This window comes from Antechinus flavipes, chromosome 4 (genome assembly GCF_016432865.1).
Source record: "Antechinus flavipes isolate AdamAnt ecotype Samford, QLD, Australia chromosome 4, AdamAnt_v2, whole genome shotgun sequence".
In the NCBI taxonomy this organism is placed as follows: domain Eukaryota; kingdom Metazoa; phylum Chordata; class Mammalia; order Dasyuromorphia; family Dasyuridae; genus Antechinus; species Antechinus flavipes.
In genome coordinates, this window is record NC_067401.1 from 70,274,973 (window position 1) to 70,419,151 (window position 144,179).

Below are 144,179 nucleotides of genomic sequence, written 5' to 3' on the forward strand. Positions count from 1 at the left end.
TGTAGTAGGCGCAGCTAGTATGGTCTTGTGATTTTTTCCAATTTTGTTGCACAGCAATTTAAGTAGGAGTAAAGGTTCACAGTTGGTATGAGAAATCTAAGGCTTAGCAGGGCAATACTTTCAATAGAATAAAGGAGGAAGTCAAGAGGACAATATTGAGCTGAAATGTCAGCAAGGGATCAAGATGAAGAAAGGTGAAAAGAATGCAGAAGTGTATGGATGATGGATGATCTGGTTAAAAAAAAAATTGAAAGTGGAGTGATTAGGTCAAAATAAAGATGAAGGGCAGGTTGGCGGGAGAGGTCAAAAAGCTGAGAAATGTGGAATGACAAAAAACTGTGAACAGATAAAAGCAATCTGAGAATTCATGAAAAAAGAAGGGGGCAGTAGCACAAAGCATGCTCAATGACAGTCAACATTATGCTGACAGATCATAAAACTAAATTTGGTTTTATCCTTTGTGGATAGGTATAACATACAGAATGACAGAGGCAACAGTTTCATTACATTTTTTTCTGGTCAGACATCTTGTATTCATATACAATGATAACATATTGTGGAAGACATCATGGAGAATTGCCTTTCTTGAGATTATGCTACACAAGCATTAGATGAAGAAATTAGGGGTATTTTAGAAAAGATTAAGAAGGGGCATGACAGTAGTCTTCAAGAACCTGAAAGGAAGAGGAATTAAATTTAGTCTATTTAGTATCTAGAGTAAATGGTACAAGCTGTAAAGAAGTAGATTTTAACTTAACCTAATGAAAAATTGCTCAAACAAACAAAACAAAAATTACTTGCCTCAGGAAAGAGTGAGATTACCTCTTACTGGGAGATCAAGTATAAACTAGATTTCTAGTTTTGGTGTGAATGTTATAAAGGGTAGGAGAGTTGGATTACATGACTTGAAGTATCTTCCAATTCATGAGGTTTCTAGAATTATATGAAGTTTTAGGCATATTTTGGCTAAGTAAAAACTTTCTAATTATTAAAAAGGAACAGACTGTCTCATAAACTATTAAATTCTCTGTCATTTGAAGTATTTCAGCAAGGTCTAATAAAGCATTTATCAGGAATTTTGTAGAAGCAATTCATGTATCAGATTAAAGTAAATTCATCTCTTGATTTCCCCCAATTATAATGCTCTAAAATTCCATGGTTTTACCTTTTTAGTGTTTTCACCTTACTTTTCTTCACATACAGCTCCTGCCAAATTGACTTACTCACCAATCCCTGAATATGTCCCATGCCTCCTGCCTCCCTTTTATTTTCATGCACTTGCTCCTAGAAGACAAAACTACATTGAAGTTAAAGGGAGGAGGATTTTAACTCAACTTATGGCAAATCTTACTAATATTAGAGCTATCTAAAAAATGGAATAGACTTCCTCAAGTAATAGAAAAAGCTAGACCCTCATCTCTATAGATTCTGACATAAATGCTAGATGATAATTTTGAGGAATACAGTGATAAGGATTCATAATTTCAAGTGGATATTGAACTAGAAATAGAAAATCTCTGTAGTCTTTTCTCATTCCAATATTAACTGTTCACATTATTCCTTATGCCTAAAGTATACATTTACCTTAAATGTACATATCCTATTTTGCCCATTAAATCCTATAAAACCATCAAAGTGGAGTTCACATGACATATTTGGACTTACCTGATCACATCTTGTCTCCAAGAAATAATTTCTCTCTCCTTAATTCTTGTAACTATGTTTTTAGTGCTCACAGAAATTAGGAGAAGGGACTAGACCTATAATTTCAAGAAACAACTCTATCCAAGCAGGTTACGCTGCTCTGAAACTTATGGTATTAGAGCTGGCTAAAAGAGTTAATATTTATTTAACACTTTAAGGTTTGTAAAGTGCTTTACAAAATTATGTCGATTTTACTCTTACAACTTTTAAGAAGTAGTTTCTATTATTAACTAAATTATATAATTGAGGAAACTAAGGCAGACAGAAGTAAAGCGACTTGTCCAGGGTCACATAACCAGTATGTTAGAAGATTTGAACCCATGGTCTTCTTGGTTTCAAGGGTAGCACTATTCCCACTTCTCATTCCCCAGCTTCTCTCATTCAAATCAGAATACATAAGTATATTCTCCCTAATTAAATCTGAAGCCCCTTGAGAAACCCTGTGTTCTGAAAGCACAGGGTTGTCATTGTCACTTAATCCTCGGGGCTATAGTTCTTCAACTTCCTCACTTTATTAAAAAAAAAAAAAATGTCCACTCTCCTCACAAATGTTTTGTTAATGATGCTCTAGGTGGCATTTTGAAACAATACAGAATCAATGCTATAATATCTAAAATGCCTGCAGAACTGCAATATTGTCAAAATATAAACTATCCCTATCTCAAATGTACTTTCTCAATTTCAAAATTGATAAAATTTCATTTGTTACAGGCGTCATTCTAGAAGATGAATGAAATACTTTTTGATTTGTAACTTATCTAAATGTATTTCCTAATCCTTAAACTCATTTGTTTTTATTCTCTCAATGAAGAACCCTTGGTTATGCAGTAACCTTTAAACAACTGTCAGATATTTATTGGTAAAAGAGCAAACCTAAGGATCCCACATGAGGTCACACTATAATCTGACACCAATAAACCTAAGATGTTGAAAGAGAAGTGACAGAAAAATGTTTTGATCCTTGAGAGAGAACATGTTATTCATTTGACAGAAAGCCTTTGAGAAGTGAAAATTATAACCCCTGCATTTGTAAACATATAAATTATCCTTGTAATAATCAAGAATTTTCTTTAACCTCCTCTTCTACTTCCATCTACCCATCCACCCTCATCATTGTATGGTCTGCTATTACATTCCCTTTCTGTAGTGTTAATAGCTTTCTTAATATTCACAAGGTACTTTATGATTAGTAGGAAATCTTTAGCAGACACAAAAGATGAAAGATGAAACTGCAGCGAGAGCATGGCAAACCTGAAAGATCTATTAGTGCATAAATCTACTAAAATAAAATTAAAAAAAAACAAAAACAAAAAACAAAAAAGATAGAGAGAACTAACAAGCTACAATAAAAGTTATGTCTTTAAAGCAGTAGATTATACAGGGTGGGAAATGTTTAATATGTGTCCTCCTGAAAAGCAGTTACTGTCTTTCATGTTTTAAAAAACCAGCTGGTATATTTTCACAGCATTGAGATTTATGGTAAAAAGCCATAGAAATATATTATTATTCCTTTCCCACCCTGGCAGAGAATAAACATGAATTCAGAAGCACAGTAGAGTGAAAACAAAGAAGAGAAAAGAGAAAAGGCAGCAGAGAAAGACAGAAAAGGTGAATACAGAGCTACAGAAGTGTTTATTGAGCATGCTACAGAGGTAAGCAGAGTACACACAAAATGAAATTAAACGACCGTCAAACCTCCCAACTTTGTTAGAAAATTAATTTTTAATTGTGCCGCTTCCAAACTATACTGAATTTTACATTTCTAAAGATGTAAAAACCCAACTAATAGAAAATATACATGACCATTTTGTCTACATAGATAACAGAATCTATGAATCTTGAAACTAAGTACATCAATTTCAAAAAGTATTGGTCATTTAAACAGAATCAACAATTCAGATTGACAAGAATTGTTCAAATTAATTTGACCTGTAGATTCTGAGCCATGTTTATAGTAAAGTCAGATCTATTCCTAAATACAAAATAGTTTGAAGATTTATTAAAACTGAATATTACAATGCAAGGTAAATTAAGACTAAAGGCACATAAACTTTGGTCCCACCTGGTTGTCAGTTTTAGAAAACTGCCACAAAATTAATCTTCCTGCAAATTTTCGCAGTACACTTTCTTTATCTTTGAAAAATACATGCACCAGTTCCTGAACTAGCTAGACCAGTCTGCACATGCTCAGAAATCCACAACCATATTCCAAATCTTAATTACAAACTAAAGATGGCAATATATATTTAAATGCACATAAGTCATGTCAACTTCAAAAACATCTACGAAAAATATTCAGCCACAAACAAGACATTACTTAGTGCTGACATTTATATGATACGTCCCACAAGAGTGTGTACAAAAAGGTTAAGATTCCACAACGCTTTCCACATAGGGCTCAAACTTACAGAAATCACTTTTGTTGTCTTAAGAAATTAATACTCTGCACCCTTGTTAATTTTAACTAATGCCTACATTCATAACTGAATCTAGACCAGAATCATGAGATACAGAAGGCCAATGTACCTTAAAGGAAGAAAGCCTAAGGCAGTAGAAATAAAAAATAAAATAAAATAAAATGCTGTGTTTTATTCTTTCAATGTTATGTATCTCATCTGATTAAATAGAAAGAAATGTGATAAGCCAATAATCAAAAATAAGTTCCAAGCAGGAGAAACAAAAACTTAACCTTTTTACACACCCCTGCCTAAACATATTTTAATTCCCATGTAACAATGTGCCCTAGACAACGAATTCTTTTTTTCTAGTAAATGCATTCTAGCAGTTACTAGTTTTCCTTTTTAAGGCACGTATGTCAACTAAGTTGGAAAAAAAAAAAAAAAAAAAACGTGGGATTTAACTGAAATCTTTTCAACAGACAATAAAATGGATTCCCTATACAACAGATGAAAAAAAAAAAGCAGTTAATACCTCTGCCTTTTAACATATGCATTTCATTTTATTATAACCAAGGAATGATAACAGCATGAAAAAAAAAACCCAAAAGTCAAACTCTGGTCCCCACTTTTCTGAACAGTCAACAGGTGATGACACTGACAATGTGATTCACCCTAAATCTTTATCTCTTTTTCTAAATTGTTGATTTGGAGAAAGAAACTCTCAGATGGTGATTTTCTCCAAGGTTATAATTATGAAGGTCAATCAGCGCCTGGATAGCCTCCTCCACTGTTGCCATTTGAAGAAGCGCCATCTTGTGATCTCTTCTGAAACAAAATTACCAAGTTAGAAAAGTGGCAGACATTAAAAAATCTAAATACTTGATTAAGTATGTGTATGTGGAAGAGAAAAAAAATTGGGGAAAAAAATTTAAAAATAGAAACTACTTAGAATAAACATTCATGTCTATATTTTTTTAAATTAAAAACAAGGAAGCTTGCTTACTGAAAAAATTTAAATGCTTTCACAGTGCCCCCAGTGTTAGCAAAAAGTGTACGTAGATCTTCTTCTGCTACTGATGGACTAGAAAAAGTGGAAAGAAAAAAAAGAAAGTGTTAATATCTTTTACTTTATGGCATAAATAAATGCATATGCCCTTACATTTTCCTATTGAAATACTTACGGAATATTCGAAAGGTGGAGAGTGGCTGATGGAGGAAAAATATTCTGAAAATTTTTAGAGCCAGGCTTCTTAAAGCGATGTAATGGGGAATTACCAAAATCTTTAGTTAGGCCTTGGTCATCAAGTCCCTCTCGAGGTAGTTGTACAGTCTGATGCTTGGAGAGGGTAACCCGAATAATCTTTCCATACATTTTTTGTCCATTCAGATGGTTCATTGCTAAAGAAAGAAGGCATATTTTAAAATATACATACCAAAACAAATACAGTGTTGTGCCAAAGGGTAAATTAAACATTGTTAGTATATTGATTTTAAAGTTCATTATTAAAAACCACCACCACAACTCAAATTAAGTTTCACAAAAGACAAGTTTTTACTTAATACTAATTTTTTTTACTTAGTACTAATATTTACTCAGTACTAATCCAAAGATTTACCAGATTTTTTTTTCATATTATAGTAAACCATAATAACTGATACTATTTTCTACTAAAAACTCTGTAATTAAATATATTATAGTGAACTCTTGAGATAAATAGGAGGAGCCACTATAAGATCAGAATTCTTTTTGAAATAATGAATTAGAATATCAATGCAGAATACTGAACTGGGGTTAAAATACAGATATTTTTATAACTATTTTAATTTTTTATTCTATATATGTGAAATAGACAATCTAGTTTTGTTTTGTTTTTTTTTAAATAAAGTTAACTATTCTTCAAATCTTCACATCACTCATACTCATGACTCAAATTGTTTTTATATTTCCTTTCTGTCACATACTTGAACTGGACTAAAGCTTTAAATCAAACAGCTAAAAATAGAATTGGTTTTGATATAAAGGTAAAAAGGCAATGTGAGAATACAAAAGAAAGAATACTAGATCGTCACTCAGAAGACCTAGAATTCTAATCTTTCTTTTCTTGTTATTAAGTCTTGTCTCAGTTTTCAGATTTGGAGAAACCTTGGGTTCTTAAAAATTATGACAAGTAGAGGGATACCACAAACTACTAAGCCAGAAAAGCTTTACAATACTCAGAGACAGACTACACATCTGCTGAAAAATGCTTACTGCTAGCACCAACTGACCACCTTGTGATTATTTTTTTTCCCCATCTTGACAGCCCACAAAAACTACTAAGGTATCTAGAGACACTTGCAATCTATATTGATAAAATGAATTCTCACACCAAAGAAATAATGGCTCCTTGAAATAAGAAGTTAATAGCAAGTATATATGTACTTTATTTTCAGTATTGTGGGAGAGAAAGAAGCTCACATGACAATGCACCCTCTGCTTTTAAAATCTGACTTGGTTTACAAACTAGTTTGCATACATTTTCTTATCTACCTACATAAGATTTTTGTGAAGATCAAATGAGGTTATGGGTGCTTTTTTTTTTTTTAAACACACTTTAGAAAAATGTAGTATCATAGAAATATGATGTATTATTTTCTGAAAACTCAAAGACAACTAATTTTCTCTAGTCATATACATCTATTATGATTTGCAAAAACAAATATGCCTTCTCTCCCCTCCCCCATTTTTAAGGTTTCCAGCATATCATTTTTAGATTTTTGACTATGACCAGACATAACAGTTCTTCCCTTAAGGTGTAAAATATTCCATAATAACTTGTACCTGAGTAAACTCCATCATGAAATCTTATAATGCATTCTATATGAGAGCATAGAAAACTTTCAATTATCCATAATAATGAGGATAAAATCCTATAAAGAGTCTTATGAGCTCAAACTATGAATTATTCATTATTTTAAATGAATAGTTTTATTTATTCCAGTTTTTCTTAGAGACAAATAAAAACATATATTTTAAAAAGCATTTGTCTTCAGGGAAGCGTATAGCCGAAAAGGAAAATGGCAAAAGTGAGGGAATATAGGGGTTGGGATGCTTCAATAGTTTCCTTTATACAGCAAGAGAAAGAAAGGAAGAACCTCAACATGTTTAGCTAATTTCCTTAGACAAACTTGAGGAAGGCCAGGGACAGGAGACACAGAATGAACACACATGATTGTGTTGTAATCTTAATCACAGAGAAAACATCTGAACTCGTGAGATCACATATCCATGAGTATGATTTTATTAGTTTAAAATACTGGGCATACAAACTTGAGAAACTACACTATAAGGGCTTTTTTAAAAGCTAAGGAAAGAAGGATCACTTTTCAGAAATAGCAACTAAAATGCCAAAGGAGAAGTAAAATATAAGGTTATCAGAGAACTCTAAAAACAAAAAAGCTATGGGATGATGAATAAAAATATCAAGAAAACTGAGAGCAGCATGAAAATTGAGCACATACACTTGCACATTTAAAATGACTGATCACAGTCTTATTCATTCGATAGATTACTGTGTTTTACTTCCTTCTATTTCTTCTGCATAATACAAGTATGTTCAATGAAAAGAACAGCGTAACAACAGAAGTGTTTTACCCCCTTCTATTTCTTCCTCATAGTACAAGTATGTTCAATGAAAAGAAGAGCGTAACAACAGAAGAGACAAAAATTTAGAAGTCTAAATAATATGATAATCATAGGCCCAAATAATCAAGAATAGCCTGTATATTTAAATATTGGAAAAACAGGAATAATGTTTTGAAGAACTCTACATAGCTTTTTTTTTTTTTAAACAGACAATTAAAGAGTAAAATGCTTCTAGAAAATATAGTCAATGTTCATTTTAAACATAATTCAGGAATTCAAGATACCATGAGTTGGTAGACTTATGGTCTTTCTGTATATATCCAACTTTTGGGCTTTTTTTTAAAAAATAGATTCCAACTCTACAAGGAAATAAAAATAACTGAAGATGGTTTTGTGCAAATAGCTCATCAAAATATGAAAAATAAAAGTAACGAATAATTGCCTGTTGTGACACTGCAATCTTTGTAGTACCTTTCAGCATCTAAATAATGTGTTATTTGGGGAAAGCAAAACAAATGACTCATCAAAATATGAAAAGCAAAAGCTTCAAAAAGTAAAGGTAGGGGGCAGCTATGTGGCATAGTGTTTAGAACACTGAACCTATAGTCAGGAGAACTTGAGTTCAAATCCAGCCTCAGATATTTAAACATTTCCTAATTGTGTGACCCTAGGCAAGTCACTCAATCTTAATTGCTTCTCAAAAAAAAAAAAAAGTAAAGGTAGCAAATAATTGACTAGTGGCCACACAATCTTTGTTGTATTTGCAGTTATTTGCTACATTTTTTTTTTTTGAACAACCTTTGTGGTACCCATCTTTCAAGCACTCAAATAATTTTTGAATTTTGAAAAGCAAAACAATTGTTTTTGAAGGAGAAACTTTTTTTTACCAGTATTATTCAATTTTTTTTAAATGTTATTATCTGTAACAACCACTATGTATGTAACACTATTTTTCCTAAAGTTAGTTTTAAAAAATGGTCTATAGGTTTTATATAGTTTCTAAAATGCACATTAAATCCTATATTTATGAACTAATATAGTATTTATGAAATGGTTGGCAAAATGCCTGGCACACAGCAGTCATTTATGTTTGTCTCTTTCTCTTTTCCCCCTAATATTAGCTACTATTCCTTCCTTCACTGTTTTCCTTGACATTCACTGTTCCCAAGTTACCCAAGTAGCACAAAAAAGGATCTGCCTACAGGAAACTCACTATATTCTCCCATGAACACTAATTTCCATTAAAACCAAAGTAACACAAGAACAGAAAGCTGTCACATACATTTTTAGTCAACATAGTGGGCTCTTAAAGAATAAAAATGCCCATTGTTTCAGTTTCCCCTCACCAAGGTCCCAGGCCTTGAGGTTGAATGAAAATTTTGGAAGATTTATAAGAAATTTTTTCAAAATTAAGATTTCACAGTTCTCCATAGCATCAATGAAGGTGATGGAAAAAAAGACTTCAAGGAAATTCTAAATTCTTTCTTATCACATAGTCAGGAAAAGAGGAAAAGAAAAACTTATAAATAGGGTAATATAATAGGGAAGAAAAACTAAATCAAGGGTAGGAAATGATTTCTTAATACACTGTTTATGATGCTGGATATAATATAAGAAATACTTATTTCAAGCAATCGGGAGTAAGATGAACTTGTGATTTCAAATGTATAATAGAAACTCAATTTAAGCCAATCTGTGCTACTTGACTTGCCCAGGGTCACATAGCTAGGAGGTGTTAAGTGTCTGAGACCAGATTTGAACTCAGGTCCTCTTGACTTCAGGGCTGGTGCTCTATCCACTGTGCCACCTAGCTGCCCCCAAAGTTTTATTCTTTAGAGCTATATGAGTGACTTACTCAAGATCACTTAGCCCATACATGTCAAAAGCAGCACTTGAACCTTGGTCTTCCTAGTTTTTAGATCAACTCCTTATACATTAAACAATACTTTCTCATATTTCAAGCAATATGACATTAGAAATTTTCATTATGATAAAAGGTTCATGGAAACTCAGTATAGTGTTCCAAAAGTCTTAGTGCAGTGTTTATTTTTTTTTATTAAAGCTTTTTATTTTCAAAACATATATACGAACAATTTTTCAACACTGACCCTTGTCATGTCCCAATTTTTTCCCTCCTTCCGAACACCCCCTCCCCCAGAAGCTTAGTGCAATTTTTAAAAGCTACAAAAGCTTAAAACCGCACTAATACTTTTGAGATACCCTTTATGCTCTTACTAAATAAACCATAATATGTAAAACAAACTAGAGCAAACAAATTCTGTTCTAAGCACTCACTCAAAATCAATCACATTGAGGGCCAGGGAAAACAACAAAGGGATGGGGAAGAATGTTTCTAAATTGATACTGAAAAATCAATATTCCTTTCTTAGCTTTTCCTCAATGTTTTCTAAGTGGCAAAATTTCGGAATTGGGACACTGGAGATCACTTAAAAAGATATATAAGCAAAGCACTTATCCAGTGTCTGACACAGAGTAGGTTCTTGACAAGTATTTGTTTCCTTTCCCCCTTCCCATCTAACCCAACACATTCTTAAATAAGCAAATGCTTTATTACATACCTGATATATGATTATCCAGTCTCTGCTTGAAAAGCCTAGGGAAGGAAAATACCCTCCCCAAGGCAACCCATTCTGTCCTGGAACAGTTTTGGTACTGAATTTTTCCCCCTGACATTATGCCTAAATTTATTTCTTTGCAATTTCCACCCATTTCTCTAAGTTGGTTCTTTGGAGCCAATCAGAAAAGGCCCAATCTTTCTTTGATGACAGCCATCATTACCCCAGCCCATCTCCCCTTTTCCCAAGTCTCTCCTCTTTGAGAAAGACACATGAAGAGCAGGTAATATAGTTCAAGGCTTCTTCTTTTCTTCTGAATTAGATACCTGACTAAGAGAAATCATGTGGGAGAAATATAAATTACATTTAAAGAGCAGCTTATTGCTGGAATGGGAATAATGAAGAGTGTACCTAAAAGGGAGACAAGTTAGGAATGAGAGAGTTTAGCTTTTGTATGTGGAAAGCAAAAATAAGAATCAGCTGAGTCTGCATCTATGCTACAGACTCGTGTCATGATGATCCCTAAAGAGAGAATAAGTTAGTGTAAGATTAAATTACTGGGGGGAAAAAAAAAAAAAAAACACAAGTTAAACACAAAAGTGGTGAGACATGATCGTGTTGCCACTCATTAAAGAAAATATTGAAACTACAATAATAAACAAGAATTATAATGGAGAATTAAATATAAATAGATTGTACATTAGACAAAGAAAATGTTACTACAAATGACTTCTTCAGTGAGACTTTCCTTTTCATCTTGGCCAAAGAATTCATCTATAAAATAATTATAGTAGTCAATGGAAAATGACAGTGACAAATATTTGCATGAAACACAACTATTCAGTATATGATGTGAAGTTAGTAAAGCTACATTTTATTAGAGATTAAGACAAAATAACTTTAAAATAGAGTAAAAGGAATTAGGTTAGTTTAAAAATCTGTAATTGAAGATTTAAGAGCACAAACATGTAATCTAGTCTTACCAAGTTGTGATTGGTTTCCATCAGCCATCTGTATAAGTGCACTGTCTTTCTTATTGTATAAAATCTTCACACGTTGCACATCCCCATAAACACCTTTTTGAAGTCAAAGAGGTAATCCAAAAATGAAATTAATTTTAAGGGCAAGTTAACTAAGCAGTATATTTCTGACATATCAATGAAACAAACATTCAGACATCAACAAGATCACTCACTCAATCTTAACATTCATACCAATGAGTAAAGAAGATCAAGATTTTGAACAGTGAATTTTGAAAAGAATAAATTTTTGATAAACCCTCAAAGCTATGTGAATGATATTAAATTAAAGACCATGCAAAATAAATTAGCATGCATTAAAACAAATTTTGTGTCTATGGAGAGTTTTTAAACAGCAAAAGAAAAATAGCAAAAGATTTACTATTCAACTTTAAGCCAAAGTGCTAGCTACAAATAAGAATTAAGGTGAAACAAAAATCAAATCAATAATAAAAGTATAGTGCTAACAATAACATACCGAAGAGGGTAAACAGACTTTGGGGCGTAACCATCTTTAGAAGGAGAGAAGAGCAAGCAGCGTAAGACAAGAAGAGAGAAGAGTCGAGGAAGAGCGGAGATGAACAGATCATCCATAACGAAGGGTGGTTCCCGCAGAATGGTGAGGTGGTCATGGATCATGGTTCAAGGCGGTTAATTGGGGCAAGTTGGTCCGAGGAACATTTGTTCAAGCACAGAAGCATGAACATAGGGAATGGAGACAGGGAATGAAGACAAGGACAAGGAAAATAAAGGATAAGACAGGGAAGGGAATGGGCATTTGGGAAAAGACAAGGAAAGGGAAGGTGAACACATAGGGAAAAGGATGAAATGGGGAAGGGAAACAGCAATGCAGAAGAAAAATAAGGAATTGGGGAACAAAAAAAATAAAATATAGGTCAGTACATAGGAAATGCAGGAATTTGGTCAGAAAATGGTTGGTTTATGTACTGTACAAGAAAAACTGAGTAAAATGTAGTCACCCAAGACAAATATGGGTAAAGTACATCCATATCAAAGAGTAAATTACAGCATTTCATCTCAACATGGGGGGAGGGAGGAGAAAGCATGCAATAGGAATTTTAAACTTTGAACTTCAACTGCATAAGCATGGCTGGTTATGAAATGCAGGCAAAAGTTTTTTTGTTTTTTTTTTTTTAAGGCACTCTGATTCAAACATTTTAGCATGCAAAACTGTGAATGACAAAATAGTATCAAATGATAAAATAAGCTTAATGTTCTCACGTTAACAGAGGCCAATTGAAATGAAACAAATATTCAAACTAGACATCATAAGTCAATACATCAAGCTTCCCACATTTCATACCAGCTTTCACAGCAATCAAAATAAAATATACGAGACATAAAATGTAGAACTAAAGAAAAAAAAAACCCCTTAGATTTCAGATTTAACAAGAAAGAAAAATACTAAAGGTGAAGAGTTTTTTTTTTTTTGTTTTGTTTTTTTTTTTTAAAAGAAGACAATGACTAAAAACTGCAAAGAAAAAATTACTAAGAAAGACTGGAAGAGTGCCTCGTCAAGATCTTTGGGAGAACCTTCAAAGAAAAATGTATTAGAGTAGTTCACATAAAATAAGATTTAAAAAATGCAATGACATGTAAGCATGAAATGAACAAGCAAATTATCAGAAAAGACGAGCAAAATTGTTGTAGAGTTAAATCTGCAAATTAGATCACATTTGCCTTTGGAAACAAAATGTAAAATAAAAAAGCCAAATCATAGCATGTAACCATATTTTTCTTAGGAAAAATAGGTAGCTACTGAAAAAGAAATATATAAATGACTATCTAGGAAAATAAAGTATTTTCTTAAGTACTTTAATTTTATTCAGAAGTAGACATAAACAGAAAATACTTTGACTAATATGTATATAAGGAAAAATGTAAAAAAGAAAAATGATAAACTTTCACAAATGAAATGAAGTTAAAAGAATGAAAGCTAGTAAATAGTTTCACTAACCTCTTCATTTAAATTGCTAACCAACAGGACTGTGTTGCCACCAGCTGAGACTCCAGGCATACCCACTCGGCCAGCAGCAGCTGCAGCAGCTGCTGCAGCAGCATTTGGAATAGCCAAAGGACTCAGAGCTCCTGGAACAGCTGCAACAGGAAGCCCTAATTTTAAAATAAAGCGTATTTTACGAAACACACACAAGTCTTTTACAAAAATCTACTTAAGCATGATGGCTGCACAGTTCACAGCTGACCACGCCAAACAGTGCGTGATACTTTCTCATGCTTAAATGAAACCGACTGGGGATAAATGAAGAAGCTTCTGTATATTCTGCTTCAAAAGCATGTACCTAAATTTTCTGGTAAAAAATTAAGTACAACTTTTAAAATTCACAAGCAACTACTTTTTTACAAGAAATTCATACTGAACACCATATTTCCAAGCAGAAAACAATCTCAAGAAAACTCTGTAAAATTATTATTATTTTTGTATTTTAGCCACTTCAAGAAATTATCATTAAGAAATGTCTTTATTATTACTAGTTCATACTGCTAACAGTGATGGCAATTTTCTTCTAGCCATCTTTCCTTCAAGCTCACTTTTGAAATAATATAGCTAATTATAGTTTAGGAAACAATACAGTCTTTTCATTTGTAAATCAATACAAATCACCTTGTATCATATTTTTAATTCATCAAAATGACATTAAATAAAATCTTATAAAGATCACTTTGCCTTGTTAACTGAAACCAAATAGCTATCATGAAAACAAGTTCTATTAAACATTACATTCTTTCACAATAGGGAACAAAAGACTATAAGGTTTTCTACTATTGCATTTTCTCTAGGTTTAATTCTCTATTCTTTCAGACAGTCAACAAGCATTTATTAAGTACCTACTAAGTACCAGGAATTGTGCTGAGTATTTCAAGTTTTCCCTTATTCTTTCTTAATTGGTTTTCCTACTACTTCCTCATTGATTTGTTTCATCACCATTCATTGACTTTTGCTCACTCTTAAGATGTTTTTCCTCTTATTAAGTCATTTTATGGATACATCAATTCCATACTATGGAATTTCTCTTATCACCTTTTCATTTCCCATTTAATTCAGAATCCTTTTCATTCTTCATATCAACTGACTCTTTCAAATTGAGCCTCTCAAGTTAATGTAACATTCCACATAGAGGGGGGGAAAATGTGTACCTTTCCTATACAAAGATAGAAATGACATAGCACAGAGTTGGCATACTAGGCTATCTCCCATTTCATTTATTCATTCTTTTCCTGTAACCTCTTTGAGCATGCCATTTAGACATGCTTCTTTTATCTTAGATTATTTGATTTTCTAATCTTTTCCAGGTAGTTTTCTGACATTCTCACTTCATGGAAATTTTAACTGGTCTTCTAGTGCAATTATAGTATTAAAGGGGCTTTTCTTCACTCTCCATTTTTCCTTAACATCTCTGCTATCTTTGACTTAGGAAAACACTTTCTCAGAGAAAGTGACTTCTCTTTTTTACTATCATTTTTCAATACTTCTAGTCAGTTTTATTTAATTAGTCAAAGCATTTCATTAAAGTTTGCTAGGATGGACACATATTCATTAATGCTATATTTTAGAATTATTTACTACTATCAAGTACAGTTTCTAATTCCCCTTGCTCCTGTCTGTATTCCAGGAAAGAAGATAATATAATAATCTATTTAGGGCCAAGCTGATTTATGGTATTAAGCAAAATAGTAAATAACACCATGGCTCTAAAATGTTTAAAACATGTGTTAATTTAGATACAGCAAGGATATATTGGAAAGAACCCAGAAAAAAAAGTGGTCCAAACCTCAGCTCAGCTACTTGTGGTATGATTTTGTACACATGATTTTATCTTGCCAGATCTGAATTTTGTCACCTGCAACCTGTGTAGAAGGAGCTATAATATCCCTATTGTCCATCCCAGATCTAACTATGATCCTATTAGAGGATCTCTCACACACACTCACTCACACACACACACACACACACACACCACACACACACACACACACACACACAAAATCAGAAATTTAATCTTGCAAAGAAATGAATCCTTTTGGAAAGTTCAAGAAATTTTATCAATCAAGAAAAGGGCCATAAATTTCTTTTATTTTTCTGTTTTCATTTTTACTTGCTAATTCAGTATAAAATGTAAATATTTTAATACAGTTACCACCTTTATATCAAAATTAAAGACTAAAATTGGTTTTTTCCTAATTGCAGAAAATACCAAAGAAAAGGATCACAGACCTTAAAGTAGATGGTATCCTTAGAGGCCAACAAGTCCCACCCCTTCAATTTAAAGATAAGGAAAGAAATTGAGGTACAGAAAAATGAAAGCACTAGCCAAGGATCAAACAACTAGACAATGGTGGACGCAGGATTGAGCTTGGGTTTTCTTCAATGCAAGCAAAATGCCTTTTTTACTGTCATAATATTTATCAAACTAATAAAAATGTCAAACAAAATATTATGGGAATGTTTGTTTGCCCTATTCTATATATTCAAAATCCTTCCTTGTGTTCATTATTCAATAGATCTGTGATTTCATCTATGCAATATTCCTTCTATTAATATAGATCACAATCTTTCTTCAACTACTCATCCTTTTTGAATAGGCACATATCTCATAAATGACATGGAAAAAAAAAATTTTTAAGTCCAGAAAAAAATTCTATTTCATTCATAAATTTTCTTTGCCTTTACCATAAAGCACTTTGCTTGGGCATCCATATATAAAAATAACTGAAGCTAATTTAGATATATTAATATATACACGAAATCTATTATAATGCTACTATGCTACAATTTTAGAAAAGAAATTCCCTAGAAATATCAAACTTTCAACATGCCACTTCATGACTCATAATTAAATATAACAATCTAAATACTTAAAGAAAAGAAGCTCGAAAAGTAACATAAAATCTGGTTAATACAGAATTACATAAAGGATTTAAGATGGATATATTCAGGAGCTTAAAAAATATTTGTTGACTTTGAAATATAAATTCAAGTTTTCTTTCTATAATCTGGTGTGTATAACTAGATTATTTGGTTAATTTATGCCATCAAAGACATAATGAAGTTCAGAAATATAAAAGAAACAATTCACATAAACATCTTAATACATAGAAAAAATGAAAATTTAAAATAGAAATTATGAATTGTATTTATTCCAGCAAATTCATGAGTATTTTTTGGAAAATGCTATTGCCTGTTTTGCATTTTTATAAATGTTCCATTGAACTGGAGTAGAAATAAGACTACAAGTTTTCCACTAGTTCCACTCCAAAAAAATGAAGTAATAAACATTTAATATTTATCTGTGGAAGAGATATTCTATACCAGAGCACAGCTGAGGCTGGCAGGTACCAGTATGCTTATCAGAGAGTGACATATCAGGCCATTCAGTCAGGCACATCAACCTTTGACTGCTGTTTTCACTATCTACAGTATCTCCAATTATTCTTCCTTATTTCTCCCATCACTATTCTGGGACAATCTGTTCAAATATATCCATATAGTCTAGACTTCTTTCCCACTGTTTTTCCTTAGGCACCAGGGGAAGAAATTAGAGGGGGGTACTGTACCAATATATATATATCCTATAATTATATGAACAGTATAATGAACAGGCATAACTCAGAAAGGTTGCTAAAATATTAGAGATGTGTAAACTTTACAGAACTTTAAAAGAACCTAGAAGCCAGGGAAGTTTTCCTTATCTAATTCAAAATCTTTCTAACATTAAAGTTTATTTCAATATATCAATACCACAAACCTTCCACTGGAAATCACTATTCTCAACTTCAATGCTTAATATTTTAGCAGATATTTATGTTTTCATATGTGATTTTGATTGCAAAATAGAATATTACATTTTAAGGAGGTTCTGACTTGATTTTATTCTTCTCTTACTGGAAATTGAGATTCCCATAAGCTATTAACCTAGGCTAATGCAGTCAGAAACGCTGGATGGAAGAAAAGTAAGGGGGAGAAAAGATGAATTCTAGGGGCTACTATTGTCCATAGCTGAATCAACCAGTCAGCATTTATTATGTATCCACATGAACCAGGCACTGTATATTAAGTACTGGGGATATAAAAAGAGGCAAAAGATAGTCCCTAAAGATAGTCTCAAGGAGCTCACAATCTCAAAATATAGGGAAAAGCATGCAAACAAATATATACAAATGAGCTATATATAGGAAAAATAGGAAATAACTAATAGAAAGAAGGCACTAGATTTAAGAGAAATCAGGAAAGGCTTGCTGTAAAACATGGTATTTTAGTTAGTACTTAAAGTAAACCATTTAGACAGCGATGAAAAGGAAGATCATTCCAGGTATGGGGACAGTAGAGAAAATGCCCAGAGTTCAAAAATGAAATGTATTTTACAGAACTGCAAGGATGCCAATGTCATTTAAGAGTATACGGTAAGCTAGGAGGCATATGGATAGAGCACCTGCCCTAAAGTCAGGAGGACCTGAGTTCAAATCTGGTATCAGACATTTAACACTTCCTGCCTGTGTGACCCTGGGCAAGTCACTTAACTCCAATTGCCTCAGCAAAAAAAGAAAAAAAAAAAAGTATATGGTATTATATTTTAACATATTTCACATGTATTGGACTACCTGCCACCTCGGGGAGGGGGTGGGGGGAAGAAAGGGAAAATTTGGAACAAAAGGTTGTGCAAGGGGTCAATGTTGAAAAAGTTACACATGTGTATGTTTTGTAAATAAAAAGCTATTAAAAAAAAAAAGTATATGGCATGTTTCCTAGCTGTGACCGTAGGCAAGTCACTTAATCCCAAGTACCTCACCAAAAAAATTAATTTTTTTTAAAAAAGAGTGTGATACAGATTAATGTATAAAGAAGATTGGAAAGGTACAGTAAGGGACCAAACAGGTTTTTTATGTATTTGATCTTGAAATAACAGGAAGCTATTGTAGTCTGAGCAGGAAAAAGAGAGGGGTGACAGAACTGCACATGATTGAACAGCTTTAGGAAAATCCCTCTGGGAAGCTGAATGGAGGCTGAATTGGAATGGAGTAAAGGCAAAAATATCTATACAGACTATTGAAATTGTCTAGGAATGAGATGATGAGGGCTAGCACCACCATAATGGCAAGTGTGAGGAGAGATGGGGATAGATTCAAGAAAGAGATGTTGTAAAAATAAAATCAGCAGGCCTTGGCAATTGATTGGATGTGGACATAGGTATGGATGTGTAATCTAGGATGACACCTAGGTTGCAAGTTTTAGGGATTAGGAAGATGATGTTGCCTTTATAATAACAGGGAAAGAAGGAAAAACACAAAAAAGATAGATTTTGAAATCCATAAATAACAGAAATGTAAAATCAGAACACAAACAGCCAAGTACAGTCTAGTGACCTAACATTGGTTTCATTTTGAAGAAATATATTTTGGTACCTACCTACAGCACAGATCTGACTGACCATGTTACTTCCCTGCTCCCAACTGACTCATAGATAAAATATAAACTTTTCTTTTTGGCACTGAAAACCTGTCACAACTATCTTTCAAGGCTCTCTGCAAATTACACTCCTTCAAAGATTATAGTCTAGCTAAACGAGTATTTCAGAGTGTTCATACCTTACATGCCTTTGTACACAGGATGCTCCCTATCTGTTAAATGCACTCCTTCCTTGCCTCTGTTCCTTGAATCCTAACTACTTTTAAGGTTCAAATAAAGTGTCACCTTTTATGTGAAATCTATCTTGATTTATCATTTCATCAAGTGCTCCTCCTCAAGAAATTATTTAATATTCATTTTGTATATTAATTTGGGCTTATGTATCCATGTTTATGCTCTTCCCCCCCAAAAGACAGACATATTTCTTGAGGATAGGCCCTATTTTACTTTTATCTTAGTATTCCTAGTGCCAAGGAAACTTTTTATAATAATATGGCCCCAAGTATTAGACAAATATGTCTACCTATGTTCTTTTACATAAAGGAAAAAATTAAAAAATATAACCACTAAACAAGTAACTTCAGCTCAAATTATTTTAGGTTAATGGTTTATTGCTTTATGGAAGATTATATTCCCTTCAGATTTTAATTTCTGAAACTCAGGAGATTCTCTAGTAAAATTTTAATGGTTCTTATTAACCTTGCTCTATCATTTACAGTATATGGTCTTATGAGATGGGACAAATTATTTATCTAACCAATCGTTGGAACTGTTTTCATATATAAAATGGTATGAGTATATGCCATAACTATAACACCATAGGATATTATTACAGAGAACTATTCAAAATACTAGAAAGAAATGAAAAATATTATAATACTATTACTGACCCTGAAATATGGTAAAGCATATTAAGTAGGGATCACTTTTGTTTTCAGTTATTTTTTCAATTGTATCTAATCCCATTCAGGTTTTCTTGGCCAGGTGATTTGCCATTCCCTTTTCCAGTTCATTTTATAGATGATTAATCTGAGGCAAACAATGTTAAGCTTGCTCAAGGTCACACAATTACTAAGTGTCTGGGAACAGATTTGAACTCAGGAAGGTGAGTCTTCCCGATTTCAAGCCGATTGCTCTATTCATTATACCACTTAGCTGCCTATAGTCTTGCTACAGGAAATAATTTACTTTCATCACAAGTAAACAAAATGTTTTTGAAGTATGCATTGGAAGGGGAGCAATACAGAGTGCTAACAAATTGTTAGAAAGTAAGCCTTCTTAAGAAGTTTCTTGAAAATATACTGCCCTATAAGAATTTCCCTTTGCTAAAGAGCTCCTCGTAGCCTGGAAATTTAGGGAAAAGGCAATAATTAACATTTAAAGGCATCAATATTAGCACCATGTCACCTATCCAAAATATCTTGGTAAAATTCAGAAACATGAGTCGCTAACACTACAGGTTTTCATAAAAGGTACTCTGAACATCTGGAGTAAAAACCTTCATTTCTGAACTCCACAAAAAAACTAATTAAAGACTGAATCTAAAGGGCTCATGGATCAGATCTTATGAATGAGGACTGCTACATTATATAATATCACCCCCCACCACTACTACACTACTCCTACACTATTCCACTATACTATTCATTTCCCTCCACTGGAATAATAAATTATGCCCAATTAGATATATTTTCTAAGGAATATATTAAAGTACTTATTAATATCTCATTTGAGCATTTGAAATTTTATAGTTATCATAATTTAATCTTTTCATAATACCACTAAAACTATTAATATTTACTTTTTTGCCCTACTGAGATTTGGCATTAGAACCATTTCAATTACAAGCTCATAGACTTGGAGATCAAAGTGACCTTAGAGATACATCTATTCCAACCCCTTCATTTTACAAATGAGGAAAGTGAGGCAAAAAGCTGAAAGTGACTTTCTCAGGGTCATGAAATGAGAGAAATGATTGTAAATTATCAATGATTTGAGGAGATTTAGTTCTCCCCCTTGGGACCAAAGACAGTAGATAAGATTAACATTCTATTGCTACTCCACTCAATCTTACAAGGAATTTAAGGTGAAACTCCTGGCCCACTCAAGCTTGGGTGGGGGAATATAGATCCTTAAGTCTAGAGTTCCCCAAGACTAGGGATGATTTGGAAGTAAATGACATAATCAAAGTCATATCTCTTAGTCCCTCATGAGAAAAGGATTACTTTCATTATAATATTCATTCTTTCATTAGTTGTTAACCAACCAAGAGTCAAATTGCCACCCTCAGGAGTATCCATCCTTTCAAAAGCATTGGGTGTGCTCCTTGAGGGGTCTTTGGCATATGATATGAGAGGGTCACTGATCCTTTTATTAATAAAATGCTTACATTGTTAATAAAAGGAATTATTACACAGAAACTATGTCTCTCAAACTTTTCAACTGTCACAACAAACCTATGGTGAAATTTAAATTCCGGTCTTCCTTACTCCTAATGGTAGTGCCCAATCTATTACGCTACAACTAGGCACAATAAAGTGATTTTAAAAAACAGAAAAATTAAGTACATATACAATAAAAGTACTATATAATCAGAGTAATCTAGATAAATTACATTCACATGGAGAAAAACAAGTACATTGAAAACATTGAGTTTTCTGAACAAAATCTAGAAAAATTAACTTTTAAAATTTGTTAATGAAAATAATTATTAAAATATTGGCACAGAATATACCTTTTATTATTGGAGTAATAGCATGTTCTAGTGACAAAACTTGCATTTGAGGTTCTGAAAATAAATTTTGCTACTTGTACCCAGCAGTACATTTTTGGACACCTCTATTATGCCCCAGGAATTTCTTCATCCTCCAAGATCATTTCAACCATCCAATATCAGTATTCTCTGCCCCTAGGGCCTCTGCTTCTGACTCTTCCTTCTGAACATCCATTTAAGGAGGGGGCCAGCCATCTTTCTATTTTTCCACACAACTGCACTCCTATGGACTTTTCTATCATGTCACAAATATTCATTTTATTGACATAGTACTTTCACTAGAGGTGATCATTTAAGCTTTATTAACCTCAGTTTCCTAATCTACAAGATGGGAATATTGATAATACCAAAAGAATTTCACTTAGGATTGTCATTTGAAGTGATACATTTCAATTTTATTAAGTCAGTAAATGATTCCATAAATTACTTTTTATATGATAATCATTTGGCAAATCATAAATTTATAACTAAGTAACAGGGACCCTAAGAAAAAATCTGTCCTTTTTCATAAGATGCCTTCTGTATTTGAAAACAAGAGACAAATAAAATCTACTTTATCCAAATGAAATGTTCTGCCAAAACTACCATATTCTCAATATCTTTCAGTTTTCTTTGCAAATCCCATCGTTCTTGATATTTTAAATTAATTTAAACAGGGGAAAAAAAAAGAATATAGAGAAGACTTACCCTCTATAGGAGTTCTCAGAATGTTGTTTCCTCTGAAGTTGAATATTCTTAAAGATCCTATGTCTTTGTGCATGAAACCTTGAGAGCTAAATAGCATTCTTATATATTTAGGAACCCTGAGGTGAGCCCATGAAATCATGTATCACATGCATTATAAATAGCATATCATAGCTTGTAAAAATTTTCAACCTTATTTAATGTGGAAGAAGTAAAAATAGAATAAAATTAAAAATAGGAAAGCTGGGAGGGGCATCCTTAGATACAGACTGATATACATTATCTATCCTTTTCTTTTACCAACAGTAAAAAGGTACATAAAGAACAGAGTGAGTTATTAAGCAAAGAGATGTCACCAGATAGATCTGACAGAAAGAAAAAAAGGGGAGGGGCTACATATAAGACTTCTCAATGGATTGCATCAAGCAAAGAATGGAAAGGCTATATTGTTCGTTAATCCTTTAGTTTTAATACTGGACTGAATAACCAGACTGAACAATTTCATGTTGGACTATTCTGGATGGAAAAATCTCAAAACCAACTGCTTGCTTTAAAATCATCAAATAAGTAGATTTCACAACAAATCAATAACACATTCTTACAAGTCTATCAGTAAATACATCAAATTCAACATCTCATTTCCCCTTTATCTATAGTGAAACTAGTTAAATACTCCACAGAATTTTAGCCCTTAAAGTATAAGGGTCTATATTCAAATACACTTGAAGTTTCTTGGTCTATAAGATCTGACATACTATTATCTAATTCCTTTAGATTCTATTTATTTTTTCTTTGGAATATTGCATAATGATAACCAAATCCCTGAAACTTTTCTTTCTGAACGAAGGTTTCTGTTTACTTCTTGCTCACTACCTCATCCAATGTTTTTAAATGAAGCTAAAAGGAAATTTGTTAACTATATTTCAATGCAAATTATATTTTTTGTAATACTACACATTTTATCTTAAGTTTTTTTTTTTTTAAACATATTAGTCTGAGAAAGGGTTTTTCTGCTTCACATTAATGCTATAAAAAGTCCAAGACAATTTGGTAGCTATTTCTCCCCTTTGGGTATTAAATTCTATCTTTGGATTCCCTGAAAAACATCTGGAGAATATAATTCTCCTATATTCCTATTCTTCTGAAGTCTTAGAATAAATTAAACTTAGTAAAGGTTTTATGACAATTTATTTGGATTCTAACTTCTATACACTGAAAAACAGAAATTTTTAAATGAACCTAAACTCTTTCTGGAGATTATTTCACAATTCTGATTAAGAGAGAGGTAAAAGTTGTTTAACATAAAAAAGAACTGGAAAGGACATTTTAAAAATCTCAATTTTAAAATCAAAAGGAAAAATTGTTCATGACATTTATAATAAACTGCCATGAAATTCCAAAGATAAGGGGAAAGGTTGATATTTTCAAAATAATAATTGAGGACAAATTAGCAGTCATAAGAAGCCTTTATGGAGAAAACAGCTAGACACTCCACAAAATATGTTCAATATAAAACTGCATTCTACTTCATCAGTTTACAAAGTCTTATCACCAAAAGTGTTGAAGCAGAGGCTAACCATTAAGGGGATTCTATTGTGAAAGGGATTTCAATATTGACAGAATGTTAAACTAGAATTCTTTTAAGGTCTCTTTCAATTGGAGAATTTTCAGAATAGGGTATTCCATTTTGATAATATTGATCACTAAGGAAATCTGAGATGAAATAACAATTCTCATATAAATACCATATCATGTTCAGTATGTTATAGCTTATCTCCTCCCATCCCCAAACCTGCCCATATTGTCACTTAAATGCAAACTTAGTTTTGTTGATTTGTTAAAAATTTACTTCAGGTTTTTAACAGTAAAAATTATATGAAAGGATGAGTTTTCAAAGAATTACAGTTACTTTATAGTTATGGAATTATTATTTAATAAGATCAATGATCCTTTAGTTGAATAAGTCATTTTAATTATAGATTTTTGCTTCAAGATTACTTGGGAATATTTTCTCTCCTGAAGGCAACTAATTAGAAGGAGAATCAAAACAACTCTGTGCCAGTCTTTTAACTTAAATTTCATAGGGAAGAGGATACTTTAAAATGTAGGTCTTCAGCTTCAGTAAAGCAAAAAGCTATTAAATTATTCAATAAATTCAAGCCCATTTTCTAAGTCAATCTCAAAGAATGTATTCATAGCAAAACAAGACATACTATTAGATACCATAACTCCTTAAATGGCAAATAAAGTGTTAATGAAAGGATTGAACAGAAATATACTATAACCCCTTTATCTCAGCAGAATCTGATACAGCGGGAAGCAGGTGAGTAAGAACTGCATGATTTGGACATTTATATCATGAAAGATTTTTTGATTTAAAATACCAAGTATGATTACCTGAAATTTACCACATAAACAAAAGAAGGATAGGTTTTTCTACTGCTGGTAATGCTTGAGTTAGTTTTAACCCTAAATTCATTCCTATTTTTTTTTTATACATTTTACTTTTCTTTGGAGCCATTCTTAGGTTTCTTTGTTTTTACATGATTTATGGGAGTCCATAGGTCTCTATCCTTTTCATCAGGTACTACTAGTTTAACTTCTTCCTGTGATATTTGCTTTTTTCTTTGAGGTTTTACTCATATTTTTTATCCTGAAGATAATGAAATGGGAGCCATTGGAATATACTGAGAGGGGAAGAGGGGGAGAAGAGGAAAGAAGGATGAGATGCCACGATCAGACTTGCACCTAAGGAAGATTACTTAATAATGACTAATTTGTTGTATAAAGTAGGCCACTTGTGAGAAATTTTAAAATGAACAGCCTACATTCTAAGTGTGATATTTGTCACACATACACTATTAAGACTTAGAGGAAAACCTCTGACTTGCAGAAAATGAAAGGGATATATATTTTGAGGATGGATAAAAATCAATCATTATGATCCTGTTGAGCTTTAATCTATGATCCATGAGGATTATAAGAAGGCATGGATCCAAGATATGGATGGGATATAATCAATATCAATGAAAGAAACACTTACAATAATGAGGTTAAAAAAAATCCACTGAAGCATTTATGGTCAGATGGCATTCCTGGTATGTAAGAATACAAAGCAAACATTTTGAACAGATGAAGCAAAATAATACTTGGCCACAGACTATTAGTTTTTAAACATCTACTAATATTTTGAGGTCTAGATCCATGACTTTAATGACATAGCAAACCCCTACTGAGGAAACCTCTTGTATCAATACAAATAGGCAACTGCTCTACTATTTATAATCTGAGAGTTGCCTGGAACACTAAGTCATTATATAGTAATTGGCCAATGATCACACACAGCTTGTATGTGTTAGAAACTAGTCTTGAACCCTTAAGTTCGGCCAACTTTTTATCCACTATGTCTTGCTGCCTTTTACTGTTAAGTCCAAATCAATTCGAATTTAAAAAAAAAAAATTACAAAAATATAGACTACAGAGCATTTTCTAAATACTTACTCTCATATTATAAAAATATACCAAAAAAGAAATTTACTGCCTAACAGGTTAAAGGTTAAATCTTTTTATTAAGTTTTCCTAATGGTGTTATGATTCTGAGTCATAGAATACCACAATCTCAAAGCAATAAAACTTCAGTAGAACCAGAGTAATGAAATGACATGTGAGGGATAAGTCAAACTATAAGTGATAAGTTATATGTAAAATGCTCTAAAACAATTATCATGGGAATTTATGAACAGAAAAGGATGTGAACTATTCATGTAGTAAAGATAAGGGATAAAAGATAACCTGAGTGTGCTCCACTGGTATTACTGAAATGTCAAAAGAAATAAAGACTTAAATACATTGGGTAGATCCTCTATGGATGATTTATGGAAGAATATGGAAAAGAATTCATATAGGATAAGAAAGGATGGTGAGCTGGGATCTGCACCCATGGATGAACTCCCCGTGCAGTTCAACTAACAAAGCATCTAAAATGATGAAACAGATTCATTACAACTAAACCTTCATAATAAGAACATATGTGGGTGCACTATGACCTCACCTTACCAATTTCTGTCCTGCAAATTCTGCTTTCTATTTTCTTCCATTAACCTTTTCACAAAATGCCAAAACAAAACAGGAAAAGACATGCATATTTCCTATTAGTTTCTTTCAGCTTTTGGCTTATCACACCCAAGATGAAACATGGGAAAGACATCATTTCTCATGTTCCCCACCCCACTTTTCCCCCCCAATTGATGAAGAGGCAAACCCTTTTAACTAAAGGCTAATTCCTTCACATGTGCTTTTGATCCCATCCCATTTCTTCTGGAAGTATCCCTTGGATTACAATCATTTTCTCTCACAGTCATATTTGTGCTTTATGAGTACTGTTGTATTAGTTTAACAGTTGTGTAAAATGAAGCACATACTGAAGAAAGACTTGAAATAGGAGACCAATTTGGGAGGTTAATGTGATAATTCAGGCAAGAGGTAATAAGGGCCTGAAACAAAGGCAAGTGTTATAGAAAGAAGGGGATAAAGATATATTAGACATTACAGAGATAAAAATCAACAAAACATGGCAAATTATTAGATATAGGGATTTAGTGAGAATCAAAAGACTTAAAAATGACTTCAAGGTTGTAAACCTGTGTGACTAGAAGGACAATGGGGCTTTTTATAAAAATAAAAAAATTAGTTATAGGGGTACATTTGGAGAAAAATCATTGAGCTCTATTTTGGTTATGTTCAGTTTGGGAAGTTTATGGCACTTAAATTGAATAAGTCCAATGGAAGTTGGAGACATGGAACTATGAGGTCAGGAAAGACTAAAGCTATATATTCAAATCTGGGAGTCATCTCCACAAAAATAATGATAAAACTAATGGGAGCTGTTGAAAGCCCCAAGAGAAGATATAAAGAAAGAGGAATGAAGACAAGATTCTGGGTATACCCACATTTAGGGAACAAGATATCTATCCTGGGGATATGTAATGTTTTTATCAGAGACTTTTGTCAGAAACACAGAGAACAGAGAAGCATCTGATCGCATGGGCCTTAAGTAGAAGAGAAACAGTATACTTCCTAATTTAGCCTTTGCCCTACCTGGAAAAGCTTGCAATTTCTGAATAATAGTAGGAGCAATATAATTAATACCATAATGATATACCTGTGCTATTACTAATTCTTTGAAAAGTATTTCTTTTATTAAAAAGTAAATATGAAAACAGACCATTTTCCATCTTTTGAATACAGATAATTGCAAATTTTTAAATGTTATTTTAAAAGTGTTTTTTTCACAAAAATTTTGAGATAATTTTGTTGATGTGGAAATAGAGGCTTCAAAAGATTAAGCAAACTGTCCATGTTCCTAATCAGTGAATTTTGGAGTTGGATTGAGAGTTCAAGCTGTATTTATAAAACACCTATGGAGAGATATCTTACTCATCAAAATAATCTGTGTGCATAGTACAACACCTTCGCCCTTTAAACATATCCAGATGCCAAGGAATGAATGGATATGACCCTTCCACATCAGTGAGCTTTCTCGTTTTCCTTTCCCTCACTCCCTTCTCCTCCCAGTTCCACAAACCCATGAAGGCTACTTGATTGCTTAAAATGCTTGGATAAGATCAAAGTTACCAACTCAATTACTCCTTGTCAGGAGCCACAAGGCTTTACCATTCAATTTGTCATGGGTTCCAATGATCCTCTAAGACTAAGAACTATGTGTCTGCTTCCTTTCAGATCACTAAAACTGTCATCTGATCAACCAATGCAGCCTAAGGAATCTTAAGTCTAGCCATCCATTCCACAACTAAACTTTTATGTATGATATCCCTCAATTAGAATTTAATAAGTTCAAAAGTAAAGGTTGCATTGTTCTTTCAATTTATATCCCCCAACAAACAGTACAATGTTTGTGACATAATAAGTATCTAATGAATGTTTTTTCATTTATTCATGCATTCATTCACATAAGAGGCACTTAAATGTTGAAATGAAATGAATAATTACTCACTAAATTCACTGATTTTCAAAAAGAAACTTTGTTGAAACTACATGTTATCCAATGAAAGTTTCCATGGGGCATTAAATGTAATTCTGATGTCTAATTACCCATCATATGATGACACTAGGAATTTTATATACGATATTATTTTTGCTTTCTATAAAATTGTGTAATCCATTAGGTTGCATTAAGCAATCTAGGAATCTAGAATACAGGTCAAATGTCAGCAGCACTAATTAATAATTTCAGTAGCTACTATGCAGTGTCAGAATAATACTTGAAAATAATAAATTTTCAATAAATACTTGTTAAATTGAAGTGTAATAACATTAGAAAATTATCATGGTGTAAAAAAAAAAAAGCCAATGTTGCATAGGAATACTATAAACAAACCTTAAATATTGGAATATATTTTGACAAAAAGTTCAGGTTGTTGTGTAGAACTGAACTACACATATTTTTAAAAACTGGCAGAAAATGAAACATATAATCCATAAAAAGATATAGAAAAAAATTAACCACCCACATATGCTGGCGGTCATCCATAAGCATTGGAAAAAACCTACATTTAGTTTGGCAGCTCAGCTATGAATACCTCTGACTCTCAGAAAACAATTTTGAAAATTCAGGTTGAAATAACATAAAAATCTTAGAAACCACATTTTTTCTTGTCAATTCTCAATTCAATGCTATGGCTATTTTAAGGAATAGAAAAATTTTGGCTTAAAATAGGACCATTGGCCAGAAAAAGAATGTTGCTGAACCACTATGACATAAATAAATTTAAGCTCAAAAGCCTCTCAACACTATGACGTGATCATGATGAAAAACAGATAATGTATACAATGTGCTTATTAGGAAGTACGAGATTATTTATAATGTCAAAAAAGAGACTATATGTATGCACACATATACATGTATCTATACATATGAGAAGAATATTTTAATGTAGGGGGAAGAGGAGCCTCCAGGCATCATAAAGAACAGATGCTATTTTGTACCACCCACACATACCCAGTATATGTCCCTGAAAAGGTTTATGACACCTGTATTCTAGGCAATTACAGATTAGTTACAGATAAAATGACAATCCCATTAGATTGTATGCTCCTAGATAGCAGTAAACTATCTTCTATAATTCTTTGTATTACCAGTGTGTAGAACAATGCTTTTCACACATCAGGCATTTAATAAAAATTTACTTGCTACATCAGTGAAGCATGGTTCCCCCTATGCTAATTGGGAAAAAAAAAAAAAAAAAACACAAATCTGTGTGTGTGTGTGTGTGTGTGTGTGTGTGTGTGTGTGTGTATGTTTACACACATACATACATACCAATTTAGATAGCCTTACAAGAATTTGTTACCAAAAAAGTCATCATCAAAATGCCTTGGTTAGTTAGGATGGTCTGATGACACACACACAGACTACGTCTTGGACCTTACTGGAAGCTTTTGCAGTTCTTTAAAGACTCTATCAGACAATATATTCTGCTAACACTGGCTTTCAGGGCCCAGGGTCATTACTATCTATTTACCTGTCTCTCTATAAATGTAGTAATATACATATTTTCACTGAGTGGCACTTGGGCAACATAGCCACAGCAGAATTACATCATCTACAAGCTGGAGGGGATGAAACAGAACATATACTTAATATATAAACTAGATAAGTGCTATATTGTTGTTAGGTATTATTGGAGTTATTATTATTAAAACCCTCTACAAAATGCCACCAAAATAATCACTACGTCATCACTAAAGTGGGGAACCCACTCTTTCTCTAAGCAGCCCATTTTACTTTTGGACTAAATATAAAATGGTTCTAAATTCTAAAATTCTACTTCAAGGATGATCAGGGAGATAATATAAGTATGTACAGATTAGTTAAGTGCAATCAATCCATATTCCAATTAAATAATTTTTAATCAAATTATTAGCTTTATTGAACCAGTATTCTAGGTAGAGTGAGGGAAAGAGAAGTCTTTATATTCAGGAATTAGATCAAGGATTCTTAAGAATTTTTTGTATCATGAATCTCTGTGGCAATCTGGTGAAGATTATGGGTCTCTTTTCAAAATAATTCTCTTAAAAGTAAATCAATTACACTGAAGTGTAGTTATAAAAACATCTTAAAAATAAGTTCACAGATTCCAGGTTAAAAATCCCTGATCAAGATGGTCTCTAAAATTACTTTTTAAACCAATATTCTATGATTAACAGTATCTTGACAGAAAAAAATACACTCATATATGTTAAGTGTATCAACAGTTAAATACAACATAATTAATAAAAACAGGGTTTAATCTAGAAATAAGTTGAAATTTAAAATTCAAACAAATGGCAAAATAGATCTATAATAATGAAAAAAAAAATTTCTCTAAATAGATCCCACTACAAAGAATTCATTACTGCAGTTACTATGAATACCATTTCATTGCCCCCAACAAAACCTAAAATCACAAAAGAGAACAGAAAGAAACCATAAGCATTTTCTATAGGATCACTTTCCCCTAGTGAAAACTAATAGAGGCTATGAAATGCTATATATAAATACACATATGCCATATCTCCCCATAAAACTTGTTTGTTTTATCTGACTGGTTCTGTGTTGTACTAAGTAAGAAAATTAGATTAGCACTTAAGAACATGCACAAGGACACCAGATGCTAAAAGGCAGTAATGGTATATGAAAGTATGAAGTGTAATTAAACCTAATGAGAGTTCCACACGTATCTTTCTTCATAAGCATATTTGTTGATTTTTGCTTTGCTTTGTATTTTTGTGGTATTTTTTAATGAAACCTGCGAAGGACCTTTAGAGTTCTGGCCAAATAACATTCACGTGCTTTCTCACCTGAGAAAAACAAAAACTATCAAAAACAACTTACCAACAATTTAAAGAACTGACTCTTTGGAGTAATTTTATAGTTAAAATGATATCTTCTATTAAACAAAGTGGAAAGAAAATATTTCAGGGAGCAATATCCATACCTAGAAGAGATGTCTCCTTAGCAAATGCTGCTGCAATAGCTGGGTCCAAAGCTGGTTGCCCATCACCAGAAGGAAGATCAGGTCGAGTATAGTCTCTACTTTTATCATTGTTGTATTTTACATTCAAATTTACCAGTTTGGAAAAATCAATCCTTAGAGTACAGCATGCATTATAAATATTCTGACCATCCAAAGCCTGAAAAAGTGAACAAAATGTTAGTTTAGCAATATGTAATCTAGTAAAAATGTAACGAAGATTCTCATAAACCATTAAAAAAAAGTGCACTATACCCAGCAAGATACCACAGATCACATATCAAAGTTTATGGACAGACCTGAACAAAGAGGAGAATAATCAAGAAAATTATTGAATAGTTACTAAAAATTAAGATGCATTTATGATTTAGACTGCAGAGACCTACTCAAGAACCACTGCTCCCAACAATTAAGTATGACCATTATTAAAGAATTCAAAAATAAAATATTTATTTATAAAAATATTTATTTCATGTCTACTATGAACAAGATGTTGCAGTGAGATTATTATTGTTTTCAGCATTATTATGAAAACAGTTTAAATAGAAACTAAAAAGTAGCAATGTTTCAAATAAGCTCACATAGGACTCATCCAAAGTAAGTAAATAGTTCTTTGATTTTATTACTTTTTACCAGGTAGCCCTAGGTTGATCTTTGACTTCTTATAGATTATTCCCTAAACTAGATGAGTATATCTATATGATCTAGGCAGTTCAGAATAAAACCATATACTACTTTTAAGATCAAGACCACACAGGACTAATATAACCAATATATCTTGCATAAAGCTTGTATGTTTATAGTTCTTTTCATGCTGTCTTTGCTATTAGATTGTGAGATTCTTGAGAGCAAGAATTGCCTTCTGCCTTTCTTTGTATCTTTGAGATAATGTGGTGCTTAATAAACATTTACTGCTTTACAAGTCAAACTAAAAACTTCTTCGACCAATGCTAGCCAGTACCTTCTCTAAAACATAATCTAGATGGGTCACAGAACTAATTAAATGTAAAGCAGGACCCTCTCTCTTGCATGCTTGCTATCTTTAATATTTTTAAAGGGGGGAAGCAATAGAAAATCTCAGAGTAAAAAGTAGGGGAAATCCTGTTGTGATCTAAATGTAACATGAAATATTTATTTCTGATGCCATTTGGAATCAGTTATCTACCTAGCTATTATAATCTATATTTGAAGGCTGATTAGGACTTCTTTAGTGTTCCTAAAACAGAAAGAAACATGGCTTAAATGGAAGTGGTAAGGAGGGAAAGGGGGAAGAAGAATCTGAGATGGAAGAAGGGAAACATGATCCGTCCTCATTATGCTGTAAGATGGAAATTTACCAAGTAGAAAAGGGAAGCCAAAGACAGACATGCTACTACAGCTTAAGAAGACATATGAAGCCGCCTCCCAAAAGGGAGCTGAATGTTCAAAAGCAGCAGCTGGTTATCTCCAAAAGAATGACACAGTAGAGCCACTGAAGACAGGTGAGAGATCATCCAGCAAGAATTAAGTGCAGGTAGGGAAGGATGAGAGAAATCAAAGTATTAACATCTGGTCATTCAAAGGATCTTAAGATCAAAAATTTGATGCAAGAATGGACCTGAGAAATCATCAAATCTTCTCATTGAATTGATAAAGAGATAAAGGCCCAGGAAGGTGAAATGACTTGGGCAGGATCACAGAGCTAAGGTGGGAATAGGGTATAGAACTTTCTGACTCCAAATCTACTACTTTATGTCCTACAACAATTTTATTCATATTTTTTGGTTTAAGGATTTGTTTCTACCCCCCAAAAGTATCAAAGACTCCAAAGAACTTATGTGGTTTATAAGTATCAATGTTTCCTAATTAGAAATTAAAACTAGTAATATTTTAAAATATTAACTCACTTAAAAATAATAACAAATCTATTACATGTTAACAGAAACAACATTCTTTTAAACAATAACTGTATTTTCCAGAATGGAAAATATTAGCAGAAAGAGTGGAATTGGTTTCATGTCTGTAAATATTTAATGACTGTCTTAGGAGAAAACAGTTGAATTCACAAATCCCGCTTCTCAATTCAATCTATTGTGATGCTTTTTGTTGAAAGCATATGAAGAAAATCAGGCTTTACATAGGTATTGGAAAGCACAGTCGTTATTTTAATAATAAGCAAATAATAATGTCTTAGTATATTTTTTATTTATTTGTTTAAATCTATTTTTATAATAGTATTAAATTTTAAAACTAGTTTTGATATCATGGAGTTCAGAAGTCACTAAGTCATCTTAATAATAACAAACAAAAGGTATGTTATCTTACTACATATGTATCTAAAATATATGAATCTCTCAAAATTTATCAAAAGAAATGACAACTACCAACCTCTACTGATTTAGATGAATATAAACGATGAATGCAGAAAGAACCTATTGCTAATGATTATGAAATATAGGCACTAATAGATGCAAGAGCTAAGTTTTCCTGTTGCACACCAAAGGCAAAGGCTATAGAAGAGAAAACCTTATTTGGGAAGTGAACTCATATTTAAGAGGAAGGTGTCTTAAGGAGATACGAATTCGGGAAGCCCAGCTTAGAATAAGGGATGGGAGAATTCTAATAAAATATAGAATACATCTAAGAAAGGTTTATAAAAATGTATTTGTCAGTTGTCATTCAAATCCAACTGAAAAAAATTGGGAGGATAAGAAGGCTACATATATACGTGTACACACACACACACACACACATACACACACACACACACACACACTCTCTCTCTCTCTCTCTCTCTCAATCCAGATACCAAAGAAAGCAACTATATAGTAGCCAGAAGGCAGAAGAATAAACACATCCTGGAGTTTACAAGATAGAATTCAGTTTTTCTGGCATTAAATGTCTACAGAAAAATTCCAGAAGTTTAGACAACAAGCAAGAAAAACTAGCTATCTTACAATAGTTAAAAAAAAATTTGACCTAGAAACAGAAATCCTTAGACCTGGTGGGATAAAACTCTTGAAAAGATCGGTTTAAATAAAGGGATGGGGGGACAACTTAAGGCTGAACTCAATATTAAAAAGGCATATTCATGTGAAAAACTCTAGGAAGCAGAGTGAACAAATTCAGGAAACATAAAAGAGAAACATGATAGAAAACATTTGGTTAAGTCAAGGGAAGAAGCTTTGTCATGGGTCATGGGGCAGGGGTATAGAGAAAGTCACAATGGTCTGAGATCCTTCTACTTTCATTTTTTTAATTGTTCTAGTAGATAATTTAAGAGTCAGAGGAAAAACAAAGTATAACTAAAATCATATGCAAAAAAGCTTTAACATCATATACTGAGCACCAGAATGTGTTTCTAAAAAGTTTACAGAAACATAAAAATATTTTGCATTATCCCAATGACATATATAATCCTTTCAGCAATAAGCTAAAATGGGAGGTGGGGGGGGGGGTAGGGGTACAAGCGCTTCAAACTTATAGAATTTATTATAAATGGCTGATTTATTACATGGATTTGGTTATCACTTCTCCCAAAATATGAAATTTTAATCATATTTTAATGTTACAGAAATTTTAACTAGAAAAACTCTATTGCAACTTATAGTCTTAAAAAATGTTATAATACATTAGAATTCACTTTGTTAAAGAAATGAGGATACAATTTTTAAAATATTTATTTGATTACCATAAAAATAAAAATGGTCAATTATCATTCTGAACAACAATTCTCATTATATTAAGCAACTTTTCTATTGTAGACAAAGAAAGCATATATATTTAAATCCTGATTCCCAGGCTCACATATAATGAATAATGTTATCTCCCTCCCTGTGGCATTGCCCATCCTGCCTAATAAATAGGATCCTGGTATCAATTTGTTTTCTAGTGATCTCTTTCACAAGTGACTTTAAAAAAAAAGTGAAAAGTTCTGATTAACTGATGTAAAGGGATTTTTAAAAATTAAAAATCTAGTTTTGTTCAAAAGTATAATGTAAGTGCATACCATAGTATCTAGGGTATGCTGCAAGCTACCTAAAAGCCTCGAATTATCAAAAAAGTTATTTGGCCATAAGTCACTTGAAAACGATTTACTCTGAGAAGAGGAATTTTATAAATGATTCCAATTAAAAAATACAAAGGAAGAAAAGTTTACTTTAGGGATCATTTTTGGCAAGACATCTAGAAGAGTGATATAACAAATGGCAATCTCACTATAACCTAAGTTCTTTGAAAGTTGAATACAGGCAAAAAAAATTCATCATCTTACAAGCAACATGATAATGCGCTTCTTTGAACTTTGCCAAATGGTCCTGAAATAATAAAATTTCTCAACATATTTGTGTGTGTACACATATTTGTACTTGCCTACCAATAAAGACTTTCTCATATGGGACCACAGGATTTAAGAACAGGAAGAAATGTTTCCTCATTTTGCAAATAAGGAAATTAAGGCTCAAAAAAGATTAAATGAGTTGCCAGGGGGTTTCATAGATGAATAGCATTTTCTTTTGCTTTGTTTGTACCCCCAGCACTTAGTAGAATAATTGGCACGGAGCAGGATGAACCTTTATGATCAAGCTTAAAGTCCTCTGTTTGATATTTAAAACTCTATACAACCTGGTACCTTCCTACATTTTTCGGCTGTCTTAACTTTAATCCCCTTCATACACAGTATGTAGTTCCATGATTATTTTCTTTCTCCACACCTTTGCATTGGCACATGTCTAGAATACTTTGGCCCCTCATGATTCCACTCAATGGACATATTCTTTAAGAGGCCTTACCTGACACTTAGGTAACTCTATATACATTCAGTGTGTGTGTATGTGTGTAAAAATATGTGAAAGAGATACATAGTTATTTACATATCATCTCTTCCATTAAAATTTATGGGCCTTAAGGGCAGGTTGGTTTTTTTTTTTTTTTTTGGTCTCTCTATATCATCACTACTTGACATAAAACCTAAGCACATTAGAGGTGTTTGATAAATAACTGTTGACTGAGAACTTTTTACTTCAAATTCAATAATATTTTTACAAAACTAATTCTTACTTGAGGATCAGAAAACTAACAAATTAAAAATGTCTAATATTCCAAATATACACAGAGATATGTTATTTTTTATCATGACATCTACTATACTTAATAATATATAACTATGGACTAGACCAGCATTCTTAAAACCCAAATTCTATCAGTTCAGAAGGTTATTTAACCAGCAAACAATATGTAACAGGATTGACAAAAGGAAACCAGGTGGTGTAGTAGACAGAGTAACAGACTTCTGAGTTTGATTCTTGTCTCAGATTAACTAGCCTAATGTGACACTAGGCAAGACACCTTTCTTTCTATGAAGTTTTTATTTAATCCACATTAACGCTAGAGTCTTCCCTCAGTTGACTCTATCTGACTTATCCTGTATGATCTTGTGTGTACACAATTGTTTCCATGTTGTTTCCCTCATGAGACTGTAAAATCCTTGAGAGAAATGCTGGTCTTTCACCATTCTTGGTATCCCCAGTGCCTGGCACATATTACAAGCTTGAGAAGTACTGTTGACTGAATGCTTCAGTTTCCTCATCTGTCAAAGAGGGATAATGAAAGCACCTACCTGAAAGAGTTGTTCAGAGGATCAAATGAGATAATACATGTAAAGCACTTTGCAAACCTTAAAAGTGCAATATAAAAGTTAGCTATTATTATCAAAAACAAAGATGTAGGTAGATTCTGCTAACATAGACTAGTGAAGTGAATAAACTTGTTTAACGGAAAACTACTCAATAAGATTTCACATAAGAATGGTAATTCAATTTACTTCCCCCTTAGGAACTATAACAAAACATAAGACAAAATTAAGTTTCCAATGTCCCTCTTTTACTCTAACAATGATAAAAGATAAAGTAATGTGTCATATATACGAAAAATATAGAAACTGATTCAAAAGAACAAAAAAAATCAAAACACTTGTTAAAGTACCCAGTGAAGATAAACAGAATGCTAATCAATTGAGGAATTATGAAGATTTGCTTAAAAAAAAAAAAAAAGATTCTTTCACTAATAAAATTTAAAAACTAAAAGGGGAATAATAAACTCATACATTTTGTAATATTACATAACATGTGCATCAAAGTCAACAGAGAGTTATTATGTGAGGCAGGAATAGGATGGTTAACTAGTTCAGAGGATTTAGAAAAGGTGTTGCAGAGGAGTATTTTGAGTTGTCCTTTAAAAATATGGGTAAGGATTCAATGAAAAAGGAAAGCAGAGTATAGTGTATGCATATTGGTTTGTATTTTTAATAGAATCTAGAAATCATGTGATACAGGACTGGAATGGGAGCTATCCTAAAAATCATCTTATCTAACCTCGTCACTGAGGAAACACCAGGCTCAGAGAACCTGATTTGCTAAAAGCCAGATAAGTATCATGTATTAATCCCGGAGTCTGACACTAAATACAGTGCTCTTATTATTAAAAAAAAAAAAAAAATCACTTGGCCCTGAAGATGAGTACCAATACGCATAAATGATTATGTTTGCAAATTAAATTTTTAAATGCAAAACAAAATCTTTTGTCCTTCAAAATATTATGACATAGGATAAGACAGTCAATTTCACGAAGTAAAAAAACAGCTATGCAACAGAAAAAAAATAACATTCAAAAATGACAAAATGATACTTTAAAAATAATACTTTTCATGATCACAAAATAGAAAATTTTGATTATAGCAAGTTAAAAAGCTTTTATACAAACAAAACTAATGCAGATAAGATTAGAAGGTAAGCAATAAACTGGGAAAATATCTTTATAGTTAAAGGTACTGATAAAGGCCTCATTTCCAAAATATATAGAGAACTGACTCAGATTTATAAGAAACCAAGCCATTCTCCAATTGATAAATGGTCAAAGGATATGAACAATTTTCAGATGATGAAATTGAAACTATTACTACTCATATGACAAGATGTTCCACATCATTACTGATCAGAGAAATGCAAATTAAGACAACTCTGAGACACCAATACACACCTCTCACATTGGCTATGATGACAGAAAAAGATAATGATGAATGTTGGAGGGGATGCGGGAAAACTGGGACACCGATGCATTGTTGGTGGAATTGTGAATGCATGCAACCATTCTGGAGAGCAATTTGGAACTATTCTCAAAAAGTTGTCAAACCATGCATACTCTTTGATCCAGCAGCATTACTACCAAGTTTATATTCCTAAGAGATGGTAAAGAAGAGAAAAAGACCCATATGTGCAAAAATGTTTGTGGCAGCCTTTTTTGTAGTGGCAAAAACACTGAAAACTGAGTGGCTGCCCATCAATTGGAGAGTGGTTGAGTAAATTGTGGTATATGAATGTTATGGCATATTATTGTTCTGTAAGAAATGACCAGCAGGATGAATAAAGAGAGGCCTGGAGAGACTTACATGAACTATTCCTAAGTGAAATGAGCAGAACCAGGAGATCATTATATACTTCAACAACAATACTATATAAGGATCAATTCTGATGGAAGTGGCTATCTTCAACAATGAGAGGTCCCAACTGATCAGTAATGAACAGAACCAGCTACACCCAGCGAAAGAACACTGGGAAATGAGTATAGACCACAACATAGCATTTACACTCTTTTCTAGTAGTGTTTGCTTGCATTTTTGTTTTTCTTCCAAGGTTATTTTTACCTTCTTTCTCAATTCAATTTTTCTTGTCTAGCAGGACAACTGTATAAATATGTATAAACACATTGGAACATATTTAACATGTATGGGAGTACTTGTCATCTAGGAGAGAGGGTGGTGGGAAGGAGGGGAAAAGTTGGAACAGAAGTTTTTACAAGGGTGAATGTTGAAAAATTACCCATGCATATGTTTTATCAATAAAAAGCTATAATAAAAAAAAACTGAATTCATTAGACAGAAAAATCATCTGTATATCACCCATTTTTTAAAATTAAAGAATTTTTAAAAAGTAAATAATTTATTTTACTTTTCAGAATCACATTATTGTATTTCTGACATACACATATTCCTTGAATTTAATAAATATAACACTGAAACCCATTCTCTCCTACTGAATTATGCAGGTAATGGATGCAAGAGCTGGAAGGGACACTGAAATCATAAAAAAAATCCCCTGCAAGGGACTTTAGAGGCCATCTACTCAATTTCACTAATATTACAGGTGAGAAAACTGAACTCTAAGGGATTAGGTGTAATTTCCAAAGATCTTACTGCTAAGTAGCAGATATTAAATTTGAACCTAGATCTATTCTTTGACTCCAAATTCACCATTTTTTAAATTCTATCATCTTGCAAAAAAGAAATGATGGCAAAGGCAGGTAGGGAATGGAGATTGAATATAAAAACATGGAATGATTTTTAAGAACAATGCTAAAAATGATAAAGTTCAGAAAAATAAAAATATGTAACAAATATGGCTAATAGAAAATTGAAATTAGAAATAATGATAGCTACATTTCAAGGTACTGAGGAAACTGCTAGATTTGACTACTGAACCACTTTAGTTATCTATGGAAGATAATGAAGAATAAAGGAAGTATCTCAATCTCAAAATGAGAAAAGGCCAAATATAATACTAATATTCAAATAAAGAAAACAAATAGTCTGCACAGTTAACTGGCCAGAACTATTAAAAATTCTAGAATCTATTATTGATTAATATTGAAGCACAGCTTCATCATAAGCAGATCACATCAGGCTATTTCTTTTTCTTTACAAGGCAGCTAAAATAATAGTTCAAAATGAACTAATGACAGTTCAACTAAATTTAAGCAAAGCATTTGATAATGTATTTTTACAGAAAAGAGATGGGTGAAATGATAGCTGAAAAAGGAAAATATTCAAATATCTTGATTGTAGATTAGCCATTACTGAATGGTTCAGTATCAGCCTGGAAGGTCTCCAATGGAGTCAAAAGCATTTATGCTTGGTCTTGAATTGCTTGTGTCATGTCCATCAATTTTTTAGATGACATGAAGTTAGGAAGAATAGCTGATATTGACACAGAATGCAAAAATGCTTCTATAGGATAAAGAATGAATCAAATTAAGATGAAATTTAAGAGAATATAAAATCTTGCATTTGAATTCAAAAACAAATTTTATATATGTAAAATGAGGAGGTGTGACTGCAGATATCATATGAAGATCAGTTTCAAAATTGGGGATTTTTTAATTGGAGAAAGGTTGATTCAAGAACATGACAGCTGCCTTCAGATATGTAAAAAGGGAATCACCTGAAAGAGGGATTAAATTTATGTTTAACAAAGATGAAAATTAAGTCTTGAAATAAGGAAAGATTGAGGCAGCTAAGTGGCGCAGGGGATAGAGCACGAACCCTAAAATCAGGAGGACCTGAGTCCAAATCTGGCTTCAGACACTTAATACTTCCTAGCTGTGTGATCCTGGGCAAGTCACTTAACCTCAATTACCTCAACCCCTTTCCCCCCCCAAAAAAAAAGAAATAAGGAAAGATTCCCTCCCCATCCCACTCCCATTATAACTATTTAAAAATACAATGTGCATATTAGGTACACCTACCCCCCACAAAATGTCTTCAATTAAAGTTAAGTAACTACTTGTGATTTACTTCAAAGAAGTGATTCTTGTCCTTATGTGCTTTGGACTAGATGGTCTCTGGGTTTCCTCTAATTCTGGGGTTCCATGATTCTGGGGAAGGAACTGGAGCTTGACCCTACTACTAAGGAGCTTTATACTCACTTCCCCTAAGAAGAACCTGTTTCCTAAACTATTAAGTAAGGAGAAAGAATGGACATATATATAAGATGGTATATATAAGAAGCCTTATTTGCTCTACTTATACACTGTAGTTTGTATTATCATCCTTTAGAGATTTTCATTTCTAAATGACAAAAATGTAAAAATCATAAAATAATGTACATCTACTTCATTTATTCAGATTCTTTGGTTTACTAAAAACATTTGATAGAAGCAACTTTTATTCACATTATGAATACATTTCAGAGTTTTTGTTCAGAAGCAATCATTTAATAAAGTATAATTTTAATTTAGTTTCAACTAGTTAGTATTATGCCATGGTGGGACATCCTATATTGTACATACATACATAAAGTAAGATTTGATTGCTACTAGGTATCTCAAATGGATCAAAGGAAAAGGAAAAAGACTCATGTACAAATATGAATTTTATGGTAGAAAGAATTAGCAACTAAAAGGATGTCAACTAAAATGGGCAGCTAATGGTGCAGTGAGGCACCTGGGACATAGCAGATCAAGCATGTGTCCTGGAGTCAGGAAGATGCAAGTTCAACTCCAGTGTCACACACTTGGTAGTGGTGTGACCTGGGCAAGTCACTTAACCTCTCTAAGCCTCAGCTTTCTCACCTGTAAAATGGAGTAAAAAATACCACTGACACCACCTATCTCCACAGATTGTTTTGAAGATCAAATGACCTATTTGTAAAAAAGTGCTTGGCATCAGAGTACTTGGACCTACACAGTAGTATATACATACACAGCAGATACTATATAAATGCTTGTCTCCTCTTTTTCCCTAATGAGCTGTAAGAAATGATAAAGTAGATTGTTTCAGAAAAAACCTAGAAGACTCCTATGAACTGATGTGAAATGAAATGTCAAGAACCAAGAGATCAAGTTATACAATAGTAACAATACCATAAAGAAAATTAGCTTTAAAAGACTTAGGAACTCTAATTAACACAATGACCAATCACAATTCTAAAGGATTTATGATGAAACATACTATCAATCTCGAGATAAAGTTGAAATACTCAAGAGTATTAATAGGAGTATACTTCTTTTTTTCTTTTTTTAGATATGGCTAATGGAATTTATTTTATATGACATACTTATCTGTAATAGGTTTTGCTTTTCTTGTCTTCTCAATGTGTGGGGTGGGAGGAGGGGAATAAAGGGAATTCAGGATAGAAAATAAAATAAAACTGATTTTAAAACTTTTTTAAAAGACCTGGACTTACTAATTTTGCTTGTTGTGCATTTACTGGATCACCATATTGCAGCAAAGCTTGGAACTGATTATTTTTAGTAAATGTGATTATCTTCAATACAGCACCAAACTTGGAAAATATCTGTCATATCAAAACAATATGTTAGAATCACATATATTATAAACATTCTAAATTACTTGTTTATGCAAATAAAAATAGCTTACCTGATGAAGAACATCAAGAGTTACAGGATAGTACATATTGTCAATAATTATTCTAAGTACTGGACTCTGGGCTGGAGTTACTGCACTCTCACTAACTGTAGTGCCACTAAGAGGGGTATTTGCTGTCTGTACAGCTGTCACGGCCTGAAGAACTGCCTGAGCACGCTGAAAATTAAAACGAAAAAAAATTTTTAAGAAAAGCATTCTATTTCATTTGAATTTGACAGTACATTTCCTTTATTTTCCTATATATATATATATATATTTATTTATTTGAAAACCTAACTTAATATCCATGAACAATATCACAGCATTCTAATACTATATATCCACACTATCCAATACATTTTTGGACCAAAGTTGAATTCATGAATAGATACAGTGTAATTTATCTTCATTTGAGATTCTGGTGTGACATCCAGGAGATGGGCTATAAATACTTAAGAGAAGTAACTACAGAACCATGGGGAAATGGGAAGAGATAGAAATATAGATTATATATATGATCACAGAATATAAAGCTAGAAGGGCCCTCAGATGTCACCTACATTGAACCCAAACTCACTATTTTAGAGATTAAGAAACGAAGCCTGAAAGGTTAAGTAATTTGCCCTCTGGCTCTAATTTTAATTCTTCATTACATTACATGAGCACTGATTACTGTAGAGTTAATAGTTGATGTGATGCTATAAGAATGAGACTATGAAGGGACTGCATATGAATAGATTTTGGAGGGAATAAGAAGGTAAGAATGGAATAACAAAGTGGTAAGATGGGATTTTTATATGCTACACTAACAAATTTTACTGTATCTTAGTGTACAAATGTGTATTTAAATATATGATATATACGTATACCCATCTGTATATATGCATATATACACCTGCATGTACATACAGAAGTATATATCTCTACTGATCTTTGTGAGTGCATATTTATGTGTATAATATATATGGGTATGCACACATATGCTAACGATTCCACTCTGATCAATGAGATCCTTTTTTTTTTTTTTTTTTGGGGGGGGGGAGGGGGGGAAGGACATGGAGAACCTCCCAGAAACCAAGAAAAAAAATTTAAATATCAAAAACCTATTTTTAATATGAAATAGAAACTGAGAACAAGGAGTAAATTTGCAAGGAGCAAATTTAAAGTAATTATCACTTTAAGGGATCAAGAAGACAATGAACTAATGAAGAAGCAGTTTAAAGATATAAGAAGGGGACCAGGAGATTATAGTATTTAGTCAAAGGAAGAAAGAATTATCCAGAAGTGGGGTAAACAATAGTGACAAATGCTTCACAGATTTAAAAAAAAAAAAAAAAAGAGCACTGGATGGATATGATAGAGAAGGAATTCAAATTTCTAAAGGTTAAGGTAAGAAAGGAGTAGAAATGAAGATGTGGCAATAAGAGATAGCGACAACTTTCTAAATTAAGATTTTTGCCAATAAAGGGACAGAGAAGTGTGAGATAGTACCTGGAAGAATTAGAAAGATCAAGTAAAAGCTTCTTTTAAGAGGAAATAATAAATAACATTTTTAGAAGCATGGGAAGAAGACAGAAGATATCACTACTGGAAGCAAGAATGGGTTTAGATCAAGGGCAGAGACAACAGAAGAGGAAGTAATTTTATCAAGCAATCAAGCAAACACCTCCTACATGTTAAATACTCTACTAGTTGCAGGTAACAAAAAGAATAAAGAGTTCCTGCCTCAAAAAACTTAGATTCTAATGGGAAGGGAACATATGCAAAAATAAGTACAAAATAAATGAAAGGTCAATTTTTTGGGAGGGAGGGCATTGAGAGCTCATGAAATCAAGAAAAACTTATGTTGGAAGAGGAGACTGACCTAAAAGAACTGAGGATTTTAAGAAGGAGAGATAAGGAAAGACTACATATACCTCAAGCATGGGAAACAGTCTGTGTAAAGTCTTGAAGATGGATGAGGAGTACCATGTATGAATAGTAGGTAAGTCAGCCTGGCTGGGACACAGAGTTAAGTGAAAAAGACTAAAATGTGATATGTCTGGAGCCAGATCATGACATGCTTTGTAGGCCAAAGGAGTTTATATCTGATGCCAGCAGCAATCTTATTAAACAGAAAAATTTCAGTCACTTTTGCTTTTAGAATATAAGGTATGGATTGTGAAGAGAAGAGAATGGAAATAACGAGACCAACTAAGAGAGTATACCAATAAGCAAAAGGATGAATAAATTTTTTCTATAATACTGTTAAGTTTTGAGAAGCAAAGGAGGGAGTTGACAAGTCATCAAATCTGACTTCAAATTTCTTAATTAAATAAGAGACAAACATTTTAAGTACATGGAGGAGAGGAGATAAGAACAGATAGGGCTGTGAGGGAGACTGGAAGTCAATAAAAGTAAAATAGCACTGCCGAGCAAGAGAAACAATCTACACTTAAGGCTATGCACCATAAATGAATACTGGGTGATATCAGCCCTTCATGATTCATACAGCACCTACTATCTGCCAGACATGCTACTTAGCATCTTACGAGTAGTATCTCAATTGGTTCTCTCAGTTCTGGGAGGTAGATGCTATTATTATTATTACCATTTACAGAAAATGTGACATAAAACATATAATCTATAGGCCAATGTTTCTTTCTTATTTTTAGAAGAAAAAACCAAGCCCAGATATTGTTACTGTACTTCATGGTGTGAACTTTAAAACTATTTCTATTTTATCTTTTATTATTTTTTTAATCATGCTAAGTCAATCTTAAAATAATAACAGTTTCTATTCACATTCAAGACCAAATATTTTTATTAGGGAACTAATTAATGAGTCTTTAATAGGAACTTTACAATGAGAAATGAAGGTGAAATAAAGTCCGAAGTACACTTGAAAATATATTTTTCATTTAAAGCCCTGGCTGCAGTGTTCACATGAAAGGTTTGTATTAATAATTAAGCAAGTCCCATTTAATTAGTTACTGATTATTTAAAATTAAAACATCCAGGTAGAAACAACATGCTGATTCTACAAATTTCAAAACATCAAATGTAAATTCTTTTAAAGTACCTTAGAACATGAAAAAGAAAAAAGTTTCAAAGCATTTCCTAAATATTAAATAATTCATCTGTCCCTCAAGAAATATAATAGAATACCCTTACAACAATACTATAATGTAAATTTTTACATTGGTTATCTTATGCTGCCTAAACAAAAATAAAATACTGATGGCTTGGTAAGGCTGTAACAAGAAGAACAAAATTCCAGAACATCAGATCCTCTAAAAATATTCATAGCATTCAAACAGTTAATGCACCCACATCAAATTATGAAGCTACTAACTGAGAATAAAAGCTTAATTTCTGGGCCATTTTTAAAGAAAATCATTTAGTCCTTTTATTTTATTAAAGGAAAAAAGAGGGGGGGGAAAGGAATTTAATGGACTTTTAAGTTGATAAACAATTTGAAACTTAAGTTCCTCTCATTTTAATATGTTTGTATTATTTATTTACAAATATTTACAAATCAAGTAAGTGTAAATGAACAAGTTTCTCTCACCACAATAACTATTCCCTCTTGAACTCCCTTTTCTAAGTTGTGATTTTTTTTTTTCTGTATCAGGACTCTAATATTAGGGAACACCTGTACAAAATACTTTTAAAATGGGACCTTTTCCTGAATGTTATTTTTATCATATACTTAATATCATGATATATACACACTTAAATTTATATATATGCACAAACACACACATGCATACACATACCTGATTTAATGTGTTATCTGTCTTTAATTCTTTATGATTGGAGTACTGGATATATATGGGTTGGTTTCGAAGATGAGGTGTCACAGCAGAATAGTAATTAACCATAGTAATAGCGGCTTCTTCTGTAGCTAGTTCCAAAAATGCCTATGGTGAAAAGTTTTTTTTTTTTTTTTAAAGTATGAATTCTTTTCAGTCAAGTTTCAATATTAACACAGTACAGGTTAACTGATAAAGCAGTCTTCCATAAAGTACATTTTAGTTCCCATTTAGATGATTCCATAATTAAATTTTACAACTGGGCACCTAAAAACTGTTGTGAAAGAAATCCACATTATGAAAAATAAACTATCCTAGGTTAACATTTTATAAAATATAACTCTTTACATAAAGCATTTTCAAACAATTTCCCCCCAAATTAGCCAATAATGGGGCAGCGAGGTGGTGCAGTAGATAGTGTGCACCAGCCCTGAAGTCAGGAGGCTCTGAGTTCAAATCTGGCTTCAGACACTTAACACTTCCTAACTGTGTGATACTGGGCAAATCACTTAACCCTAATTGCCTCAGTAAAAACAAAAAACAAATATTTTTAAAAAAAAATAAGCCATTAAAGTCAAAATTTAAACTTTTCATTACCAAAATTGTGAATTTAAAAAAGTCAAATTGAAATGTCTTTCTTCATTCTAAAACAAATAAAACCATTAATTTAATGGTTACTTGGTAGTTATAATGTAATACAGAAATACTTTAGAATGTTATTTGAGATACAGTATTAGCAGAAATGATCACTGAATTCTGGGAAAATGACTGACACCTAAGAGTTTTTAAAAATATATTATTTTCCTAATATCAAAATATCTAAATTTTGGTAGACCCTGCTTTAGGGGCAATGTTTTTTATTAAACTAAGCATCGGTATCTTTAGCTCTCACACCATGCTTTAGGTGTATCTCTAAATCCCACACTTAGGGGGAAAAAACTTTTCTAGGAATTTAAGAAAACAGGATTACTTTGGCAAATAAATAAGCTATTGTCTTTTTAACTTCTTAAATTCCTGTGATATCCCTTATAATCAAACTTCAAGTATTAAATTGCCTACTACCAGAGTCTGTCTCTGTAGTGTCTTCAAGTATTAGTAACCTTAATACAAAATTTCTTGCCCTTATAGTATTCTGCAATCTCATTCTCTAAAACAAACCCTTTGCATTCACTATCCTCTTAGACAGTGATCACCTAAGTTATAATTAGATAACTGCCCTTTTAGGGTATGCCAAATCCCCAGTCTCGATTTCTTATCTTTTCAAACTTGATTAAAAAAAAAAAAAGTATGGGGCTTGAAAAATAGCTCTAAAAGAAGCATACCTGATTTTTTCCTTTTAGCATTAGAATGTTGGTTACCTTACCAAAAGGTAAACCCAATGCAATGACTTCTGTTTCTGTCACTTCACCAGGTAATTTTCGAATGTGAAGTACACGGGAAGGGGCCCCATCCATTTTATCTTCTCCTTTGAATTTCTTGCTGTCATTACCATTGGCTGAAAGATATTTTAAAATTAAAATTCATACAAATATATATTAACATTTGACAAATACAAAATTATACTTTCATAATACATGTGAGAATATATCAAAGCTAAATTAAAACCAATAATAACAAAATATATTAAATAATAAATGTCAAATGATAATTAAGGAATAGTTACAAATGGTGCCATAATTATATCTGCAAATTCACAAGTGTTTTCTCAAAGAAATGAAGAAAATCAATTCATCAATGTTTAAGATAAGCATCACTAAACAGTTTTATTTAATACTAAATGTTGAATCATAAAGAATAAGATAAGTGAGCATGAAGAAATAAAATTAATACATGAAGAACATGAATATATGAAGAAATAAATGAAAATTTAAGAGGTTATTTACAAAAAATTCAGTGGACAGATTACATATAACATTATCACCCTTTATAATATCAAGGGATAGTATGATTTGGTGGACAGAGAACTAGCTTTGAAGGCAGTGAGATCTCTGTTCAAGTTTTATTGTGATTGTTCAAGTCACTTAGCCTTAATGCTCTAAATGCAACTTTTAAGTTGCAGAAGAGGGAGTTTCCTCACCTAGGGTTCTATGTCAATGAAATCAAAGGTATATTTCCTATTCTCCTATCTTAATAATTTGGCATGTGACACAGAAAAAATACTGTACAAACTGGAAAAATCATGTTATTATAATATTTTAATTAGATTACTTTAACTAAGAAAAAAACATTAAAAGACAAGAATATCCACAATATCTGTTTCAAGAATGTGACAAAAATCTGTTGAGTCATTCTCAAGACATGTCTTTTATCCCAAGAACTGTCTTATCTTTTTCATTGACATTATCCCCAATTTACTTCCTTACATCTGTGATCTCTCTATTTTAGTTTTACACCTATCACAAGTCAAAAGAGCAAGAGCCAAAAAATATTCCTCTAAAAGATCCTAAATATTATGTCAGATAGTTACAGTTTAAAAAGACAAGAAATTTTTTCAGTTTATTAGGTCCCCTCCCCGACTCAAAATCAGTCTAAGAGGTGACAGGAGCTGTCTGGAATATGAATTGAAGAACAGGTGAGCACAGGGAAACTAGACAGTTTTAGATTTCTTCTTTCTAGAGATATCTTCTTGGATCACATACAAAATATTGCAAAGGACCTCCATCTCTCAAAAAACTATTTGTGTTACTGTTATCCTGCAATAGCACTAATAAATAAATGTATAAAGTAACAACACTGTAACAGAAAAATATGACTTATGCTTAAAGGTATATTGGAGGGAGACTGGAAGAGGAAAGGACTCTGGTTGTTCATCTCTAATTATTGTCTTATTTTTAAAAAATCGGAAAATGTCAAATATTTTGGCTTTCCCCCCAAAAGAATGAAAAATATGTTTGAGACGATGGATATTCATCAGTAGATATATGGTCCTTACCTCCCACAAAATTATTTCTCACAACTATCATATGATAGGATTATACAAAAACTATTTGTGATATCAAATCACTACAATCATAATGCTATGTAGTCCCCAGATGAAAGATTCAAATTCAAACTTATCTTAACATACCATGAGATTTCCCATATTCATCTACCCTCTTTCTCTGATCTGCAGTCTTTCTCTGATTACAGATTCTAACAATGATGGTTACAAACATCACCAGGCTAACCCATTCTTTAAAAACAAAACAGCAAAACAAGATTCTACCATTGCCCAGGAGTTTTCACTCAATATGTTCCTTCCTTTTAACAGTCTAACTCCTAAAATGTCATCTATAAAAACCTTCTGGAATATGGTTTCATCACTCAACTGAAATTGCTCTCAAAAATTATTAATGATTTCTTAATTGCCTAATCTAATAGTCATTTATTCTTTACTTCTCTACAACACTGTACACTATCCTCTCTGGAGTTTTCATGAAAACCTCGAGTCTCTTCATTTTCTTCCTACTTAAGTGCCAGACACTGTGCTAAATGCTTTGATTAGAAAGAAAGAAAAAAATTAATGAGGTCCCTTCCTTCAAAAAGCTTATATTCTAATATCAAAGTCCATATGCAAATGACTACACATAAACTGGATACATACAGTTTAAATGGATAGTAATCTCAGAGGCACTAAAGCATTAAAGAACTGACAGTCCTCTTAAAATCAAAGATTTATCAAGCACCTACAAGTGTGCTAAGCATTGTGAATAGATAAAAGCACCAAAAGGTAGTTCCTGCTTTCAAGGAGCTTCCACTCTAATTAGGGAAGGGGGGTAGGGAGTGGAGAGTGGAGGGAGAAGAAAAAACAATATACAAAGCCTGGGGAGGAAAGAAATACTGTGAAATGGGTACTGAACTCAGGAAGGAGAATGTCTTGAAGATAGAGACACAACTGTTGTCAGATACTTTATTAAGTGATAAAACAAATTATATGACCCTCAAAGGAAGAAAGGTGACTGATAGTAGAAAGAGAAGAGGAACTGGAAATAGTGATGTAGAATAAGGAGTATTCCAACTCCCTTCCATGACCAATGAATTAGAGGGTATGAATGAAGATGCAGGCAGTCTGGAAAGAGTAGCCACAAAAGTTGTCTCATCTAAGTTTCAATGAGTACAAAAAGATAAAAGATAAAAGATTTAAGATGCAAGCTAGTTTGTTACCTGTGGAACAGGCATTCCAGACACAGTGAAACAGGTAGTTTTACAGTGGAATGCACTCTGGAGTAGGGTTGAGAGGAACAGGAATAAGAGAATGGGAAGAATGGAGACTGACAGTCAGAATCACAAGGTTAGGCAAATAAGTATTTTAGTCACTGACAAAAGAATTCAAGTACATTATACAGTCAATTATCAGTAGGTTATCAACCACAGAGGTTCAGTCTGGAGGTGGAGTCATCTGTGGATATCAAACAGCATTATATATAACTGGAAAGGTTTCAATGTGGGGTGCACATTGCACCCCATATGCAGGTTAAGCTATGGAAATTAGGAGGTGGTAGAGAGTATTTAAACCATTCATCTAGTCTTCACCCTATTTCAGATCCTTACCACATCTCTTTTGGACTATTATTACAATAATCTCATAATTAGTTTTCCTCAAACTTTTCTTGACTACAATCCACTCTCCACATATAGGCCAAAGTGATTTTTCCAAGTCTAAATCTGACAATTTCATTCCCTAATCAATAAATTCCAGTGACTACTATTAGTTCTAGGATAAAATCCTATTTTACACTTAAAGCTCTTTCAACTTGGTCTCAAACTTCCTTTTTCAGCCTTATTCCACACCATATAGTATGGCCAAATAGGATTTCTTGATATTTCTCACCAAAACGAAAACAAAACAAAAAATTCATTCCAGGTGAGGAAACTGAGCCCCAGAGAGGTTAGATGATTTATTTATTCAATTTTATACAAGCAGTCTGTGGCAGAGTTCTCTAACCATATCTCTTTAATATTCAACATTTTCCCCACATACTGATTTCTTCCATGTAGCCTACAAAAAAAGCATCATTCTCCTCCATCTTGTTAAAAAAAACAAAAGAAAACAAAATGCAATTCAATGAGTTGAGACTTGTAAGGGAAGAAAAAGACAACAAAAAAAGGTTTGGGGAGTTTTTAAGTTCTATTAGGGGAAAATGAAGACCCTGAAAGGGACAGGACCACTGCTTAGGCAAAGTCAAACAATAACTATCAACAGAAGACAGAATTGTTCAATTATTATTTTACTTCATTTTATATGCCAAGGAGAATGATCACTGGACTGTGAAGAAAAGAATAAAAATGACTAATGGGGAATTGGCACTCGATACAAAATAGGACACTTAAGAAACCATATCCTTAATTAATTCAAATCATATAACCCAGAGGAACTAATACTGATCTTATATCTCTCCTCCTTTTTTCAACCAAAGTAGAAATAGCTGTTTATACTCATTGCACCTACTTCCATCCCTCTCACTTTAAAAACTTTTCAATTTGGCTTTTAACCAGTCAACTGAAATTGCTTTCTCTAAAATCTTCAATAATCTGGGAACTGCTAGATCTGATATTTTCTCAATCCTATTCTTTCTTACTCTAGTCACCAATTAGTCACACATCAAATGTCAACTCCTTCCTCACCCATTCTTTTCAAGAATATTAACTGAATCAATATTATCATTGCAGGAAAGGAGTCAGACTGCCCCACAACTCTACTTATCCCACCTCTGTGACTTCTTAAACCATTATTCTCTTACATATGGATCTTCTCTTCTTAGAGTGCAAACTCTTTTGAAGTCAGAGATAGCCTGGCTTTTATATTTATATGTTTAATCTTATTAACAAAATGCCCCAAAATGTCACAACAAATAAAAACTATAATATACAATAAAATATTTTTCATTTCTTTAATTCTTGACCTCAGCAATATATGATATTAAGACCACTCTTTCCTGTTGGCTATTTGCGCTTAACTTGATTTTTCATGATATTACTTCCTTCTGGTTCTCTTCTTACCAGTTGGGATTACTCCTCCTGAGTTTTCTTTCCTGAATCATAAAAATTAATACACAATTTAACTGGGCATGATCTTATAGGCTCTGTCCTGAGAACTCTGCTCTCTATATATACTTTCTAATTTAGTGATCTCCAGAAGTAATAGTGATCTCCAGAATTAATAGATAATGAAGTGGATAAAATGCTGAAACTAGAATCAAGAAGACCTGAATTCAAATCTAGTCTCAAACACACAAGATCCTCAGCAAGTCATTTAATTTGTCAGCCTCAATTACCTCAGCCGAAATATAGCCAATTATATATTGGCAGGGTTATTGTGATAATCAAATGAGATATTTGAAAATGCTTTATAACCTTGAAAATGTTATATAAAGACTAAGTTATTTTTACTATTCACTTAATGATCATTATTATGCAGATAGTATTATAATTATTAATAACTAATGTTTATATAGCACTTTAAGATCAGAAAAGCATTTTGTTATCTCATTTGATTCTCACAATAATTCTATGAGGTAAGCACTATTATTATTCCTTTTTTTTTTTTACAGATAAGAAAAATGAAGCTGAAAATGATTTAATAGGGTAACTCAGCTAGTGTATATCTTTTGCTTAGAAGTCCATCACTTGATCCACTAAGTCAGTTAACTCTTGTACCTCAGATGACTGTGGGCTCTACATATGTGTCTGTGTATATAAACACACACACACACACGTATATATGTGTATGTATATAAATATAATATATATGAAGTTTTCATCATCAATAAATCAAAAATCTTTTCACTAAAAATATTTTCCAAGAATTGAGCACGATATTAAAGTTACAAAGAAGCAAAGTAAGCAGTTCAGCTGAGCTCCTCCACGACAAAGATCTGGAAAATGCACTAAGATCAAGAAATCCAAGAAAAAAAAAAATCACAGTTCTAACTCCAGCCAAGTGCAATATTTAGAGACAGAAAGGGTGTTAAGCTCTAGGGCTAGCACCTGGTCAGTGGCATACTAGGTAAAATATTTCCGTATACAAAAACTAAAAGACAGGGCAAGGACAAGTTTATTTATCTGTACACAGCCTGGAGCTAACTATTGCTCCTTTTCTTCAGCACCATCCTTAGATACAGATTTTTTTGGTTTGTTCTGGAATTGGATAGTAAGAGACAGGGCGGTTTCCATATTTTGCTAAAGGTTGGAGGTCACCCTTTATGAATATGGGCCCTCTTCTTGCCCTGGTACCCAGCTTCAGTACTCTTTCAGTTTTTAGTACTGAAATGTTTTTATCCAGTATATCACTAAACTAGTGCATTTTCTAGAAAAACTATTATGATGACAGAGACATTTTAAACATTCACCAAGAAGATAATGACTCCAAAACTTCTACAAGCATATTTCAGAAAATTATAAAAGAAAACTACCTAAGATCTTTTAAAGCCAGAGAGCCAAGTAAAATCAGAAGGTATTCATGTATCATCTGTTGAAATCAATGCTTACATTAAAAAATCCCAGGAATCTGTAACATTCCAAATCTGGAGCCTCTAAATCAAAAACAAATGTGCAAGTAAATAGAAAGAATCCAAGTACCAATGGGGCATACAAGATTTAGCAGTCACCACTAAAGCAGCAGAAAATGTAGGAAACAATATTCCAGAAGGTAAAAGAAGGTAGGCAATTATACTCAAAAAATAATGTGCCCAGAAAAATAGGATAATCATATAAGGGAAAAAATAAATTTTTAGTAAAATAAGGACTTCCAAGCATTCCTGATTTAAAAAAAAAATGCTAAATTGAAACTGAAATACAAAGACATAAGACATGAAAAATATAAAGAGATAAACATAAACAAGCAATCATATAAGTCTATATGTAGATAAATTTAAATTCTTTTAAACCTTCTAATACAAAGAAGATGATATTTAAGGCAGAAAACCAGGGTGGGGTTCCATTATATTTTGATGATATGAAAATAAGAATAGCAGGGGAGTCAAAGAATGCACTGGGCAGAGGAAGGATAGGGAAAATGCTCTTACATAATCAGAAAATGCAAATAGGACTATACAAAAACACATGGAAAAGGAGGGAACAAAATCCACACACAGTAAAAATAAAGGGCTAAGGCAAAATCTGTTTGGTTTCAACTTAGGTTTAAAAAAAAAAAAAAAAGATGCAAATGACCCCAAACAAAACAGCAACAGCCACACACACACACACACACACACACACACACACACACACAAGATCTAATCTAAACAGGAAAATTACATTTTGCAGGAAAGTATCACAGACAATTAGTTCAATATCAATACTAACTATATATGAACCAAATGGCATAACACTTAAATATTAAAGGAAAAGTTTCAAGTGTCATAGAAAGAAATCAGCAGTAAAACTATAAATAGTGGGAGACCTTAATTTACTACTCTAAGATAAATCTAAGATGCAAAAGATTTAAAAAGTGAAGAACCTAATCCACAACTTTAGCAAAATTGCAGGATACAAAATAAATCCGCATAAATCATTTATACATCACTAACAGAATCCAACAGCAAGAGATACAAAGAGAAAATCCATTTCAAGTAACTGTCGATAGTATAAAATATTTGGGAATCTATCTGTCAAGAGAAAGTCAGGAACTATATAAGTAAAACTACAAAACACTTTAAAGTCAGATCTAAATAACTGGAAAAACTAAGTGCTCTTGGATAGGTCAAGTGAATATAATAACGATGACAATGCTATCTAAATTAATCTATTTATTTAGTGCTGTATCAATCAAACTTCCAAGAAACTATTTTACTGACTTGAAAAAATAATAAGAAAATTCATCTGGAAGAACAAAAGGTCAAGAATTTTAAGAGAATTAATGGGGAAAAAATGCAAATGAAGGTGGCCTAGCTGTACCAGATCTAAAATTATATTATAAAGCAACAGTCATCAAAAACATCTGGTACTGGCTAAGAAACAGAGTAGTTATCAGTGGAATAAGTTAGGTTTACATGACAAACCCAAAGACCCCAGAGCTTTAGGGATAAGAACTCACCTATTTAACAAAAACTGCTGGGAAAATTGAAAATTAGTATAGAAGAAACTAGGCATTGATCCACACCTAACACCATATACTAAGATAAGGTTGAAATGGGTTGATGATCTAGACATGAATAATATTATAAACAAATTATAAAAACATACGATAGCTTATCTCTCAGATCTGTGGAGAGAAGTAATTTGTGACAAAAGAAGGAATTTGTGACCAAAGAAGAACTAAAGATTATTATTGATTATAAAATAGATAATTTTGATTATATTAAATTAAAAAGGTTTTTTTTTAACACACAAAACTAATGCAGACAAGATTGGAAGGAAAGCAATATATTGGGAAAACATTTTTACATCCAAATGATCTGATAGAGGCCTCATTTCTAAAATATAGAGAACTGACTCATTTATAATAGTGCAAGCAATCATTCTGCAATTGATAAATGGTCAAAGGATATGAACAGACAATTTTCAGATGAAGAAGTTGAAACAATTTGTAGCCACATGAAAAGATGCTCCAAATCACTATTGATCAGAGAAATGCAAATTAAGACAACTCTGAGACCATTACACACCTGTCAGACTGGATAAGACAGGAAAAGATAATGATAAATGTTGGAGGGGATGTGGGAAAACTGGGATACTGATACATTGTTGGTGGAACTGTGACAGGACCCAACCATTCTGGAGAGCAATTTGGAACTATGCTCAAAAAAATTATCAAACTGTGCATACCCAGCAGTGTTTCTACTGGGCTTTATCCCAAAGAGATCTTAAAGGAGGCAAAGGGACCCACATGTGCAAAAATGTTTGTGGCAGCCCTTTTTGTAGTGACTAGAAACTGGAAAATGAGTGGATGTCCATCAATTGGAGAATGGCTGAATAAATTATGATATAGGAATGTTATGGAATATTATAGTTCTGTAAGAAAAGACCAACAGGATGATTTCAGAGAGGCCTGGAGAGACTTAACATGAACTGATGATAAGTGAAATGAGCTGAACCAGGAGATTATTATACACAGCAACAAGAAGCCTATACGATGATCAATTCTGATGGACACAGCTTTATTCAACAATGAGATGATTCAAACGAGTTCCAATTGTTCAGTGATGAAGAAAGCCATATGCACCCAGAGAGAGGTCTATGAGAACTGAGTGTGGACTACAACATAGCAAATTTCACACTTTCTGTTGACTTTTGCTTGTATTTTGTTTTCCTTCTCAGGATTTTTGTTTCTAGATCCGATTTTTCTTGTGCAGCAAGATAACTATAAATATGTATATGTATATTGGATTTAACATATATTTTAACATGTCTAACATTTATTGGACTACCTGCCATCTAGGATAGAGGTGGGGGGAAGGAGGGAAAAATTTGAAACAGAAAGTTTTGCAAGGGTCAATGTTGAAAAATTACCCATGCTTATGTTTTGTAAATAAAAAGCTTTAATTAAAAAAAAAGAAAAGTGAAGAACCTGAGAAGAATCTTAAAAAATTTAAATATATTAGAAACCCAGAGATTATTGAAAGGATATGGAAAAGTATATTTCTCAGCTATGCATAGTACACCTTCACAAAAACAAAAGGTTTAGGGCATAGAAACCTCATAAATACAGAAAGATATAAATCTCACCTCTTTTAGAGAACACACTACAAAAAGAATTATATTAAATAATATCACTGATGAAATCATTAAAAATTAGAAACTAACTCAAACCTAATAAATATATAGGTCAAAAAACAAATCATAGAACAATCCATCACGAGTCATCTTGACTTCTGTTTTTCTAATGGACTCTGATGACTTGAAAAGAGTAAAGCTGACAATTTTCCACAACTCTGATTCCAATTCATGTACAAGTCGAGACATCACTTACAATGTCTGGTTTTCTTCAAAAATAAAGGACAAACAAAAAGAATTTAGCTAACAATAAAGACAACAATGAGACAACATATTAATATGTTTGGGATACAGCCAAAGCAGTCCTTAGGGGAAAATGTATTATCTCTATAAACACTCAATTCAAGCACCACTTTATGAAGCACTTTCTGATCCTGACTGCTAGAATCTTTGTCTTTAAATTACCTTATATTTATTTGTACATCATATGTGTGTGCATGGCATATGTGTATACAAGCACAAATATACACATATATAAAGAATACATGTATACTCTTTTTTTCCACTTCTAGTGGAATATAAGTAGAATATAAGAATATAGAAGAATAAGAATATAAGAATAAGAATTGAGAGCTGAGACTATTTATCTTAGTATTCTTATTAATAGGCACACAGTAGGTACTTTAATAAATACTGATGTATTTTAGCTGTGATTTGAACCTAGTTCCTGATTCTAAATTCAATGTTTTCTACTTCATAAAACAGCCTTTCCCTTGAGACTGAAATAGGCAAACTCTGTTCAAAATACCAAGTTAGAAGAAGGCAAACAGAAAATGTTTAAAATTAATAATATATTTCCTTGGAAAGACAGAATCTATCTTTAAGGTCACATTCATTCATTATTCCATTCAAATAATAACATAGGCTAAATGGTTCCAAACCTGAGGACTAAAGGGCTATTTCAAGAGCTTTTCAAAACTGTATGAAAATCATAAATTAGCAACCAAATCTCTGCAGACTGAATAATGTCTTGTACACATATGTATTACTAACCTTTTTGAACATGCTGGATTCTGTTACACTTAACAGAATGAAAAAATTATTTTAAAACACTACTAAATTCAGAGTAACTTTTTCACATGTAATTTTTTTAAATCAAATAATATTTTGGGAGATTGAGAAACAGAGTCCATGAAATTTTGATATTAAGAAGAATGGGAATCACCGAGCTAGGTACTTTAGTAATTCATCACTTCCTAATAAATGAAGATCAAAGTTTCTTATCTAACAAGTAATGGTTGAGAAAGTCACTATAGTAAGGCTCTGTACCTACTTCGACAAAAATTAAACAATACTTGCCTCCAAGAGCTTATGAACCAGTCTGAGGACACAATATGTACATTTAGTGGTATAAACAAAATAGATACAAGATAACTGGGGGAAGGAAAGGGAATGTAAAGCACTAGTAGCAGGGAGTAGAAAAAGTTTCTCTTTTGTCCCAAGCTACCAAACCTGCTTCCATTCCAATACCCACAGTTATTACAGACAAATGAAATTGTTGTGGAAATGAGGCCCACCTTTCCCATCACTACAAGCTAAAATTGCTCACAAATTGCCACCAAATGACAGAAGTAGAAATCTCTAGGAAACGGAGCACCACCATCTCACAAACTATCAACTCTTTCTCTATACACGCCCTCAGACATTATCTGAGAAAGAAATATCTCCAAGGAGAAGGACCAGCCATCTTCATCAACTGCCTACAGGGGCAGGCACACCAGGCTAGCTGAAAAACAACAAGACATCCTGAGAAACAACGGGAAGCATAGAAGAGGCAAGTTAGACCACCACTCCAATATAAACACTATATCCCCCTCAAATAGCCCAAAGCCTTGGGAATAATAATGCTTCCATCATAGTGTTCACAACCATCATTCTGGGAAATGCCCCTATAGAGGTGCCTTCTGGAAAATATTCCTTCAGTCACAGTTAATAAAAATTAAAAAAAGAAACTTTCTGCCACAACAATCCTAATGCTGCCAAATAATTTGACACTAAAAATGGATATGATTTCATCAATGAAAATGGCATTTAAAAAGGGATATTACCATCTTCTTTGCCACTGAAAGAACCAATTAACATTAATTAGTACTATAGTAATTTGCTAGCCAAATTGAAGCAAAAACTTTTTCACAATTGATGGATAAGACTAGAGGGTAAAGAGTAGCATGACCATAGTAAGCATAAGTAACAATGTACTGCTTCTATTTGGATCTATGGCACTTTCTCAATTACCACAACCAAAAACAAATATCTAAGTTATTTGACCTTAGAATTGGATGTTCAAACCATAAAAAACTGAACCAAGATATGTAAAGAACAATATGATTTTTGTGCATATCCTCCCATAATCCTTCACAGATGAACTATACAAATCCCTCTTCTAGGTCACTTAACATTTTATGAGTATCAAAAGAAAGAAAGAGCAGAAAACATAAAAGGCTCTTCCCAAAGAGAAAGGAGTGAACTCTCTAAGGCTGAAAGACACGTTTACCATAGAAATTGATATGAGAGATCATCCTGAAAGGGTAAGAGTAAGAAGAATTTAAGTAGTGGTGGTTGATGGAATCACTTCTAAAGGAAACTAGGCTATGTGAAATTTGCAGATTCTACCTAGTTTTCTTATGTCCTCTAAAGCCAAACAGAATACAATTCTAATCTTCTACACGACAACCTTTCAAATAACTGAAGACAGCTGTCATGTTCCATCTAAGTCTTATCTCTTCCAGGTTAAACATTCCCAGTTCCTTGAAATTAGTCTCATGTGACATGGTTTCAAATCTCTTCACCATCTTGACTGCCTTCCGTTATAATGCAATTTAGTTTATAAACTTCCTTCCTAAAATATGATACCCAGAACTGAATTCAATATTACAGATGTCATCTGCATGTGGTAGAGGTCAAGAGAACCATCACCTCCTTAATTGTAGATTGAAAGCCTTTCTTAATTTTTTTTTTTTGATCAGCTCTAACACTGCTGACTCAAATGGTTCACAGCTCACTAAAAGGTAAAAGCTCATATTGAGCTTACAATTCACTAAAACGAACTTCTGGCTAGCCAGGCCTTTCTCGTATCTTGAACTATGAGATTAATTTATTAAAACTCAAATGAAAGACTTTTACATTAAAATATATTACACATTTCATCATAACACAATAAGCCCAATATTTTAGCTAGTCATCCTTTTTTAATATCTAAATTTATCATTCATCATGTTATCAATACATGCTAGTTTTATGTCTTGTTAAGCATTTATTCAAGACATTGATAAAAATGTTCAAGTGGTACACGTACAGCATAATTTCCTCAATCTTATAAAGCAAAGCTTCTAATACTGTGGTCACAACCCTATATAGGGCTGTGTACCTAACTTAATGTGAGGGCTATGAAAAATTTGGCAATAGTAAAAGATTTCTGAATGCAAAAACCAAAAATAATTAAAATGCAAATGCAAAATTAATCTTAGAGGTGTTTTTGTCAGCACTTACTCATGTTGCACCACACAACTTCACTGAAGCATTGGTTCTGAATACATAGCATGTGCATTTTGCACTACACATGCACAAATGCTGCCAGAAACACCAGTTCAGATTTGAGATGGATTGTGTAAAAATGTCTCAGGTAAAAGGGAGTCACAAGTGGAAAAAGTTTAAGAAGCCCTGCTATAATAGTCTCCTACTTCCCAATTGATAAAAATTAATGGAATGTTTTGGGGTCAGGAATTTAAATCGAATAAATTCTATTTTGTATGTAATCTACATCTTTTCACTTTTTTTCCCCCCAAAAGAAGATAATTTCATACAACTTTGGAAAATGGCTCTGAAAAATTCTATTCTCTAGCAGAATAGAACTTAATTTTCCCCTTTAAGTCAGATAATTTAGAAATAGAAGTAATTACCACTATTTATATTGTACTTGGAGTACTATGTAAGTTAATAAAGAAAAAATTGAAATTATATTTCAATAGCAACTTTAAAAGTGTTTCCCTTCCTACAACCCTGAGATAGATACTTTAAGTTGTCTTAACCCCATTTTTCAACTGCCATCCAGAGAGATTAAGTGATTTGTCACATCACACAGGCAGTCAGTAGCAAAGTTGGAAAATAAAATTTCTTGACTCCATCTCTTTCTGCACTCAATATTGTCCTTTTGCTATGACTAGGAATATATAGATGCTTTTTTTCTTTTCTTTTCTTTAAAGGTGAGGATAATCAGCAAGTATTATATGAAGACATGTCAATTCCCCTATCTAAAAATTATTCTCCCTCTTGAAGTTTTTTTCATATTTTTGCTTATTTCTTATATCTTCACTGCAAATCTAACTAACTCACTCTACTACTTTGTAAACTCCAATTGTTCACTGCTGTCTCCAGGATAACACATAAGCCTCTCATTTGGTTTTTAAATCTCTTTACAATCTGGCCCCAATTTTTCTAGTCTTCTTATACATATTCTTCCCTTTCCTACTCCCTATGTTCTAGCAAACTAATCCTCTGTTGTGTTTCAGAAATAACAAAATTTCTCTTTTCTGTGACTTTTCTTTTGTTATCCTTTTGTCTGGAATCTACCCTTCCCTTTCATCTCTGCCCATTAGAATCTCCTATTTCCTTCTAAATTCAGCTGAAGTCACATCTTGTATATGAAAGCCCTTCCTGATTCTCCCCCAAAATACCTTGCATATATTTTGTATATTCTTATATATGTTTATGTCTTCTCTGACAGAATATAAGAATTCTTTATAGTCCCAATGCAAAATAAAATGCCTAGCATAAAATGAACTTTTAATAAATATTTTTTGAATACTTGATTACATTTTACCTGATACATTTATTTAGCTGGATATTTTAGATTCATTTAGTCTTATTTGCTAGTCCTCATTAGATTATAAACTGTTTGAGAGCAAGGACTATAATGTTTCCATCTTTCATTAAATTTTCTCATTAGTATATTAGATTCTTGAGGGTAGGAACTGTCTCACATTTGTATTACTCCTGATTCTTAACCTAATGTCTGCTATATTGTAAGCAATGAATAAATGCTTTTTATTCATGTATACATTCAAAATTGTATACATTCATTCTTGAATCTTCACTCTCATTCACCCCTCACCCTATCCAATCATTTGACAACTTACTGATTCTGCCACCAACTTATATCATAGACTTACCATGATTTAGACTATAAAAAGTCTACCAGGTGCCTTTATCAACTTCCCTTTAGATTTCTAATCAAACAAACAAGTATTTAGAAGTACTTACCACTGTATCTGGCTTTGTGATAGGTACTGGAGATACAAAGAAAAAAAACAAAAAAGGTCCTGCTCTCAAACAGTTTACTTTCTATCACAGAAAATAATATGGAGATAATCTGAACAATATTTCAAAGGAAACAAGGAATTCTAGGAAGCAATATAAGAAAAAGGTACCCGAGGTATTGATGACAGCCAGTGTAAAAGCATGGAGACTGAAGATGAAGTGACCGAGTCAAAAACAGCAAGGAGATCCTTTTGACTAGATTATAGGGTACAGAAAAAGAGTAATATGTAATAAGACAGAAAAAATGAGGTAGGAAGCTGTGAAAGGTTATTAAATCAAAGCATAAGAGCTTATATTTAAGGCAAGAGGCAAAAGGGAACCTCCAGAATTTAGTATATAGGAGAGTGACATAATTAAACTTGCTCTTAAGAAAAATAACTTTGGCAGCTACTGTAATAATGACTTGGAACAAGAAGGGCTTTCAAGGAGACTATTTCAGATGAGAGGAGATGAGAATCTAAATAAAAGTGGTGCCTGCTTGAGTACAATTGGGGAAAAGACATGACAAATGTTATAGAGAAAAGGTAAGATTTGATAAGTCAGCGAAATCATGTATGATGAAGGAGAGTGGGGAATCAAGGTTAACTAACAACAAAATTGCTTTTGTGGATAACTGTAAGAATGATAGTGCCCTCCTCAAAAATAGGGAAGTTAGGAAAAGGGGTTAATCTGGAGGAAAAAGAGTAAGTTCAACTTCATTCATGTTGAGTTTGAGATGTCTAAGACATCCAATTTTTTATGTCAAATAGGCAACTGGAGATGCACAACTAGTTCAGGAGTAAAAAAGTATTAAGAGGTTACTGTGTACAAATAAGCAAGACAGTTCCTTTTTTTTTTTTAAGGAGTTACATTCTAATAACAGGTTTGGGAGAATATGCCTCTGTCCTTTGAGTGGGAAACTGCCAGTAGCTGATGTTAGTGGTAGCAGCGATAGATATATGCCTTTTCCACAAGGATTTATTCCTTTGGATAAATACTGTGGGAACTTAAAGCAGGCTTCATTTGAATATACAAAACTGTTAATAATCAACATGGAGATAATAATAAAGCAAAATTTTAATAATCTATAAAGGGCTATTAATTAAACTTGTAGGAGTTAATGAGGTCATGGCCTGAGAAAATGTAAGGAGAAAATGAAATAGGACCCAGGATGGGGCCTTGAGGTAGTTAAGAGAATACTATGGAATAGGAAACAGGTAGAATATGAACTACTTGAAAAAAAAAAAATAGAGAGAAAGGTACAAGAAGCATCAACATCAACAATGTCATGATAATCCAAAAGAGAGAGTATCCATAAGAGGGTAGTCAACAATATCAAATGCTGCAGTTTAAGAAGAATGAGGATTGCGTATAGACCATTAGGAGATCACTGCTAGCTTTAGAAAGAGCAGTTTCAGTTGAGTAATGAAGTCTCAAACCAGACTGCAAAGATTTAATTAGTGAGAAAAGGTGAAGGTAACAGATGCAGATAAATTTTTCTAGGAGTTTGACCATAAAAAGAAGAAATATCTGATGATAGCTTAAAGAGAACAGTAGAGGCTAATGCGAGTTTTTTCAGGATGAGGAAACATAGGTCTGATTGTGTCATCATCCCTGAACACACTCTATAAACTCCAGGGGTTCCTTATTTCCTTCATGATCAAATATAGAATGCTTGGGTACCTTTTGTGTGTTGTCTTCCCTACTTAGATAAGCTCCTTAAATGCATTTTTTTTTAAACCTTTGCATACTAATGAAGGCAGGGACTGTTTTTTTGTTTTTGTTTTTTTTTCCCCCTTATTTTTATTTTCAATGCGTGGCAAAGTACCTGGCATATATTAGGTGCTCAATAAATGCTAACTGACTAAATCCCAAACATCTTTTGGGGATTTTGATCCTTTTTGACCCCACTATAGCTTCCAGAATTGCTAGCCACTATCACCTTCTGGAGATTATACTCCATGGATTTTCATGACATGATTCTATTTTCTTCCTATGTGTCTGACATGTTAATCTCAATATTAACACACTAGGTCAATATCTATGCTTAGCCCCATTTGTGAGTATGTTTCAAAGTTCTGTCTAGGATATTCTATACTCCTTTTGTTAGTGATGCCACCAGTCAAGTCAAATCCAATACCACTTTATTCCATGCTCCAAACAGCTATAAAATATATTTTTCTGTAGCACAGTCTAACACATCACTCTTTTCTGAGGAATTTTAAGACAACTTAATGTTTCCAAACAAAATGTAAATTTCTCTGTATTTAGTTTTTAAAGTCTTTCACATTTGACCTAACTTTCCAGGCTTATTTCATATTAATCTCTAATGTATTCTTTCCATGCAGCCAAAGTGGACTACTTAGGGTTTACCATTCATGATATTCCATTTCCCAGTTTCATAACTTCGCATAGATTTTCCCTTATAAATGGAATCTTTTTTTTCCTCACTTGTTTCTCAAAAATCCAAATAACTTTTAAGACTTGGCTTCAGATTCTATTTCTTATAGAGGCCTGTTGGCCACTACAAATATCTCTAGTTGCTAAAACTTTATGTATATTTTGAATCCCTCAGTTAAATATAAACTTCCTAACAGTCTCATTTTTGACCCTGAAGAGTGCTTTGTACATAATTTTGATAAATGTTAAACTGAACTCTAACATATATCATCATTTCTGCCATTTATATTCCCTCTTTCTTTCTTTAAAAAAAAAAAAGAAGGCCACTGACCAAGTAAAAGCTCAATTCATAGACAGAATTAAATATCTGAAGAACTGATGAAACTTTCAAAAGGTATTTATTAAAAGCTTTCTATGAACCTAATCAGAAAGTGATGAATAGAGTGATCTCAGAAACAGGAGGACCTGAGTTCTTGCCCCACTTTTAACACACAGTCCTGGGAAAGTTATTTAATCTCTCAAACCATAAAACAATGCTTTAGGGGGGAAAAAACCCACAGACTACTGATGCACATACCATCAGAAGAAAGAGCCAGAGTTCTTACACCACAGAGGTAAAATCCAAATGTCACATGTTCCCCCATACCAATAAAAACAGGACTAGCTAGAGGCATGCATAGTCACTGTACCTAGGAAGATGATAATCTGATTACATTAAAACAAGCAATTAAAGAATACAAGTCAATATATTCCAAATGCTTATTACTGGTATAGTAGAAATAAAAGTTCTTCATTAGATAAAGGAAAGATGAGTACAGACTCAAGTTTCAACTTATTCCAAATTATGTTAAGGGCTAGGCAGTGAAAACACAAAGGTACAAAAAAAGAGTTGAGTGAATTATTAAGGAGATTATGTTATTTTGGTGACACATAAAAAAATACACAAATTAACCAAGAACAAGGAAAATTGAAAAGGCAAAAAACATGAATAGAAAGGACCAAGTAAAATTACATAGAGGATGTAAACCCTGAACTAAGATATAAAGGAAAACAAGTTTTCTTAGTCTCTGATATAAAAAATTAAGGAATTTAAGGATTTTAAGTTATAGAATCACCTAGTATTCCAATTTAGACAGAATTGTCTAAATTGTGAAGAAGCAATATCCAGTAAGACTAGGTGGGGTGGGGGGCAGAAGGGAGAGCAGAATGTGGAGGACCTAAAATGTCTATTAAAGTTTACATTTTATCCTTTTGGCAATGTCTATCATTAAAATTATGTAAGCAGGAGAGTGGAAATGGTGATAACTGTGCTTTAGAAAGACTATTTCACTATGTATGACAGATTAAGCAGAGAGGGAAGAACTCAAGCAGGCAGCCAATTAAGAAGCTATTAGAAAAGTATAGGTGAAACATGGTGGTTCTGAAAGTAAAGAAGAGTACATGGAAGAGAAACTATACAGTTAAGTTAAAAGATGAAATCTCGGCTGGGTCTTGAAGTCTTTCTTAGCATTATGGTCACATATTTTAAGAACTATTTCTCAATGACTACTACATTCAATAGTTTATTTTCATGACACACATTCAAATGCAATTTGGCTAAAATATTGTAAATTTTAGGACAAATTATACTAATAAATAATTCTTGAATAGTTTGAATTTCAGATCCCACTAAAAAGCAAACAATCATGAAAATGAGTAATATTTTATCACTTACCAGTAACTACCATGCTGCTCATATTAGAGTTTGGGCTACTGAGTACACTGCCTGAAAGAAGTTCGTCAGATCCTCTCTATAATGGGGAAAAAAAGAGAGACAGATTTTGGTATAAATCATCTTTACATTTAAGATGTTAATTAAAACTCTTACAAACAAGATTTTCATTGGGACTTACTTCAATCTTTAATCTCAGCACAGAATTGGTAATTTTTTTTTTTTTAATTCCAATCCTTCTCTTCATCTCTCTCTTTAAAGTTACTGGAAATGCCTTTTGCCTTTCACCTTTTCTTCATGTCTCTCTACAAAGTTATCTAAGTTGCTTTTGTCTTATTTCTCTTTTTGTTCTCATGTCAACCTTTTATTTTTCCCCATGCAAACATTTATATATAAGATTTGCTTTAAAAACTTAAGAAGTATTTTCAGCTCATGATCCAAAGGCTTTAGGGAGGAGCTCCTACAGTCCTTGCAAACAGAAGAACAAGATTTTTCCACTGAAAGCATGGTATATTTAGACCCTGCAAAATCTTTTCCTAGAAACGCCAATATTTCACTCAAAGTTTTCAGAAAACTCAAGTAGGTAATAGTGCTAGAAATTCATATTAGAAAATGCATTTTAATATTTTAAAAGTCATATAAAAATCAAGTAAGTCAATAAAATAATTAAAATAAAATGCATATTTTATCACAGAAAAGACATAGTAGGAATAAACATTCTAAAGGCTTTTACCTGCTTTACCTAGCAGGAACCTGGATGGACTGGGAATAGAGAACCTAAATCCAAATTCCCCCCTTTAACTATTACTTAACTGTATATGTGTCAAACTTTCTAACCCTTAGTTTCTTCCGTTATGCCACAGTTCTCAGTTTCTTTAATTATCCTGACCCAGTCCTGACTCAGTTTCCCTGCTTCTCATCCTGCAAAACCACTCCTCCCTCTTTATCAGAATATTTGATAAGGATAATAGATCTTATGTTTTAGAATATCAGAATGCCTCTCCCTATCCCAAGCTACCGGAATGTCAGATACTGTCTTATTAAGATGCCTCTCCCCATGTCCAGGGTGCCTCATCTCATCTCCGAAGGCTCACCCCACCCTGTCAGAGTCGGTTCTGCTCTCAGCACTGGGACTCCACTCCTGCCTCAATCTACCCCCTGAGACTGAGCCATGTATATATAGGTCATTGAGAATTCCCATTGTTGACTGGATTCTTGGAGACAATAGTCTCATTCAGCCCTGGGACTTTCAAACCATGGATCTATTTGGTCCCAGTAAATCTCTCCCATTTAATAAATTATTAAATACTCTCTAATCTCTATCTTAGCACAATTTCTTTGGCATTACACTTCATCTGTAAAATAGATTTAAAAATATCTATAATACCTACTTCATCAAGCTATTGGGAGGCCCAAATGAAATACTGTATGCAAAATGCCAAACTTTAAAGACTTTCTATAAATGTCAATTGTCATTGTTACATTATAATTTTTTTTTCATTCGTAATAATGTATTTTAAGAAGAAAATGATTCAAAGTTATTTATGTACACATCTTCCAAAATCCTAATCCACTAGTTCTTAATGGCATTGTCATGCTGAAATGGCTTTCAATGTTGTTCTGATAACAGATTGTGTCTAATGAGCAAAGACCAAGTCAGTTAGGTAGAGAAAAAAAGGTTCATTTATAGGCTGTTTGCCCAAAAGGTAATAAATTCTTTGGCCTTTATAAAGAAAAAATGTAAAACGGTCTGTGTCATAGGAGGATTATGGAAAAATCTGACATCAGAAGGTACTACAAATTGTAGTTTTTAAATTGTTGGTACTCCAATGTGAGATCCTTGAGCAATACCAACAAGTAGTACTATATAATAGAATTATATAAATATTTACATCCTTAAGATATAATTCCATTTTCTTGGAATAGACTGGTAGGTTTTGCTAGGTTAAAGGATAGACTATATAAAAGGTAAACTGCAGCTAAATTAGTCATGAGACATAAAGTAGCTAAAAAGGCTGATTTAAACTTAAATATAATGAATCTCATACATACATACATACAAAGAGGTTATCTGTTTTATCTTTCAAGAACACTTAAATGATTTTTACATATGGATGAGAGCCAATTTGTTGGAAGAACACAGACATTTTATTCTATCCAATCAAATGGTTTTTCATAATCAATAAACAAGCATAGTGGTATCTTAAATACTCTTTCTATCCTTCAATCAACTGTGTCATAGATGAGGTTCACTGTGATAGGATGCTTGCAAAACAAAGCCTGCCCACTTACATTCAGCTGCTATCCTCAAGTCTATGAACCTGGCAAAAAGAGGACCACCCAATTTATACATAGTGCTTCGATGTGGTAACACATGAAACAAAAAATAGTGATCATTTCTTAGTGCTGTCTTGACCCCCTTTTGCTTCTTCAACGAAAGTGGTGAAAATAGGAACAGAGCACTAAAAATTATAATCATCCATAAACTTTAACCTGGCTGTTCATACACAATGAGCTTCTTGTCCAATAATACTAAGTGGTCACCATCCTCAAGGAACAGAATAAAATCAGACTAAACATTCTCACAACTAAGAAAAAAAGAAGAAAATTACATTTAAAATAAGGATGGCACACAGACATTCCTCTCAGGACAAAGAACAGTGTTAACAAAGATGATTTTATCATATATCAGGCAATACCAATACCAAAAGTGATTTTTTATTAGGAAATTTGATCATCTCATACCACAGAGCTTATAACAAGTGTTTTAAAAAAAATTACCATTAAAAGATGACAACTTATGAGCCATGTCATGGAGGGCGATCTAACTTTTACAAAAAACTCAATATGACTCTCCAAACTGAAGAAATATATACATTAAGTACCTTTAATACAGCAGTATCAAATAGTGGGCAACTAGGTGGCAAAGTGGATAAAATGCCAAGCTTAGAGTTAGGAAGATGAGTTCAAATACAGACTTGGACATTCACTTACTTGACTCAGTTTCTCATCTGTGAAATGATATGGGAAAGCAAATGCCAAAGCACTCCAGTAGCTTTGTCAAGAAAACGCCAAATGGAGTCAAGAGTCAGACTTGACTGAAACAATCGAACAAGAAAGTGGGAAGGATGATGAGAAATATATCAGAAAGGATGGAAAGTAGCAAAATAAGAAAAGAGACCAAAGACTTTGTAAAGCCTGCATAAGTTGTCTCAGGTTTTTATATAGTGAGTATTTTCTTCAAAGTAAACAAAAAAGTAGCTATTACAGATGAATAAGAAAAGAGAGTCAATTTAAATAATATAAACTTTTAAGTATTAATTGGCAGTTCTTTAAGGAAGTATTTATTCATGGTTTTGTACCTAAGCTCTTCATCTTAGGTATTTATTTGTGTTCTGTAATTGGGAAATTGAACTTTTGTTGCCTTATGAAATGCTTATTTATGATTGAATCTGTAATTTCATGTGTGGATGAAACTTTCAATGCACAATTTCTTCTACCAGTCAGATCAACTATTCAATTTAGAGTCTCAAAGAACTGCCTGAGGCAATAAGAGTTTTAGTGACTTGTCTTGGATCACATAACCATTATGTGTCAGCGGCAAAGCTTGCAAGCTTGAACTCAAGTCTTTCACTCTGAGGCTTAGATGCTCTCTTAAATCAGCATGCCATGTGTATATGGATACACTGCATCAATGTAGGCTATTTGTTCATTGTCAAAAATCAAAAATATCCATTTGTTTCTCCTTTTATAAAGAAATTTCTCTTTAATGCAACATTTTATTTTATTTTTTAATAAGAGCTTTTTAATTTTCAAAAGCTATTTTTCATCATTAACCTTTGCAAAACCCTGTGTTCCAATTTTCCCCCTCCCCTAGATAGCAAATAATCCAATATATGTTAAACATGATAAAAATATATTCAGTCCAATATAAAATGCAACATATTTTAATATATTTTGCGAATATCATGATATATTTGGCAAGATTTGGCATTTTTTCAAATAAGGAAAAAGACAAATATGTACATACATGTACATACATATACACACACACACACTAAAATAAAAGACAGTTTAAGAGAGGGCACAAAGTTGAAAAGATTAGTAAAGGCTGCATGTAAAAAGTGATTATTTGAGCTGTGTTTTGAAATAAGTAAATATCAAGAACTGATAGCAGAACAATAAGTAATGACTATCACAATGCAAACAGAACGAGGGGGAAAAAAACTACCCTTAAAGCTGTGTAATTATAATGACCCAACTTGTCCTCTGACAAAAGTTGAGAACTGACCTATTATATTCTACGGCTTTCCCCACTTTCGCAGGGAGCATGGGATATACTAACAAACTTGGCTGATATGTTCATTAGTTTTGAAGTACTGCTTTTTTTTTTCTTTTTTGTTACAAAAGATAAGCTCACTGGGTAAAGGCCAGGAGAAGAAGAAAATCTCAGAAACAAAAGAAATTTGGAAACCAAAGATAACTTAAAATTAAGACCGAAAAGAAAACATGTATTAAGGGTGAAAATATGTCCTTATTATACCTTTCAGAATGTTTTGAGGAAGAGAATGAAAACAACTTTTTTTTATTTCTTTTTCCTTTTTTAGTTTCCCCAAATATGTTCAATCACTTTTAGTTAAGACAAAAAATTTTTTTTCCAAAATATTCTAAAATGCAATGATGAAATGTAAAGTAGATGCTAATTTTTGCATACCTAGTACTTCAATAAAAAGATTTGATAAAATGATTAGCATCATATCTAATTTTATGTAATGTCTTAGATTTCATTTTAGGTTTGTCAATTCCCACTCCCATTCCTCAAGCAGCTATCACACAATAGAGAATGGTCACTTTTCACAGCACTGCTTTTCATTGAGAATCTGTTCCAGAAATATTTGGATTATGCTTAAATTATGATTAAAACAATAAGTATTTAAGCTACATTCCAATGAACTTAAACTAATGATATTTAAGATGCTATTGCCCATGAAACTTTTAATGAAACTATAAACAAACAAGTTTGCTATATAAATTAGATTATTTGAGATAATTTTTTGAAAATTTAAAAAAAAAATGACACCTTAAAACTGAGAGCATCAATACATGTAACTAATATACAGTGTTTTTCATTCAGTTGTTCATTTTGGATTGATGTTCCTCTTCAAAAATGTTAACATTCCTAAAAAATTAAGACCAAATGTGTTTTATATGCTTCCTTTACCACATTTATTTACCCAGGCATTCTCTGTGCCTGAAATATTACCTACCCCATGCCCTCCCAATTTCAATTTACCCACCAATCCCAATTTCAGCCTTCTATACTACTAACAATCCTTCAAAGCCAACCTCAAACAACAACTCTTTGCACATGGTAGACATTCCGGTATGACATACTTCATACAACACAATGTATCCTTATCTCTTCTCCTTTTATTATTTTATTTTGTTCTGCCTTTTCAGCATTCACAAAGCTACCATTTATTAAAATGTCTATGTAGAAATCACTGTGCTTGGTCCTAGGATATAAAAAATTTTAAGCTATGTTCTTTTTTTCATTGACATTATCATTTCAAAAAAGATCACAGACTCAAAGAGTTAGAGCTATATTGAAAGGTCCTTTGTAGTCAATGAATTCGTTTTAGATAAGGAAACTGAAGTCCAGAAGAAGAGTAAAGTGATATATGCCCAGGGCCATACATTCATTTAAGTGACAGAACTGGGACACAAACCTAAGTCCCCTGACTCTAAATAAAAAAAAAAAAATAAAAAAAAGTTACGCTAATGGAAATTACTGTTATTTCAATAATTTTCATTATATTAAAAACTTGATCTTTATTCATGGCACAATACTATATATTGTTTTTAAATAATTAAGACAACCTCTAAGGCTGTTTCTCAAATAAGCCATAAAAGTGCAATCTAAAACCAAACATAAATAATTCTAAAATAACCTGTCATTTTTGATTACCTTTGCTTCACAGAATGATATCATTTCAAAGATAGAATGGATCACTGGAATAATTTATTCCTAACTTTTTTTTTCCTTTTTAAGAATCCTTTCAATGATATTGCTGACAAGTGGTCATCTAGTTTCCATTCGAGAATCTCTAGTATGGAAGAATTCAATACCATCTTAAAGTTGCCCTTTCCATTTTTGGAGAGCTCATGTTGAACTCATATAACATATATGTTTACATATATATGCACATATACATATATGTGCATACAAATATGTATTATTCTTTAGAAATCAGAATGATATGCCTTTAAATTACAGTTGCAAAGTAGCTCCATTAGCTGTACATTTTATCCTCCAAATAAGAAACAAGAAAAAATAAGTAAATCAGTAATTTTTCTTCTTTAAGAATGATTAGGTAATGACAAGAATAATTACTAAATTAATACTAATTCTAAAATATAGAAATCATGGAAAAAAAACTATATAGTTTAACAAAAATTAATAATTAAAATTTTTACCTCAAGACCAATGGGTAGAAACCAACTGACCTTATTTGCAACTCAGAAATCATTACCATGTGACAACTTTTCAACACTCTTAATAAAGGGAACACAGTGGCCTAGTAAGGGGAGGCAGGATGAAGTAAGGAAGAGGGGAGTAGCATAACAGAAAAATAGGTAGAAAAGTTTTTTTCCTGTCCTCCATCCCTAGCAACCTGTTCCATTATTCACCTTCCATTTACACCTAGGAAAAAATAACAAACTTCATATAAAAGTCAAGAATCTAAAATATGATAATGACAAAAAGTAGAAAGGATTCCAACAGTATCAGATTTCCAACTCTATTATAAAGTACTAATCATTAAAAATTATTTAGTACCAATTAAAAAAGAGATCAGTAGAAAAAACTGGGTACACAACATACATAAACAGAGTAACATAATATTCAGAAACCAAAACACTATACAATTACTGGAGAAGTAATCGCTATTTGGGAATATGAAAAGCAGTCTGACCAAAATTAGACTATTAGACCAAAATTTAAAATATTTTTCTGTATATGTCCTATATGTAAATAGTTAATCATATACTGTTCCCTCCATTATAATGTTTTGTTGGACAATGTTTTCCTCGTTACAGCACAATGTCTGGGCACATAATTAAGTGCTTAATAAATTCTTGCTGATAGACTGGCTGATTATAGTCTCTCTAAAAGGCCTTTTCCAGATCAGAACCAGTAATTATAGGGGAAGCAATGTCGAAAAGACAAATTAAAAGACCAGAAACAACCTGTAGTGAGGGCAATTATTTCAAAGGTAAGATGACAGAACCAAATAGCAGATTCTGAGTGAGAAAACAGTATTAGAAAGCTAGTTAGCTATGAAGAGGCAAGACAACTGGGGGGAGAGGGGGAAGCCTTTTTGTGCATGTACACAGAAAGAGTCAGAAGGAGAGAAAAGTATAATATACTTCAATAACCCTTTAAGGCAAAGGACACTACTTCTGGGGAATTATCTTTTCAATGAGTTCAATGCCACATTCTTGGCATAGAACTGTAGTTATGTATAGCTGAACCAAGTATGACAAACTCAATCTCTAGCTATCTTTGCTACCAGAGAACATTCAGAATCATACCCGTGTTTCCCCAATAATAAGACCTATCCCGAAAATAAGCCCCCCCCCCCTGCTGTGTAAGATTCCTTTAAAATAAGCCCTCCCCCGAAAATAAGCCCTGTTGAGATTGCTACTGGAGTGAAAGTGATCCCCTGTGCTACACGCTACCTTATGGTACCACCCTCTGTATACACCGTCTCCCCACCCCCCCCACCCCAACACACGCCACGCTCTGAGCTGCATCCAATCAGAGCTGCAGCAGTGAGCTCGTCATCCTGTTCTTCCCCAGTGATTTGCTTGCTGGTGTCATTGACAGCAGTGCCGTGGAGGAGAGCTGAGGCAGGACAACATAAAAACCCGGTGTGTAAGCGAGAGTGAGGGGGTATGATGGAGGATAAAAGAAGAACTCAGAGGGCATCATGGAGGATAGAAGGAGCACTCAGGGAGCCCGATGGAGTTAAAACATTATTGAGGGGCATGATGGAGTGAAAAGAAGGACTAATGGTCATAATTTTATTATTCTGTCTGCAAGGGTCACCTGTGTTTTGGCAATTCATTTGGATGGAAAGAAAGCCACACCTCTAATCATCAATAAGGGCAAGAAAGATAAGATTGAATGTGTATCAGGCATTTATGTTCTTGAAACCAAAAAAGCTTGGTGTACACAAGCTGTTATAAGAAAGTGGGTTGATTTAATGCTGCCATTTGTTATGCGAGGTAATCAAAGAGGTCTGATAATCTGGGATTCAGCCAGCACTCACCCACTAAAGAAATGAAGAACTTCCTTGCAGAGAGAAGAATAGATCAAGTAATGATTCCTGCAGGAATGACTGCCTATCTCCAGACCCTTGATATTGCAATAAACAAGCCATTCAAGGACCATTTGTGCATGGAAGTCAATGATTACATTGAAAACAGAATGGAAAGAAATCAGCGTGAAAACTCTGTGAAGCCCTGTCTGCAAGAAGTTGTGACTCAGGTGAAGCAGTCATGGGATAAAATTACTGACAGCTGTGTCACCAAGGCACTACGAGCAGGTTACCTGGACAAGACATGTTCATTTAAAGAGAGCTATATTGCTGGACATGACAGATTGGGTCCACTTCTTCTGAAGGAAGTAGAGGCGCAAGACATCCAGGACGGAATTCAGGGTATGGACACTTATGACGATGTTGTTGAAGAAGCTGACATGATCATTATTGGATAAAGGTTACTTTTTTTTGTTCACATTTACCTGTTTATTAAAATTGCTGTCAATGTTCATTAAAATAAGCCCTCCCCTGAAAATAAGCCCTTTAGTGTTTTTGTTTGGTTTTTTTTTGGTCCAAAAAAATAAGAAGACAGCATCTTATTATCGAGGAAAAATGGTACAAGATTTTAAGCTTCAGGACTTTAGAAGGCCCATATTAAACATATCCATCCCAGATACTAGACCTCAGAGAACCAAAGGTAAAGAATGTTCTCACTTCAGAGGCAGAGAAAGGAATTGAGAGTTTGCTCCTCCTACAGAATATGAAATGGAAACCTCAGAGATAATGAACCTGTGTACAAATTTCAAGCTCTGAGTATAATCCATTTTTACAAACTGAAATCTACTTTATCATTGACTTATCTTTTTCAATACTGTGGCCAAGAGCCTCATTTTGCCAAAGTTGTCTGTCATTCTCATTTCTTTCTTGTTCTTAAGAAGCAGATTGTCTTCTAATCCTCTGGTGACCCAAAATCTTCAGAGTTGACCAACAGTTGCTTTCCCAATTTAACTTAACCTTCCTTTCTAGTCATATATTCAAAACTCTCACTCCCTGAATACTACTAATAATTAAGTCAAAAAGGGTCTAAATCCCCTGTGTAAAACACCAGTAACAAGTAGTTTATGTGCCTGAATACTTCCAGTAACTGAGAATTCACTATTTAGAATATAGCATATTTAGATTGACATCTTACCTTTCTATCTGAAACCCCAGACTTAGGACAATGATTTGAATAAAGTAAGCATTTAATAAATTTTTTTAAATCTTCCTTATATTGAATCAAAAAGCTACATCCCTATTAACTTCTAACCACTGTTATTATTTCGACCTCCAAGAGCTACAAAGAATAAATTTATTTCCTCTTCCAAATGACAGTCCTTCAATATCTGAAGACAGCTCTAATGTCTCCTCCAAGACTTGTGCTTCAGATAAGGATCTCCAGTTTCCTCAACTGTTCCCATATGACAAGATTTTTCAGATTTGTCACCATTCTAGTTACCTTTTTCTTGATATACTTCATTTTATCAATTTCTTTCTTAAAACACAGTGCCCAGAACTGGACATAGCATTATAGCTGTCTGGACTGAACAGAACAAACTACATCATCCATAAGTTATACTTCTACACATGCAACTTCTAGTCATTTACCCTTGAGTTTGTGCTGAAAAAAAGCATTTAAAAAAATTTTTTTTAAATATAAACTGCCATACAAATCAGTCTTCTTCATTCTATCCTTACAAATGAGTCTTGTAAATTCAGGACTTAACATATTTATGATCACTAATGCTTCTTAATTTCAGATCAGAATTATATCCCCCATCAAATTTAGCAGTTTACATTTAAATTAAAATAAAAATACATTTAAAGCAGTTTAAATTTAAAGTCTATGTATAAGTTTTATTGATATGCTTACTTTACATACAGGGGATTTTAAAGAGTCTAACTTTAAAGAACATTTTAAAGAAAACCTTTTAAGTCAAAACAATCTCTACCCCAAGTTAAGTGTGAACATGTAGTTTTGAAAAGAGTAGAGTTATGCTAAGGCAGGGATAATATTCATTATCAAAACAGTAGAGAATAACTATAGAAGATAGAAAAAATATAGTCAAGTTTTTATTATTTGCAAGCTGAAAGTTCTCTGAACATCAGGAATACATTTACTTAAAAGTACAAAAAATATTTTCCAGAGAAAAACCAAGTTCTTATTGGAATTGCTATTTTATTGTGAATTATCTGTGCTTTGTCAATTTTACTCTAATGAACTCAAGGCACTAAACAACTTTTCTACTCTCCAAAACATCCTTTCTCCACAAAGTACTATAGCAAAGCATAACTTAAAATTAGGTATTTAAAATGAAAAGGCATCTTTACACAACAAGGACCCAGTAAAATTACCTTTATCAAGTAATCAGCATAAATGAGTAATTACATTTTTATTTATATTTATGAAAATAAGAGGAAAAAAGCTCATGCTTCAGAGCTTAAGAATTGCTTGAGATTTTATCTCAAAGCATAAATCTAACAATATGCTATTCTTAGAAGCTAAGAATATTTCTTGAAAAAATAAGGAAAAGAAAATGCACATATTATTTTCAAAATATCCTATATCAATATCATCCAATAGTATTATTATCAATTTTATTTCCATCTACCAAAAGTTTTTTAAATCCAATAAACTAGAACTGAAAAACCAGTTTTTTTTTTAAAGAAGAAAAACAGTTTTTTACGAACAACTTTCTCGTGTTACATAAAGATTCTTCTTTTCAAATTCTGAAAGTGAAGGATAAGCTCAGGACATGAAAGTAAGAAAAATACTTAACTTTTCATTTCTTAAAGGTAATAATTGTTCATGAAAATCTGATAAATTGGGAAGAGTAGGGACAATGCTACATAATGACACATTATATTACTTACAATGGAAAGAATACCCCAGCACTGGAGTCCAAAGAAATGGGTTTGATAATCATTAAATCTTAGACTTGAAAAGAATGTCAAAGGAAATCAATCTGTCACCTAAATTAAAAATCTTCTATACAATATCATTTTAACTAATATTTACATACTGCTGTAAGGACTGCCAAATGTTATACATACTTTACTTCATTTAATACAGGTACCCTGAGCTACTACAGGATATTATCATCTCCATTTTACAGATAAAGAAAATAAGGTTTTCAGATTCAGTTAAGTGTTAGATTTGTAATGTGATCCCAGGAATTACCCTAGGCAAGTCTAGTATTCTATACACCCTGTTACAATTCCAACAAAATCATGCAATCTCTGCCTACAGACTTTCAATCACAGGAAATTCATTATCTTTCAACGAAGAATAATACTCCAATAGTTGTCATGGCTAGAAAGGTTTCTCTATTATAAGCAAAATTTGCCTCCATTTAACATCCATTCCTTGAAACATGCATAGTCAATCAGAAGAAACCCATTTTTTTACATGAGAATTCTTTGAATCTGGAGTATAGTAATTACACAGTCCTCTAAATAAGAGTATAGTGATTACATCTGTCTTAATAAGTTCCTCTTATTCTCAGTTTCTTAGACTGATCTTTGTATAGTAGAATCACTGTTCTAGTAACCTCATTCTGTAATGGCTGTTCTACTTTATTAAGTCTTGAATAGATAATTAATGAAATTATGAAATAAGGGCAAGCACATCTGGTTTGGGGGGTACTGGATGGGAAAAACCGTAAGTGGCAATAGGAAACAGGGAAGGAAATATTTAACAATACAGAGTACAGAGATAAGTGGTGATGAGAGTACAAAAGAAAATGGCATGAGATGTTGAAGGAAGGAGTATTAAGAGGCAAAGATTATCAAATAACGATGGATTAGACTTGAGAGCACCAGGCATCATGAACCTGATGAAGATGTTCAAGGGATAAGAGTTGAAATCTCACTTTTAAAAGGATTTTTGGGGAAACAGACAAACTTCTACCTGTGCTACCTTGGAGTTATTAATTCATAAACATATCCAAATCATTTTAAAGTTATTGGTTAAAACTTCAAAGTTGTCATCTCAGAGTCATCAAAACTTTTAAAAATGTTTTGCTGGTCTGGAGTTGTGGAGGTCAGAATTTTGTCTGAAATTTATATAACACAGAATTAAAGACCTTGACAAGCACGACCTAAATGCTCTCCCTGATTCAGCACATAATATCAGGATGTGAATTTTGATTAATATATGATATAATTTGCAGATTATGCTCCTTTGGTCTTTAAGACAGTTTGTACATGCCCTCCAAGTTCCTTTTGGCATCTTATTTCCTGCTACTGCTCTTTTAAGATGTCTACTTATAAACTTACTGATTTAGAAGGGGGTGAAGGGTGATTTCAGGGGGCATCAGAAAAAGACACAATTTTAACATAAGTACTATCAATCTAATTCAAGTATGAGAAATCCCAGACTCAATTTCAAAATGAGCTGTTTTTTTTTGGTTGTTTTTTTTTGAGGAGAGGGAGGGAGTAGAAGAGAAAGGGGAGAGGGAAAGACGAGAGGAGGGGGAGAGAAGGGAGAAAAAGGGAAGGGAGGAAAGGAAAGAGAAAGGAAGAGGGGGAGGGGAAGAGAAGAGAGGAGGAGAGGAGAGAAGAGCTACTGGACTGGTAGAGCCAAGACCAAGCTTTTCTAATTTAGTCCCCTTCCACTTAACCTTTAATTGGTTCCTGATAGGCCCTAGGAGCACCCTCTTCCCCACTTCACAGTGTATAGATTTGTGTAAATGCTCCTTCTGGGACGAGAAGGTAATATACATGAGCCTCAGCAAAAAAGAAAAGTCTTCTCCCACTCATTGAGCCTGACCAGTTTAAACCAGTTTCTAGCCTAGACCACTTTATCAGAATTTTGTAGCCACGTCCATTTCTCTTTCTGAAAAAAGCTCATTATTCAATGATACTTATTATTTTACATCACCCAAAAGCTGTGAAATTTCAGTATTTCTCACATGAGAAATTCCGATTTGATGCTTTTCTCTAAAAGATCAGAAAAACTTTATCCCACATTAATTTAAGTAATGCTACCCACATTAAAAAAAAAAAAATCTATCACCTGGTGGTCAACCTTCTGAATGTAGACATCTTTTAAATAAGCTACCCAGGCAAATAACAATTAGACACAGCCTAAAATGTGAGAAGCTTGATTGCCAACTGGGGCAGAAGAGATAAGAAATGAGAAAGGTCAGGAGAAAGCATTGGACAAAAGGCAGGGAGAGGTTAAAAATGTCAAATCTTAAACTAAAAAGGAAGAGCAATTGCCTGAGAATAAATTTAAGGTATATGCCCAAACAAGAAACCACAATGCAGAAACAAATTTAACAAATTGTTTGAATCAACCTCAGTCATTAATTCTGCAGTTTTTTAATAAATATTGCTTACACTATTCACATACCTGTTCCTTACAAATAGGAATGGTCCCTGAAGACTTCCCCTAACTTAGAAGTTTTATCAGCATATAAGCTCATATGGATACAGGCTAAAAAAATATCCTTCAAATGTTTTCACTATACTCAGCAGAGGAGACTTATCTATTATAAATTTGGGAAAGATGAAATGAGGAAAGGAAATAGGGTATGGAAAATTAATAAGCAATAATACTATGACCAGACCATAACACAATAGCTTATGAATCCAGTTGAGATTACATAATTCCAATTTGTAATAGATAAAAACTAGCTGGATTTGAAATTCTATTATTTATTTAATTTTAGGCTTAAAACCCCGTAGAGTAGATAGGGAACAACTTCTGACCTTTCAGACTCAGATTTCAAGTTAAGTAATTTTGTTCTATTCTTGCCACTCTGAACATAATTCTTCTTGTGATAAACATAAGTTTTAATTTTCAAAAGGGAGGGAGGGAGGGAGGGAGGGAGGGAGAAGATTTGGATAGCTTTATCATTTCTCCACTAACCATACCAAGTTGAGGCCCTATCTCTTGGGATGCAGACCACTTTACTTGGAAGGCAAAATCAACTCGGGCTCAAATCTCATCTCCGAGTCCTACCAATATGAGCCCGAGAGCAAGTTACTTAAGCTTTTTAGCTTCCATTTCTTCAAGTGCATAATAGAGGCAACATTAGTTATAATACAATCAATAATTTTCCAAGTCTCAAAGTTTCAATGTAGTCCAAAAACTTTTCCCTTCACTCAGAACTTTATATATAGATATATATCTATCTATCTATATAATAGATAGATAGATAGATATTCTCCAGACCCCATACCCACAGGCAATTCAATTTTTCCTACTTGGCCATATCAAGGAAGACAAAAACTCTCTTTGTGCAAAGCTTGAGGGTTAGGGAAAGTAAAAGAGGAGGAATCTGGAGAACAGAATATTCAATATCCTTGCTGCAAATTTTATTGCATAGAATACCAAAATTCTCATAGCAAAGAATAAAATTTCAGAGCCTCTGTTGTAAGGCTTACTTATGCTTGTTGTGCATTCAGTATTTATAATTGTAACTATGCCCAAAGAGCTATGAAATTGCAAACTTTTTGGTCCAACAGTATCTCTATTGGATCTACATCCCAAAGAGAGCATTAAAAAGGGCAAAGAATCCACATGTGCAAAAATGTTTGTAGCAGCCCTTTTTGTAGTAGCAGGGAACCAGAAATTGAATATGGATGCCCATCAGCTGTGGAATGACTGAATAAGTTATGGCATATGAATGTAATGGAATATTATTGTTCTATAATAAGAAACAAGCAAGCAAACCAATTTCAGAAAAGCCTGGAGAGGCTTACATGAATTGATGCTAAGTGAAATGAGGAAAACCAAGAGAACATTGTACACAGCCACAAGAAGATTATGTGAAGATCAACTCTGATGGAAGTGGCTCTTTTCAACAATGAGGTGATTCAAGGCAATTCTGAAAGATTTGCGATGTAAAGAGCCATTTACCATTTGTATCTAGAAAGAATTATAGAGACTGAACGTGGATCAAAGCATAGCATTTTCACCTTTATATTATTACTGTTTGTTTAACCCCTCCTCAAATTGCCTCCACCCCGTGTCCCTCCTTTGAGCTGATTTTTCTTGTGCAGCATGACGAAAATGGCAATATGTTTAGAAGAACTGCACATGTTTGATCTATATTGGATTGCTTGTTGTCTAGAGGAAGGGAGAAAAATTTGTAATATGGAGGAAAGAAGAAGGAAAAGAAAAAGGGATAGGGGGGGAAGGAAACAGAGAAGGAAAGAAAGGGGGGAAGGCAGATAGCATTTTTCATCATGTGTCCTTTGAGGATTGTCTCAGATCAATGTATTGCTGAAAATAGCCAAGGCATTCAGTTCTTCTTTGTACAACACTGCTGTTATTGCATACAATGTGTTCCTGGTTCTGCTCATTTCACTTTGTTTTAGTTCATGTATATCTTTCCAGATTTTTCTGAAATCATTCTGCTTGTCCTTTGTTATAAACAATAATATTCTATTACAATCATATACTATGTGTTCAGACATTCCCCAATTTATAGGCATCTCTTCAATATACAATTCTTAAATACCACAAAAAAGAGCTGATATAAATATTTTTGTCCCAATAAGTCCTTCTACGCACTCCCTTTTTTTTATCTCTTTGGGATAGACTTGACATCAGTATTGCTGGGTCAAAAGGTAGGTACAGTTTTACAGCCTTTGAGGTGCACAAAACAACTGCTGGAACAACTAAGACAACTTCTCCATTCTTGTATTCATCTTCCACTTATTTCTTGCTCCCATCATTCTTTGTTCTTTTTAAATCTAAGCTGGTCAGCAAATTCTAACTTCTTATTTATTATATATGGCTGAAGGACTTCCTTCTTGACAGCTTCCCATTGCTTTTATGTCAACTTGTTTATATTTAGGCATTAGAGGCTCTAACTTATCATTTTTTGAAATCTACTCTTCAAAAGTTAACAGTTTGGCTTCAAACTATTCCCCACATTCTCTATTTGTCTTTTATGAATTCCAAGAAAACATGGTCACACGTCCCCAAGATTCAGTCACTTCTACACTTGCAACAATCTGAAAAAGGCCTTGGTTGTTTGTATCATTTCTTCTGTATTCTGAAAAATTAAATTTATCAACTTTTTTGTTTTTGTTAAGAACTCAATGCCAAACGTTATATACATGAAATCAATGATCATAACTATATTTTGGTTCTATAAGAACATTGTAGTCTGTATCAAGAACTCATCTTCTATTTCCACTAAATGGCTAAATTCTAATAGTTTTTTTCAGCATGTTATTCATTTGGATGTGACCATAGCTTGTATATCTACCTATTTACCTTGGGTTTCTATTTCTATTTCTTATTTACCTTAGACATTTTTCTTTAGTCCCTAGAATTTGTCAGGTAAAGCAAACAGTAAAACAAAAAATGGAGGTCCTTCTCTCCATTATCTTCCCATCCACCACCAAAATGTGTTCCTATTTCTTCTATAATATCTCCCTTCCTTTTTCTTGTCAATAAAGCTTAAAACAAAAAACTCTTCTTGCCCTTATTCCTGGACAACCTCCATTCATTTTGAGCTTCCAGTAGTCCAAATATTATTCTTATATAATTGTCACACACTTATAGTCATCATCATCCATTACTTACTCTTGCTTCCTTCCTTTTCCCTTGTTTCCTTCTATACTTGCATCTTTAAAAAAATATAAATTTGTCAGTGAGAAACTCAATGAGTTTCCTAAATTAACTCCCTCTATAGGAGGGATGGGCAACGTCCAAACATTCCCAGGTGACAACAAACTCCCACTGCTTGAGTTCTTTAAAGTGATAATTTTGTATGGCCTAGGAATGATGTTATATATATCCAAATAGCCTTTGGCAGAAAAAGGGTTCCCCACTGCTGTCTTATAGGATTCTAGGTTTTTATATCCTTTTTCTGAACTTCAGGAATCTGCTCCCTAAAAGAGGGTGTGATTGTGTAGATAAGAGAGAGGAAAATCAACCAATGGCCTTCCACCCATGTATTGGAGAATTCCGGTTCTTCCTTGTTGGAGATTACCACAACTAGAACATCATTCCAATCACAAATCTCAGTGATAACAATGAGGTCATACTTAACTGTATACAATGAAATCCCATATCCAACTCACTATCTATTTTTTGCAGATTGATGTAAAAACATGGAGGTCCTGAATACTGTTTCTGTTCTTCATTATTTTCTCACATGAATTACAAAGTATCTCTATTGCAATGTTTTTTCTTAGGTCAACATATTAAGTATTCCTTAACATTTAGTAGTTTCTTTTTTTTACTCTCTCCACTCTTCAAGAATATAAGTCTTTCAAATTCAACTGTCCAGTCAGCTAGGTGGCCTAATAAAAAGAGCACTGAGCTTGGAGTGAGAAAGAAGAATTGAGTTCAAATCCAGCCCTAAGATACAAGCTATGGGTTTTGGGTGAGGCAAGTCATTTACATTTTCTCTCAGTTTCCTCAACTATAAAATGAGGATAATAATGGTATCTACCTCCCAGTTTTGTTCTAAAGATAAAATTAGATAATATTTGCAAACTGTTTAGCACAATGCTTGGTACACAGTGGGCATATAAATGTTAATTACTACTAAATTCAAATAAACGTTTGCTAATATATAATTCCTTACAATGTTCTGTGCTAAACACTGACAACACGACACAAAAATGAAAGAAATGAAACATAGTTCATGTGATTTATACCTCATAAAGCCATTTATAAGGGACTGAGTCTATTAGTGGGCTTTTAACATTCATTTCTACATACCCTCCAATTGGCATCTTCTGTTAAATGTTGTAGAAATTAAAACATTCTCTAGTCACTGCAGGGACTATGATTATACAAAAGCATAAAATCTCACAATGTATTGTTATACTTTACATCTGAGCTATACAAGAGTTTCTGTTATTTTGTTAGTAGACATCTCTTTAAAATGTGATGACTAAAAATTATAAGCAAGAAAAAAATATAACTATGGACTTTATTCTCCCTCCTGAAATAAGAAAGCTTATATACACGAGGATAAAAACATCTTTTTTTTTTCAACTTTTTTCAAAAGATTTGTGAATTCCTTGTAAATATTCCCTCTAAAGTACAAATCACTATGTATGAATTTTCACCTTATCTTCACAAAAATCCTCCAAAGGAAGTCCACCAAATGTGCTAGGGATTTCTCACTAAGTCTCTTAACATCAATTTTATTACTCATTCAGCAAACAGGCTGTCCTAAAAGACATGAAGCAATCAGATAGGTAAGAAGAAAGAACCAAGAACCACCAAGAGAAGGCAGTGTCATAAAAACACAGAAAGGAGATGCCAAACCTACAATTTCAAATGACAAAGTCAAGAAGGATAAATTTTTAAAAATAGCTATTGAATTCGGATATTAGTAAATCACTGGTATCTTTGCAGTTTTTATCCCTCATGAAAATGTAAGGAAACAATTAAGTTCTTGCAAACAATATTTTACATCAAACCATATTTATATAATCACACAATATTAACTTAATGGCATCCTATTTTTTTCTTAATAAATTGACTTACTTTTTTTTTTTTACTAATAGCTACATGAGCATACTACTTCTAAAGATTCTTCTAATTCTAAAACTATGATCTTATGAGTTTGGAGATTACACATTTCTGACAACATTTTTATGATTATCTTTTGGATGATATTAACCACAGTTTTTCATAGTTATATCATGCTAAAAATTACTGATGACAGAGCCAGGAAGAAACATCCCATTAGAAAGCCATAGAACTTATCATTTGGGATATAACCAATCTCCCCTTGGAGTTTAGGCTCTCATTACTTGTTCCTTGGACCACTGTAATAAATAGATCCCACCCTAATCTATCTTCCACACAGTTGCTAAAGTAATTCTCCTAAAGCATAAGTCTAACTATATGTTCCTGTTCAATAAACTCCAATAGTTCCCTCTGATCTCCAGATTCAATATATACACCTTTTTGACATTTTCATTTAAGTTTTCTCTCTCTCCAGATTTGTTACACTTTAGTGCCTCTCCAAATGCACAACACAGTCCAGCTTGATTGGCTTTTCTGATAGTCATACCACACTCTATATTTTATGCCTTTGTATTAGCTGTTCCTCATTCCTAGAATGATCTCCCTCTTCACCTCTGACTCAAGAGTACTTGGATTTCTTCAAGACTTAAATACTACCTTCTGCAAAGTTTTATCTGCTTAGCTACTAGGAACTTCCCCTAAATACTTAATTTGTATCACTCTTAAGAGATCCTCACATCTATCAGGCTAATCTGACAGATGATGTTAGAGAGAAGGGAGGAAAGTTGGGACACTAATGCATTGTTGATGGAGTTGTGAACAGATCCAACCATTCTGAAGAGCAATCTGGAACTATTCCAAAGGACAATCAAACTATGCATGGCTTTTGATCCAGCAATACCATAACTAGGTCTATTATATTCTACATTTTATTTGAAACTACTCTAATCCCTACTCTGATCATCATTACACAATGAGGAAGCCAAAACGAACGACTCAATGCAGGCCTTTATTTCCTTTTCTACATCTCGAAGAGATTATAAAAAAGGTAAAAGGACCTACATATACAAAATTATATCTTTTTGTGGTTGCAAAAAAATTGGAAACTGAGGGGATTTCAATCAACTGGAAAATGGCTGAACAAGTTGTGGTATGGGAATGTAATGGCATACTACTGTGTTATTATTAGAAAAGACAAATAGGCAGATTTCAGAAAAACGTGATGTAGTCTGAATACGGATCAAAGCATATTTTTCACTATTTTGTTGCTATAGTGTTTTTTTCCTTCCCCTTTTGGTCTCTTTCTTCTTTCACAACATGACTAATATGGAAATGTTTTTACATGATTGCTGCTTGCCATTTAGGGAATGAAAACATTTGGAATTCAAAATTTTTTAAAAATAAATGTTAAAAAGTGTCTTTACGTATAATTGGAAAAAATCAAATACTGTTGTTTTTTAAAATTGCTTTGTATCTACTTTGTATGTATCTTTTATGTACATGTATAATTACATGTTCACCCTTTCTTTGAAATCCTCAGTATTTAGTACAGCTTGGCAGGCTGAAAACATTTAAAAGCATATAAATGTAAATGCTTGGTGACTGAAAGGTACATTTGAAGATCATTTTCACAATTATTTTGCAAAGAGAGGAAAACAAGAATATGGATCCATAATTCTTGATGTCTTCTCAATCACATTTTTTCCCAGAATGATTCCATGATTTTTCACAATATTTAATTATTTTTCCAGTTAACTGGATAAAAAATCCTTCAACATTCTCAAAATTCGTGTCACCTGCATCATAAGACTTCTATAGTCTATATAAGACCTCCATCATAAGACCAGTATAGTTGAACTGGTGAATTGGTCAAGCTGTTCCCATCTTTGATTTTCTTTGGTGCCACCACTGTCACACAGCATCAGGAAGCATGATACTCAAGGCCAACTGTAGTGGTCATGTCAATGATGACGACATTAACTTAACTAACTTTAACATAAAAATGTTGAGATATGCTTTTTATTGTTGTTCTATCAGCTTTATACCTATAATTATTGTTAGAATGATAAGACAACTGATGATCATATTACACTTTCTCCAAGTTTATCTGGCACGCTTATAATTTTCCAGTTCTCTCCTCCATTAGATTTCACAAATGTGTTTTGTATTCTAAGCCAGTCTTGCCCATGGTTTGCATGTCTTTTTCACATGGCAAAGAATCAAGTATCGTAAGTTTTTTTCAAGATTCAGTTCATGTACTACCTTCTATATGAAAACTTTCATGATCTCCCAGCTACTGGTGAACTCCCTCCAAAAATCAACTTGAATCACTGGATATATTCTACAAAAAATATATTTATAATACCCCCATTAGAGTGCAAGGTTCGTGAGGGCAAAGAGTGCTGGGCACATAGTAAGGAGGTAATGTTTGTTTCTTTTAACTGTTTTATTCTGAATTGAAATGCCTAAAGAGATGAGCATTTCAATATATAAAGCAAAACAAGAGGATCACACATACAGGCATAAATTTACATACCATGTATATCTTGCTTCTCCTAAGTATATAATACTTATGTATGTATCCCAAAACTGTCTGATGGCTGTCTCCAACCAATAGTTCCTTCTGTTCTCTTGTGTATATTTTAATATGCTTCAATGATACGCCATCTTAACTTTTTTCTTGTTGTTTGGATAACTTTATCCCCTCTCATATTCCTCCAAAATTTCATTTGCACAATGCACAATGAGTTCATCATTTCACTTTCAGCTATCTGAAATCATGGCATGCTATCATGGCTGATAATTACAGTGAGTAGGGTTCTCAAGTCTTTTAGACCTATTTATGTCTAGTTCTACGTCCTAGTTACTATAAATATTTTTATACATAAGGGTTCTTTTCTTTTTTCTTTGAATTCTTTGGGATATATGCCTAGTGTGGTATTGCTATATCAAAGAATCAGCCTTATTAATGACTTTTGGGGTTCATTCCAAACATTTTTCAGAATGGTTATACTTATACAAATTCACAGCTTCAACCAAAAATACATATAGTATATCTGTCTTTCCATGGCCCCTCTATTCTTAATTGTCATTTTTGAGAACTTGATAGGTTCCATAAGAATTCATTCATCATTTCTCTGGCTATCAGCTAGATTTCCACAAAAAATGAAAATAGCAAAGGAACTTTCCAAGCATGTTTTTAAATGTACAAAACAGAACAGAAGAAAATTCAGAAGCAGGGCAGTGGTAAAAATTATAGTGTTGAATTTATTACACTTAAAAGGAAAAACAAGCATGCATAAGATTATAGGGGACATGCTGGACTCTGACTCTGGGCCATAGGCTAGCCTAGGAAAATTACTAACATAAGCATTTTCTAAAATAACATAATCATGTTTAGTCTCCCTAAGGCCACAGTAGGACTGCTCCATGAGTAACTTCCTTGAACCTGAGGAATCACATTGATGTTCGGACTATTTCTGTTTTCAATAGTTCCCGTGGCTAGGCTACCATCTAAAAAAGATACTGTTTCTAACAATTTCTGTTATTTCTGTAGCAATTTTAGCATTCCTAATTATGGCTGAGAGACAGATTGATGCAAGCATCCTTGCCTCTAACCCTGATAGCCAAATTAGTTACCTATGCTATTTGGTTCAGCTATTTTGGAAAAATAAAGCTTTGGCTTAAAGAAAATCCTGTGAATATTCTCACTCCGACTACAAACCAAATGCTCTCCCCCACAGTATAAGAGATTCACAGTTCCGTAAACATTTTTTCTTTGTTCTACTTTGTATATAGAAATGTTCATCTTATTAGGTTAAGTTGGAAGGAGGGATTCTTAAGGAAATGGTAATCACCTGAGTCAATTTATTTTCTATTTTTCTGTCATTAGCTTAAGTTAAGTAGGATTGGTTTTAATTAATGCCATGTAGCTTTTTTATTTTTATTCAGTTTTAATTTAATATCAATTTTGATCTATGTTCTAACAATCTATGATCTAATTGTATATATACATCTGATGTGAAATGAACCTCATACTGCTACTAGTCATTTTCTCTGCTAAAACAATTTCATTTTATAATGCTACTCTTCTTAAACACAGCAAAGTATACATGTTATATATACTTATAAGGCTTCTGCAGGATAAAAGCATTTGTCCTCTCCATAATCCTGAACTATACCTTCCCCATGTTTTTATTGTCTTCTCCACCTTTTGCATTGAAGTCAGAATATTAAATTACACTTAAATTAATTTGAAGGCTCTTAATGAGTTCTTCAAAAAAACTCATCTATCTCATCATTCTCTGCAGCAAATGTTGTCATGTAAGCTATAATTATTATCACTGCAGTCTTTTACTCATACTCACAATAAGGACTGCAAGGCAGGATTACCAAATACTTGATGTTTCTTGTTGCCTTCAGACACACAATAAAACTAAGTGAACCCATTCTTTTATTTAATTTATTTACTGTCCAAAGAGAATGTGAAAACTGTCCTTCCGTGTATTTCAACTTCTCACCTTTGGGTTCTTATTCACAGCTTTAACATGTCAATATTAATTCATTCAAAATAATCTATTAACATGTCAACTCATTCATGGGACAAAGTTTTGATGCCAATAGTTAATATAAAAAAAGAAAAAAAGATGAAGTGTTTTTAGCACTCTTTTCTCCTTTTCTATACCTCTACCACAACCACTCCAGAAGCAAACATGACCATTTTGTGTATGTTACAGTTTTTGTTCCATGAAGTACTGTGTCCATAATTTACTACCTGGAAGAAAGCCTATAAGTGATAAGAATCTTCATATTTATTGCTAATTAAGCTAGTTCTTAGAAAGCATATGAAGATTTGTCATTAGAATGATGACAAAATCTTTTCAAGATTAAATGTTCCAGAGTTTATGATCTACTAGTATAATCCTCCAAGATTTCATAGTCATTTGCATACCATGATGAGGCACCAGCCTAATTTTAACTTAAAGTTGGTATCATTATCCTTTAATACAAAGAACTTTATCATGGAATAGAAATTCCACATATATAATTCTAAATGGAAGTTTTCAAAGAAACTCAGAATTATAAAGAAGTCATCCAGCGATACCTACATCTAACTGAAAAGAAATTCCCTCTAATTTTCCAAAAGAAAGACAACGTAAGTTGCACTTCAATTTGGTAAGCTAAAAAGAATTAAGATTTTGAAATATTAAATTACTCTATTGTAAAATTTAATTATAGCATATTAACATGTATTTCAGTAATACAGATTAAAAATTTTGTCATATACAGAGACAGACATACACATATACACACTGTCAGAAGACTCGTAAGAGGGCAAGAAGGATCATTTAAATGTCTATGTAAAAGTTATTCCAAACTTGCATCTTACAGCTATGCCACTCAAAGGTCAAAAGTACCATCCCTTTCCGGTGAATCTTTCTCTTTATTACTGATTATTGCTGATGAAGGTAATAGAAATGAATGAAGACAGGGTTAAGAAAATCTATAAAAGGGAAAAGTAGGGAGGTGAAAAATAGATGTTTCATTGAAAATCCTGGTCTAGGATTCAATTAACTTGAACAATAACTGAAAATATTTCAAAAGTTTTATGGGCCTAAAAAATGTGGTCTTCTTACTTTCATATGGTCTTTGAGAAAAATTCAATTTTTATAGGTACAGAATTATTTGTTTATTTTAAATTTTTCATTTTAAAAAAATTTATCAGATTTTTATCAAAATCCATTCTGTAAAGTATTCAGTGAATACATGAATAAAGTACAATATCATCTCCTACAAAGTTAAAATAATGAATGAAGAAAATTAAACAAATAATAAAGCTATAAAACACAATATAAGAACTTGGGACATCTCAGTTCAATTTCTTTTACTATAACAAATAAGCAACATCTTGCCTTCAGGGAAAATCAATTCTAATATTATTGTATACACCAATGGTGGCCTAAAAGTCAAAATTTGTTTCCAAAGCAATTGACATAATGACACGGTTATAAATTAATATTTTATCCATTTTCCCAAATACTATTTAAAATGCTTTTATTTCAGATAAATCTTACTGCCACTTATGATTCCTTTCATCCAGGTATCTAAGAATTCATCTTGGGATTCCAGGGAATAGAACTACTCACTAGCACTTAAGTGATTTCCCTTCTAGCTTAGGATGTAACTACTAACAATGCATAAATAAAATGAAAGTGTATTAACTTTATTTATTATTATTATTATATTATATATAACATTATTATATATTATTATTATTATTAACCCCATTCCTTCTGATGAGATGGAGGAGCAAACAACTTGACCATCTGCAAAGCCATTGCCTTCTAAGGTTCTCCAGAATCATGTCTAGTCATTATTCATATATATATGTGTGTGTGTGTGTGTGTGTGTATATATGTATATGTATATGTATAGTGCGTATATATACACACTAGCACATTCATCTAACCTATTTATATAGTCTATACAAGATGTGAGTCTTGCTGTGTGCACCGCCCTCTACTGTTCCCTTAAATTTTCTGGGTCTATCCATGTGCCCTTAAGTTGAACATTCCTTTACATGTGGTCTCTCTCAATGACATTATGAATTCCTTAAGAACTGAAACTGTCTCAAATTTTCTATTTATATCCCCAATATTTAATAGAATGCCTGGCATAAAACGCTTAATGAATAATACATTCATTTTCATATGGGGTATGTAAATTATCAATAAATCATTAAATTATCTCTAAAACCATGATATGCAGTCCTTTGTCCATGTGCCAAAGGGTAGTCTAACAAGCCAAAATCTATAGTGTCAACAGAATTAACCCAATGGCACCCTTTAGGAAATTCTATTCAAGAGTCTCTTTACTTACTACTAATCTAGAATTATTACTGACAACTCCTCTCTAGATAATTCTCCCTTTAATCAGATAGCAAAAAATACAACATAAGTCAAATGCTACCACTAAAACTTTTCCCAAATATCAGTTTTATTACATTTATTACATTATTTCAAAACTCTCAACTTCTTAACAAGTAGAATAAAGTAGGAATTCAGAATCATAAAGGCACTGAATATCTACATAGATAGGAGCCCTTAAGCAACAATCACAATTTCTTCTAAAAGTAAGGATCTCTGTGAGGTCTACAAAGGTTAAATGATGACCAACATGAAACATTAAGTGGCAAAGTTGAAAGTCAATGAGTCAATCAACTCAAAATTATTAAACACCAAATTATTTGTAAAGTTGTGTCCTGATTTAACCATTCTGTAAAGTAATTTGGAACTATATCCAAGAGTTATAAAACCATGCATACCCTATGACCAAGTAATACCACTATCCCAAAGAGATTAAAAAAAAAAAAGTACCTACAAGATACAAAAATATTCACAGCAACTCTATTAATTGTGATAAATAATTGGAAATTGAATGGATGTCCATCAACTGGGGAATGATTGAATAAGTCATTGTATGTGATTGTGATAGAATACTATTATGCTACAAGAAAAGATAAGCAGAATACTCTCAGAAAAACCTGGATTTAAAATAGGCACAACCAGGAAAACATTATCCACATTAACAGCAATATTGTATGATGATCAATTGTATGATAATTTAGCTCTTCTTAGCAACACAATGATCAAAGAGAGTTCCGAAAGACTTATAATGAAAAATGCTATCTATCTCCAGAGAAAGAACTGATGGAATCTGAATGCAGATCAAAACATACTTTCTTTTTCCTTCTTTTTTTTTGGTTTGTGTTTTCTTTCACAACATGATTTTACATAGAAATATTTTACATGACTATACATGTGTAACCTTTATTAAATTGCTTGCCTTTTTAATGAAAGGAAAGGGAGGGGGATGTTTAAATTGGTTTTACATGAACCGGGGAAAAATATTAAATTTTAAAAATTTATTAAGCACCTAGTAGGTACCAAGCACTAATTCAATGCTGGAGACACAAGGAAAAGCAAAAGGCAGTACCTGTACTCAAAGAACTCACAGTCTAATGGAAGTGACAAACTCCTATTATTATACAAAATATGTAAGAACAAAATATTGACATGATATATTAGTGTAGTGATTGAGGGAAGATTCAGGACTGGGAAAGGCTTCCTGCATAAGTTGGGATTTAATAAAAACAGAAGCAAATCAGAGAAGGCAGAAGGCAGAGAGGAAGATGGAGAGAGTTCCCAGGCATAGTGGAGTTGGGGTAGAAGTGTAGAGAGAGCTCTGCAGGACAAAGAGAGTTTTGAACAGTTAGAAGACCATTGAATCACAGAGTACAAGGAATGAAGTAAAAAGAATAATGGAAAATCTAGGAAGACAAGAAACAAAATTTCCTGACTCCTTTAATATGATGTTCTTTCCAATAAACCACGCTGCCTTTAATTGAGGAAATTCTAATACTTCTAATACATCCACTATACACAGAGCAACTTCCACCTGAAAGCATAGCTTTCAAAAAACTAAGGTTAATATCATATCATGATGAAAATGAAAAATGGGAAAAGCTCCACAGGCTTTAGTAGCATATAAACAAAATTTTGTTACATAAAATTAAATTACAATTTTAATATGCAGAATGCATTAAGATACATATATATGAGAAACAAAATAAGAAAAAACTCAAAATATACACTAGTGTGTTAGATGCTATTGTTCTAAGGAAATTTCTAAATATGGCTATTTCATGTTTAGTGAATATTAAATACGTAAAATGCAATCACTCACAAGTTGCATTCCAATATGGTATACTGTGTATTCTAATTATTACACTGATACAACTTCAATTATCTTACATACAAATTCCAAACAACAACAATGACAACCCTTAACAAGATTTTTTAATAATTCTAAAATATCGGTGTCAATACAATTCCCTTGGAAGTGAACAAAGAGTTAATGTCATTTCATGCATTCAAAATAAGTGATAACTTCTAAAGCACTTTTCAAATATATGATTAACAACAATTGTAGCTGTAATTTCCAAAAGATATGTTGCCAGGACACCCAAAAGATTAATACTATCATTTTGTTAAAAATTAGTAGGCTAAAAATTTAGAACTCAAGTCTATGAATTGGTATATAAGTTAGTAATTGCATTTACTATAAGCAAAGAATGTAAGAGGAAAAAAAGCATTACTTCCCTTGAAAATCATAGGGAAGTTAAATGTATAAAATAGGTTGCCAAGCTGATGAACAATCTGAAAACAGGAAGTAAAGTATCCAAAGGCACAAAGTTAAAAACTTTAAAAATCAAATGCAAATCTAAAGTTAGTATCAATGACCCACACAGAACTGACAAGGAAACAGAAACAATTTCAAACAACTCAGTCCTCAAAAAAAATTAAAACTATAAACTCAAAAAGCACTTAAATCCAACTGCTTTCCCTATATGATACTACTACGTGTATATCAACAAATATTTATTAAGTGCCTACTATGTGATATATAGTATGTTGCGTACAGGGGATACAAATAAAAAACATAATCTGCATTGTAAAATTTAATGTTGGTAGCTATACCGTTATCTCCTTCATATTAAACAGATTACAAGATTCCAGACAGGAGGGATGTATTTTATTCTGTTCTATACTTCCCAAAAGATACTGGCACCCAGCAGCACAGTGGTAAAGTATTGGTCTTAGGTCTTCTGACCTAAGTTCAAATCCAGTCTAATATACTTGCCAGGTGTATGAATGACCCTGGGCAAGCAACTACTTTTGACTCAATTTCCTCATCTGTAAAATGGATGATAATATCAATTACTTTCCCAGACTACTGAGGACAAAATGAGTTAACATTTATAAAGCATTTTGCAATCTTCAAAGCAACTTCCATTATGATCATATTTACTGTCTTGTGCCAAATTCAAAAATGATTACATAATGGCAATGATTATAATGAAGGGAAACAGTTCCAGTAGTAGACTTTCCCTTCAAATACTGTTATAACGGAATACAAGAGGTTAAAATGAGTCATCAAAGGAAAAAGTGAAATCTTTATGAATAGCACTTAAGCTCTGTCAAGTTGCTTATGATGTTTATCAACAAATTTAGGAGTAGACAAAGCCAAATTTCCAAAGAGGACAGAGAATTTAAAACAAAAAAGTAGTGGTAAAACAATATGGAGTCTCAAAGCAAAAAAAAAAAAAAGGTCAGCCTTAATTTTAAGGAATATGATATGACTTCAAGGCAGGTATAGATGAGGTAGCATGATAGAGCTTTAGAAGGCATAGAAAAGAATGAAGGCAATAAGGGATTGTTGAAAAGGGGTCAACAAGACAAGAGTTACATTGAAAGAAATCAGAAAAGCATATTACTTTATACAGTATAATTTTTTTTAATTCACTGATTCATTTATTCACCAGAAATATTCACTTTTATGACCATTTCCCTTGGACTTTGAGATCTAGAAATCATTCAGGTGTCAAACAGTTTGAGTTAAAATAGAATAATAAGATGTTTATTTGGTGAGCCTTTGCATACCCACCACATGTTCAAAACATTTCAAAATTTCAATCTTCTATTAAGATCACAGATGTCTAAACAATCTAAAATGGTAATTATTGCATGACTTAATGTATTAATTTTTTTTTTTGTAATCCTGAATTATTTCGGCAAACAGATTATCTTCTCAAAATTCTGTTGTGCTAGAACGTAAATGTTTGCTACATACAAATCATGCATTTGACTATTCACAGTTCTAAAACATTTATACTGAAAAAACTGAGTGGTAAAAACAGCCTTCCTTCAGGACTTCAAGGTAATGACTTGATAAGAAATATACCCTTTTCTTAAAAATGAAAGTTATTAGAACAAGTAAGCATCAATTTCAGGTATGGGATAAGTCAGTCACTTTCTATCTCTTTCAATGTTTCTTACTTAAGAGTTGCTATAACATGTAATTTCTATGCAAAAGTGGAATTTTTTTATTCTCAGGATGTATTCAGAATGTTCAAGAATACTGACTTTTATTTTACAAAGACTAACAAATTTTTAATTATTAAGTGAATTCTCAAATATGAATTGTCAATATTAGCTACATCTTGATTTGAATGCAAATCCTGACTGAAACTGTGACACTCAACAAATCATGTAAGTTTTCAGCCACAGTTTCTTCATTTGTAAAATGGAGTTAACAACACCTATTCCAGAGGTGCTATGAGAATTAAATGAGCTAATATAAGTAAAATATTTTTCAAACCTTAAACACTACATCAAGATTATCATAGATATTACCAACTCCCTGTAAAAGACATAGGTAAACACATCTATCCTCCACACAACTGCCAAAGAACAATTCCTAAATTCCTAAATTACAAACCTGATTATCATTCCTTTTCAAGAAGTTATAATAGTTCCTTATGATCTTTAAGATTTAAAAAAATATATCTTTTTGTTTTTTGAGACTAGGTTCTGACTTAATTTTCCTAGCTAACTGCACATTGAAACAATTCATGTACTCTAAACTACAGTCCAAATTATTGTTGTTCATATATAACATTCCATCTTCTGTCTTCATAGCTTTTCACAGGCTGCTCCCTATACCTGAACACATTCCATTCTAACTTCTTGGAAATCATTGCTCTCTTCAAAGCTTAAGTAAAACTCAACCTGTTTTGCAAAGTCCATCCTGATCACCCCCACCTACTAAGGCCAATTCCTGAAATTACTCTGAATTTGCCTTCTATATACTTTGCATTAACTTTTGTATCTTCCCATAATAAAATGTAAACTCCTTAAGAACAAAGATTGCAGTACTTTTATTCTTGTACTCCAAGAACAGAACAGAGAACCTGGCTCATAGTATGCACTTAAATGCTCCGTGATAAGTCCTAAAGAAGTCTAGCAGCTAATCTCAGCAAAAATCTATCTAATATTTATTGTAGTGGAAATACTATTTATCATGACAAATAATAAAAATTAAAAAATACTGCTGGATTCTTAAAGAACAAAGTTAAATACTTATCTATAGATTTTGAATCTTGACATTTAAGAAAAAGTTTTACTAAAGAGATTTTAAAGATAGGTGAGAGACAGAGATTCTAGTTGTTTAAGGAATCTGGGAGGGGAGGTGGGGGAACATTCTATTTATTTCCATTTTAATTGTTTTCTTTCCCACAAAAATGACAATTTCCCACCAAAAAAAATACCAATTTACAAAAACTTCTGATAATACTAAGCTGTATAACAAAGTAAACAAAATCTAGGTACAAGCAATGTCCGGTTTTGCCTATTTTCTTATAAATGGTTCACTTTGCAATTTTGTCACCTACATGTTTTCCCTTTCTTTTCAAAGATAATACTTGAACTAAGACTTGAAGAGAAACTACAGAATCTAAGAGACCAAGATAAGAAAAGAGAGCATTACAGGTATGGAGAACAATCAGAGTAAAGTCATAGGGATAGCAGTGTTGCAAGAGGGCAGTGTATAAGAAAGGGAATAATGAGTAGAAAGGTAAGATGAAGCTATGCTATGAAGTGTTTTAAGGCAAACAGAGGAATTTATATTTGAACTTTGAAGTAATAGGGAACAATGAGATTATTAAATAGGAAGGGTGATACTATCCCTCTTGCTTAAGAAAATCACTTTGGCTTCTATGTGGAAGATGGATTGGAGAGGAAACAAGACTAAGAAATCAAATATAAGGATATTACAATAAAGCAGGTAAGAGGTGATAAGCAGAAAGAAGCCATATTTGATACATGTGAAAATAGAAATGAGAAGATTTAACAATGAGTTGGAAACACAGAATAAAGGTGAGGATTCAAGGAAGGCACTTTGTTGCAACTGATTTTTTCACCGTTTCCATTTAATTGTAACTGAAGTGTGCTCTTTAAAAGTCACAATTTTATACATTTCCTTGAAGTAATAGTTAAAATTATATGCAGATGAAATCTGCACAATATAAAAAGTAAACTACACAGGATAGAGTTTTGAGAAATATCCACAGTATGGGGAAGTGAAATGGATTACTAATGAGATTACAGAGTACTGCCATGAAAATCTAGAGGACAGTAACAACAAAAAGAGGATAGTTAGTAGTGTCAAAAACAGCAGAGGACATGAAGTTGAAGAGAACCATGACATGCAAGTGAATTGGATTTAAGTGAGGGAGGTCTGTGCAAGGTCAGCAGACTCCCCTTCTCAAGAATCCATCTAGGTCCAGTGACCAGATATAGACCAGACGACTGAAGATGGCCTTGGATGCTGTGGATCTATCTTGTGGATCTATCTTTAGCAGGTCTGTTTGACTGCCATAACTGCCCATTCACCAAGATTAAGACCAAGCATGAAACAAAAAAGTCAAATAACCTTTTCTACATAGTCCAGGGGGGGGAAAAAAAGAACCAATCTGGAAGGAGAGAAATATGAAGACTGGGAAAAAAAAACCATTAGATTTGAGAATGCCGATTAAGGTAAGGCCTACAGAAAAGGAAGTATTTCATCTGAATTTGGAAAACTGTATAAAATTTCAACAGATAGAAATGTGAAGGAAAGGTAGTTATGCTAAAGAAAAAAAAAAAAAGCAAGGGATGTATCACAATAGGATTTATGGACCATAAAGTGTGAAATAAAGAACATCTGAAGTTAAATTTTGTAAGTTAAATATACTTATAATAAAGATCTCTTTAAAGGTTAGATTGACTGAAACAAAATTTATTCACATAGGCCATTGGTCTCCAAAGTAGGAGCCAGGACCTGCTGATAAGAGTTTGTGATCATCTAAACAAAAAGTAAAAAGATTCCCATAATCACAAGACTTCTCTCAAATACAACCATACCTATCCTTTATCTTCTAACACTACCCCCCTTTATTTAGCTCCCCTCTTGCCAACTGTACATGCTACCAGCCCCTCTCTTCATTTCTGAGTCAAGTGTTAGCTTCCCAGGCAATTATAATTTAACTGCCATTTAGGGCATCTACAGAAGCAACACAGATGACACTGGGAAAATTTCATCCTACTCCCTGTCTCCCTCTATCACCTAGTGGCTATCCTCATTAAAAGCTTTATTAAAAATGTAAAAAGTTTTAAGGTTTTTTTGGTATGTCAATAAATGTAACTGACTTTTCCTTAGTTAACACACAACTTGCCACAAAACTGTAGAATGTTATTGTAATTAATAGTCAGGTCAAAGAGGTAGATGGTGTAAGTTGAGAGAATGTGTCAGATGTAAAAAGATGGGGAGATAACGGCAACAATATTTGGCAACATGGGATTTGTGGAATGAATGAGAGTGAAAGATAACACATGTGAACCTGTGTATTTGGAACATTGATGATGCCTTCACAGTAATGGAAAGGTTTGAAAAATAGGTGGGTTTGAGGATACATATGTTGTAATGAAATCTGTGATGTCACAATCCTTCCACAGCTCACTCTTCCACTTCATCTAAAATGAGGAGAATAGGGAACTCCTCAGTAACAATTCCTGGAGTTGCCAGGTACCTCCGAATGTCTTTGCTTGTTTTCTGAGCATTAATTACAATGTTCCACAACAAAAGTTTGCAAATTCTTTACAATGTTTTTCATTTTCACAAAAACTTCCACTGTATTTTGTTGCAACTGATTTTTTCTCACTGTTTCACACTGGGGTCTGAATGATCTTTGAAAGGTATTAATTCTTTATGCCAACAGCTGCTACAATGTCTTTGTTACTTTAAAAGTCACAATTTTACACCTTTCTTTAAAGCAATATTCATTTTTAAAATCCACAAAATCAAGAACACTGAAAAAGGCAGCAATAAGTAGCACTGAATTGAATGAATAGAATAATTCAGCACTTAATTGACAGAACTAAAGTGAGTGAAACCAACTTACTTTAATTTCACTGGGCAAGGTCAGGCATTCTATATATATATGTGTATATATGTATATGTATATATATGTATATATATATATTAGTCTAGGTCAAATAGAAGCACACTTGTGCATGTATACATACACATGCATTACTGTCACAATAAAAACATCCAAAGCATTTTATCCCAAGAAATTCACCCACCACTGTAACTGGCTTCCTAACTTCTCTCCCATTCTCTCTCCCATTCTCCACACAGACACCAAAGTTACTTTATTAAAGCACAAGTATGACCATGTCACTTCATTATAAACTCCAGAGACTGCTAATTTGACTTTAGCACCAAATACTTTCATCTTCATCTCATATTTTTTTAAATATTTAGCATAGTACAGTGTTCAATTGTTTTCAATTGTGTCTGATTCTTTGATACCATTTAAGGTTATCTTGGCAGACACTGGAGTGGTTTGCCATGTCCTTCTCCAGATTTACAGATGAGGAAACTGAGGCAAATAGAATGAAGGGACATGGCCACCATCACACAGCTAGTGTCTGAAGCTATGCTTAAACTCAGAAAGATAAGTCTTCCTGACTCCAGGTCCAGCACTCTATCCACTTTATCTAACTAGCTGCCCCATAATGTAACATGTGTTAATTAATAATGCATAAGTATAAGGATTTGACTAAGCTTTCACTGGAATAGGAAAATGCCAATGAAGTAACATTCCCTAATTCAATGTAGATTATCACCTTCTCTGCCATATATACTTAAGAATCCTATCTGGAGCATGAAAAGACTAAATTATTTGAGCAGGGTCATACAGCCAATATGTCAGAGGCAGGATTTATTAACTAAGGTCTTCCTGGCTTCAAGGCCAATTTCCTATCATTATGTCACAATGGCCCCTCAGAGATATTATTAAAGTCAATATAAATTGTGTAATTCTCTGCCCACTGAGTGTGCTTAATAGTTCTTTTTAATATTAAATTAATATTTTTATGTGCTGCTCATTACTTTAATATTTTTCTTAAAAGATGATTATTTTCTTCATTCCTTTACCCATTATGCACATTGCCACAATAAAAGCATAATGAAAGTATATGCTCAATTTTTATTTTAACTGATTACAATAATCAATAGAAAAATCGTGAACAGTGTGCTTGATAGTCAAAAGCACTTAAGTAGTTTAAGAAGGGAAGCAGAATGGGTCAGTCAGTCAATAAACATTTATTAATCACCTACTATATAAGCCAGGCACTGTGCTAAGCGCTGGAGATATAAAAAGAGGTAAAAATCAGCTCCTACACTAAAGAATCTCACAATCTAATAGTAGCTAATTCACAGTCATTCATTTGAGAAATAATTTTGTCAGTGGTATATAGGATGGATCAGAGGGAGAATGGAAAGGATATGAAGAGATGGATAGGTTATTTCAATAGTTCAGCCCTAACTAAAGTGGATTAGGAATAATGGAGAAAACAGATGAAAACTATTCCAAATGGTAGAACTCACAGGACTTCTGCCTAAAAGGATAAGTGAAATAAAATTATCTACTACATTATAAGCTCCTACAAGTAGAAGCAGCATTGTAAAAAGTTAAGGCTGAATAGCTGGAGAGATTATTGGTATCAGCAATAAGATTAAGGTAATCAGAAGGGGAAAAAAAGCAAAGGAGTAAGATGAGTTCAGGTTCATATACATTAAGCATGCGATCACAGATTACCCATCTGTAGATGGAAAGGACCTTGGAGATCTGTTTGCCCAACTTCTTCCTCTTACAGATGTGACTCAGAGAATTTAAGTAACTTGTATAAGGTCATATTGGCAATAATAATGAAGCAAGCTACATCTTTTAATATGGAAAAAATGAAGATGTGATAATCAAGTCACTATCTAAGGATGTAAAAGATGTGTTGAAGACAGAATTGACAATGTTGGAAAGGAAGAATCAAGGATGACTCCTGAGGTTTTGAACCTATCAAAACAAAGAACCAAGATACCTATGACACAAATGGGCAATTAAGGAGGAAGGTTTAATTTAGGGGAAAAGATGCTGAGTTTGGCATGGCAACATAGTATCCAGTTTCAAATACTGAACAGATAGAGGATGATTCAAGAGACGAAGGCTAGATATATAGACTTAGAAGTTATCTGCATAAAGATGGTAAGTGAATCCATGAATTAAGAAAAAGTATTAAAAAAAAAAAAAAAAGAAATCATGGCACAGCTCTGGGATATACCCACACATGTGGCAGAACATGGATAACACTTCTACAAAAATGACTGAGGAAAGAGTCAGAAAGAAGAGTAAGAGAGCAGTGTCATAAAAATTCAAGAAGAGAGTGTCTAGAAGTGTCAAATGTCAAATACTACAAAGAAATCAAGAAAGATGGAGACTAAAACTACATAATACAGTAGGCTAACTTTTTTAACACGTTAGAGAATATGTTTTTGTTTAATCTGTATTACATTGTTTGCTGTCAGGGACGGGGGAGAGAAAAAAATTAGAATACAAAGTCTTAAAAAAAATGAATGTTGAAAACTATATATGTATTTGAAAAATAAAATACTCTTTATAGAGAAAAAGGGAGAATATGTTTTGCAAATTTCAACTGGGCTCTTAAAACTTCACAACTCCAAAAATGCCACAGCCTCCTGATGATTATCTTTTGCTATTTTTCCAATCTTTCTCCCTAACTTTTTACAAGCTATGAAGTAACCAAAACACCTCCCTCTTTTTAAACTTATTTATTAATCATTTCGGATGTTCAATTCTACTCTATAATTTTGAATCTATATTCTTTATGAATCATGTTTGAAACCCAAAACTCAACCTGACTTTCCTTTAAGTAGAGAGCCCTTTGCAAATATCTTATCATGTCTATAAATACTATTATTTAGTTGCATCATTCTTGTTTTAACTCATGGGATAGCTATCTCCACAAAAAGTTATCACTACCTTGACCTTAAAATTTCATCTTTTTCCAGCAGGTGAAGATCTAATCTCCAAATTGTGAAAATCCCAAAATTCAAGTTTCCTCCCCCACCACAAATTCCTATTTTGTTTTCTTTTTGCACAATGGCAATAATGCTTCCTTGTTTGCTACCTTCAAATTCACTTCTGTCTCTTCATTAACTATATTACTGCCAGAAATAACCCAACACATTTGTCATAAGCCAAATGTGGCCAGTCACCAATCCATATCTAATATTTGAATAGGAAGATCAAGAAATACTAGCATAATCACATTATATCCCATGAGTAACATAATAACTTTCTAATTCTAAATCATCTGACAAGTAAAGACTTCCTGAGTTGTTGCTGACAGCAGCAACCACTTCCTGGCTCAGCCTGATTCTTCTCTCTCTCATTCTCCAGTTCAACCAGTAATTTGAGACCACATGGAGAATGGTGTGAATTACTGCCAAAATACTGGCATAAAGTAAAACCACCTCCTCCTTTATTCTCTCATAACCTTTATTTTTAATTTTTGCTAGCTTTTTCTTCAGTTATAAGAACTCCATTTTAAATACAAATGAAAAAAAAATAAAAATAAATTTTTCTTCTCTTATTTTTCCCTTCACATTCAAACTCTTCTACAATATAAGACATGGAACACAAACATGTATAGACAAATGTGAAACACACAAAAATATGACAAAAGCAATGATGATAACGGAATTAGAACAGAAACTAACGCAGGATATTAGTGAAATGGATAGCACCAAACCTAAACCTAACAAATAGAAATTCTCACTTGCACTCTCTCACTCTCTTCATATACAGATACACACATACACAAATATGTATTTCATAGAGACTTTGTTCCTATTACAAATCCAAATTTAACCTTTCCACCACCTTTGATATTGAAGGGCATTCTTTCTTAAAAGTTCAAGAAGAATTGCTCCACTATCAGAAAGCACTTCAGGTAAAATACTTTTCAGTAATGATTGTAAAGAAAATGGCTTATAGGTTTATATTGAAAGAATGCCTCAGTAGAGTTTCTGACTAGTAAAATCAAGGGAAGGATCTACAGAAACACAATATAAGATGGACAATAATGAATAGAACAGTATTGATTGAGAAGCTATTAAGAGGATTAATTACTGGGGGGCAGGAAAAGGGGGTTGAGGGAATAAAATGAGCAGTTGAAATAGAAGCTCACTCACTTGGACATTGGCATTTCCTTGACTTTAGCTACAGAATTATTCTCTGCAGTATCTTTCCTTTAATTTTCATTATTACTATATTAACAAGTTCACATTATCAAAAAAACCCTCAGTTAATGAAGGTTTCATCATGCTTCCTAGCCAAAGCAACACTTGTTACGATGGCAAGGAAAATAAAAACTGACCAAAGGACATTATGGAGTAAATTTATTGGAGTAATTTATGGAGTAAATTGCTCCAAAATTATGGAGTAAAAAGCAGAAAATTAGGGAGACTCTCTAGACTCGCAGGGGTCCTCAAACTTTTTAAATAGAGGGCCAGTTCACTGTCCCTCAGACTGTTGGAGGGCCAGACTATAGTAAAAACAAAAAACTTTGTTTTGTGGGCCTTTAAATAAAGAAACTTCATAGCCTGGGGTGAGGGGGAATAAATGTCCTCAGCTGCTGCATCTGGTCCAGGGCCATAGTTTGAGGACCCCTGCTCTAGAGAATATATTAAAGGTTGGAGTGAGTATGTATGTTCTTAGCAGTTAAACTATGAATTGTATTACTAATGAAACAGGAAAGCTGTGCAAGAAGGATCAAGAAGGTTAGACCTGAAGGGTTGTGGATAAGGAGGATCTGTATGTTGCCATTACAGATTTAAAAGATATGTCTGATACTGGTCAGGAAAATTTAGTATACATTACATATCAATTAAATGGTCCAGGAGACTGTCCAAATGATATGGATTCTTTCTCCAGTTCTCTCAGGAAATAATTCAGATTTATTACAGTTAAAAAAAAAATCCAAAAAAATCATTTCAGCACATCTATGTGTTACATTGAGGATATCCTCCAAAGAGACACCAAATACTTTTCCATAAGAAGAGATGTTATTTCTCTACCCTTCTCAAATTCCAGTGGCTTTCCTTTGATTTTTCAAGACTTTCAATATGGCCTTAGTTTATCTTTCAAACCTCATTATATATTACTCAACTTCTCATGTTATGATCTAACCAAATTGGCTTACCGTCACACAAAGTATTCCGTATTTTCTCCCATCTCTGACTCTTTGCATAAAATGCATGCCTCCCCTCACTTATGCTTCATAGAATCCTTATAAGACATACCTCTTTTCACTACATTTCACACAAAGCTGAATTTTCTGATCCCCCAACTGCTGCTAGTACCCTCTTCTCCCTAATTACCACAGATATAACTACATATATCTTTTGCATTTATTCCATATACTAATATAGTCTCCCAAAAAGAATGTAAGAGAACCCTTAACACAAGGGATTGTTTTCTTTTTTGGTATTGTATTGTACTCTCAGAAAAAAAATATGCATTAATAAATGACTACTGAATGATCAAAACAACCCTAGCCTTCAAACAGTTTACATTTTATAACAGCAGGCACACATATATTCCATATGAAAAAAATACAAAGTAAAGAGGGAGGTAGAGCAGCAAGAGTCTAATAGCTGACAGGCAAAGAAGCAGAATATCAGGGAAGGTCCCAGGCAGAATGAAGTAATTGACCTGAGTTTTGATACTGGGGATTCTAAGAGGCCAATGTAAGAAGTACATTCCAGGAATGAGAGCTTGTCAAAGGCACCTATTTACTGAGGTATTTCGTCATCTAAATGCAAAACACAGAACTACAAACATATAGCTGTTTCATCAGGGCCTAAACTTTGTTTCTATAAACATAATGCTTAAATAACAAAGGCAGGAAATATATGCATCTCTAAAAGCTCTTACTCTTACCCTCCATTATTCTGTCTATATTCTTTCCTTAAGCTTTCCTTGTCACCTTTAAGTAGTTAATTAGTGTAACAACCTAACTACCTTTAACTTCCTCTGCCTGCCAAATTAAGATTTCAATGTCCCAGTGATCACTGCTGGGATATCTCCTAACAATCTTCTCAAATAAGGTTATGAGAAGTACTTGAATTCCAAGTAGTAGTACATATTTTCCACCCCCTTTTTTCCTACCCAAGGAATTGAAGAATTATCTTTGATTCTTAATTCATCAGAGCTAAACAGTTCTAGGAAAAGAAGAGTCATATAACACAGCACTCTAAAATGGAACTTCTACAGCACATCTCTCCCTGACTTTCTCCCCCTAAAAATATGGCAAACAGCTGTATCTGCCAAGGCTGCTGCTGGCAACGATTCCAAGGAGACCCACCTCTGGTACCCATCTTGTGTATCTGGAAGCTTAAATCTGTCATCAAATACAGTCAATTATGATAAATAAGATCCATCCCAAGCCATTTATATAACATTAAAGTTAACTCTATGGATTTTCAATTGCCTCTCCAACTAGTGGTCCTTAAGGCCTGAGATTCTTTTTGCCATATATTGTCAAAAGGGGCAAAATGCAGTATTACCCATCTTCAGTATCCTAAATTCTCTATCATGTAAATTTTCCTGAAATTTTCTTTATGACTATTTTGCATCTTTCCTCTCAAATCCCCCACACATCTTTCTCAATGAAATGTAAAGAACAGAATAATGGACTTGAAAATCAAGACTTGGGTTTAGATCCTGATTTTAGCACTTAATATTTTATCAGGATTACAATGGCAGGTCATCTGTTTCCTCCTTTTAAGAAAATACTGATACCTACCCCATCTTGATTAAAATTAAATGACATTTGAAAAGTACTATATATACACCTCATTACCAACTCTAACCCTGTATGTTGCTTCCTTCTCATTGACTTCCTAGCTGTAATCAACCTCAACCACTCCAATATCAAAAGATTAGGGAGAGAACTAGTTCATCTTTTCAAGTTTGTTTTCAAAGACACCTAATCCCTTTCACTCCTAATCTATATTCAAAGTCAGAATATTTTGCTTGTTAAAAAAAAAAAAAAAAAGTGTTTTTAACAGATGGACATAATCTTCTGCAACTGAAAGTAAAAAGCATACCTACAGGAATCTGACACATTACCAAAAAAAGGGACCATACACTGGCATTTAGCCTGAGCATGCTGTTCATGGAAAGTCTTTGGAATGTCCACTTATTCATTTTATAATTAAGCATAAAAATGTTTTCAACTTTGAGAATTTCTCACTTTAACCACCTCAAATGCAAAACAATTTAGAAATAGCCAAAAAGATTTTACAAACATTAGAAATTATTAGCAATGTACAATGAGAAATTTTTTGGGTGGGAAAAAACTTGAATTAAGTTATTCATGAAAGGAAGATTTGTTCTCAGCACTTTTAATAATTTTACTATAAATAATAGGATGATTAAATTACCATGTACCTGTCAAATACTGATGTTCTCATACACCCCCCCTCCCTCCCCCAATAAGCATATGTGTAAGCATTTCGTACTGGCAAAATAGCAGTATTACAAATGGAAGACCAAATAACTTTTACTTTGCAAATTAATTTACAAGAATAAAGAATTAAACAAATCTGTCCTGATGAAATTCAGCATATCTATTGTATACAAACATAGGGAATATTTTTTCTTATCCTACATCTCCACCCTCCCCTCTCCTCAACCAATATAAAGAAAAGACATCCAGTAAATGAGGGCATAATTAGATCAAATTTACAAAAACGTAAAGATTAAATATTATCTCAGCAAATTTTCCCCAGCTGTAAAACTCAGATGCATTACACCTGTAAAGAATTAAACCATGGTCTTAATTATTCAACCATCTGCATTATCAAAGGTAAAAACCTGAAGTGAAAAGGATTAGGAATTATTTTTGATGTTTTATTTGCACATTTTCCACCAAACTGCAATTTCAGGAAGCTAACATAAGCCAAGTAAAGCTTCAGTTTTAGAGACAACATATTATTAGATATTTTCTCAAACCGCTTTAACGATTCATTCTGAATCTTGTGTGTTGGATTCTTTTCCTCTATTAGCTGTGACCATTCCTCAAATCTCAGATGCAGATTTGTCCAATATTCAAAAATTTCTTCCCAAAAGTCACCTGGTTATATGGTAAAGGCTATATTTATATTTCTCAAAAAAAAAACAAACAAAAAAAAAAAACTGAGGAGTTTCTACACTTACTACTTACTACTCCAAATCTAAGATCCTTTGATTTTAAATCTTGATTTCTTACCTTTTCTCCAAGTTTAAATTTATGTGTAGGACAAGTCATCTTAGAAATATGTCTTAAATGAGGTCCATTAATTTATTCCACTTTCAGAAAAGACATTAACTTTTGCCTTCTCCAAATTTCAATTCCTTGACCCTTCTCAACTCTTAACATGCTTCATTTATAATGCATCACTATTTCCCTGCTGTACCTCTTCATATTTCCTCAGCTCCATCATTTACTCTCTATACTCACTAATATTAATAATACAAGTTACTTCCAAAGTATTAAAAAGTATTCATTTCCAAGCCTCCAGTCTCATTCTGATATCTCCTACAAAGTGCAATAAAAATTATCTCCTTCAAGGTTCATTTTGATCATGAATATTACAATCTCAAATCTCAGCTACAGATCCCTACTGCTCTCCTTCCTCCATCCTCCCCAAATAAGTTAGAAACCCTGATTTATAGGGCTTTATGACCCCCTTTAATGTCCCCTTGCTCTTTTCCTTAATTTTATATTTTACTTTCTCCATGTTAGAATCTGTTATGTCTATCTTTGCACGGTAGGCAAAGAGATTTTTTTTAATCTAAAATATGCTTAAATCTTTCCATCTAATAAACTATATGTTTAACCAGCCCCTCAACATATCCTTGTTCAAATCTTATCTCTCCCCTCTTTCAAAATTCAGTGCAAAACTTTCATGAAGAACATTCAGATTAGTTAAATTTTTAAAAACAGCTAAAGTTACCCTAAAAGCTTCAGTGAGTGCCAAACTTCTTTATAATTACCCTCATTTCAAATATTTGGCATATATAAAGTGTGACTATAATGCAGTGAGACTAGTTAAATACAACACAGCTTATACAAAGGATTGTTGACTTTCAAGTAGTCACAGTGAAACATGATTTTACTGATGTTGCTCACTGTTCAAAACATCAGAACTTTTGCCAGATCCAAAGCCAGGAAGCCTTCATGAAATACAACCTCTAATACATATTGGCTGTGTGACCCTGGGCAAGTCACAACTTCTCAACGCTCAAAGCAATTCTCCACGAATATGAATTGCAGAAGGTGACAACCTGTATTGGAGAGTTCCCTATTCCATGAAATCACAGGTCTAATTTCTATCCTGAAATTTTTTGGAAATATTTTAAGAGTTTGTTAACATGACCTAACAAGAAAATTGCTATTTTATACATAAATAAGACTTGGTCTGAAAAAATTTTGCCTGTTTCCAAATATCAAATTCATCTTTAAAGAAATATTTGCTATTCCTGAAGGCCAGGGATGGCAAAGACTCAGAACATAATCCTTAGAAAGGTTACAATATCATTTTGGACAATGGCATCATCATCATCATCATCAAAATAAATATATATATATGTAACAATAATGTGGATGAATCAATTCTAGTATGCTGGTTAAAAATCTGGTAGCATCTATTTATATTCCTTGTACATAAATACCTAAATATTTCTATTCAAGAGTATTAGACTTGAAACCAGCAAAGTTTTAACCCTTTACTGGGGAATAGAATCACATTCTTTTTTATAACTACTCTGCTAAATTGCTGCTTTTGGTATCCTCCATTCCTAATCACATGACCACAAAGTTGAGGTCAACCCCCAAATCAAATGAACTAAGAGAAAGAGTAAAATAGGTTAAACAGACTGTTATCCCCCCTTCCTCCCATCCTTTAGGTTCCATCAATTCTAGAGGTAACCTGCTGACAGGAAGATTCTTCTGTTAATAAAAACCTCAAGATAAACTACAAGATCTACATAGTCTTATGTTTTTGAGAGTTAGTTGTTTATGTTCTTGTTTCTATCATTAATTTTCATATACAATACACATACTCAGGAGTTCATTTATTTGCATGTGTTTACCTTAACTATTAAATTCTACATTCTTTTCTGGCTGAAGAGTCTTTCTGTAATACATAATACTATCTGATAGAACTATTAAGACAGATTTTATTTGAGAAAGAATGTTCCTATCTGGCCTGACTTAGGAAGGTTCTTGCCTCCTGAATCTCTATATTGGTGCCAAATCTAGTGCAGATATCCCATTGGCTTTATCACTACTGCAGCTCTGAATTCCCAACTCAAGAGATCCACCTGACCTCAGCCTCTCCCAGTAGCAAGGATTGCAGGCATCCTAGCAAGTCAGAATTTTAAAATTAATATGAATCAAATTTTCAAATGTACAAAGTGCTTTTAGTTGTATACCATAAAGAAACTCAAACAAATAATATTGACCTTCCCCTTTAAGACAAACTAGCTGTTAGCTTCAAAATCACAATTGACTCCTCCAGAACTTTGTTGTGTCTTAAAAACATTCTATTCCTTCTTTATAAAGAAAGCTATTAAATTGATTTTCAATGTACTTAACTTGCTGAGAACAAATTATTTTAAGATTAATTATAAAAGATTTTATTTATGTCTTGAGAGTACTGAAACTATAAGCTCTTCATGGAGTTGTATTACCAAGCCTAGGATTGTGGGAAGAATACTTTCAAATAAGCTGTCAGTTGTCTAACTCAATCAGTATTGTAGCTTCTTGGAGTTACACAGCCTTTCCCTATGAACTCACAAAAGATCAAATAATGAAACTCAACTTCTCAAAAAAAAAAAAAAAAAACTAACTTTCTTATTTAAACATCCACATAAAAACATTTGGTTAGTTGAGTTTTACATAGATTTGAATAGTTAAACTGTGTTCTTACAATCATCAAATGAAAACAGCTTATATTGGGAAAATAATGTATTTCAATAACACCACAAAATATTTTCACATTAGTAATTTTCATCCAAGTTCACATCCTACCTTCACTCCAACTGCAACATCAGTGACAATGCTGTAAAGAAAAATTTAAAATCTTTAACATTTTGATAGTCTTTCATAAATTACACTGTTACCTTTTTTAAAATTTCTACAATGAATTTACAATCCATAAGAGTTTCGAAATTTTATTACAGGGACAAAAATAAAATAAAAACAGATGGGGAGGGGCAATCTTCCAGTATAAACATAAATCTACTTCACTGAACAGAGATCATTTCTAAGAAGTGTTACTAATGACAATCAGGCTAGTATCTTTGGTGTGATGCTTTAATGACAAAACAAACTATACAGATATTCTGCATTATGCTACTATGTAACTTTTGGCTTAAAAATATTTATTAAATCAAATGTGTAGTTGAAAGAGCACTTTAGTAGGATTCATGAGTTCTGCAACTCACTCCCAACCTTATTACCTAATCTCAGAGGACAAATCACTTAATCTCTCTAGGTCTCAGTTTCTTAATCTGTAAAATAAAATTGTATTGGAAGGCAGCATAAGGTCCCTCCTGCCCCTAAAAATAATTTCATGAATAACCTCGTCCCTTAATATCTAGCCAAAGCAAACTTTTTCTTTATGAAAAGCTCTAACCCAGGGAAATTCCTCTATATCTTCTCTGCCCCCCCCCCTTTCAAATGAGCTTCTTGCTACAAAGGCATTTTGCCAACTTAAAACGGAAAATGGGCCCCACCAATTCCTGTTATTGAGGACCACCTTTCTAAAAATACACTAAATGATCTTTTCCACTCAAGGCTGTAAGCCTTCTGGTGTTTACAGAAGATACAAAGAGTAAGACACTAGAAATGGTGTTTGTTCTCCACCTTGGTTGCTGCCTGAGTTGGGGGTGAAGCTAGTGGGTTCTTAAGGGAGCCACACTTTTCTGAAGAGGTCCATTCGCCATCAGCTCTTACAAAGCGGGCCTAGCGTGTACTCTCCCAGACTAGGCTTCTGCCACGGCTGCAGGGCCCCTGCCTATTCGGGGGCTGATTGCTTGCTGCAAACCTTCTCCTTTCTCGGAGAAGCTGGTTTCTGGGCGCCCTATGGCCCAGCCGGAGAAGCGTCGGGGCGCTCCTACAAAAGGGGGTCTTCAGGCGGTCTCCCACCCCCCCCCCAACTCCCACCCCACCAGACCCGGGTGAAAACAAAGGAGGCTGACATCTGCCCTCCCCCTCCTCTGCTCGGCTCTCCTCCGCGCCGTTCTCCCCTCCTCCTTCCTCCCTCCCTCCCTCTCTCTCTCTCCGCCCGCCTCCCGCCCCAGCTCCCCAACACGCCGCTGTGGAGCTCGGCGGCAGAGGCAGTGGCGGTGTCGGCCCCGCTCCCTGTCGACCGCGGGCATCTCCCTCCAGGCGAGCGGCGCCGCGGGCCTTAGCTCGGGGAGGACTGATGGCCGCGCCTGCCCCCACCCCCACCGCAGGCTCAGGCCTCGTACGCCGCGCCAGGCCCGGGCCGCTCTCCGAGTCTACGAGGCCCCGCGGCTCGGGCCGAGGCTGACGGCTACCTCCCTTTCTCCCTCCCACCTCCGCCGCCACGGCCGCCCTCCCGGCTCTGAAGGGCTCCCGCCCCGGGGCGCCGCCGGGGCCAGCTGGGCCCCAGGCGGCCCCCTCCCCGGCCCGGCCGCCCCCAGCCCGCCCGGGGAGGAAGAGGAGGAGGGGTGTGTGCTCTAGGGCGGGGGGGCGGGGGGGCGGGGGGGCGGGGGGGTGGGGGGGTGGGAGGGAGACTAACGGCAGCCCGGGTCGGGGAGGGGCAGCCGCAGGCTCTCCGGCCGGGGCCCCGCCGGAGGGGGGATGGAGAGAACCCCAGGCCGGCTCCCGGCTCCGCGTCCCTCCGTCCCACCCGCCGCCAACTCCGCGCTGGCCGGGCTACGTACCCGTCCATTGCCGAACTGGACAAAGCTCCGCTGAGAAGGACCGAGCGGCGCAGCCAGCGAGACACACTAGCAGCGAGAAAATGGCGGCCGCGGCCCGACGGAAATTGCCGAAGGTGCCGGAGCGCACGGGCCAGCGAGAGGCGGCGGCGGAAAGAGCCGAGCGGAGCGCGACAGGGCCGGGCAGCTGGGGCGGGTGGGGGTGGGGGTGGGGGTGGGGTTGGGGGGGGGGGAAGAGCAGCGGCTCCGCGGCGAGGAGGTGGGGGAGTGGGCGCTGTCGCTGCCGCCGCCGCCGCCGCCGCCTTCGCCACGCGCGCACTAGGGTCCCGCCTCCAGCCCCTCCGCCCTCTGGGACTGGGCCTCCTGGTACGAAGCTTCTCTGCGTCTGGAATTCCCTTCATAGTTCTGAGCATAATAGCAGGCTGCAGTGCCGGGCGGGATGCTGCCCCAACCCGGGGCCCACCCCCATGGGTTTTCTGGAGGAAGGAATGAGAATCACCTGCAGCTGCCCCCCCACCATCCATCTCCTCCTTCCTTAAGTCCAGCCATCAGTGTCCAGCCTGCAACCTAAAGAAACGAAAGTTTTGGGGAGGCTAAACATGACTCCTCTCCACCATAATCACGGTGCCCATTTTTGTAGGGCGAATTAAGTTTCCTGTTTCTGCAGCTGTAAGTCGGGCAAGAAGCATTTAGCTCCTGTTAAGTGCTTGAGAGGCCATTTGAGCCAAACTCATTTTACAGATGAGGAAACTGAGGCCCGAGGAGTTTAGTGACTAACCCAGGGTCACACAAACAGTTAAATGGCAGACCTAGGATGAAAAGCAGGTCAGGTCCCGGTCAAACTGAAGTCTGCACCACAATGCCCTTTGCAAATACTGCATTGCTTCATTGAACCTACATGGACTCCTCACCGGACAAGAGGTCTCCCAACCGCTCCTTAAAGCCCACTGTGCAGTATACCCTAACACGTTCTCAAGCTAAACATGTATTAAGATCCTCTTGTCCCAGGAAGTTTTTCTTGATAGCAAGCCTACACCCGCCTTCTCCCTGAAACTTGAATTCCTTGCTCCTAATTCTGTTCTTTGGTTCCAAGCTAAAAACAAACAAACAAAATCTAAATTCTCATCCACAAGATAGCCTTTCAGATCCTTAAAGATAGCCCCAGGCCTCCCTAAATCTCCTGTGCTCTAGGCTAAATAAACAATTCTAGTTCTTTCTCCCCTCATAGGGCACTGTCTCTAGTCCCCTCATTATACTAGTCATCCTCTGGAACAGATCCAGCTTGTCATGTCATTTCATTGTGCTTCCTAAATTGTGGCACACAGAACTGAACACAATACTCCAGATGTGGGCTGAGCAGAGCAAAATACAGCATGATTATCACCTCCCATTCTCCAATCTGTGCGACCTCTCAGCAGCCTGGGATCACATTAGCTTTTTTGGCTGCTGTGTCACACTGTTGACTCATTGAGCTTGCTGTCCTCTTTAAAAAAAAAAAATTTACCCTCCACACTATGCACAGTGGAAGGAAGGTCATTTCCTTGCTTCCCTCTGCATTGCTACATCCATTTCCATCTGGAGCTCACCAATCAATAGGCCCATTAACCCACTATTCAGATCTACAACATAGTAAGACCATCATTTTCAGAACTTGGTGGCTCATGGCAAGCCAGAACAGACTAATGTGTTTTATAACATTTCCTTACCCCCTCTCAACACAGAAGTTACCTGGTAACAAGGATGGGATGGCACCTGCTTCCCTGATCCCAGTAGATAATCAGTATATACTTGCATCATTTTTATTCAAACATTCAGAATACTCTAGGTAGAAGGAAATTAACAGATGTTCATGAATCTATTCTGGTCAACAGGTATTGATTAACTCTCTGCCAGGTGCCAGGTACTATGCTAAGCATTAAGAGTATATTTACAAAGTTCAAAATCAAATTATTCTTTCCCTTAAGCAGCTTATATCTTACTTGGGTGGAAAAGCTCCCAGGTAAATAAATAATAAGTGCAAAGTATTTTCAGAAGTGATGAGGCACTAATAATCAGAGGGAAAAGGAAGCTGTCATCAAAGGCCTCTTTTAGGAGGAAGCACTTGAAGTATTCCTTTGAAGGGAAACAGAAGTTGCTAGAGACTAAGGGGAGGAAGAAGAGGATTTAGGCTTAGAGATGACCAGGATCAATCAAGAATCAACCATTGTAGGAGAAAGAGGAAAGAAATGACCTTCCCAAGAGTCATAAGTTGTTTTAAAATACATCTTATATTCTAGGCATCAATCTTTGAGTTATTAAGGAAACTTACCAAATCACCAAAATTTTAAAAATTATTGCCAGATATCAGCAGCTAGCTATCTTTAAGGTTCAACTTCAAAATAATTCTTTCTGAAGCCCTCCCTGCTTAACCCAATCAGAAGTTATTTCTGCTATACATACACTGCCATTTTAAACAGTAGGTGTTTCAAAAGTGTTTGTTGAACTGAATTGAACTACACATTAGATAACATCTATTACATATTTGGCAGTTAATTGTGCTGTTATTTTTGTTGCTTTGGGTTTTTAATTTCCCTAACTAGATTGTGGGCTCTTGGTAAGCAGAGGTCTTAAAACATGATTGGCTCCCTCATTGCTTCTTAAGAAGTAAATATTGATTAATTGATTGATTGAATCTTAATTTTATCCTCTATACATTCTTGCAAGAACAATCCCATTTTCATATACAAATATTTCTGCTGTTAGCCTGGTATAGTCAAGTCAACAATGAAGCAGAGAGGAGTATTTATTAAGTACATACTAGAAGCCAAGCACTGTTGCTAACCACTTTACAAATATAATCTCATTTGATCTCTGTAACAAACCTAGGGGAGAAGGAGTTCCTGTTATTAATTCCATTTTTACATTGAGAAAACTGAAGGCAGACTAACTAATTTGTCCAGGGTCACACAGTACCTAAGCCACATTTGAACTCAGATCTAACTGACTCCCCATCCAATGCTCACTGTGTCACCCATATGCTTAATAAGCATTTATTAAGCAGTACTAGAAATGGTGCTAAAGTTGAGAAGACAAAGAAAAGGCAAAAGACAATCCTGGCCTCAAAGAGCTCATAGTTTAGTTAGTGGGGGAGAAAACCTGCAAACTACTATGAACTCACAATATAGACAATCTAAGAGGAAAGGCGCTAGTATTAAGGGGGATTAGAAAAGGCTTCTAGCAAAAAGTGAGATTTTATCCAGGACATAAATAAAGCCAGGGGATAGACATAGGTGGGAAAGAAATCCATGGTCAGAAGACAACCAGTGAAAAATGCATGGATTCTGGAAATGGAGTGTCATGTTTGAAAAATCAGAAGGAAGTCCAGATCACTGGACTATATGGTAGTCAGAGGAAAGTAAAATTTAATCAGACTGGAAAGGTCGGAAGAGGCTACTTGTAAAGATTTAAAATTCAAATAGAGGATTTTATATTTGACTTTGGCAGCAACCAGTTACTGGATTTTTTTAAAAATAGGAACAATGACATGGTCAGACATCATCTGTAGCATCTTTTTAAAAAGTAGAAAAACAAGAGAAGGTGGTAAAAATAAGAGAGATGAAATTACATATATATATTATATATACACAGACATATTATATATATATTTATACACATATATATTGAAGGAAGCATGTTATATAATTGATAGCTATCACAGTTTTGATTTACTTGTTAAAGAACTTAGGACAAGTTGCTCAAGACTCAGTCTCCTTGTCTTTTTAAAAGAGGATAATAGAATTAAAAATTATCATGACTTGTATACATAAATTGTATTTAACTTATACTTCAACATATTTAACATGTATTAGTCAACCTGCCATCTGGGAGAAGGGGTAGAGGGAAGGAGGAGAAAAGTTGGAGCAAAAGGTTTTGCAATTGTCAATGCTGAAAAATTACCCATGCATATATCTTGCAAATAAAAAGCTATAATAAAAAAATGAAAAAAAAAGACCTTTATCCTAAAAAAAATAAATAAATTAAATAAAATAAAAAATTATCATAACCTTACAGGGTCCTGAAAAGAGCACTGTCATTGGAAAGGATACTAGATTTGGTATCAAAGAACTTGGACTAGACAAAAACAACATTAGCATTTTATGGTCTACAAAAGTTTTATAATGTTAACTCCTTCATTGACCTTTAAGGGCCCTTCCAAATCTAAATCTATTATCCTATGATCTCAAAGCTTTTATATAAATGAGAGATTTAGTGGATTGTGTACTGGACCTAAAGACAGGAAGAATTGAGTTCAAATCCCCTCAGACTAACTCACCAGCTGTATGATGATGGACAAGTAACTTGTCCTCTTTCAAATTGAGGTTTTTTTGTTTTTTTTATTTTTGATAGGACATAACCAGGGGCAGCTAGGTGGCACAGTGGTTAGAGCGCCAGTCCTGAAGTCAGGAGGTCCTGAGTTCAAATCTGGTCTCCAACACTTAACACTCCCCTGGGCACACTTGTTATCCCCAATTGCCTCAGGGGAAAAAAAAAGACATAACCATTTCTGTAGTATTTGCCTTATGGAGTTGTTAGGAAGATCAAATCAGATCAAGTATTTAAAGAATTTTCCAAATTTTTAAGCATTACATAGAATCAAAATTATTATTATTGTAGCTTATATGGATACATACATGCTGCTAGTAACAAATGTTTGGCAAATAGTTTTAAAAGCTTTATGAGGTAGTCACTGAGTTCCCTTCTAGCTGGAAAGGTCTGTGAAAAGATTCAAAAATAAGTAAAATGATGTAATCTCAGCATTATCTAATAATCCATCTGTGACCATGAGATAATGTGTGAATGGTTCCTAACTAAGTAACAGAATCATGTCATTGTGAAGGTCAGTCGATGCACTATAGCTTTCAGCCTCGTTCTTTTTCAGCATACAGGAATTGCTCTTTTCTTCTTGAAAAGTAAACTCTTTGACCTTTTGGAAAGATTTACACTTACGTAGAAAATTATTAAATCTAAATTCCAATGAGTGTCAAGTTAAAATGGGGCCAAATATTTATGCAATAAAAATAGGAAATGGGATCTTGTTGATAATGTCCTGACTTAACAGTCAGAAGGCTCTAGTTTTATTTGTGACTCCTCTATTTCCTTGAATGGGGCTAAAGGCAACCTGAAGTAATGTATAGAATGCTGAACTTGGAACCTGGAAAACCTGAGTTCAAATCACACCTCAGATGCTTTCTAGCTATATGACTCAGGGCAAATTACTTAATCTCTTTGTCCTTCAGTTTCCTCAGACACTATGGTCTCTAAAATATACCTTTCCAGCTCCAATGTATATGATTTCATGATCTTGTGAATTTCTCTACATGAAGTTTTCCCCTCATGAAAACATGGAATAATAAGGACGCAGAATCATAGTATTTAGAACTAGTGGGAATGTTAGAGATTTTCTAGCACAACATTTTCATTAAAAAAATGGAAAACTAAGGGCAAGAGGCCACAAGTGATTTGTCCATGATCGTACAAGAGAAGTTGCAGTAGAACCTGTGTCTTTTATCTCAAAGATTTAGTCCTCTTTTCCCTGAAACATATTAGCAATCAGTTTCAGCACCTTCTTATGCATGTGATCTCATCAATATGGGTAAGGCCTTCACAAAAAGTCTCTATTTTTGACTTCCATAAGCTTACCAAGTGATTTCCACCCATCTGTGCAGATACTTTCTTTATATCCTTTTCACTACATGAAGAAACCATGGATCGTGAAATGTTGGTTAGACCCACTCTTCTTTCTTGAACATGCATTTCCTTGAAAATATTCTTTAGATTCTTCTATTGCATAATTCCTTATTTGCATTGTTGCAATGTACTCATGCCCACTAATACTTTTCCTTTGTTCACTGAGTGATCCTCAATAGCAGTTCTTCAGATCCTAGAGCATTCTACAATTTGTAGTTAGCCGATATCACCAAAGAATAGGAATCCAAAATTGATCATCTTCATCAATAAAACAAGTATAATTAGAAATATTAAAATGAAATTAAGCAAGTTTTAAAATTAAGTTAAGTAGTCATAATAGAGGACTTAAATGATCACAACCTAGATAACAAAATTGAAATAAACTGTTAGAATACCAGAAGATAGAACAAATAACTACTACTTATTCCGAGTTTTGTTTTATTTCCACCTAAAGGGAAATTTGACCATTTTCATTCTGAGTAGTAAAAAAATAACTGAGGGAAGAAATAGTGAACAAACTTCTTAGAATAGCAAGCACAACACAATTTAATTCATTATTCTGACAGGAGAGAAGAAAAACAATGCTTGTTATTTCTTAAATGATTGAAATTACTAAAACTTAAATACCAACAAACTATTAAAAAAATTAGACTCAGTGGAGCAAATTGTAGTCTTAAAATCTCTTCTCCAAAAAGAGATTACTAAACATCCATGCATATGTTAAAAAGATCCGAGATACTATGATAAATGCAACTTCAGGTAACTTAGAACAATATATATAAAGTCTTGGACTTGGAGAAGGAGAAGCGGGCTAAAGTGCCTCTTCAGATATTATTAGAAGTTATACTGGGAAAGTCACATGATTTCTTTGGGCTTGGCTCCTCATCTGTAAAATGAAGGAGTTAGACTAGATAGAAGATAATTCAGATGAGGGGGTCTGTTTGTTAGTGATGACCCACAATGGAAGCTTTCTGGCTTTTTCTGGTAGGCAGGATTATCCTATATTTTTAATGAGGGCAAAAAGGGAAAGATGAGGAAAAGAAAGAAGAGGAAAAAGTGACTTTCAGTTGATACCCCTTCTCTGATGCAATGAAACTGAATAGGAGTCTTCTAACATTTTTCTCATTTTCCTCTTTTAACACAATAGGGAAAACATTGTTATTTAGTCATGTCTGACTCTTCATGACCCCATTTAGGGTTTTCTTGGCAAAGATACTGGATTTATTTGCTATTTCCTTCCTCAGCTCATTTTACAGATCAGGAAACTGAGGCCAACAAAAGTAATTCACTTGCCCAGGATTGTACAACCATTAAGTATCCGATTTTTCCTGACTCTCGGCCCACATTCTATCCACTGCACTCCCTAACTGCCCTAATATGGAAAGTAGAGCAGCAAAAAAACAGGGGCAATTAGAGGTAGATGAAGTTATTGTAAATGTTTTCCTCCTAACTAATTAGCTGGTCTATTTAACTTGCTAGGAACATTCAGTCATAGTCATAGATTTAGATCTGGAAGAGACTTTGAAGACAATCAAATCCAACCTCATCATTGTACAGACATGGAAAATGAAGTACAGTGATCAAGTTACTCTCCCAGAATCACACAGCTAGTAGTAAGTGTCTGTCTGAGGTGAGATTTGGAACTGGCTCTTCTTGAGCAGCACTCTATTCAATTCACTACACTAGTGATTTAAAACTAAAATAGAAACGGGGGTTATCTCTGGGGGTTCACAAATTGATGTTACATGACACATTGATATTATCTGTTTTGCTGTATAATTTGTTTGTGAACTATTTTATATAATATATAATACTTTCATACTCTTTATTTTTGTATGTTATATACTTAGATATTTATTGAATATTTTGTTAAACAATTTTTTAATATATAAAACTATGTTGGGCAGCTATCACACAAAATAGAGAACTGGGTTTAGAATCAGGAAGATTCTTCTTCATGGGTTCAAATCTAGCCTCAGATTCTCACTAGCTGTGTGACCCTGAGCAAGTGACTTTCCCCTGTTTGCTTTAGTTTCCTTAAAAACTGAACTAGGAAAGGAAATGGCAAACTGCTCTAGTATCTTTCCCAGAAAAATCCCAAATAGACTCATGAAGGGTCATACAATGATTGAAAGCAACAAAAATATGTTAAGTAAGTTTTACATTAAAAAATGTAAAGTTACATTTTAATTTGGTTTGACTAGTTGGGATTGTCAGACAAATGCCTCCAGGCCACATATTTGACCCTTCCATATTACCTCTAACTTTTCACTAATAAATATTTGATTTCTTTGACATTAACTGGTCTACTAGCTCTGTTTTGTTTCAGAGTATAAGATGTTTGGGAGTGGGATAAGCTAAAGTTCAATTGGACAGATCATCAGGTCTCTGCAATCAGGAATTCTGCTATGTGATTCTCTATGGATATCTGTGCTACACCCAGTCAAGGTATGTCTCATGAAAAAAAAGATGCTGGTTTTCTTCTGGTGAAGCTGTGTTAGTTGACCCCAAGTCAGCAGAACAACTTGTGCCTTCAAGCAGGAAAAACTGGCAACCTAATTTGGGGAACTGAGATAAATCTGTGTTGCACTGTCAAAAGCTGTATCTTTGACAGCTCCTCTTCCTCCATTTCTTCTTAGGTAGGGTAGGTAAGATTCAGAACTTCACATCCTACCCAATAGAATCTGGGTGGTTATTAAACTGAGAGAATATGAGTAGGGGGGAAAAAATCCTACAAACATTTACCTTAGAAAGGCATTTCAATGTCTACATTTTCACTGGTTCCTTTAGGAGCTTCAGTTCAAAGGCATAAGGCAAGCATTGATTAATGACCAGGTAAGAGACCACACTGAATGTTGTCAGAGAAAAGAGAGAGAGAGAAGGGATGAGGGAAGAAGAGAAGAGGAAGAGAAGAAAAGAAATGAAAAAAAGAGAAGATAAACAGAGAGAGAAGAGAAAAGAAGACAGTACAGGATAGAAGAAACAGAGAGAGGGGGAAAGAGGGAGAGAAAGATAGATGAAGACAGAGATAAACAAAGAGAGAAAGAGAGGGAAGGAGAGAGGAAGGGAGGGAGGGATAAAGAGAAAGACAGAATTGTATTATGATTATAAAGTCAATATTGCAAGAAAGGGATTTATGATGTATGGAGGGCAGTGGCAAATGACAGATCAAAGGAGAGTTAGTGAGATCAGTTTGAAGATGATTTCAATTAGTATATATGGAGAGTGAGGAAAGGAGTGAGTCAGTGAGCGACAGAACAAAACTGTCATCAAAGCCTAATCTGAGAGAGACTATGTCCTCAGGGAATGTGAGGACATCTTCCCTCCCCCCAAACACAGCAATTGAATCAGCTGTGATGAGACTTTAAAGTCAGGTTTGTCATGGACAACATATCTGAATCATGAATTTCTAAGCTCCTCCTAGTTCTATTTTTGGAAGAGATTGCTCCAGGAAAAGAGGTACAGGTTGACCTAGGGCAGAAAATGCATGACAGTGAATGACTGTAGTGTGTGCTAATAGAAGGCTAATTTTTAGATTTGATGATCTTTTTTATTTTTCTCCTATGATATATTCTCCTAAGGTTCAAAGTCTTCTAGGTCACTGAGAATAGGGAAAGAGAACAAATTCTTAGTTTCATTTTGATTCAGGCTCTAGATATGGCTGAAGAATGTGATCCCAGTGATTCAATGGTGTCAGAATTTTTATATATTTTTTCTGACAAGATGTAGGTGCTGAGACCATCCTTAAATCTAACTTTTATCTTAAGAATGATTTTAGTTTTTATTTTTGTTTTTTTTCCATCTATAAAGTGCCAGATTAGATGGCCTCTTATAATCTATTTGGGACTACAATAAGAAGTATATGTTTGGGGGAGAGGGGACACTATTCATGTCACACAATTCATAAAACATTTTAAAACAAATTTTAATAGTAATATTGTGTGGAACAGTGTTATTCACAAGAACAATCAGATACTCTCAGAATAAGAAAAAACAAAAAAGAAGTGTATTCCAATCTCAGGAAAAAGGTCATCTTCCATCTGACAAGGTAGAAAGTTCAATAAGTTACTATGAGGGTAAAAGAAAGGTGAAATATAGTGCCTTCCTTGAACACAGAAGTTATAAATGTCTGGTGGACTGAATTGAAATGAATTAACTGGTGCCCAGCCCTTTGATAATGAGCTTTTCTAAAGGGCTAATCTTTGGATGGCAGACAAATAATCCTTTGCTTTTCCAGTTGGGAAGCCACATGAGGATTTGTGTTTTGATGACCTAAGCTTATGAGAATATGTTCTTAAAGTCTTCTCTTCATGTCACATATAAGCACTTAGAGTATTCTTCCTTAATCAAAAAAGAAAAGAAAGCTACAGTGAAACCTGACTAGTTAGTCTCCACTAATTAAGAATGTATCTGAACTAAAAATTCATGATATTTCTGGCACCAAGCTTAACTAGGCAGAAAAGTTTACCCTTGCTGATCAAATTCTTCCCCAAAACTGCAAACTAATAATATAAATAAGATTGTATGAAGAATGTTGTTTAAAATAATTAAGACAACAAACTGATTTCAAGCACCTTCAATACCCTCAAGTACTTCAGAAGCATCATTTACATACAAACAATTGATATGCTAATTATGAATAATTCTTATCTATTCATTAAATAAGTCCCCAAAGAACCTCTATTAGGCAACTCTATTAGCCTTACAATTTGAGTTACTGCATTACACTTGAAAGGAGAAGGCAGTGAGCAAAATTGTGAAGTGGGATAACTTTGTCTTTACTGCTCTCCCCTTTCTCCACTTGGGTCTCTTTCTTCCACTTCTTGGTACCCCCTATTTATATGGGTCCAGGATCCTAATGCTGCCCCTTCAACTGCTGAAAACTGTTGCATATAGCTTTGATCCATTCTCTGCAAGAAATTTCCTCTTCTCGCCCCACTATTTCTATGTCCTGTTTAGAAAACAATCTGATCTAAGGATATACATTACAGATGTATTCATTATGATTCAGCATCCTAAGAATTATACTATATATTCATATATTTTCAGAAGAAGAAAAACTCAAAACAGTTAACATTGGTTGACCTCTGCTATGTAACAAATGCTAATATTTTATCTTTCAGCATTTTATTTTCAAAGTAAAATTGTCACAGTCACTGGTTATATTGAGAAAATATAAAACTACTCAATGATGACTCATGGTTGGTCATCATAGCTGTTCTTCTGGGGAAAAAATATCAGACCATGATATTAATTCCCATAAAAATTAGATTTGAAAATTCCTGAATAATGAGAATTATTCTGAATAATGGAGTAATAACAACTTATTCCTTTAATTAAAATAATAAGATGGTATTGTTGACTGCTTTCAGACCTACTCACAGAATTTGTCAAATGACCTGAAGAACTTAACAGAAATACAGAATCTTAGTGTTAGTTGTAAGGGCTACAGAGACCATTCACTTCAACCTTTAATTAGTAAAAAAAAAAAAACTTTTCTATTACACCCCTGATATGAGACCATCCAGATTTTTTTTTGAAGATACTCAGTGAAAGAGAAACTAGTACTCCTTAGTATAATGCCCGAGAAAATGAGGCAAGATAGAGATTAGAGAGTTATAATATTTTATTCTTTGGAGAGCTTAATTAATTGACTGGATCGGACTCTTGTCTCCATGTATCCAGTATCCAGTGTGTGATTCCAGAGATTCTTTATAGGGTTTAGTGATTAAGAAGAACAATGACAGAATGAGGAAGGTAGAGGACATTTTGATAAGTTGGGAAGATCTGGAATCATGATTTCTAAGATAGAAGGTCTTTCTCCTTATCTGGATTAAACTTTTAGAGTTTAGGACCATAGCATAGCTAGCCTTAAGTTATATCAGTTCTAATAGTTGGGGGGGGGGGAATGTTGAAAACAGGGGGACTGGGGCAGAACAATTCAGGGAAATTGAAGCAGCACAATTTAAGGAAAATGAGGCAGGACAATCAAAGGAAACTATGTATAACACTAATATTCTTTAATGCTTTGGTTCCTTCTTTTTTTCAAGGATCTTCCAAAAATTCTTGATATTCTTTTAGCAATCATATTCACCAGGGAGACATGGGCTTACCAAAGCAGTTTGCAGTTATCATATACTAAATTGTATGCCCAGTATAGTGACAAGATTGAAAAGAGATTTCCTGAAAATGATGAGATCCTACCTGTATTCCTTATTTGTAGATGCCATTATTCTGATCTCATCAGGCTCACAATGTCCTAAAACCTCCTCTATAAAATCCATTATAATCACTCAGGAGCATTTGGTCTACCTATCCCCACAGGAAAAATCAATTTAATCAATCAATATTTATTTATTTTGATTTTTTTTTCCTCATGAACTATAAATATCAGTGTTCAATAAATGTTAACATTTTCATACAAAAAGAAGGCCTAAAAATGGAGATTGTCCATGAAATTTCAAATCCATTTTATAGATTAAATTTAACATAGTAGTACAAGGCATTGTTCCTGTAATCTCTGATCTCTTTTCCAACCCCCTTCCATCTCTGGCTTGAGAGTTTCCAAAGATGCTGCTGTTGCTGTTCCTACTTACAAGGCTTGTAGATGGTATTCCTGCCATGTGGGCTCTGAGGCCACTTCTCACTTCAGTATCACAGACCTCTCCTTCTGATTTCCTAAGTTGTTTTGGGCTGGAAAAATGTCTCACTCAAAGTATTTTGGGGGAGAGGGAGCTCTATCACTCCAGAATTCAATTTGAGGAGTTATTTTAAAGTTGCTTGTAAGAGGATCTTAGGGAACCCTTAGGAATCAAACAGATACCAAGATTTTTATTGGATGGTAGATATGAATAGCATGAACATCAAAGGAAAATATGTTGCTGAGTGATGGATAAAGGAAGAGAACCTAGAAATAGCAATAGGAAGAAAAGAGAATTCCAACTTCTTCTCCTTGAACAGTAAGCTGAGGAGAACAAGTGAAATTGTGGCCCGTCCTTGAAAGGTAGCCAGGGAGATTGTGTAAAATCAGATAAAAGTATTGTCTCCATAAAAGATAATAGATGGAAGGATTGAAAGATGAATAGATTTAAGATGAGGGGAAATTTGTTATTCATGGAATTGACATTCCAGAAGGCACAATGGAAGGGCTGAGTTGAATTAGGGTTGGAAGAGTCAAGTGGGATGGACACAAGGAATCAAGTGGTGAGAGTGTAGAATGGGGTTTGGATGATGATAAAGTACCCCAGAGTCACTAGGATGTGAAAGGTATGACCAGATATGAGAATGTTCATCATTAAATGGAGTGTGCCAGTTCTCTACCCTCAAAGGATAGAGATGAGCGATCTGCAGTGGAAAAAAAAAGGGGTGCTTTTTTTTGCTCTGAAGATCTCCATATATGAGATAAACTGAATGAAGACCTCTCAACAGGATATGACTTCAATTTATGCCTTAATTGTGACTTGAGACTTTGCAATAACAAGTTGAGCTATAACTAAAAAGCTGCAGGTGTTCCATTATCTTAGATAAATAAACATTTCCCTCCTATCTCTTTCCCTCCCACCCTCTTTTCATTAGCATTTAAGTACCTAATATGGTAAAGTGTGCACTGGGATCCATATTTAGTCTCTGGGTAAATTAGAACCCTCTAGAAAATGAGAGAAAAAAGGGAGTTTTGGGAGCTTCTGGTCCATAAATCTTGTGTTTTGTAGTTTGTACTTTGTACCCCTTTACTGACATTACTTTGTAAAATGGGAGTTGCCCTTTCTCTGAGATTGTAATAAATCCATTTTTTTGCTTTTCTTACTCTGAGAGTCTTTGATTTTAATTTAGGTTAAATGTCTCACACATCCATATTCCAGTTGGGATACTGGGCTGATAACAGGAGATAGAAGTTGCCTTGTTCTGGTATGAGTGGAACTGATTGCTTTGGGACATAGGGAACATGGTTAGCCAAGCTATTAGGGGCCATTCCTCAGGGAACATGATACATTCTTATGTATCTTGATCTGAAGTGTTCTCCCTTAAGTGCAGGTCTAAATATGTTACATTCGTAGTTAATGAATTGCAGGGGTTCCCTATTGACTAGGATTAAATACAAAATTATGAAAGAAAAATAATAACTGGATACAAGTCATACAAGAATTTTTAAATGGGCTAAAAATGAATTTCAGAATAAAATAAAGAGTGGTAAAGGAAAAAAATAAGAAAAGAAAAGAGTAATGAAAAAAATTATGAAGAGAAAAAAGCTTAGTAAAAGAGGCAAAAAATACTAAAGAATGTGACATTTGAAATAGAATTGGAAAAGAGGAATAAAAGTTTACTGAAGAAAATTACTTCTCAAAAAGCAGAATTGGCCAAATGAAAAAAGAGGCACAAAAACTCACTGAAGAAAATAATTCCTTAAAAATTGGAATTGGGCAAGTAGAATCTAATGACTCCATGAGATCAATAAAAATAAATAAATAAATAAATAAATAGAACAAAGTCAAAAGAATGAGAAAAATAGAAGAAAATATGAAATATATAATTGGAAAAACAGCTAACCTGTCCTCATGACTCTCAAACTTGCCTTTTTTAAAATTAAGCTCAGACAAGTCTTAACGTTAGTTAGTCCAACAATTTGTTATCTTCCTATTTACATAGGAGTTGTTGAACAAAAGTGGAAGAAATCATTCTACTGTTTCAATAATACATTTATGTTACTACGTAACATCAACTGGCAATCCTACTATTCTTCCCTAATCAACTCATTATCCCAGTCTCCACAGCAGCTTTTCCAAACATTTTCATCTCTCCTCAAACCTCCCAGGACTTTCCCATCCTCCCATTTTCTTGTATGAGAACTTCAAATCATATAATACAAAAACAATTGAGCATTTAAGTATGTTTGTTCTAGGGTCCATATTTAGTCTCTGGATAAATTAGAACTCTCCAGACAATAGAAGAAAGATTTCCATGAAATCCTTTTCCCCCATCTCAGAGCACTTAACTACCTTCTGACACATTTTTCTTTCTCCTCTGTTTCAGATGATGAAATGAAAGGCTAACAGCAACTGCCCCTCTGTCATCCCCACATTCACTTCTTTTCAATTTCTCCCTCTATTGGCTTATTTCCTACTGCCTACAAACGTATATGCAATGTCTCTCAAATATGTTCCCCTGTCTCCTCTGACACTCTAATGCAGGCCTTCATCAAATCATGTCTCAGTGACAGTAATAATCTGGTAGTGGGTTGGTTTACTTCAAATTCTTTCCTACTAATCTATCCTCCATTCAGCCACTAAAATAATTTTCTTAAAACCATGTCCAGTCATGTCACTTCCTTACTAAATAGACTCCAGTAAGTACAAAATGCTATGTCATGACCTAGTTCCTCCCTATTTTTCCAGTCTTTTTTCTTACCTTACTACCCAACATGTTCCATTTGATTTAAAGTCACTGGATTCATGATTGTTCCACAAAGAAGACACTGTCTTTTAACCCCAGGATTCTCCTTTGGCTGTTACTCAGATGGTTGAACTCCTTGGCTTCCTTTAAATTCCAACTAAAACCCTATCTCCTACAAGAAGTCTTTCTTAACCCTTTTTAATTCCATTGTTTTTCCTCTTTTAATTCATTCATTTTTTTTTTTTTAACAACTTGCTTTAATTTGTTTGTGTGTTGTTTTTCTTATTGTAAGCTCCTCTAGGGCAGGAATTGTTTTTCCCCTCTTTGTGTATCCCCAGTGTATAGCAGAATTCCTAGTATGTAGTGAGTGCTTAATAAATGTTTATTGATTGACTTAAGAATATCACTTTAGTGGCTAAATGGAGAATAGATATGAACTGGGAGAGACTTGAAAGAGGTGGATTTACTAGTAAGCTATTACAATAATCAAAATGTGAGGTGATGCCCTTGGACCACGGAGTAAAAGTGATAGAGAGAAGGGGACTTATTTGATAGATGCTATAAAAGCAAAATTGACAGCCTAGGCAACAGACTGGATATGGAGAATGGGAGATGAGAAAGAGAAAAAGAGATAAAGGTCATAGTGAATACCCTCAATTTTTTTTTCCCTATAAAATATGAGGCAGATTCTCTGCTGAAAAGGTAGGGGAAGGAGAGGAGAGTCACAGGAGATTTGAGTAGTGATGAAAAAAAAAAATTGGAAGATGTAAAGGGTTGAAACTCTGAGTTGATACACTGGAATCAGGCAACCAAGCACTTAAGGCTAATTACTGATTGGACAATACTCTAGTAGCATTTGCTTGGAAAATGGCCCTTCCCACTATTCTGCGCTGGCTTGATCTTTTGGTGCATACAGATAATTGTAGGAGGGACCAGGGGGTGGAGTAAGATAAGCCAGAGTCACTTGGTGGTAGACGAGGAGAAAGGAGGTTCTGGAGATCCTGCGTCCATTCAATTCACTTCTTCCCCTGAAGACCAAGAATAAAAACCAAGGACTTTTGCTTGTCCTGACTCCGGCTGATTCTAAGACATCCAGGGTGCTAAGTTGGTCCTCACAGGAAGAACCATTCTGGAGAGTGGGACAGTGAATTGATAAGGAAAGTATAGTAGGATTGCCTAGCAGCAGTGAGGACCCAGATGAGATCATAAAACATACATTTTTAGTGGATCCAATTAGAACAGTTTCATGATTATCTCCATCTTTGTTCAGCTGCATGTAGGTAGCAGTGAAGACAGTAAATGTTGGAAGCTATCCAAGCTAAGGCTTCACTAGGCTTAATTGGTAAAATAAAGAAGTTAGGGGTTCAGTAGTAGAGATGGGGTTTGGGCCAAATATTCTGCCTTTGAATCTAGCACTGTTTCACTTTGATGGAGAAATTATGCATGTGGGATAAGATACCATTTTCATGTGCGTTTGGCCATTGACTTCTATCCCTATGATCATGTACAAAGTGCCATTGAGTCAATTCCTGAAATGAAAGAAACTAATGAACTTGCTTCTTGGACAGTTGTAAAAACATGTACTGACTGGAAAGAACTGGAGGATACACAGATGTCTTTTTCTTTTTTCTTTTCTGAGACTGGAACTCCTTTATTTAGGCTGGAAGTAGAGTGGCTACTTATGGACACTCCTAATTACCCTTCTGATTGCCACATAATCTTTGTCCTGTCCCATTTTCAATCTGGAACAATTCTCCTATTATTAGCCAGTATGATGACCCCCTCTTTCTGGGGCGAGTCATTGTATGTATACCCTGTCTGCTTTTGCCCTACTGTAGCTCAGAAATCTCAAGCTTAAGATATTTACCAGTGTCAGCTATCCCATACAGAAGGAATTAAAAAAGTGAGACTCCACACCTGGATACACAGATGTTTAATAACTGGTTCCAGTCTGCTGACTACATGGAAGCTTCTTTGATTAACCATGTCTATATAATCAAAATTGGATAGGGAAAGGAAAGGGGGAGGAGGAGGGACAAGCATTCAAAAGTTGCTTTTTAGCTTTATCCCATTCTCTTTGGTTTGATTTATTCCAAATTGGCAAAAGGAGAGACATAAGGCCATAAGGGGAGAGGCCTTGGATTCTTCCCATCAGAGGAAGATATGTAGCTCATGAATATGAGGCTTTAGTCTTTTTCCTTTTTTGGATTTTGTTTTTTCATTTTATATAAAGATTAGAGACCACAGTCATTTAAGTTTGGATTGATTCAAGAGACGTTATCTGTTATGATTGTCAACTTGGTCCAGCATTTTAGGCTATTAGGAGTAGATTGGGGACTCAACGTACTGGTAGTGGAGACAAGGGCTCACCCAGGAATCATGCAGTGTTCAATCACAAGCAAGATGAAACCAAGGCTATCTAAAACTGATGAATAGTTTCATCCAGAAATTAAACTAATGTAAATTAATTGTTAAAACAAGGAGATCAAAAGAGTCCAGAACACCTTATTCAGTAAAATATAATTTAGTTGCCAGAGATGACTGCTAAAGGCAATATGAGGTTGGAATACAAACTCATCTATAAACACTTACAAAGAAGTATAATGGACAATTATAAACATTATTATCTCATAAAGTAGAGAGAAGCAAAGGAGGCTAAAACTCTTTTAAAGAAAGTTTGGCAAGATATTCAGTTAAATAAAGTCATCCCAAGAATGTTCAAGGATGAAAACAGAGAGAAAATCAGAAGAAAAATGAAAAAAAAAATGGCAAAAACTTTTACCAAAAAACTTTTATACCTCAAGGATAATGGAATCAGCACATTCAGATTCTCACCTTGTTACAGAAAAATTGAGAAAAACAGCTAGATTAAGTTAAATAAGGAAATGATACAACTGTGAAACTTTCTGGGGCTAATTTATAAGTTATCTAAAGAAAGGGAATTAACCAAAAGCATGGAAAAATCTCAAATCTTATGGATACAAAAAAAAAAGAAAAGAAAAAACAAGCAACTGACTGAGAGAACATCAGCAACTACCAATGCATATTCCTTTTCTCCCATCTACACAAATATTATGATTGAGAGCATTTTTAATGACAGTCTAGAAGGAAACAAACTTATTTTAGCAAATGATGTTCAATAATGGATCATAGCTTTGCCACATGACAGTTAAGTGAAAGATATAAAGAATTTAAAATCCCATTGTGCTGAATGGTTATTTGATTATGGAAAAAAAATATTCAATTCAGTAGAGCCTTACAGGCTTTCATATAATCAGATATCTCTCATCCATATATTAAGATTATTTAAGATTCCTTAGAAGATGTAATAATACAAATAAACTTCTTTATTAACTTAGATATAATAAACAACAGTCAAGACACCTTAAAGTAGGAAGTGATAGCTTGTCAAAAGTATCTGCCACTGTGATTGAGTAGATCCAATAGAGGCTAGTATGAAGAGCAGTCTTCTTATGTTTATGGAAGTCTTCCTGACTATCCTGGTTGTAAATGATATTGCGTAGATTGCATTCTGTCATAAAACATTGTAAAACTTCCAGAACAGATCTATAATTGCTCAAAGTGTAATGCTGGAGAAACTGAGGCAAGATGGAGATTAGAGAAAGTTTAATATTTTATTTGAGAGGGAGAGATTGTCTGGGACCAAAACAGGATTCATGTTGACCCCAGCAGACTGAATGGGACTTAAGTCTCAAAGCATTCAGTAACCAGTGAAGAATTCCAGGGATTCTTTAAAGGGCTCCAGCAATCAGGAGAAACAAAGGCAGGGATGGAGTGAACATTGGTGAGTGGGAATTTCCAGGAATGGACCATAAATTCGGTTCTGACAGGTTGGGGGGTAAGGACCATAAATTCTTGATAAGAGGGAGTGAAGAAGATAGTCAAGCTGGAGACAGGAAATCTGGAACAAGAGATATGCTTGTTCCTGTCTGTATAACCTATCTATAATTGATGGCTCTATGGAATGCTAATGGTCAAGGCTCCTATCCCTAATTTATATCAGTTCTAATGGTCATGAAGGAAGGGGGGGGTTTCAACCAGGGGGAACTGAGGCAGAACATTTTAGGGAAACAGGCAGGACAATTAAAGGAAACTGTGGCATAACAAAAGACCTAGCTTTTCAATACAAACAATTTTCAGATATTGTTATAATAGAGGAACATTTTTGCCTAGAATTAAAGAGTAACATCACATAGAGAGTACATGGAGCAGATTAAAATATAATTTGGAACTATTTAATAAATTAAAATTTAAAAATCAATATAATAATTTGTGATTTTCTAAAATTGTGAACTGAAATCTGTTCTATTTGATTTTGAGAACACTGAAATAGAGGGCAATGGAAAGGCTCATGGTGTGTATAATCAGGCTACCATGTATAACCAATAAACCTTACTCTGAAATTCAGAGTAAAAGATGTTATGAAGGAATGATAAAACAGAAAGAGAAACTGACCATATGACACAGACATAATACAATTCTTGGGAAATTCCTGGATCTTCCTGATTTTGAAGACTATTGGCCTGCCCTAGGGATTAGATAATAACTTTAAATTTTTTTTTAGTATTGGCTTTTTATTTTCAAAAACAAATGCAAAGATAGTTTTCAATATTCACCCTTGTAAAACTTTGTGTTCTGAATTTTCTTCCTCTCCTCCCTGACAGAAACTAATCCAATATAGATTAAACATGTGCAATTCTTCTAAACATCTTTCTACATTTGTCATGCTGCACAAAAAAAAAAAAAAAAAGCTTATCAAAAGGAGAAAAATGAGAAAGAAAAAAAAGCAAGAAAACAACAAAAACGGTGACAATACTATGTTCTGATCCAGTCAGTTCCCATAGTCTCAGACATAAATGGCTTTCCATCATCAGTCTATTGGAATTGGACTGAATCACCACATTGTTGAAAAGAGCCAACAGCCGGTGACTTATAAGGTTCAGATCAAATCCTAGCTGTCTGTTGAAATTTTCTCCATCTTCTGATACGAGGTAGGAGTGAGTTCCCCTACCTTTTTATTTTTTCCCCCATCAGCTGCTCTGCTTTGTTTTGACTCTATGAACATCATTCCTCCCCCAGGATTACCTCATTACCTGAAATCTCATCATTATGAAGATTGACACAACTTTGAAATTCAACACCTCCTCATCACCCTCGGTTGCCACTACCCTCTGATTGCAGTAGGATAGAGTAATAAACTCCTCTCACATTTGATAGAGGGCTTGAATTTTCCAGCTAACTTCATTTTCCATCAACTACTCTGCATGTTTCTCCATGCCAGTCAGATACCTTCAGAAGAAGAGAGGGAATCCTTTTCAGCCTTCTTTTGTGTATTTTTTTTTAACCCCTAGGAGCTCTTTGAGAGTAGGAAGTGTCTTTTTCTTATTTGTATCCATAGCACCATACCTAGCTTATAATAAGTGTTTATTAAGCATTGATTTCTGTAAATATCACTTAGATTATATTATAAATTTCTTGTGGACAGAGACTTTTTCTTATTCCATTTTTGTGTAGCTCCATCAAATCCTTCCTGGTACAAATTAGCTCTTTGGGAAAGAAGGTCATTTTATCATGGCTTTTGGTTATTTTGATTTTGGATCAAAGCGGAGATGAAATCTGATTGTTTGGAGAAGTTTAGGGTCTTTTTTTTTTTTTTGCTGAGGCAATTGGGGTTAAGTAACTTGCCCAGGGTCACACAGCTGATGTTTAGGGTTATCTTAAAACAGGAGGAGAGATCAACACCTGCCACCAAAAAGCACAGATAATGGTAAATAACCTTTTCCCACATTGACCATGTAGACAAGATACTGACCATATCTTTTCTTGGACTTTCTTCCCTCTACTCCATTTGCAGACAGATTTGTTTTTTTGCCATTGAACTTGCTATAACTATTATGTAGATCTTACACAATCCATTGGTGATGGTGTGTTTTTTTAAATTAATCTTGATTTGTTTATATGAGTTTACTTTTTATTATTTGTTGACTATAATTGCAAATGTCTACCAGTGTGCTAGAGGGATAGAAGGGGATTGAACTATGTAGCTCTAAAGAGGTTTTATAATTCACAGAATATATGCTAGGTGGATGAGCCATTGCTTTGCACAGTATTCTGGGCCAATAGAATCTCCCATGTGGAAGAAGCCAGTTACCTAGTAGGTTAGGTTCAGTATTAGAACAAAATGAGACATTTATTAACAAATATTTACTTAACTATAGCAAAATAAAGATTCGCAATAAGGATAGGTATTGAGGACACCTCTAGTTGATATAGCCACATCTACCCATTCACCATTTAAACCTCTTAAGATCCTCTCTTGCATCCCAACTTCTTGTGCTGATTTTATATTCATTCAGACAATGAGAAAGTGAAATCATAAGTCTAAGTGTACCAGTTCCTTAAGGTACCCAAATCTCAAGGAATATTTGAAGACTTTTAAAAGAAAAACTAGTAACTGGCATTGGGAAAGTTTTATGACATTGCTCATACTGAGAAAATCAAATTGATACTGATTTCATTTTGTACTTAATTCTATTCTGTTCACTCACAATATGGTGTAAACCATATTTCTTTGTCTCTGAGTGGAGTTTAGAAATTCAGCTTTCCTTTCTGAGCTAAGTAGACTCATAAATAATCTTAATTCAAAGAAATATATGTCTTTGCCTCTCTTACTCCCTATTTAAGAAAGATCTGTTACTTCACTAACAAGTCTTGCAAAATATAGAAAGCCTGTTATCTCTGCAATACTGGCTATCCTTCAAGCAAGTCTAAACTGATATCTCTGTGACTAACTAACCAGGCAGGTGAACCACCAATGAGCTTTCCATTACAATAAAATAGGAGGGATTGTTGTAAGTCCTTCATTCTTGACTTTTATCCAATTATGTTGTTTTCTAGCAGATGATACTTCAGACTTTGTATCCAATCATCTTGTTTTATGCTTCCTGGTCTTTGTTCTCTTGTCCTATATGAAGGCTAGTAAGTGCTTCCTCGTGTCTTTTGACTGAGCACTTGAGAGATCTCTTTTATTGGTAATTGCTAGCCTTACCAGTAATTTGAATGTCCTTAGAACTTTGTGTCTCAGTTTACCTTAATTTCAGTTGCAACAATACAAAATCCTTGAAGCAAAAAAAGAACTAAGAACCCCTGTTCTAGGTTTCTTCTTTACCTCAAATTTCTCTGGTGGAATTGTTGGTCACCGCCACTATTGTTACAGTCATTTTAAAGGATTCAGGAGTTTCATTTAAAAGATTTAAAATATAAAGTGAATATATCAGTCCTTGAATGTACCTATTGGAAGATATTTAACAGGACCCAAGTATTTCTCATCTAGGACCCAGAAGACTACCTTTGTGAGTGTAAATGCTTGTGATTTAGCCCAGGGCTTCTTAAACTTTTTCATCTCATGACCCCTTTTTGCCTGAGAAATTTTTACAAACCCTTGGTAGATAGACATATAGGTATATAAAATAAATATACAAATCAAATATTTACTGATGATAAATCATAATTCTTTGACCCCTACATCATTATGCAATCCTTTATGGGGTCATCGACTCATAGTTTAAGAAGCTTTGGTTTAGCACATCTGATAACCTAAGACCAGCAAGGGAAAAATCTGCTCTATTCTGTTCCCACAATTAGACTAGATCCTGGCATGTTACGTGTAATCCTTCTGTAAATGAGATCCCTATCCTGCCAGGGCAGAGAATTGCTGCATCTCTGGAATATCTACTAAATAGAGTATAAAGAATGCCCATATGTGACCTAGAACAGAGATCACCCAGGCATTAAGTGTGTCATTTTATTACAGACAAATTTGGCCCTAGGCGAGTAGTAGGCCAAACCCACTGCAGATATGAGGAGCTGCAGTACATAAACTGCTTTATCTATTATTTAACTTTCTCCATTTGGCCAATGGCCTGTGGATGGTATACTGTTATGAGAAGCAACTTAACTGAATCTTTTCTGTAATCCCTTGCAGAATTTTACCATAAGCTGTGTATCATAAGTGGATGGTATCTATATCTAAAGTTGAAGTAATTTCTCTATTTTTTTTTTTTTTTGCTTGTACCAAAATATTTAGGATGCAGAAGGCAACTTGGGAGATGGGGTCAGATGATACATTCATGAGAAAGGGTCCATCACTATGAAAATGGTTCATTAATCCAAGGATGGAGGCAGATCTGTCATTAAATCAGCTTTCTATTTGGAGCTGTCATTGTAGGAGAACCAACAAATGCTACAATGGACACTCTAGCCTTCTTAAACTGTGTTTCTTAATATATTGGCACATATTGGAACCTTTTATATATTATCAAACATCAAATGGCCAATCATATCACTAGCAAAGGCACTGAATCGACTCATTTGTGAATTATTCTAAGGAAGAAATGCCAGTTATCTGTAGTACACAGACAAAAACACTTTTCCTTAAAATGTGACAAATTGTGTGAGGACCATCCATGTATTGGGCTTTTTTTAGACTAATAACCTCTTACCAATTGCAGTAGAGTTTATTTACATGAAGCTTAATTAGTGTGAGTAGAAATACTAGTGTGAATAGATAATGCTCACTTGTGTGAGTAGGTAATAAGCAGTCATACAGATAACACATTGAAGACTTTTCCTACATAACCTTTTGCCTAAAAACTGCTGGATTTTTCTGATGCATCTTTTTGTGTGTAAAAAAAAGTACTTGACAAGCTGCAAAAATAGGGTATTATAAATACCTTCGTCAAGCCTGAAACTTATTCTTCCAATTCCTTATGTACTCTAGTTTCCTTTTTGCAAAAAATTGAGGCAGAGGCAAATGCAACTTAACCCAATATAAGCAAGAAGTAGACAAAGCAAGGTGGTCCCCTAGGGAGAGTCACCAACATCCTTATGGCCTCTACATATTCTAGAATTTTGTCATTCACCGGACCCTAAAATGAATCTGAAGAGGATTTTGTTTTGTTTTCCAAGTACAAGCTCACTTTTATTTTACTTGGCAAAATATAAAGAAAATTTAAAGGAGTCATAAACACATGTAGAAACCATATAAAAGACTCCCAACAGTCCATAACCAATTAACACAGCTCTCTTCCCTCTCTAGTGAGTCTGACTTTTTCTACTAGGAGCCTAATGTACTTCTAACAGCACCAGGTCATGGTTCAAATTTTTTTTTTTTCCAGAAAGGATTGAACTTGGAGTATTCACTGGGGCATTGATATCATGGGTATCTCTTTCTCCCACACAATCCTATATAATCTGTCCCCTCTCTTTTTCCAAGACTAATAGTGCCAGCCTGTTGTGTAGATTCCTCCTAAGAAAGGAAACAGTTTTTAGAGCCGCTAAATAAGTGATCCTCACCAGCTTTCTATTAGACTTTCATTGTCCAAAAAAATTTACAATAATGGAGAAAAAAGTACAGACTTTCTGTTCTCCAATCTTATGACTTTCCTCCCTTTCTGATTCTCCAATTTTGGGGGGCACTGGCTTTATCCTTTTCTCTTTTTTTCTTTTTAAAAATCATTATCCATATGATGTATTTTTAAAAATAAGTTTTCATTGATGTCTTTTGTTTTTTATGTCATTATAGTTTTCCTTAGGACTTCCCTGACTCCTTCCCTGAGAGCCATCCCAAATTAAAAAAAAGTATTTCTAATAGAAGAAAAAAAAAGAGAAGAAAAAAATTAGCACAATTGATGAATACATTGAAAAAAATCCCAAAACATGTGCCATGTGCTATATCTATGAATATCCTACCTATATAGAAGTGATTTGGGGATATCCTCTTAAATAGCTTAATTCAAGTCTTGCTTGATCTTTATAATTTTGTTACATTCACTTTTGTTGGTGTGTGTGTATACATGGTTGTTCTTTCTTTTCACATTGTAATAGCAGCTAAATAGTGCAATGGATAGAGTGACAAATCTGAAGTCAGGAAAACTTGTGTTGAAATCCAGCCTCGGACACTTACCAACTGTGTGACCCTAAGCAAGTCATTTAATTCTGTTTTCCATGATTTCATCATCTATAAAATGAGCTGGAAAAGGAAATAGAAAATAACTCCCATATTTCTGCTAAGAAAATCACAAATGAAATTACAAAGAGTAGGATATGATTGAAAAAAATGATTGAATAAAGCCACTATGTATATTGTTTTCTTGGCTCTGTTTACTTCACTTTAAAGCAGTTAATGTAGATCTTTCCATGCTTCCCTTCTTGGATTCATCCTACATAATTTCTTATTGCACAATAATATTTACATGCCATAATTTGTTTAGCCGTTCACCAATTGATGGGGATACATTTTGTTTCAATTTTTTGCATTCAAAAAAAGTGCTGCTACAAATACTTTGGTATATGTAGGAACCTTCTGCTTATCAATGCTTTTTGTGAGTATAAACCATAGATTCTTTGGTTCAAAGCGACATTTTAGTGATTTTATTTGCTTAATTCCAAATTGTTTTCCAAAATGGTTGTAGCATTTCATAACTCTCTTCAAAATACCATCCCTTAATCTTTCCAACATTAATTATTGCCATCTTTTGTTATCTTCTTTAGTTTCTAGGGTTTGAAGTGAAAGATTAACATCATTTTGATTTGGATTTCTCTTACTATTAGTGAGGTCATGTGATCATGAATTCTTTGCAATTTATCTTTTGGAAACAGTTTGTTATATCCTTTGACCATTTCTGTAATGAGGAATGCCTATTAATTTCATATAGATTTATTAATTGGGTATATATCTTGGATACCAAAATATTAGAGAGTTGTGATACAAAGATTTTTTTCCCCCCACATTTGCTTTTTTATCCTAATTGCATTAAGTTTGTGCAGTAGCTTTTCAGTTTCATGTAATCAAAGCTATTTATCTTTTGTAATTATCTCTTTATCCTGTTTGGTTAAAAACACATCTCTTAAGATTATAAAAAAGGAAAAGGTCTTACATGTGCAAAATTTTTAGTGACAAAATCCTGAAATTTGAGAGAATGCCCATTAATTAGGAAATGACTAAACAATCCATGGCATATAAATGGAATATTATTGTACAATAAGAAATGAGGAACAGGAAGCATTCAGAAAAATCTGAAAAGATTTGTAGGAACTGATATAAAGTGAAATGAGCAGAACCGTGATAACATTATACACAGCATCAACAACATTGTGACATATCTCTTCTCAACAACACAATGATCTAAGATGGACGCTGAATGCAGTTTGAAGCATAATTTTTTGTCCTACTTTATTTTTTCATGGTTTTTACCCTCTTGATCTATTTTTTTTCTGTCATAACTGTGAATCTAATATTGAAATATGTTTTACATGATAACACATATATAACATAAAATTATTTACCATTATCTGAAAAGGGGAGGGGAGGGAAGAAGAAAATCTTATAATTTTGTAAAAAAAAAATTAATGTTATTAATTTTCTTAACATAATTTGTGGAAAATACTATTAAATTTTTTAAAGGAAAGTAAAAAAAGAAAAAGAAAAAAGAATATGTCTCTTACCTATAGCTCAGAAAGGTCTGTGATATGGTTCTTTTCTAATTATTTTATGCTATGTTCCTTAATATTTAGATTATGTGTACATTTAGACTAAATTGAAGAATATGGTGTATCAGTCAAACTTCTTTCCAGTTTCCCCAGAAGTTTTTGGAGTACCACTGGGGCAATACTTTGATGTCCTGAGTAACTTTCTCTCCCACAGGACCCTATATAGAATTTCCCCTCTTACCTCCCATAACAGTGTCATTCTGTGGTTTGGATCCTTCCCTGGAAAGGAATCTTCAGAGTTGCTGAATAAGAGAATTTCACCCAAATAAGGAGATCTTTTACTGGGTGATTTGTTTTCTACTTTTTCAAACATTGTATTATTGAGTTCCATTATTTCTTTTTCTTCTTGTTTTTTCTTCTTGTTTAGCTTTTAACTAGGAAAGTTGGGTAGGATCATTGAAATCATTCTAAGTTACTATCCACTATATCTAGGATAGAGAGGATAGGCTGAGTGAAGGACACTCCCTCAGTACCATCACCTGTTGAGAGAATGAACAGGAGAGGGGAAAAAAAGGAAAAACTGTCTGTAGAAACAAAAAAAAAAAATTACCCTAAAGAAAATTGAGATAGATTGATTTTCTTGAATAGGTGTATGAAAAGATTATTGGATCACAGGTTTAGTACTGGAAAGTCACTTCACTATACTATTTCATTCTACAGAGGAGGAAACAGGTGAAATGACTTACCAGAGATTCTGTGAGGGCTTTTTTTTTTTTTTTTGGTTTTACTTTTAGCAGCAGAAAAGGGGAGGATTCAGACTTAGGGCGTTTTCCTCTAAATTCAGCATGCTTTCCACTATCCTTGTAGTTTGCATCACTTGATCTATTATAGAGTATAAATCTGCCCAAAGGGCTATGATAATTGTATTGATAATTCAAATTGATATAGTGCTTTTGGATTTTCTCCCCCCCCAGTTAATAGTATTTTATTTTTTTCCAATTACATGTAAAAGTAGTTTTTAACATTCACTTTTATAAGATTTTGAGTTCCAATTTTTTTTTCCCCTTTCTCCATCCCCACTTCTCTTCTCACAATGATAAGCACTCTGATATGGGATGATATATATATATATCATCATAGTTAACATATTTGCATATTATTCATGCTGTGAAAGAAGAATTAGAATGAAAGAGAAAAATCACAAGAAAGAAAAAACAAAACTAAAAAGTGAAAATAGTAAACTTCAATCTGCATTTAAGCTCTACAATTCTTTCTCAGGATTTGGATGGCATTTTCTATAATAAGTCTTTTGGAATTGCTGAGAAGAGCTAAAACTATCAGTTGATCATCACACAATGTTATTGTTGCTATGTACAATGTTCTCCAGGTTCTGCTCACTTCATTGACTTTCATGGCTTTTCTGAAATCTGCTTGCTCATCATTTCTTACAGAGCAAGTTTTCCATTACAGTTGCATACCACAATTTGTTCAGCCATTTCCTAATTTATGGGCATCCCTCAATTTCTAATTCTTTGCCACCATAAAAAGTGCTGCTATAAAAATTTTTGTACATTTTTTAATTTTTTGTCCCCTTTTTATGATTTCTTTGAGATGCAGATCTTGCACTGATATTGCTGGATCAAAAGGTATGCACAGTTTTATAGCCCTTTGGTTATAGTTCCAAATTGCTCTCTAGAATATTAGATTTCACAATTTCATTAACAATGCATTAGTGATCCAATTTTTCCACATCCCCTCCAAAATTTATCATTTTCCTTTTCTATCATATTAGCCAATATGATAGGTATGAATAGGTACCTTAGAGTTGTTTTAATTTGCATTTCTCTAGTCAAAAGTGGCTTAGAGAATTTTTTTCATATGACTATAGATAGTTTTAATTTCTTCATCTGAAAGCTAGTCAGTTCCTTTGACTGTTTATCAGTTGGATAATGACTTATTGTATTCTTAGAAATTTGACTCAATTCTCTATATATTTTAGAAATGAGGTCTTAATAAGAAACATTGGCTATAAAATTTTTTTTCCTCAGCTTTCTGCTTCCCTTCTAATTTTGGTTGAATTGGCTTTCTTTGTAAACCCTTTTTAATTTGATGTAATCAAAATTACACATTTTGCATTTCATAGTGTTTTTTATATCCTGTTTAGTCATAAATGCTTCCCTTTTCCAAAGATCTGATAGGTAACCTATCCCATGCTCTGGCAATCTACTTATGGTATTGCTCTATGCTCTATGGTATTGTACCTATTTTAAGTTGCTCTTGGTAAATGGTGTGAGGTATTAGTCAATGCCTAGTTCCTGCCATACTATTTTCCAGTTTTTCCAACAATTTTTGCAAATAGTGAGTTCTTATCCTTGAAGCTGGAGTCTTTGGCTTTATCAAACAGTAAATTACTGTAGTCATTGCTTACTATGTCTTGTATACCTAACTTATTCCATTGATCCACCACTTTGTGGCTTCATCAGTACCAAACAGCTTTGATTATTGCCTTATAATACAGTTTTAGATCTGGTATGCTTAGGCCACCGTCTTTCGCATTTTTTCCATTACTTCACTTGACATTCTGACCTTTTGTTCTTCCAGATTAATTTTGTTATTATTAATTTTTTTTTTACTTTATAAAATGATTTTTGGGTAGTTTGATTGGTATAACCCTGAATAAATACATTAGGTAAAATTGTCATTTTTATTATATTAGCTCAATTTACAAGGCCTTGCACAACTGATATTTTTTCATTTACTTAGATCTGACTATTTGTGTGGGAAGTGTTTTGTAATTGTAGCCATGTGTTCCTGGGTTTGTCCTGGCAAATAGACTCCCAAATATTTTATATTGTCTATAGTTATCTTAAATGGAATTTTTCTTTCTTAGTTGCTGCTGGGCTTTGTTAGTAATATATAGAAATGTCATAATTGATGTCAGTGTATTTTAAATCTCAACTTTGCTAAAGTTGTTAATTATTTAAAGCAGTTTTTTAGTGGAGTCTCTAAATATACCATCATATCATCTACAAAGAATGATAGTTTTGTTTTCTCATTGACTATTATAATTCTTTCAATTTTTTTCTTCTCTTATTACTAAAAGAGAAAGATTACTAATCTTTCTAGTACTGTGTTGAATAAGAATGATGATGACAAGCATTCATGCTTCATCTCTGATCTTATTGGGAAGATTTCAAGTTTGTCCCCATTACATATAATCTTGCCGATAATTTTAGGTAGACACTGCTTATCATTTTAAGGAAACTCCATTTATTCTTAAGCTTTGTAGTGTTTTTAGTAGGAATAGGTACCTGCTTTTTGTTAAAAGGTTTTTCTGTAAACATTGAGATAAAAACATGATTTCTGTTAGTTTTGTTATTGATGTGGTCAATTACGCGATAATTTTCCTAATACTGAACCAGTCCTGCATTCCTAGTATATATCCCACCTGGTTATAGTGTTTATCTTGATGAAAAATTACTGTAATCTACCAACATTTTACCTAAATTTTTATTAAGTTGAATTCAAATCTGGTCTCAGACACTTATCACTTCCTAGCTGTGTGATCCTGGGCAAGTCACTTAGCCCTAATTGCCTCAGCAAAACAAACAAAAAAAATTCATTAAGAAGATTGGTCTATAATTTTCTTTTTTTGTTTTAATTTCTCAGATTAGGTGTCAGCACCATGTTTTTGTCATAAAAAGGATTTCATAGAATTCACTTGTAAATCCATCTGGTCCTGGAGGGTTTTTTAATTGAATGTAATTTTCATTGCATCGTGGTCTGAAAAGGAGGCATTTACTATTTCTGCCTTACTGCATTTGAGTTTGAGGTTTTTATGTCCTAATATATGGTCAATTTTTGTATAGGTTCCATGAACTGCTGAAAAGAAGGTGTACTCCTTTCTGTCTCCATTACATTTTCTCCAGAGATCTATCATATCTAATTTTTCTAGTATTCTATTTATCTCTTTGACTTCTTTCTTATTTATTTTGTGGTTTGATTTATCTAATTCTGAGAGTGCAAGGTTAAGATCTCCCACTATTATAGTTTTGCTGTCTATTTCTTCTTGCAGCTCTCTTAATTTCTCTTTTAAGAATTTAGATGCTACACCACTTGGTGCATATATGTTTAATATTGATATTGCTTCATTATCCATGCTACCCTTTAGCAAGATATAGTGCCCTTCCTTGTCTCTTTTAATTAGATCAAATTTTGCTTTAGCTTGATCTGAGATCAGGATGGCTACCCCTGCTTTTTTGACTTCACCTGAAGCATAGTAGATTTTGCTCCAACCTTTTACCTTTAACCTGCATGTATCTCCCCGCTTCAGGTGTGTTTCCTGTAAACAACATATTGTAGGATTCTGGCTTTTAATCCATTCTGCTAACTGCTTCCTCTTTATGGGGGAGTTTACCCCGTTCACATTTATAGTTAAAACGACCAATTCTGTATTACTTGCCATCTTGTTAACCCCTGTTTATGCTTTTCTCCCTTCTTACCCCCTTACCTCCCTTCCCAGTATTAAACTTGTGAGCACCACTTGCTTCTCACAGCCCTCCCTTTTTAGTATTCCTCCCTCTTTCCCCCCGCCTTAGAGTTCCTCCCCCATCTTACCCCTTTCTCTCACAGTTTCCGTATTCCCTTCCAC

At 33.8% G+C, this 144,179-nt stretch overlaps 1 protein-coding gene across 7 annotated transcripts; it reads right to left on the bottom strand.

Moving 5' to 3' along the window:
- Positions 1 to 3,317: 3,317 nt before the first annotated feature.
- Positions 3,318 to 113,080, bottom strand: PTBP2 (polypyrimidine tract binding protein 2). 7 transcript variants are annotated; one of them, XM_051993286.1, is made up of 14 exons: positions 112,907 to 113,080; positions 111,024 to 111,054; positions 66,328 to 66,403; positions 47,549 to 47,721; positions 46,191 to 46,334; positions 42,445 to 42,609; positions 42,251 to 42,361; positions 31,221 to 31,416; positions 13,302 to 13,441; positions 11,802 to 11,835; positions 11,288 to 11,380; positions 5,285 to 5,501; positions 5,107 to 5,184; positions 3,318 to 4,928 (listed from the first exon to the last, which is right to left on the bottom strand). In XM_051993286.1, the coding sequence occupies exons 1-14, from the start codon at positions 112,912 to 112,914 to the stop codon at positions 4,796 to 4,798; spliced, it is 1,599 nt and encodes a 532-aa protein (XP_051849246.1). In that variant the 5' UTR covers positions 112,915 to 113,080; the 3' UTR covers positions 3,318 to 4,795. The 7 variants fall into 7 exon arrangements, with proteins under 7 accessions (XP_051849246.1, XP_051849244.1, XP_051849247.1 ...); XM_051993284.1 differs by having other exon boundaries at positions 13,302 to 13,456; XM_051993287.1 differs by having other exon boundaries at positions 3,318 to 4,925; positions 112,907 to 113,079.
- Positions 113,081 to 144,179: the final 31,099 nt, after the last annotated feature.

Excerpts from the sequence above, each read along its gene's own strand:
- PTBP2 (XM_051993284.1), bottom strand. Across the intron at positions 31,417-42,250 it reads ATGCACAACAAGCAAAATTA|GCTTTGGATGGTCAGAATAT; the intron begins GTAAGTCCAGGT and ends TCACTTTTTCAG. Across the intron at positions 5,185-5,284 it reads CTCCACCTTTCGAATATTCC|TCCATCAGTAGCAGAAGAAG; the intron begins GTAAGTATTTCA and ends CACTTTTTCTAG.